This window comes from Panicum hallii, chromosome 1 (genome assembly GCF_002211085.1).
Source record: "Panicum hallii strain FIL2 chromosome 1, PHallii_v3.1, whole genome shotgun sequence".
Taxonomy (NCBI): Eukaryota; Viridiplantae; Streptophyta; class Magnoliopsida; order Poales; family Poaceae; genus Panicum; species Panicum hallii.
The window spans coordinates 11,896,317-12,039,491 of record NC_038042.1 but is presented as its reverse complement, the minus strand read 5'-3'; the positions used below and the strand labels follow the sequence as shown (position 1 = coordinate 12,039,491).

General features: G+C 44.6%; 7 protein-coding genes, 2 long non-coding RNA genes and 1 other non-coding gene across 12 annotated transcripts; 8 read left to right on the top strand and 2 right to left on the bottom strand.

The window, feature by feature from the left end:
* The first annotated feature begins 29,172 nt into the window (after positions 1–29,172).
* On the top strand, positions 29,173–29,673 carry LOC112895975. The gene has a single exon (XM_025964003.1). The coding sequence runs from the start codon at positions 29,173–29,175 to the stop codon at positions 29,671–29,673; it is 501 nt and encodes a 166-aa protein (XP_025819788.1).
* An 11,391-nt stretch (positions 29,674–41,064) lies between these two features.
* On the bottom strand, positions 41,065–41,170 carry LOC112879194. Its single transcript, XR_003226016.1, has one exon. It is a non-coding gene; the product is annotated as a small nucleolar RNA R71 (small nucleolar RNA).
* A 459-nt stretch (positions 41,171–41,629) lies between these two features.
* On the bottom strand, positions 41,630–43,048 carry LOC112880391. Its single transcript, XR_003226310.1, has 2 exons — positions 42,128–43,048; positions 41,630–41,970 (listed from the first exon to the last, which is right to left on the bottom strand). It is a non-coding gene; the product is annotated as an uncharacterized LOC112880391 (long non-coding RNA).
* Positions 43,049–43,254: 206 nt separating this feature from the next.
* LOC112880371 (CLP protease regulatory subunit CLPX1, mitochondrial-like) lies at positions 43,255–55,945 on the top strand. The gene is made up of 16 exons (XM_025944955.1): positions 43,255–43,872; positions 44,305–44,366; positions 44,449–44,549; positions 45,115–45,194; positions 45,737–45,787; positions 46,994–47,068; positions 47,159–47,236; positions 48,120–48,176; positions 48,831–48,901; positions 48,982–49,081; positions 49,227–49,331; positions 49,929–49,991; positions 50,079–50,201; positions 50,820–50,972; positions 51,456–51,741; positions 55,873–55,945. Exons 1-15 carry the CDS (start codon positions 43,378–43,380, stop codon positions 51,528–51,530), a joined length of 1,689 nt encoding a protein of 562 aa, XP_025800740.1. The 5' UTR covers positions 43,255–43,377; the 3' UTR covers positions 51,531–51,741; positions 55,873–55,945.
* LOC112880380 lies at positions 51,749–55,373 on the top strand. 2 transcript variants are annotated; one of them, XM_025944968.1, is made up of 6 exons: positions 51,749–51,947; positions 52,564–52,621; positions 52,711–53,226; positions 53,313–53,538; positions 54,352–54,679; positions 54,760–55,373. In XM_025944968.1, exons 5-6 carry the CDS (start codon positions 54,362–54,364, stop codon positions 55,285–55,287), a joined length of 846 nt encoding a protein of 281 aa, XP_025800753.1. In that variant the 5' UTR covers positions 51,749–51,947; positions 52,564–52,621; positions 52,711–53,226; positions 53,313–53,538; positions 54,352–54,361; the 3' UTR covers positions 55,288–55,373. The 2 variants fall into 2 exon arrangements, with proteins under 2 accessions (XP_025800753.1, XP_025800763.1); XM_025944978.1 differs by lacking the exons at positions 52,711–53,226; positions 53,313–53,538.
* Positions 55,946–69,273: 13,328 nt separating the features above from the next.
* LOC112891730 (E3 ubiquitin-protein ligase SINAT5-like) lies at positions 69,274–72,900 on the top strand. Its single transcript, XM_025958673.1, has 3 exons — positions 69,274–69,864; positions 71,630–72,016; positions 72,309–72,900. The coding sequence occupies exons 1-3, from the start codon at positions 69,571–69,573 to the stop codon at positions 72,669–72,671; spliced, it is 1,044 nt and encodes a 347-aa protein (XP_025814458.1). The 5' UTR covers positions 69,274–69,570; the 3' UTR covers positions 72,672–72,900.
* Positions 72,901–75,968: 3,068 nt separating this feature from the next.
* On the top strand, positions 75,969–81,333 carry LOC112901335. Its single transcript, XR_003230269.1, has 3 exons — positions 75,969–76,366; positions 79,441–80,372; positions 80,478–81,333. It is a non-coding gene; the product is annotated as an uncharacterized LOC112901335 (long non-coding RNA).
* Positions 81,334–83,616: 2,283 nt separating this feature from the next.
* LOC112875488 lies at positions 83,617–86,033 on the top strand. Its single transcript, XM_025939363.1, has 3 exons — positions 83,617–84,193; positions 84,775–85,651; positions 85,747–86,033. The coding sequence occupies exons 1-3, from the start codon at positions 84,095–84,097 to the stop codon at positions 85,755–85,757; spliced, it is 987 nt and encodes a 328-aa protein (XP_025795148.1). The 5' UTR covers positions 83,617–84,094; the 3' UTR covers positions 85,758–86,033.
* Positions 86,034–100,057: 14,024 nt separating this feature from the next.
* LOC112895968 (GDSL esterase/lipase At2g30220-like) lies at positions 100,058–100,980 on the top strand. Its single transcript, XM_025963991.1, has 3 exons — positions 100,058–100,163; positions 100,248–100,375; positions 100,645–100,980. Exons 1-3 carry the CDS (start codon positions 100,058–100,060, stop codon positions 100,978–100,980), a joined length of 570 nt encoding a protein of 189 aa, XP_025819776.1.
* Positions 100,981–117,491: 16,511 nt separating this feature from the next.
* On the top strand, positions 117,492–123,010 carry LOC112875477 (uncharacterized protein At4g37920). Of its 2 annotated transcripts, XR_003225189.1 has the most exons (8): positions 117,644–117,806; positions 119,711–120,117; positions 120,212–120,383; positions 120,848–121,092; positions 121,231–121,418; positions 121,503–121,863; positions 122,241–122,316; positions 122,912–123,010. XR_003225189.1 is itself a non-coding variant. In XM_025939346.1 (6 exons), exons 1-6 carry the CDS (start codon positions 117,644–117,646, stop codon positions 121,660–121,662), a joined length of 1,335 nt encoding a protein of 444 aa, XP_025795131.1. In that variant the 5' UTR covers positions 117,492–117,643; the 3' UTR covers positions 121,663–122,160. The 2 variants fall into 2 exon arrangements, 1 of the variants encoding a protein (XP_025795131.1); XM_025939346.1 differs by lacking the exons at positions 122,241–122,316; positions 122,912–123,010 and having other exon boundaries at positions 117,492–117,806; positions 121,503–122,160.
* Positions 123,011–143,175: the final 20,165 nt, after the last annotated feature.

The following is a 143,175-nucleotide window of genomic DNA, read 5'->3' as shown; positions in this document are numbered from 1 at the left end:
AACTCTAAGCCACTGCACGGTTAAATAAACCAGATGAGGCTTAATTTCACTATGCAGAGGCGCAGAGTTTTTCTTAGAATTCCAGAGTAACACCAATGCCACGGTTTTTAGATCCTTATCTCCATATTTGTGGGATTTGGATTTAAGGCTCGGGGGCTGCGGGGTACGTGGCATCGACTACTTATTTTTCAAATTTCTTTGAAGGATAAGGAGGATTACAGACTAATGGGACCCTCAGCCTGATTCTCCGATTCAACCTAAGGCTCGGGGGCTACTCCATATGGAGTGCGATTTTTAAATCGCACACCATAACAAAAATTCGGGGCATGAGCACCTCATAGCTTCGATGCAGCCAAGCAAGTACTCAAAGAAGGACTTCAAGACAAAGCTTCAGAAGAAGTCGAAGACTACTTCGAAAGTACTCGATAAGCCTGCAGTACTCAGCTACGAAGAGCGCGGGGGCTTGTCAGACCCGGGGCCACCGGGCTGGGCATATAACGTAGTTTAAAGAGGTCTAAGAGATTAAGTTCGTCTTATCTCTTATTCATTTTGTTTATCTCTTGTTTATACCGTTTAAATAGGAGATAGAGCTAACCAACACGGAGGGGATCTACTCGAGATATGTTCTGGTACAATTCCTTAGCTGGTATTGGTTAGTATCTTTGTAACCCTGGCCTCTCGGATATATAAGGGAGGTCAGGGACCCCTCTCAAGACACAAGAAGATTATTAGGTCATTCTACACCAAAGGGAATGCAAACCACCATATAGGATGTAGGGTGTTACGCTCCGTGCGGCCCGAACCTGTCTAAAAGTCTTGTGTTCCTTGCACCTTCGAGTTCCTGATCTCGGCGTCCCCTCACCCAAAACTTACCACCTTGGGTATATCCCTCGGTGGGCAGCCGGTTAAACACCGACAAACTTCCATTGACAATATGCCGAGTGAGAACCCGATCACTTATGAGGAGTTGTCTGAAGAACATAAGCAGAAGTATGATGAAATAAAGGCTGCTTTTGAAGCCGATCTCCTCGGCTCGTTTGAGAGGACTCGTCACCATGGCATCAGATGGAAGGGGTTTTCATCTGAAGGGGCTCTCGATGAAGTGGATCTATCTACCCCTACAGAAGAACGTACTCGGGCTCTCCGTCAGGAGGTCAATTATATGGTGGCTCACTCGTTGCATCGCCATTTTGAGAGTCTGGTGAATACACTTGAGCGTGTTGCGCTGCGCGTGGTGCAAGAGATTATGAAGCACCAGTACTCCCCAACAGGACCTGCTTTAGGAAGTCACAGAGGGGAGTTGCCTTCTCAAGCCAGGCCGCCATTGTCTTATGCATTTGCTGCCCCGGAGCAACAGAATTCTCCAGCATATGTCATATACAAGGTGGGAGGTGATCCTGCTGATCACCAATTTTTCAGCGAACCCCCCAAGGAGGTGCCGCATGGATATATTTGTGCATATATACCAGATGGTGGTCACCCAGCGCAACTTCCGCAGAGAGCAGCTGAAGGAACACCCGTAGTCGATGCCGACAAACAAGCATGGCTGGATGCTTACGCAACGAGGCCGAGTCAGGAAGGTACGCACTCAGCCCCAGGAATTCATTCTGTAGATCAAATCAGTGCTATTTTGAGGGATCAATTTGGCATCCTCCCAAGAAGGCGAGCGATCGGCTACGCCAAGCCGTATCCAAGTGACTTCGACTTGATTTCTCTGCCACCTAAGTATCGGCTACCTGAGTTCACTAAGTTCAACGGAGCAGAAGGATCCAGCTCCACAGAACATATAAGCCGATATCTAGCGCAATTGGGGATGATTTCGGTTTCAGATCCATTGCGAGTAAGGTTCTTCTCGCAGTCTCTCACAGGACCGGCTTTTGGATGGTACACATCATTGGGTCCTGATTCTATCCGCACTTGGAAGCAGCTGGAGGAACAGTTCCATATTCAATATCATTGAGAAGCTGCAGAAGCTGGGATTGCTGATTTGGCACAGATCCGCCAGAAACGAGGAGAAACAGTGGCAGAATACATCCAGCGTTTTAGGGAAGTCAAGAATCGATGCTACTCGATTCGAATTTTAGAGAAAGAAGCTGTTGAATTAGCAATCTTGGGGTTGGTAAAACCAGTCAAGGATTTGGTTTTCCAGCTGGAGTTCAACTCTTTGGCGCATCTGGTACAAAAGATGACGGTATACGAGCAACGCCATCCAGAGTTGTACCAAGACAAGTTCAAGCGCTAAGTGGTAATGGTTGATGCTGAAGATTCTGAAGACTCCGAAGACGACCAAGAAATCGCAGTCGTGGAGTGGGCTCGGGGAGCAAAACCCGTGTCCTGCAAGTGGGTGAAGCAGCAGGGTCCTTTAAAAGAATTCGATTTCGATGTGAACAAAGTTGAATAGATATTTGACTTGCTCCTGAAAGAGAAGCAATTAAAGTTCCCTGAAGGTTTCAAGGTCCCGACAGCTCAGGAGCTTCAGGGGAGGGTATACTGCAAGTGGCACAATTCCTTCACCCATAGTACTGGCGACTGCAAAGAACTCCGGCGACAAATACAATCGGCCATTGAGCAAGGCCGATTAATCTTAGGGCAATACGCCATGAAGGTTGATACTCAGCCATTTCCAAATGTAAATATGGTGGAAGGGTACGACCGATCAACGCGTCGACAACTGGATTTCACGCTTGGTATCAATATGGCAGGACATACATCACGTTCACATTCAAGGAGGCAAGAGGCCGATTCCCGCGATCGGCCCCAAAAAGAAGAAAGGGACTATATCACCGAGGAACAGGTCAGGCATGTCAGGAATCAACGACCAGTTTCCTCTCATCTCCTAAGAAAATACCAGTACCAGTATCAGCAGCGTCTCCAACATGAAACTGAAATCTTGGAAGAAGTCAAAAAAGAAGTCAAAAAGATGATAGAAGCAGGCTTCATCAGGACTTGCAGGTATGCCGAATGGATTTCTAGTGTTGTACCTGTACAAAAGAAGGATGGCCGGTGGAGAGTCTGTGTGGACTTTAGGGATCTCAATAGAGCGACACCAAAGGATGAATACCCGATGCCGGTTGCGGAAACATTGATTAATGCAGCTGCTGGTCATAAGATGTTGACTTTCATGGATGGTAATGCTGGTTATAATCACAAGACCGCATTCAGAGTACCAGGTGCAGTCGGGTCATTCGAGTATGTGGTCATGACTTTTGGGCTCAAAAATGCCGGTGCCACATATCAGCGAGCCATGAACTACATGTTTCATGATTTAATCGGCAAGCTGGTGGAAATCTATATTGATGATGTGGTGGTGAAATCTGCATCGGCTAAGGGACATATAGGAGATCTGCGACGAGTTCTGGAACGAAGTAGGATGTTCGGGCTTAGAATGAATCCTAAAAAATGTGCTTTTGGTGTATCGGCCGGTCAGTTCCTGGGTTTTCTGGTTCATGAACGAGGGATCGAGATCGGCCTGAAGAGTCAAGAAGCTGTAAAAATAATGGTGCCACCTACTACGAAGAAGGAACTCCAGCAACTCATCGGTAAGATCAACTTTGTTAGGAGGTTCATTTCCAATCTGTTAGGGCGAATCGAGCCATTCATGGAGTTGGTGAAAATTAAAACCAACGATGAGTTCCGCTGGGGGGCAGAACAACAACAGGCGTTCGAAGAAATCAAGGAATATTTATCCAAGCCGCCCGTGTTAGTCCCACCCCAGCAGGGTAAGCCATTCTATGTTTATATGTCAGTCGGTGCCACTTCCATTGCTTCAGTCATCATACAAGTGCAAGATGGCAAGGAGAGGGTTGTTTTTTATCTCAGCAGGAGGATGCTGGATGCAGAGACAAGGTACCCTGAAATCGAGAAATTATACCTTTGTCTATTCTTTACTTGTACGAAGCTCCGCCACATCCTGCTTTCTGCTGAGACAATTGTCATCTGCAAATCGGATGTTTTCAAACACATGCTGTCGGCCCCAGTGTTGAAAGGCCGACTTGGTAAATGGATGTTCGCTCTGTCTGAATTTGATGTCCGGTACCAACCGGCGAAAGCAGTCAAAGGGCAGGTGCTGGCTGACCTCATTGCAGAAAGGACCAGCACAGACATATCGGCCCTTTCCATCTGCGCATGAGCAATGTATTTCGACGGGTCGGTCTGTGGCGATGGTTCTGGCATAGGTATCTTGCTCGTTTCGTCTCGGGGGGCAACATATTCTTTTTCGATCAGGTTGACAACACCTTGCACCAATAATCTAGCCGAATATGAAGCGGTGCGAAGGTATGGAGTTACTCCTCGAAGCAGGAGCAGAGGCAGTAGAGGTGTTCGAGGATTCAAAACTGGTCATTTCTCAGCTCACGGAGACGTATAGATGTGAAAGCGAGTTGTTGTTTCCTTTGTGGAGACAATGCCAGGAGTTAATGGCCCAGTTCAGATATATAAATTTCTACTGGATACCAAGGATACAAAATTCTGAGGCCAATGATCTCGCTCAGATGGCCTCCGGTTACAAGGATACAGCGGTTGGAGCTGTTGGGTCAGGAGGATTGGAGAGCCGATATCTTCAATTACTTGAAGGATCCGGCTCGGGGGGCACCTAAGAAGATACGCTACAGAGCCATGAAGTACGTCCTGATAGGGGACGACTTGTTCTACAGGACTCTGGAAGGATTATTGCTTAAGTGCTTGGGGCCGATTGAATCCAATCGGCTTCTACATGAAGTCCATGAAGGTACGTGTGGAACTCATCAATCAGCCCACAAGATGAAGTGGTTGATCAGGCGCTCAGGATATCATTGGCCTGATATGCTGGAAGATTGTTTCAAGTACTACAAAGGGTGCCAGGCATGTCAGAGGTTTGGAAGAGTACAGATAGTACCAGCTTCAGCCATGAATCCTATCATCAAGCCTTGGCCGTTCAGGGGTTGGGGCATGGACATGATTGGTAAGATTAATCCTCCATCGAGTAAAGGCCATCAGTTCATCTTGGCCATTACAGATTATTTTACTAAATGGGTAGAGGCTGTGCCTGTGACACCCTAGGTGTCAAATTGTACCATAATAGGTATGAAATGTAATGCATGTGTTGAAATGTATAAGGTTGGATGTATTTGTAGGAATAAGACCTTATGTGCAATTTTATGAAAATATGAGTCCTTTTGTGCAAGATACATGAGTTGCAAAAGTAACCTTCAAATTTTACTAGGGGCCAAATTATAAGAATGCAAGTAATCATGACTTACCTGAAAACTTGCATTTAGGCCCAAAGTTATGTGTAAAATACTTTAACAAGGACAAAATCTATATAAAGTTTAAAGTTAATCCAAAGTTTCAAAATAAAGTTGCATACTTCGAGTTTTTAATTTCAAACCCTAAAACAAAGTTGTAGAGCTTGAAAAGTTTTACAACTTTCATTTTGAACACTTTTTCTTTTGAGCCCTAGCTTAAAAGTTATCGCTGGTTTACAGACAGGTCCCTGGAACTTCGGAAAATTGCAAATCAGTCCAGTCGTCTTTGACCTTCCCTCTTTTCCTCTGTTTTTCTGTTCCACGCCGCCACCGCCGCCGCCGTTTCTTGAATCCCGGCCAGGCAGTGCAGCCCCCTTGCCCCCCCTCACCCCCATGCGCCGCCTTATCTCCTCCCCGACCCTATCCCTCGGTTTCCCCGCCCATTCCCGTGCTGCCACGCGCTCAGTGCCGCCGCCGGCTCTGCCACCTCCACGCCGCCGTGGTCCGTGGCCTTGCGCCTCTCCCGTACCTCCTCCTCCCTATAAGTAGCTTCCCTCAGTGCCCCTGAAGCTGGTTCTCCACTCCTTTGCACCTCTCCCTCGCCGTAGCTTGGCTCCCCGCGCCACCATTCCGCTGCCGCTACTGCCTCACGCCGGCGACCCCCTTCCCGACCTCCCCAAGCCCGGCCAAGCCCTCAAACGGGTGCGTCGTAGTTCCCTCTCACTCCCCACCCCCTTCCCCCTGCTACCCGAGTTCTCCCTTCGCCGGATTTGAGCTCAACCGAGCTTGCTCCGGCCGGCCATGGCAGAAGGACCTATCTGCGAGAATTCAATTCTTTCCGAGTGTCTAAATGAAAGATTTTGATCCTTTTCTCCTTTCCAAAGTGCTGAACTTTGAAAATTCCTAGAAAATCATAGAAAATTTAAAAACATGTAAAACCAATTGGACCTGAATCCTTATTTCAAACTCTATCACTCTTGTTTTGCGACCATGTTATGAAAGTATATGATTTGGGCTGTGTTTAAAATAGAAGTAAATGAATGCTTATTATTTCATGTGAGTGGTATTGCTTACTTGTAAATTCAATAGAAAACTGTAGGAAATTCCAAAAATTTCAAAACAAGTTTTGTTGGAAACTAGATTTTGAACTCTACAACTTCTATTAAGTGAGTTTGATATGAAACCAAATATTTTTGAATCCATGTTAAATTTAAGATAAGAAAGTGTAATATTCATAGTTCCTACATGTTAACTTTGTTGATCATGATTTTTGGTATGCAATCTCTATAGATTAAGTAAGAATTGATGTGGAGTTTTCAAACCTAATCTTGTTTTGTAATTTAAATTCTTTTAAGTTGATCAATTTAATTGGTTTATTAGAAATTAGCTAGGTATACCCTTTGCAGCTTATCTAATTAGATCTCCTGGTCAGAATCTTTAAATAATGCAATTGATCTGTGTTTAAATTTTTTCAAAACTTTATAACCCTAATTATCCAGGGTTCACATTCAATTTTGAATTTAATTTAAACTTGAAATACTTAATTTCTGTTTCCAATTAAATCAATGCTATAATCATAAGTTAAATATAAATGATTCAAAGCTTAAGTTCCTTTTTGTACCATGAGTTCTTGAGTGTTAGCCTTTTGGATTGCATCTTTACCGTGAATTGAGATGAAAATGTATGCATCCATTGAACTCCATCTTGCATATCATGTAGACTCGACCACTCTCGCCGACGGAAATTACCAGCTAATCCCGGAACCAGAAGGAGGATGTTCTGAAGACCCTAAGGACTTCGTCAGGGGATTCTCTAAAGGCCCGAACCAAAGTTCGGACGTTATTAACTTGACTAACCCCAGCCCTACCAGTAAAGGCAAGCCCCGGACATATCCTACTATTTTATTACACTGCAATCTATAATTATTTACGTATTCTATGCATTAAGTTCTTAGGAATTGCGTGATACCCTAGTTGCATTTCTCTAGGAACCAATGTATTGAATATTAGCACTTGAGTCCGACTAGCTGCTATGCTAATAGGACCGGTAGAAGTCGGGTGATTTCCTGTCACTCGCGCGATATAGGAGTTGTAATGCTTACATTCCTGTTATCACTATAAGGATGACAGACGGGAGTTTTATGAGGTATCACAGTTGAGGTGATACCCCGTCTGTATTGTTGAATCTGTTAAGGTCGCAGCGTGTGGAAGTGCGGGTTAAGTGTTTGAAAGTACTAACCACATGCCGCGAAATATGGTAAGCGGTAAGCCTAGTAACCAATCGGCCCGAGGAGTGGACATACCTCCCACCACTCGTCTTGCTTCTTCTGGTTACTTATGTTCGATGTGTGGGAATACGTGTTGCAAGGGCAACCAGGAGTACGGGTTTTGTAGTCGCGCTACAGACATACGTCCTGCACTTTGGAAGTGCGTATGGTCCTGCAGTCGCTTGTGGTGGACCTGTCCATGAGTCGGAATGAAAGGTAAACGGTTGCTTTGGAACGACCCTGTGGCAATCCAAGCGTGTGAGTTAGGTTTACCTTGCAAGGTTGAATTTCGATTCAGGAATCGTCCGCCTCTCATGATGCATGAGACTGCTTACCCCCTTTTCCACATTGAGTAATAAGAGCAATCATATGATTATCAAAGATGACGTTTGACCGAAGATTTTACCATGATTGAATAGCTATAGGTGCTCATTTAGAATGAATAATCACATAGAACTTGAAGCTAAAAGTTGACATTAAGGACCTACTCTTTGATGCTTTTTAGCTGAAAACTCTTCCCAGAGCTAAAAGCCTTCATAAGTCTAGTTATGGGCTAAAGTATACCCAATCCCGGATAAGCCTTGCTGAGTATTAGTATACTCAGCCTTGCTAGTTATATGTTTTGCAGGTAATGTCTTGAAGACCCTATTCTTCCCTTGCCCTGGCCCTGTGCTCTTTCGGAAGGTTGGTCCGTGGAATGGGATCCGTCCCCGGCCAGCACAGGTGATATCGAGTGATGTCGTGCTTGGGCTTAGCATGACATCCGTCTTAACGACGCATTGTAATCATTGCGTATGTTTTCCGCTGCCAAAAATCATAGCTTTAGCAGTTTGTAATGTACTGCTTTTGGAAACTCTTATAATGTATTTCCCTGTGATGTAAAATATGATGGTGATTGTATCTCTGGACTCACCTTCGTGTGAGGTAATCTTATTTGATCCTGTGTATCGGTGGTTTATCGGGACGTTACCCGACAGGCCAAGGGATTATACCGTTTGAAGCACGTTGGAGCCCTCTGGAGTGGACTCGCGTACTTGAGCCGGTATAATTCAGGTTGGTTCTGCCACAGCTGGTATCAGAGCTATAAAGGTTACCCTGGAGATATATTTTACCTAAAAAAAATGCTTTCAGTATAAAAGTTTGACCACCAAAATGTTTGGCAAAACTACGTTGGTTTCGTTAAGGATCGTGCTTAGTACATTAAGCCCTAGGGTAATGTTTATGAGGGAAATAGAGGTGGCTATATATAACCCTAACTACCAGCATTACTTTTCTGTTAAAACTTAAATTCATGTACAACCCAACTTTACTTTTTGTAACGACATCTTCGATGGTGAGGTAAGGAGGTAAGGATCCTCAGCCAACTGAGGGAGCTTGGCCTTCCTGTCGGTGATGCGAACCGAACGCTGATTCTCAAGCAGTGGCCTACTTGAGATGCTGCCAATGTACCAACTTCGGTTGACTACATTGGGAGTATATAGTTAGGTAAGGGGGTATGAACAGCAACATCTCCGCATTTTGCGGTACCCCCTGTGAATACGTTGTTTCGACGACGTATGTTAACGTTGTTTGTACGGCGGTAATAGTACAGATGCTGTTTCTATAGTGAACAGTAATGAATGGGAACGCTTTCATGACATGCTGGCATGAAAGGTTCACTGGATATATATTGTGGTTTTCAGCAGGTACACTAACCACGAATACGAAACTAGGACGGATAGGGTTTATCGACTAGTTAATAGTGAGAGACGTATGTATAAAGCCACCAAAATTAACCACGTAAGTCCAAAGATATTTGGCAGTTATTTTGGGTTGTGAGGACGAGTACAACGTGCATGCATAACTCATCATCAAATACAATGTGTGTTTTGGTTCTTTTAAAGATATGTGGTAGGTTGTTGATCTTTGGTGTGGTTAATAGGATTCTTGTGGTAGTATTGGTCAAGTATCTTAAGTATCTTTCTGCTTTCCAGCCCTTGCTGTATCAGAATCAGTTGTCTCATCCTATTTACATTGTAAGTCTTCAGCAAGGTAAATAAATTTTATCATCTGAATTTTTGTCTCAGATGGTTGGAGCCACACGTGGAACCCCGGAAGGTTTCCAAACAGATCAGTCTAGCAATTCCCAACAACCATCCCCACCACTTCCAAATCTAGCCGAAGTTTTGGCTCGGCAAATCGAACTTCTCAATTTATTGGTACAAGCACAGCAGAATCAACAACACCAGCAGTCACGAGGTCGTGATGACCCTCTGGTAGCAACCTATCAAGATTTCCTCAGTACCCAGCCCCCGCTGTTCAGTAAAGCGGAGGAGCCCCTTGATGCTGATGCCTGGCTTCACACCATTGAATCCAAGTTTACTCTTCTTACGATTCCCTGTGCGGATTCCAACAAGGCTCATTTCGCTGCCCAACAATTACGCGGAGCTGCCCGTATCTGGTGGGATAATTATTGTACTATGCAAACGGATGGCCATGTTATCTCCTGGGAAGAATTCCGGAATGCCTTTAGAGCACATCATATACCTGAAGGGCTGATGGAGCAGAAACTGAATGAGTTCTTGGTACTTACTCAAGTCACCCGCACCGTACTGCAATATGCACAGGCTTTTAATCACCTGTGTTAGTATGCGGGCTATCATGCTGATAATGATGCCAAGAAGCAAGATCGTTTTCATCGAGGTTTGAATACTAAGCTCAAAGAACATCTGAATCTTATCAAGGCGAATACCTTCAGTGAGCTGGTTAGCATGGCTTTAACTCAGGAGGATTGTATTACGGCACACCATGCCGAAAAGAAGCAAAGGATCTCCACTGGACCCGCGGGCCTTCAATCCTCGCGGTATCAGTTTGTTCAGAATGCACTGCCTAGAGCACCCCAATGGAATGTTCCGTTTGGTGGACTGGTTTTCAAGTCGTTTCAACAACCAGAAGAGTATCAATCTCCTGTACCTCTGCAACAACCACAACAAATTGGCCCACAGCCAACTGTTCAACAAGTCCAACAGAGAAGCAGCACCTATCACGGTTTCAATTGCGGAAGTGCAGATCATTTCATTCGAGATTGTCCGCAGCCCAAGAAACCTAATCAAGGGCAGAGTTCCAGTCAAAATGACCGGAACAAGGGCAAGAGGCCAATGATGCAAGTCCGGCAAGGACAAATCAACTTCACTACCCTTGCAGAACTTCCGGATGGAACTCCTATCATGTCGGGTACATTTTCGGTATACCACAAACCAGTTGTTACATTGTTCGATTCAGGAGCAACTCATAGTTTCATCAGTAACAACTGCAGTACCCGAATAGGACTCGATCTTTGTCCTACTAAGGGGTCATATATGATTTCTACCCCCGGAGGAAACATTACATCTGACCGAATGGTCAAAAAGGTACCAATTCAGTTAGGTAGCATAGAAATCCGAACTGATTTGGTTTTATTAAACCTAGAAGGTATTGATGTTATACTCGGGACAAATTGGATGACAGAACATAGAGCATTACTGGATATTTCTTCCCGAGTTATTGAGATTGACTCACCACATCAAGGAGCAACTACCCTCTATCTACCTCCGCAGGACTATCTGCACTCGTGCACTTATGCCATCATAAACATCAAGGTAAAAGATATTCCTGTAGTTTGTGAATATCCCGATGTCTTTCCAGACGATTTGCCTGGGATGCCACCAGACAGAGACATTGAGTTCATTATTGAACTTCAACCTGGCACTGCTCCTATCTCAAAGAGGCCATATCGTATGCCTCCAAATGAATTAGCGGAACTGAAAATCCAACTTCAAGATCTTCTTGATAAAGGTTTCATACGCCCAAGTGCGTCACCTTGGGGTTGTCCCGCTCTTTTCGTCAAAAAGAAGGACAATAGCCTAAGGCTATGTGTTGACTATCGTCCACTCAATGCGGTCACTATCAAAAATAAGTACCCACTTCCCCGCATTGACATTTTGTTTGATCAATTAGCTGGAGCTAAGGTCTTTTCCAAGATTGACTTACGCTCTGGTTATCATCAAATCAAAATCAGGCCTTGTGACATTCCAAAAACGGCCTTCTCAACCAGATATGGACTTTATGAATATCTGGTTATGTCATTTGGGCTTACCAATGTACCGGCATATTTCATGTATCTCATGAATTCAGTCTTTATGCCGGAACTTGACAAATTTGTCGTGGTCTTCATAATGATATTTTGATATATTTCAGGACTAAAGAAGACCATGCTAATCATATACGTGTCGTTCTTCAATGACTACGTGATCATCGCCTTTATGCCAAATTCTCGAAATGTGAATTTTGGCTAGATAGTGTAAAATTTCTGGGGCACACTATCTCTAGTGAAGGCATATCGGTTGATCCAACCAAAGTTCAAGAAGTTATGGACTGGAACCCTCCAACTTCAGTCCATCAAATTCGAAGATTTCTTGGATTGGCGGGATACTATCGCCGATTTATTCCAGACTTTTCTAAGATAGCTAAACCCATGACTGAGCTATTAAAGAAAGAAGTTAGATTCTGCTGGAATGACAAATGTGAGGAAGCATTCCATACCTTAAGAAAACTCTTGACAACTGCTCCAGTGCTAGCTCAACCCGATAGCACTCAACCTTTTGATGTCTATTGCGATGCTTCCGGAATTGGCCTTGGTTGTGTTCTTATGCAAAACAACCGGGTTATTGCTTATGCATCCCGAGCACTTCGAACTCATGAGCAAAACTATCCAACGCATGATCTTGAATTGGCATTAGTTATCCATACTCTCAAGATCTGGAGACATCATCTTATGGGTGCTAAGTGTAATATCTACACTGACCATAAGAGCCTCAAGTATATTTTCACTCAAGCAGACCTCAATATGAGGCAAAGGCGTTGGTTAGAATTGATTAAAGACTATGACCTTGAGGTACACTACCATCCAGGCAAAGCTAATGTAGTTGCGGATGCCCTTAGCCGCAAGGCACATTGTCACTGTTTATCCATAGAAACCTTCAGTGACACTCTCTGCAATCAGATGAGGAAGCTCAATTTAGAAATCATTCCTCAAGGTAGTCTGAATCTTTTATCGGTCGAGTTCACCCTTCAAGATAAAATCATTATGTCTCAACTACATGATGAGGGTATCAACATTATCAAGCTAAAGCTATCGCAAGGAGAAGCTAAATATAAGTGTTTTCACACCGATCATCAAGGAGTTCTATGATTCAACAATCGTATTGTTGTACCTAAAGACCATCAACTTCGCAAGCAAATCCTTGATGAAGCACATCTATCTAAATTCTCTATTCATCCTGGTAGTACCAAAATGTATCAGGATCTTCGATAGAATTTTTGGTGGACCAGAATGAAAAGAGAAATTGCCAAGTATGTATCCGAGTGTGATACGTGCCAGAGAATCAAAGCCAGCCACTTAAAAGCTTCTGGTACACTTCAACCATTACCCATCCCGTCATGGAAATGGGAAGACATTAGCATGGATTTTATTGTCGGTCTTCCCAACACATCTCAAAAGCATGACTCCATATGGGTAATCATTGATAGACTTACCAAAACAGCTCATTTTCTTCCCGTGCATACCACTTACTTAGCTAAGAAGTATGCCGAAGTCTATCTGGATCAAATTGTTCGGTTGCATGGTGTCCCTAAAACCATTATTTCTGACCGAGGGCCCCAATTTATTGCACGCTTCTGGGAACAGTTGCAGTCTGCTCTTGGAACTAAACTAATTCGAAGCTCTGCATATCATCCCCAAACTGATGGACAAACTGAACGAGTCAACCAAGTTCTTGAAGACATGCTCCGAGCTTGTATTATTCACTATGGTATAAGTTGGGACAAATGTCTCGCCTTGGCTGAGTTTTCTTACAACAACAGTTATCAGTCTAGTCTTCAGATGGCTCCGTTTGAAGCGTTATACGGTCGAAGATGCCGAACTCCTTTGAATTGGTCTCAGACCGGTGAACGCAAAATCTTCGGACCCGATCTGGTTGTAGAAGCCGAAGATAAGGTCAAGGTTATTCAAGCCAATCTCAAAACAGCTCAGTCCAGAAAGAAAAGCTATGCAGATAGAAGAAGAAAACCTCTACAGTTCCAAGTAGGAGATTTTGTCTATCTCCGAGTATCTCCCACTAAAGGTGTTCAGCGTTTCGGCATAAAAGGAAAGTTAGCACCACGGTATGTTGGACCCTTTGAGATCCTTAAGGTCTGTGGCCCCGTGGCTTACAAAATTCGCCTTCCATCTCAATTGGCTGCCATTCACGATGTCTTCCATGTCTCTCAACTCAAGAAATGTATTAAAGTACCTACAGAGATAATTGAAACCACCGCCATTGAGATTGAGCCTGATCTGTCTTACATCGAGCAACCTATTCAAATCTTGGATACCAAGGAAAGAGTCACTAGGAGAAAAACGATTAAGATGTACAAGATTTTATGGGATCACCACACCGAAGAAGAAGCAACTTGGGAAACAGAATCTTATCTTCAACAAAATTTCCCAAACTTCCTTCAAGCCAATCCCCAAATCTAATCGTCTGATTCTTTCTGCCTTCGAATCTCGGGACGAGATTCCTTTTAGGGGGGAAGGCTGTGACACCCTAGGTATCAAATTGTACCATAATAGGTATGAAATGTAATGCATGTGTTGAAATGTATAAGGTTAGATGTATTTGTAGGAATAAGACCTTATGTGCAATTTTATGAAAATATGAGTCCTTTTGTGCAAGATACATGAGTTGCAAAAGTAACCTTCAAAGTTTACTAGGGGCCAAATTATAAGAATGCAAGTAATCATGACTTACCTGAAAACTTGCATTTAGGCCCAAAGTTATGTGTAAAATACTTTAACAAGGACAAAATCTATATAAAGTTTAAAGTTAATCCAAAGTTTCAAAATAAAGTTGCATACTTCGAGTTTTTTATTCCAAACCCTAAAACAAAGTTGTAGAGCTTGAAAAGTTTTACAAGTTTCATTTTGAACACTTTTTCTTTTGAGCCCTAGCTTAAAAGTTATCGCTGGTTTACAGACAGGTCCCTGGAACTTCGGAAAATTGCAAATCAGTCCAGTCGTCTTCAACCTTCCCTCTTTTCCTCTGTTTTTCTGTTCCACGCCGCCGTCGCCGCCGTTTCTTGAATCCCGGCCAGGCAGTGCAGCCCCCTTGCCCCCCCTCACCCCCATGCGCCGCCTTATCTCCTCCCCGACCCTATCCCTCGGTTTCCCCGCCCATTCCCGTGCTGCCACGCGCTCAGTGCCGTCGCCGGCTCTGCCACCTCCACGCCGCCGTGGTCCGTGGCCTTGCGCCCCTCCCGTACCTCCTCCTCCCTATAAGTAGCTTCCCTCGGTGCCCCTGAAGCTGGTTCTCCACTCCTTTGCGCCTCTCCCTCGCCGTAGCTCGGCTCCCCGCGCCACCATTCCGCCGCCGCTACTGCCTCACGCCGGCGACCCCCTTCCCGACCTCCCCAAGCCCGGCCAAGCCCTCAAACGGGTGCGTCGTAGTTCCCTCTCACTCCCCACCCCCTTCCCCCTGCTACCCGAGTTCTCCCTTCGCCGGATTTGAGCTCAACCGAGCTTGCTCCGGCCGGCCATGGCAGAAGGACCTATCTGCGAGAATTCAATTCTTTCCGAGGGTCTAAATGAAAGATTTTGATCCTTTTCTCCTTTCCAATGTGCTGAACTTTGAAAATTCCTAGAAAATCATAGAAAAATTAAAAAAATGTAAAACTAATTGGACCTGAGTCCTTATTTCAAACTCTATCACTCTTGTTTTGCGACCATGTTATGAAAGTATATGATTTGGGCTGTGTTTAAAATAGAAGTAAATGAATGCTTATTATTTCATGTGAGTGGTATTGCTGACTTGTAAATTCAATAGAAAACTGTAGGAAATTCCAAAAATTTCAAAACCAGTTTTGTTGGAAACTAGATTTTGAACTCTACAACTTCTATTAAGTGAGTTTGATATGAAACCAAATATTTTTGAATCCATGTTAAATTTAAGATAAGAAAGTGTAATATTCATAGTTCCTACATGTTAACTTTGTTGATCATGATTTTTGGTATGCAATCTCTATAGATTAAGTAAGAATTGATGTGGAGTTTTCAAACCTAATCTTGTTTTGTAATTTAAATTCTTTTAAGTTGATCAATTTAATTGGTTTATTAGAAATTAGCTAGGTATACCCTTTGCAGCTTATCTAATTAGATCTCCTGGTTAGAATCTTTAAATAATGCAATTGATCTGTGTTTAAATTTTTTCAAAACTTTATAACCCTAATTATCCAGGGTTCATATTCAATTTTGAATTTAATTTAAACTTGAAATACTTAATTTCTATTTCCAATTAAATCAATGCTATAATCATAAGTTAAATATAAATGATTCAAGGCTTAAGTTCCTTTTTGTACCATGAGTTCTTGAGTGTTAGCCTTTTGGATTGCATCTTTACTGTGAATTGAGATGAAAATGTATGCATCCATTGAACTCCATCTTGCATATCATGTAGACTCGACCACTCTCGCCGACGGAAATTACCAGCTAATCCCGGAACCAGAAGGAGGATGTTCTGAAGACCCTAAGGACTTCGTCAGGGGATTCTCTAAAGGCCCGAACCAAAGTTCGGACGTTATTAACTTGACTAACCCCAGCCCTACCAGTAAAGGCAAGCCCCGGACATATCCTACTATTTTATTACACTGCAATCTATAATTATTTACGTATTCTATGCATTAAGTTCTTAGGAATTGCGTGATACCCTAGTTGCATTTCTCTAGGAACCAATGTATTGAATATTAGCACTTGAGTCCGACTAGCTGCTATGCTAATAGGACCGGTAGAAGTCGGGTGATTTCCTGTCACTCGTGCGATATAGGAGTTGTAATGTTTACATTCCTATTATCACTATAAGGATGACGGACGGGAGTTTTATGAGGTATCACAGTTGAGGTGATACCCCGTCTGTATTGTTGAATCTGTTAAGGTCGCAGCGTGTGGAAGTGCGGGTTAAGTGTTTGAAAGTACTAACCACATGCCGCGAAATATGGTAAACGGTAAGCCTAGTAACCAATCGGCCCGAGGAGTGGACATACCTCCCACCACTCGTCTTGCTTCTTCTGGTTACTTATGTTCAATGTGTGGGAATACGTGTTGCAAGGGCAACCAGGAGTACGGGTTTTGTAGTCGCGCTACAGACGTACGTCCTGCACTTTGGAAGTGCGTATGGTCCTGCAGTCGCTTGTGGTGGACCTGTCCACGAGTCGGAATGAAAGGTAAACGGTTGCTTTGGAACGACCCTGTGGCGATCCAAGCGTGTGAGTTAGGTTTACCTTGCAAGGTTGAATTTCGATTCAGGAATCGTCCGCCTCTCACGATGCATGAGACTGCTTACCCCCTTTTCCACATTGAGTAATAAGAGCAATCATATGATTATCAAAGATGACGTTTGACCGAAGATTTTACCATGATTGAATAGCTATAGGTGCTCATTTAGAATGAATAATCACATAAAACTTGAAGCTAAAAGTTGACATTAAGGATCTACTCTTTGATGTTTTTTAGCTGAAAACTCTTCCCAGAGCTAAAAGCCTTCATAATTCTAGTTATGGGCTAAAGTATACCCAATCCCGGGTAAACCTTGCTGAGTATTAGTATACTCAGCCTTGCTAGTTATATGTTTTGCAGGTAATGTCTTGAAGACCCTATTCTTCCCTTGCCCTGGCCCTGTGCTCTTTCGGAAGGTTGGTCCGTGGAATGGGATCCGTCCCCGGCCAGCACAGGTGATATCGAGTGATGTCGTGCTCGGGCTTAGCATGACATCCGTCTTAACGACGCGTTGTAATCATCGCGTATATTTTCCGCTGCCAAAAATCATAGCTTTAGCAGTTTGTAATGTACTGCTTTTGGAAACGCTTATAATGTATTTCCCTGTGATGTAAAATATGATGATGATTGTATCTTTGGACTCACCTTCGTGTGAGGTAACCTTATTTGATCCTGTGTATCGGTGGTTTATCGGGACGTTACCCGACAGGCCAAGGGATTATACCGTTTGAAGCACGTTGGAGCCCTCTGGAGTGGACTCGCGTACTTGAGCTGGTATAATTCAGGTTGGTTCTGCCACAGTGCCCATGAAGTCGGTGACGTCAAGGGATGTCATCAATTTCGTCAAAGAACATGTTATCCATAGGTTTGGAATCCCTCAGACCATTACAACAGATGGAGGGTCGGTGTTCATATCTGATGAATTCAAAAAGTTCGCTGCCGACATGGGGATTAAGTTAATCAGGTCATCTCCATACTATGCTCAAGCGAATGGACAAGCCGAAGCGTCCAATCAGAGCCTGATCAAGTTGATCAAGAGGAAGATTGATGAATTTCCACGGCGTTGGCATGAGGTATTATCAGAGGCATTGTGGGCTTATCGTGTTTCATGTCATGGGGAAACAAGAACTTCGCCATATCATCTGGTATATGGGCAGGAGGCCGTATTGCCATGGGAAATCACGGCCGGTTCAAGACGAATAGAGTTCCAGAATGAATTGACTGCTGAAGAGTATGCAGCACTAATGAGCGATAATGTGGAAGATATTACAGAACTCTGGCTTTGGTCGCTGGAAAAGATCAAGGAAAATAAGGCCAAGGTAGCCCGTGCATACAACAAGATGGTTAAACCGAAGGAATTCCAAGTTGGGGATTTAGTATGGGAAGCGGTGCTGCCATTGGGGACTAAGGACGCAGCATATGGTAAATGGTCTCCAAATTGGCACGGGCCTTATAGAGTTGACCAAGTTCTACCTGGGAACGCATACATGCTTGAGGAATTAGATGGTAGTAAATTTCCAGTGGCTGTCAACGGTCAACATCTCAAGAAATATTTCCCGAGCATGTGGGAAGATAAGTAATAAAGCCGATGTGATGCATCAGGCTATGGACTAGCATAATTAGGGTATTGGCAGGGATATAATCGAGTACTTTGCAGCACATCGAGTTGATCTAACCGGGTACTTTGTAGGCTGCAAGACAGCACTCATCGAGTACTTTAGAAGCCGGTGCAACGCATCAGGCTACAGGATGGGATAAGATGAACAAGTCAGACCTATGGAGGAAAAGTAGTGCCGGTCCATACGCAGAATTAAGGATCGAATAGCCGATGTTAAGCCATCGACTTCAGAAACAGTAGTTGGGTCCTCTCAATTCTGGGTCTTGATAAAAACAGAGAGGATGATCGCAGGAGTCTATTGATCTTAAAAGAACAGGTTCGACTTCCTCGAGGGTTTTCTCTGGTACTCGCATAGTTTGATCCGACTGAGGGAACGGGATCCAACAACAAAAAGGGTCGATTACAGAGTACTTCTGTTAGCAGGAACGTTCACAAAGTACTCGAGTTCTTAAGATTTTGTTAACCCGGAATAAAAGAAGAACTCGAGATTAGTTCGAATAATGCAAGGGAAAGGATTGATGCGATGCCATCAGACGTTGAGATTAAAAGTCAAGGATTGGCTTGACGAAAACAAAGGATCTATTTACAAAAGGGTGGTTACAAAAGAAGCCGATCTACCGGCTCTGCGCGCAATGGCGGAAGACCCTATGAGCTACCACCAGTAAGCCCCTAGGGTTCTGTGGCGCTTATACGGGGGGGAAACACTGGAGTCGTCATCGCCATCGCCGTCGCCAGTGCTGCTGCTGTCATCGCCATCATCACTGCTATGACTGGCGTCATCTCTGGAGTCTTCGTCGTCCTCTGAAGACGACGATCCGCCTCAGAGGTACCTTCTCGCTGCTGAATCACCGTCCGAAGAAATAATCTGGGTATCTTCTTCTGAGGAAGAAAAGAAGTCGCCATCCCAGGAGTCGTCTTCGTCTTCGTCCAGAACCCCGTGAAGAAGGATCTGGAGGTCTTCATCGTCGGTCAGGGGCTCGTCGTCCTCTGACCAGGTACTGTAGTCCCACTCCTCTGCATCCCAATACAGAGGAGCGAGATCTTCATATGAAGCCATTGGATCGGATTCCGGTGTTGCCTCTCTGGAGGTTTCAGAATCAGGAGAGGTAATGGAAATGGTTTCAGAGTCAGGAGACGTGATGGAGATGATGAGAGAAGATGAAGGGGAGTTGGAAGAAACGGAGGAAGAAGAAGCCATTATCGGGGGATGCAAAGTGAGCTAGCACGGCTAATGCACGGGGAAAAGAAGATGGGTGGAAGTGAATCCACTGATACCGGTTTAAAGAGGCAAAGATGGAAGGCGAAGCGGCGGTACCACGTTTCCCGAGGGAGAAGACGAAGGGACGCGCTCAATAAGATTGGAAGGTGATGCGTGTGTACAGGCCTTGGAAGTCGAAGGGCCGTGTCTGGCGGCGTTGAGAACAGTACGTGCGTACGCAAGTCCAAGAAGTCGAAAAAACAATGGTTTTGGAATTATCATTGCCAAAACCAGGGGAGCATGTGTTATCACCATAATTTGGCTGGGCCAAAGGATGGGCCGAGAGCAACATGGGCTGAAGAGAATCATCGTAATGGTCTGCGAATCGGCCTCTGTACAAACATGTCAAGGGCCAGGATGGCCGTGTATCTAAGAATAGTTTAAATATAGTGAGTTAGAGATTGAATCGTAATCAGCTAGGGTTAGTTAAGATCAAAGTCTCTGGACTATAAATATGTATCGTGAGAATCAATAAAGACAATCAATCATCCACAAACAAACTCTCGGCGCATCGCCACCCCTTTCAAGGGCTCTTCTCCAGGTAATCGACATGCTGCTCCGATCATGCCCTGCATGGTCGGGGCAGTGTTGCGTTTATCTGTTTATCCTTGTGTTGCTCGTACTGAAGCATTTTTGATGACGAGTAGCACTAGTTATCTTAAACGATTATGATGCTGCATTGGTTCGGATAGTAAATCATATTTTGTTTGCTGCTTGTAACCGTTGAGCTGTCCTTGTGTCCGATCTCGGGCGCGGGGGTAGCGTCTTGCTCTGTTATTACCTAGTAGATCCAATCTGTTATGGTAATTCTTTGTCTTACAAAGAATTGGTTTAATATCTGCATGATTAGGCCCTTCAAACGGGTTGAATGTTCCGGCTGCATGTTTGGTGCCTTATGATAACTTGACGAGGGATCGTTCCGGGGATCAACTTGTTAGTTGGTTTTTAGGTCTCTTTTTGGGTTAGTGTATGGTAATCTTTCATGTTTGTTAGGCTTAATCGCGCGTAGGATGTTCCGGTTATGTAGTGAAAGCTTTATCGTCGCAGGTTAGATTAATTTGGTAATTGCAGAGCATGTTTTCACATTTTCTTGTCGGATTCGTTCAAACAATCATATGTTTAGTAGATCCGATCTGTTGAGCATAGCAGTCGGCTTCTTCTAGCCGATTCTGGTAGAGTACCCGAAGGTCCAGCCTGGCACGAGGATAGGTCTGATCAAGTGCAATGACTCCGTCGGCTTCTTTGGCTGACTACGGGAGTCATTGTAAGAGCCGATCACGGCTCGGACTAATGTTTAAACATGTCTGTGCATGCAGGAAGATAGCTGACGAATGACTTCTACACCTTCCTGATCAGGTATAGGTCAGGTGGCACGCCTAGCACTTCACCAAGCCAGGGCGTGTGCCGGACTCTTAGGCCGTTGAACGAGGGACCGGGGCCCACCAGCAGTCCCGGAAGCCTCCCGGCTCCTCGTGTTGCCTGTCGCTGCTCGCCGGTGGGTTTTGACCGACAACACCTTCACAACGGCGCCAGGCGGTTTCACCCATGTTCTGGTGGCTATCGACAAGTTTACCAAGTGGATTGAGTACAAGCCGATAGCCAAGCTCACACCAGATCGGGTTGTCGATTTCACCTCAGATATTTTGCACCGTTTCAGCTTCCCCAACACCATCATCACGGACTTGGGATCAAATTTCACGGCCAACCAGTTCTGAGAGTTCTGCGAGAATGCTTGCATCGAAGTTAAATATGTCTCGGTCGCACACCCAAGGGCCAATGGACAAGTCGAAAGGGCGAATGGCTTGATAATCGACAGCCTTGAGAAGAGACTTTATGATGAAAACAGCAAGAAGGGAGGCAAATGGGTGCATGAGCTGCCACATGTCGTCTGGGGGCTTCGGACTCAGCCGTCCAAAGCCACAGGACAAACGCCTTTCTTCCTCGTATACGGATTTGAAGCTATTTTAACAGCCGATATCATGTGCAAGTCTCCAAGGGTCGAAATGTACAATGAAGGCGAGATGGACGAGGCGAGGCAGTTAGAGCTCGATTCTGTTGAAGAGGTTCGCTGCACCGCTCTTGTTCAGTCAGCCCAATACCTGCAGGGGATCCGGCGATATCATGATCGCAACGTGAGGGAGCAGTCATTCAGCGTTGGTGATTTGGTCTTGCGTCGCATTTAGGACGAATCTGGCCTACATAAGCTCAACTCAAGGTGGGAGGGCCCGTTCGTCGTCAAGCAGGTTACAAGGCTAAGGTCATATCGACTACAATGTCCCGAGGGTCAGGACATCCCGAACTCCTGGAATATCCAGAACCTGCGCAAGTTCTACCCATAAGAAGATGCCTGTGATAGCTGATTCCCCGAGGGTTTAGAAGATCTCTTTTCCTCGGATCAATTCGGAGGCTATGTGCCACGAGATTTGGCTTGTACATCCCTTTACGAACACAAGGAGGCTACTATCATGAGCACTACTTGTATAAATCGACTTCTTGTCATGAATGTTATGGAGGCTACGGCCATGATCATATCTTATTGACTTCACTTTTTGACGGAACCCTCCGCTCCGCCCAAATCCTCTACATATTGACTTCCGCCGCGACCTTGGATGGTCGCACGCGACAGCAATTGTATTTTCCCCAACGTAATCGATCCGATCGACTGGTTTATACCCAGTTGGTTGGATGAGCTCGTACAAAGAGCTACCTCGACTACATCCTAAGTGGTGGCACCCAGGATAGTCTCGTTTCTGCCAAGAGCACGGCAGACTAGCGGCGACGCCCGCATTTGCTCCCAACAAGTCTGGTCCGTCCGTCCGGGTCTTACCTAACTTGCGGAGCACGCTCATATGAGGAGCGACCCTGACTACGTCCAGAGTCGATGCACTCAGGGTAGTTCTGCCTTAAGCTTCGCAATCGCGCGACGATGCTCGCGTTCTTTTCTAACAGTTTTAGACCCGCGAGTTCGGGTTGTGGACAACTTGTTAGATAAGTTCCTACATGGAGCTAGGGCTACCTTTAGGGTCGTTGCACCCAGGGTAGTGTCTACTACTTAGCCTTTTAACCTTGGATTCCAATTCAGCTAAGGTACACAAACAAGTAGAGACATCACAAGAGACCATATATACAAGGAAGTGAATACTTGTATTCAGTACCCTAATCCTGCATTACACTTTGAACTATACGTTCTGATACAGGTTGGGCTTCTAGGAGGTATCTGTCAAATTGATCCTCGGTGCAGTCCGCCGCCATGCCTTGAGCAAATATTTCTAGCTGCGCGTTTGGCAGGAAGGACTTCACAATCGCGAGGGTGTTGTTGACGCATGTGACAGGAGCCTCGGAGAGGAATTTGAATACTTTCTTCGAGGCCTCACGGAGCCGCTCGAGCAGGGGCCGAGGGTTTGTTTCGCCTTCTTCTGGTGGATCCACCATGTCCACCAGCTCCCGAGCGGCCCCCCCGAGGTCTTCGAGTTCTTCGCCCAGCATCTTGATTCGCTGAAGGCCGTCGATGAACTGTCGCTCAGTGTCGCCGATCACCTTCTGCAGCCTCTCGACTTCATCTGTACGGTGATAGAGCAGGTTCTTCACATCAGTAAGTAGCTCTTCTTTACTCATTAAGATTCTCCTAAGCTCTGTGGTGGAAAGATTTTCAGAATCCAGGATGAGTCATACAGTGCAAGTACCCGAGGGAAGCAATGGCTTACCTTGGTGCGCTTTCTTTTGCTCCTTGAGCTGCTCCTGGTGTGCATGCTTTTGTGCCTCGAGCTCCTTCTTCTATTCCTCGAGTTGTCACTAGAGCTCGATGTTGACTTTCTCGAGATGCAAGTTCTCCGTCCTCTCGTTGTCAACGCGTCTTTTCAGGGCAGCAAGTTCTTCGCGGTCACTCTCAAGGATCTTTAGTTTTTCTGCTTATTTCTGGGAGTGGGCGATCACACTCTGCATAAGGAGGGCAGTTCGGATAAGCAACTCGACATAGTTACCAGCAGAAAATTGTTCAGGTCTTACCATGGCAAAGTCATGCGCCTTCTTGAGGTTCTCTATATTGTCGTCTGTCAGCAGCGGGTCACCTGCCAGGTCGGCGGCGGCGGCATCTCGATAACCTGACCCGGCCAGGAGCAGCTCAACGGGTCTCCGGGAGGTTCCCATGGCTTCTTCAGAAGGCGACTGTTGAGCACCTGCAATCACAAATATCTTCAGCATACAGCATGCGGATCCTGGCAGCTAGCCGGGGCGGTTAGATGCCTACCTGTGCCATCCGTAGGAGCGGCACCATGGTCCTCGACTTGGTTCTCGCCACCGGCCCCGACCTCGACTTGTCGGAGCTCGGGAGGCGGCTGGTCAGGCAGCGTCGTGTCTGCCCCGGAGGCTGGCTCCGCGGGCGCTGACCCTTCCGAGGCGGACGGCTCGGGGGCTGGGGCAGCTGTGACTGGCCCCGCGCTTGAGGATTCCTCTCGGGTCAAAGACTCGGGGGCTGGGGTAGTCGAAGCTAGTGTCAACTGGAGGTCCGCGGCACTTGCAGCTCTAATGAAGTTGAAGTCAATCAACACACAAGTCGAAAGATCAAAATATTTATTGGGCAACCAGAGGCAGACTTACAGTATAGATTTCTGCTTGATGGCCCTTTTCATCTGCACGGCCTGTCGTGGCGTTTCCGCTGCGGGCGGCAGGGTTTCACCAGCCAATGGCGCGGTCCCCGCCACGGCAATGGTGACGGCTGCGGCGGCCGACGGAGCTGTTTCTCCTCCTTCAGGCTCGGCCTGGGAGGAGGAGGTGGAAGGACTACAGGAGGACATTGTAAGTACAACACAATATCAATGTATAGCAATACAACAAAGCAGTAAGCTCTTACCCGGCAGATTCGAGTTCCTGCGCCTTTCGTTTGCGCACCAACCGACGGCCTTGCGGCACCAGCGGCAAAGCGCCGGTCAACTCCACGCTTTGCTCCGAGGGGTTGTCCCGACGCGCTTCTCCTTCAGCTCCCTCCTCCGACTGGGAGCTCACATCCTCGATGGATCCGCTGCTGCGCAGAGCTGCAGCAATGCGAGTCCTCTTTGCCTCAACAGCGGCACTGGGGAGGAGGTGATCCGGCCGGGGGATGTCGGGTCGCAGCGGGTAGCTACGGTACAGCTATGTGTGCCCCTGTAGAAGTTCTTCAATTAAGTAATGGAGTAACAGAGGTTGTTTTCAACAAAAAGAAGTCGAATACTCACCGGTTTGGGCGGATTTTGCACGGAAAACAATGATGGCACATACGGCATGGCGTCCACGTCTAGCAACACCCGCTGAACTCTCTGGAGCGCGGCTTCATCTGACAATTCCTCTGCGCACATGCGAGAAGGATCAGCGGGGCCTGTGTACTCGAATCCCAGGCGATGGCGTTGCTGGATTGGCTGGACGCGGCGTTTAAAAAATGCGAACATGATGGAGGCATCGGTCACTCCCTTCGTCTTCTGTGCCTCTATGATGTCTAGTAATTCCCTGACTTGGTCCATGTCTCCACCGGAAGGTTCAAGATTCCATTCTGGCCTCATCACAGGCGGTCTGTTTGATTTTACTGGGAGTTGGGGAGCGTGGTTCTCGATATAGAACCAGTGATTCTTCCACCCGGGAAGGTTGGAGGGGAATTTATATGTGAGATATTTGTCGCCGGCCTGCTGTCGCAGTTGGATGCCGGCGCCCCCCGCAACGGAAAGGTTCTTTGATGTGGGCTGTGGTTTAATGCGGAAGAGGAAGCAGAAAAGGTCCCAGTAGGGTTCGATTCCGAGGAAAGCTTCGCAGAAATAGATAAAAATTGAAATGTGGCAGATAGAATTCAGGTTGAGGTGATGAAGCTCAAGCCCGTAGTAATACAGAAGGCCCGGAAGAAAGAACAAGAGGGGAGGGCCAATCCCCGTTCGGCAAAATGGAGAAATGTGACGATTTCGTCAACATTTTCCATGGGGAAAGGTTCACGGTAAGAGGGGTGCCAGTTGGTTCTTTTCTTGCAGCAACCCCTCGGAAACTAGTTTGTTTAGATCGTTGAGCGAGCACTTACTGTGTGTCCACTCCGCGGTCGATGGCTGCGCTTCCTTCTTCTTCCCTTCGATCTTTGACTTCTTGGGCGCCATCTCCGATTCGCTTGCCACGAGATGCTCGGGGGCTGCGGGGAGAGGGGCGGGGAGATCAGGGGGGGATTTCTTTGGGGGGGTGGCGGCAGCGTTTGGCTCTGATTGGGGATTTTGTTGGCTCTTGGCAAAAGGCAGATTGAAAGCACAGTTTTTCTCACTGTTGCCGCGGAGTGGGGAAAAGTTACTGTTCCAAAGTTCAAGAGTCGCTTTTGGGACTATTCCGAAGATGAGGGGTCATTTGGTGGGCTGTTTGGATTAAATATTCGATTAATTATTTTTTCAGGGCCAATTAGCTCGAAAAAAGAGGTTTTTCGAATTCATGATCTAATTTCCATCATTTGTATCATCACTTTGGTAATCTCTCAAGTTGTCATTTTTTAGCCAGCACGCCACGGTTTTCGGATCCTTATCTCCACATTTGTGGGATTTGGATTTAAAGCTCGGGGGCTGCGGGATACGTGGCATTGACTACTTATTTTTCAAATTTCTTTGAAAGATAAGGAGGATTATAGACTAATGGGACCCTCAGCCTGATTCTCCGATTCAACCTAAGGCTCGAGGGCTACTCCATATGGAGTGCGATTTTTAAAACGCACACCATAATAAAAATTCGGGGCATGAGCACCTCATAGCTTCGATGGAGCCAAGCAAATACTCGAAGAAGGACTTCAAGACGAAGCTTCAGAAGAAGTCGAAGACTGCTTTGAAGGTACTCGATGAGCCTGCAGTACTCAGCTACGAAGAGCTCGGGGGATTGTCAGACCCGGGGCTACGGGACTGGGTACATGACGTAGTTTAAAGAGGTTTAAGAGATTAAGTCCGTCTTATCTCTTATTCATCTTGTTTATCTCTTATTTATTCAGTTTAAATAGGAGATAAGGCTAACCGATACAGGGGGAATCAACCCGAGATATGTTCTGGTACGATTCCTTAGCTGGTGTTGGTTAGTATCTTTGTAACCCTGCCCTCTTGGATATATAAGGGAGGACAGGGACCTCTCTCAAAACACGATCTCTAGGTCATTCTACACCAAAGGCAATACAAACCACCATACAGGACGTAGGGTATTACGCGCTTTGCAGCCCGAACCTGTCTAATCTTTGCGTTCCTTGCACCTTCGAGTTCCTGATCTCGGCGTCTCTTCACCCAAAACTTACTACCTTGGGTATACCCCTCGGTGGGTAGCCGGTTAAACACCGACACCTTTCGAGCCCATCTTGCTTCTCGGCCCACCTTTCCGGCCCGCCTGAGTTATGGCAATAACAGGGCCGGACCGCAAGGAAAAATGGGAGAGGAAAAAAGAGAAAGAAAAGTGGGCCGGGCCCAACTAGGAAATGAGAGAGAAAAAGAAATGCATTCAAATGCATTTGAATTTGAATTTAAAATTTAAATTCAAATGGAAGACAATCAATAAAACAATGCAAAGGGGCATGAAATGCACAAAACCTATAGTTCCTTATATTTTTTATGTTTTATTAAATTGCTATTAATTCAAGATAAATGCTCTAAAAATCAAAATGAGTAAATAAAACCTTATGGGTCCTAAGAGAATTCTAGCAGTATTTATTAAGTTTCTAATTTGAAAATTAGGGTGTTACACACAACTAAAAGGTTCAAGTTTTAGATGCAATTAGTTTCTGCATTAATGTATTATGTGTAAAGTTTTAATCTGGTTAGGCTAAGTACCTCGGATTAGATCTAATTGGTTCGGATTAGATCAAGTTTTAATTGAAATCTTGATCTGTTTAAGTTTTAAGTGCTGGATTAGATGCAATCATGCCTAAGTAATGCAATGTTTTAGTTAACCAAGGCAAAATCAAGTTAATTAGGGTATAAGTTCCTCCCAAATTAGCCCCTATTAGTTAAATTTCCGCAAAATTTAAGTCAAATTCATGAAATTAGATACATTAGTAAGCAAAATAGAAGGAGGGGAAGCCAAAGTTTTAGATCCAATCCAGAAACCCCAAATCCTTCATGAACCCTAACCGTAACCCTAAGATTGAGAAGCCTTTACCTTAGTATGGCCATGAATATGCTCACTGCCATGAGAGAGCACCACGGCAGGCCCTCCTCGATATAGCCGTGCGCAACTTGAGCGCACGCAGCGCCAGTGAGAGGGCCCGTAGTGGCGCATAAACAGCGGCGGGGCAGGCCACGACCAAAAGGGCGGCGCATCAGGCCACTGGCCACGCGACGTACAGGCGCACGTGGCGGCCCGTGGCTCTCACGGCGTGCACCGGCGCTCGCGGTGGCCAGCGGGGCCCCCACGTGGCCAGCTGCGCCTCCCACGCGGCCAGCAGCGCAAGCGGTGACAGCCAGCGGCCCCACGCGGAGCATGGCCCCCTGCGGCAGCACACCCGAGCGCACACAGCGCCAGGCGGCGCCCGTGGCAGGAGCGGCCCGCGCGGCACGCGGCACCTCATGCGGCCAACGGCTCTCACACGGGGTTGCAGCTGAGGGCTGGCGATGCACGGCGCCATGAGGAGGCTGGGGTGCAGCACGTGCATGGCCGTGCCGGTGGCGGCAGCCGGTGCCCCGGACGGCGGGGTGGGCATGAGGAGCTGCGGCTGCTGTCTGGAGAAATAGAGGAGAGAGTGAGGCCGGATTAGGGTTTCGGGCCACACTCGACCTCTTTATACGAGGCGTCCTCAGTGTGTGATCCTAGGATCATAATGGACAGCCGAGATCGCGCCGTGATTAGGGTTTGCGGCGGGCAGGCTGAGATGGGCTGATGGGCCGCCCGCACTGCTGGGCTGCTATGTGGCGGGTTGGGTCGAGCCGGCCTACTCACATGCTAAGCTGTTGTGCCGTTGGACTGAGCTGAGCTGGTCCCATGGCGGGCTATGCTGTGTGGCTACTGCGCGCGCGAATGAAGTTTTTGGCCTTTTTCAGTTTCGTGTTTATTTATGAGTTTTAGCCCATTTCTTCACTGTTTTAGTGTTTTAAAGTCCATTCCTCCACTATTTTAATGTTTTAAGCTTTATTTCTTTATTGTTTAATATTTTTAGCCTTTATTTAATTACTGTTGCACTAAAAATTACCAGCATTATGTTTATAATTTTCCATGAGTTATTTAAATGATTTTATTTATAGCATTTATTCACTAAAAATTATGTTTATCCATCATATGCAATTGAGATGCGCTCTATTTAAATAGAATCATCAGAAAGTTTATTTAGAGTTCACTTGTAATTAATTCTGACTATCGTTATTTTAATTATGAGTTTTTATGATAAATTTCATTTGTTCCCCCATCGGTGATGCAAATTGAAATTTTAAGTGTGATTTTAATCAGACCATATTAGGGTTAATTTCATACTTTTTATGAGCATCTTAATTATGAATTTAATTGAGTTATTAATTTTCATTGAACACTGTGATGAACTACCTAAGTTCCATTGAGCCCTTGAATGGCACCAACTACCCCAAAAGTTGGAACCAAGTGCAGGTGGTCATTGCTGTGTGCGAGTACGACCTCGTAGTACGTGAAGATAAGCCAGCAGAGCCCACTAGAGCAAATGTTGATCGTACTTCCATTGAAAAGTGGGAAAGATGTGATAGGATGGCCAACATGATCATTAAGCAGACGATCTCATTGGCCCTCCTTGGTGCTATTCCTGATAAGGACCAGGATGGTAAGGAGCTGACCGCCAAGGCTTATCTTGCCAAGGTGGAAGAGAACTTCAAGAGCTCCTCCAAGACTTATGCTAGCACCCTCATCATGAAGATGCTGACTTCACAATATAATCGGCAAAGTGGAATCAGGGAGCACATTATGAATATGTGTGACATGGCAAACAAGCTCAAGGCACTGGATATGACCATCTCTGATGGTTTTTTTGGTGCATTTCATTACGACTTCACTGCCTCCACAGTATAGTCCCTTCAAGATATGCTACAACACTTAGAAGGCGACTTGGAGCATGGCTGAGCTCAACAGTTAGTGTGTTAAGGAAGAGGAAAGGCGAAGACTGAAAGGATGAAGGATGCTATCAACATGGTCAGTCAATATTTTGAGCGTGTTAGTGTCAGCAATGCTCCTAAGCATCAGGCTGAATCAGGCAGCAACAAGAAGCATAAGAAGAAGTTCAAGCGTCATAAATTGAGCAAGTCCGTGGCACACAAGAAGACTTCTGATGAGAAGCTGTGCAGGTTCTGCAAGGCACCTGCGCAGGATTTAAGGAGTGGCTGAAGAACAAAAGTACAATTATTTATTATGTTTCATTTATTGACGAATCATTCTTAATGAATTTTTCTCCTGATACTTGGTGGATTGACTCAGGTACCACTATGCACATTTCCAATTCATTGCCGGTATTCAGTTTGATCCGAACTATAAGAGAGGGGGAGCGAAGTCTAAGAGTGGCTGATGGCAATGAAGTAAAGGTTGAAGGCATTGGGAGCTTCAACTTGGAGTTACCGGGCAGCTTCCACCTTCATTTACAAGATGTTCTTTATATTCCTAGCTTAAAGAGAAATCTTATTTCAGTTTTGAGATTAGATAAGTCAGGACATATTTGTGAGTTTGGCAACTCGAAGTGCAACATGAAGTTTCATAATATTCGTGTTGGCCTTGGTCATCTGCGAGGCGATCTTTATTTGCTCTCTCCTGATCATGATTGTTCCGTGATGAATGTGTGTGGTGCAACAAATAAGCGTAAGCATGGTGATGAAACTTCTTCAAAATTTTAGCACTGTTGTTTAGGCCACATTTCGAGGGGGAGAATTGAGCGTCTCATAAGAGAAGAGATACTCCATTCATTAGATCTTTCAGACTTAGATCAACAACGTGTTGACTGTATTAAGCAGAAATTCGCTAAGACTATGAAGAAATGAGCTACTCGGAGTTCAGACCTATTAGAAATAATTCATACTGATATTTGTGGCCCGTTTCCAGTAAAGTCTGTAGATGGTTTTGACTCGTTCATTACTTTCACTAATGACTTCTCTCGTTATGGTTATATTTATTCCATCCATGATCGGTTTGAATCATTAGATAAATTTAAAAAATTCAAGGCTGAAGTGGAAAATCAGCATAATGTCACTATTAAAATTGTGAGATCGGACCGAGGTGGTGAATATTATGGGAGACATGCTCCATTCAGCCAGATACCTGGACCATTCACTAAGTACCTTGAAGAAAATGGTATAAAGGCCTAGTACAGCATGTCGGGCAAACCACAACAAAATGGAGTCATTGAGCGTTGTAATCATACACTTATGGACATGGTACCTAGTATGCTTAGTTATTCTACCTTGCCTGTGGAACTGTGGATGGAAGCGTTAAAGGCAGTTGCGCATATATTTAATCGGGTCCCTACCAAATTAGTTCCAAAGATACCTTGTGAATTATGGTTTGGGAAGAAACCGACGCTTAATTATTTAAGTGTGTGGGGCTGTTCTGCTGAAGCTAAGTTATTTAACCCACAACAAAAGAAATTAGATTATAAGACGGTGAGCTGCCATCTCATCGGATACCCTGGTAAGCCTACTGTCCTAATCGCTTCACTAAATTTGTTGAGACCAGACATGCTGTGTTCCTAGAGGATATAGGAATCAGTGGGAGCTTTCCAAGGAGGAAAATAAATCTTGAAGAAATTCGGGCTGAGCTTCCCATCCTGGAGATTCAGGAGACAGTAACACCCTAGTTAGTGCCGTTGTTCATGCCCTCTGTTCAAAGTACACCTTTTGTTTAGGTTACGCCTTCTATTCAGAGTACTAGAGCTGCTCCTCCTATTGAAGTAGCTCATGAGCCTGCGAGCGAACCACAAGTTGAGCAACTGGCGCCTAATGTTGAAGTTGCACCTAATGTTGAAGCTGAAAACCCAGTTCAGGTACCTCAGCCTGTTGTACCCTTGAGAAGATCATAGCAGGCTAGAAACCAGCAACTTTCCCAGATTATGAGGCATACTTAAGTGAAGACATATATGATGTTGGGAAGGTTGATGATCCTAACTCATTCAGGGAAGCAGTATCATGTGAAAACTTTGCTAAATGGGTTGAGGCTTTGGAGGAACAGCTTAAGTCCATGAGTTCTAATGATGTATGGCATATAGTAGATATTCCTAATGGAGTCAAACCAGTAGGCTGTAAATAGGTCTACAAGACTGATTCTAAAGGGAACGTCGAACAATTCAAAGCAAGGGCTTGTGGCCAAGGGTTTTACACAAAAGGAAGGAGTTGATTATAATGAGACTTTCTCCCCTGTGTCTAAGAAATATTCCTTTAGAATCGTCGTGGTGCTAGTGGCTCATTATGACTTAGAGCTGCATCAGATGGATGTCAAAATTGCGTTCCTTAACAGCGACTTGGATGAGACCATCTTCATGGCACAGCCGGAAGGTTTTGTTGTGAAGGGCAAGGAACAAATGGGACGCAGACTAAACAAGTCTATCTACAGACTTAAGCAAGCGTCAACACAATGGAACCTTAAATTTGATCAAGTGATTAAGAAATTCGGGTTTCAGGAGAATGATGTGGATAACTGTATTTACACCAAGGTAAAGGGTGATAAATTTATAATTCTAGTGCTTTATGTGGATGATATCCTATTAGCGAGCAGCGATAATTGAATGCTGCATGAGACAAAGGATTTTCTTTCGTCCAACTTTAATATGAAAGATCCAAGTGAGGCCTCTTATGTTCTGGGCATTGAGATACACCGAGACAGGACCAAAGGAGTGCTAGGATTGTCTCAAAGGACATATATTGAGAAAATGCATAAGAGATTTAATATGGATAAGAGTAAGGCCACACCTGTTTCATTAGCAAAGGGCGATAATTTCAGTGAAGCCCAATATCCTAAGAACCAATTGGAATTAGACAAAATGAAGGATATACTTTATACTTCAGCTGTCGGAAGCTCGATGTATGCACAGGTCTATACGCGTCCAGACTTGGCATTTGCTATCGAAATGTTTGGAAGATATCAGAAAATTCCCGGAAGATCCACTGGGTAGGTATCAAGAAGGCATTATGTTACTGCCAAGGTACCAAAGACTTCATGCTCACATACAGAAGGTCAGATAAACTCGAATTTGTGGGCTATACTGATGCTGACTTTGCTGGGTGCGTGGATAGTAGGAAATCTACATCAGGATATATCCACATGTTAGGTGGAGGAGCAATATCATAGAAAAGCTCCAAACAATGTTTAGTTGCAGCATCGACGATGCAAGCAGAGTTTGCGGCATGCTATGAAGCAACTGGATAGGCTATGTGGCTTAAGAATTTTATTCCAGGCCTTAAGGTAATTGACAGCATTACGGAACCAATAACGTTATACTGCGATAATCAGTCGGCAGTGTTCTTTTCGAGTAAAAACAAGTCAAGTGGTGCTTCCAAACACATTGACCTCAAATATCATGTCGTGAAAGAAAGATGCCAAGATCGAACCATTAAGATTGAGCATATAAGAACTAATGCTATGTTAGCGGATCCGCTCACTAAAGGCTTACCACCGAATGCGTTTAAGCAGCAGTTACAGATATGGGTTTGGTGGATAGTCTTTAGGTCTTGGATTAGGACTGTTACTAACTCCCAACTAATGAATAAGTGTTCTAACGAGGTGTTTCAGTGAGATTGTGGGTAATGGGGTCCTAGTAGTGTATCAAGCTACTAACGACGGTCCGGTACTTACTGTTATACTAAGTACCATTATACTGAGGGTGAACATTAGTGTGATGCAAACATTAGCCGTTAACTGTTCGATCAAGTGGGAGAATGTTGGAAATATATTTCCGTTAAGATTGTGATCTTCACTGTTAAGACATTTAACAACCCAAAACATGATTAAGGGAAAACCTAATGGGCTGTGATCAGCAGGCCTATTAATCTATTCCAAACAGAGGCTGGGCCCAGCCCCACAGTGCCTATATATGCTTAAGGTCGTGGCTATCAATAAACACATGTTTTCTAAACCCTAGCCACTTCAAGTCTGTTCGCTAAGGGCGCTGGAGGGATTTGGAAGACCAAGTACTCGAGGGTAGTGCCGTTGGCGACCCGATGGACATCGCTACCCCGCTGCTACATCTACACCAATAAGAACGCCTACTTCCTCTACGGCTCAGGCGTCATCAACTCAGGGGGCTCCTATGGCTGCTACTGCTAACACTGGTATAAGATCTACCCACCAAATTCCGCATTATATGATTGATATCATGTTTAGGCTAAGGATCCTGTTTAGTCACTAATTATGTTCATTAGTAGAAACAACAAGTGTCGGCCACCTGAGCGCCAAGCCCCAGGACGCTGGCTGCCATGGGGGCGCCGGCCATGGCCTTGTGCCGTAGCGTCGAGATTCTGGCCACTAGGGACTAGGTACCTAGTGGCGGGAGTGAGCGATAGGGCTAATTTTGCTGGTGACCTCCGGCCAGCGGCGCTCCGAAGGGAGAGGCGGAGCCGGCCAAGATGCACCTGGCGGCGAGGAGCATGAAGGAACGGTGGCGGAAGAAGAAAGGTTGGCGGGAGGCCTTTGGTCTCTAAAACTCAAAGAAGAAAGATTGGGGGGTCGGACATCGGGTTCTATTTTTTCACAAAATGGTAAGTTGTAACTTGTGGCAAATGTGGGTAATTACCCCGCAACTTCAAGAGAAGCTATGAAACTAGAGTTTTTGGAGCACCTCTTGAGGAGCTCTACAAAATCCCAAGAGCCTACCCCTACCTCCATGTTTTTTCCAGAGCCGGAGTTTGGGGAGCTGGACGTGTTTGGCACGAGAATTTAGGAGTGGAGCTGGAATTTATGGAGGGGACCTGTCCCAAACAAACCCTAAAATCTGTGTAGTAGAATCCACTGCAGAATCATGTCCATTTGGAAGCTCTCAGAGTTTGGATTCACAAAATCAGGTGGCATCCAAACAGGGCCTTAATTCTCTTTCCCCTCCGCATTGGTGGATATCTGACACAAGTTAGTTCCGAGCTAGACCATTGGACGTGACCTTAGGCTATGTACAATAAGAATTTAAATATATTCACTCAACAAATCTATTGACATAAGAAACAACAAATTCACTTAACAAATCTATTGACATGGGAAACACGGAGAATGGAGATGCATGCATGTTTAAAAACAACGGGAATGCTCCCGCTCGAGCGTCTGGCGCGATTAAAAAATCGGACGCTCCCCATCCAATCGTCTAGCGCATGTCTAGTGCATTTCCTCGGTACTCACCTGCTAGGTGTGTTTCTACTGCATACTAACAAAATATATTTCTAATCTCCCATACTCTCCTCCCCCAGATACCTATTTTTTTCTATTGCGAGTCTAATCCCCACCATCTCCTTTCCTTCCGTTGCTCGATAACTGGTTCTATTGCGCACAGTGCCATGGCACAAGCGACGGCTCCTTCGAGACGCTACTTTCAGTCGTGCTTACGGGTAAATATGGCAACGGGTAAAATCCGCACGGATATACACCTTATATACCCGTATCCATGAACCAAAGTTCATACTCGAATCCACACCCGCTACCCACCACGGGTAGAAAACCATACCCGCATCCGCTATCCGTGCATATCCCGTACCCGCTATCCGCGGATATTCCGTACCCGCGGGCACGCCTGTGTACCCGCGAGCTATAGAAAATCAAGCACACAGCGGACTCGAGGAAGACAACGCCGCCGGCAGTCATGGGGGCGGCAGGCCGACGAGGCAGCGCCGCGCAGCCGCGCGGAACTAGGCGATGAGGCGGCACAGAGGCGCGATGAGTGGCCGCCTGCTACCCGGGCCGTGGGCCCATAGCCACCTACGCACCTACTAGGCGTTAGGGTGTGGATTCCTCGCCTAGGCGCGGATCCGATGAGGTAGGAGGGAGGAGGGCGGCAGACTGGGGAGGGCGGCGGTGTCTGGCAAGATGCAGAAGGAGAAGTGAAGGAGGGGCTAGGGGCGGCGGCGGTGGCGCACAGGAGGAGAGATGGACAGGGGGTTAGGGGACCAAGGACGGGGCTCGGTGCCTCCACTGCTCGGGAGTCGCGGGGTCTCGAGGGTGGCGGCCGAGAGGAGGATTTGGGATGGGAGGAGAGATGTGGTCAGAAACCCTAGCTCTTGCTTATATACCTGCGTGTTTGGACCCACATGTCAGCCCTTAAAGTAGGTCTGGCGGGTTTGCGAGTTCGGGTATTACTTTTCCATACTCGTTAGCGGATATCCGCTGGGTTTAATGCTATACCACGCCCGTACCCGTGGGTACAGATTTAGACCCGTATATGTGCCCGTCAGGTTTGCTATCTGCGGGTACGTGGATATTCACTACCCGATGCCATCTTTACTCACCAGCATGGTCGCATCATGACACCCGTGCGGAGAACCCCGCCGCTCGTCCTGCTGGACCTGGTGCGCCATAACACCACGCTGGTCGTCGATTCCTTGTGGTCGTCGAATCATGGACAAAAACCTCGACCTCCATGGCGCGCACCGTTGCCTGGTGCCGCGAGCCTGCGACCAGCTCCTCCACCTAGCCTGCTTCGCCTTCACCACCACCACTTCTTGTTCCCAGGCAGCGTCATTTTTTTCCATGTTGCAACAAGTAAATTGATATGTTTCGGTTGCTGATTTTGGGATGTTGCAACGGTAGGTGTTTTGATTTTTTGATGTCGCCACATGTGAATTGGGATGTTGCAAATATTTTTTAGGATGTTACAAGCGATAATTTATGATGTTGCAATCTGTGATTTGGCATGGAGAAAGATAGTGAAACCGGAAATAAACAAGTAATTTCTAGGTTCGATTTTTTTGATGTTGTAGCTTCTTTTTGTGATGTGATTATAATTTGAATGCTGCAACCTCATACTTTTCTCTCAGGGTTCTGCATGTTGTATTCATAGCTAAGAGATATTGTGGATATAGGTTTTGAATCTTGCACATCCATAAGTTGGGTGTTCCATATGTTAATCTTATTTGTTGCAGGTTGCAGCACACATCTTTAGGGTCAGACCTTATGATTTGCACTCATTTTTGTGGTGGGAACTTAAGGAATTTTTATGGTGGGAACTGAAGGAGGGAATAATCAAGGCAATGAACAGTATGATCAGCTTGAGGAAGAACGTGCAGACAGACGTATAGTAATACAATGTTGCATGCAACATATAGAATGTTCAGCGGGACTTTTTTCGAATGCATCATGTGATTTGGCATTGGATGGTAATCTTAGCGTCCGATGCAGCCGTCCGGATGTCCGACGTCTAGCAGCCCCTTTTATATTAATGTTGAGGAGAGATGAAAAGAGAGAGAAAATATGATACGCCACTGTTGACGGCCATTGAAATACACCGTGACTGTCAACTTCTCGGTAATAAAACGGAGCTTTGCATCATATTCCATATATATTTTATTTAAACTAAACAAGTTTCACAAGTTTTGGTGAGTTGCGATCGCAGGAGTACGTGACGTAAATTTCAGGCAAAACGGGAAAAATCCCAGGCCGACCAGCCTCCCCTAGGCCAGCCAGCCTGGCACCTCCTCGGATTGCCACGTCATCGATCCAGGGGCGAGGAAACCTTGCTCCTAAGCCGTGCACTTGAAGTCGGTTTGATCAGATGGACCGAAAGGCTTCACCCATGGAATGAAGGGCCCACCTGCATGAAAGACTCGGGCAAATACCTGAGAACCGCCTCCCTGGACAACATGCAAGCGTTGATCATCAAGTGGGTGCAACGGATGGACGAAGAGCCAGAGTCAGGGCGACCACCATTGACCAGGCTGGCCAGCCTCTAACTTCGCTTCTTCGGACAGACGCAACCTCTACCGACACAGGAGAGCATCAGGAGTGTCCAGGAGAAGGACGGTGACACGAGGCCACCATCCTAGTCCGGGCGACATGGATGATACCGGCCGGCTTAGGATTCACGCAACTGTCACAACCGCTTCACCGACATCCTCCTCAGCCATCCTACACTATAAATAGAGGGGCATCCATCACTTGTAGACACACCAAGGAGTTCTCTTCTCTCATTTCACTTTCTGGAGTAAGGTTTAGTAGTCTAGGAGTTAGATTCGAGTCGAGCTTGTCTCGAGATTCTGGAATCGTCATCGGAAGTCTGGTATAGCTCTTGTATCTTTCCCTTTGATATTTTATCAATATAATTTATCTTCTTTATTTATCGAGTCAGCTTTATTTTTTGCATTTATTTATCTTTCCTAATTATCCAACTTGTGTGCAGAAGTTCTTTCCTCTAGCTTAGTCTTTGTTATCCATCTTGTTTATCAGGATCTTACATTGCGAGTTTTCTCGCCCAGACTAGGGGGCTCAAGTCAGTTCCCTAGGTTGAAGGAAATTTCTCTTGAAGGCCTCAAGAGAAATCCTAACACCTAGTGCAGATATGGTGTCTGGCTTAGTGGTAGCTAGGAAGTGTGTTCAACCATACGGAACAGTGTGGTAGGCAGCAGGTGGTGACAGCCCTGTTCATCCCTCGTAGTCCATCATGTTTGAGTGTTTTCATAGCAGCAGTTGTTGTTTGTCGTTGGACTCCCCTCTAACCCTTACTGCAATCCTTTCTCTCTATGGCCACCGGAGTAAGCTCTAGATTTTCGATAACTAGTTAGAAGCAAGGTTTAGTCTAGTGAAGCTAGCTTATTAGTTTATAAATGTTTTAGGAGTCTTTCTTGCTCGTTGTCCTCCTAGTTACTTACCGCTCTAAGGTCTAGAGTTTTTTGTGTCAGACGGTCATCGCTTGGCCATTATCTTATCTTATTATATCTGGCTTATCCCCACTAAATTAGTTGGTTGATGTCTCTGGTAAAGTTTATCATTCGATTCTTCGATACACTTTAACCATAGTGCTTCCCCAAGGAAATTTATGATACCCTGGAATACTCCAAAGTGAAATGCTATAACAGTAATTCTATGCGCTTGCGGAATATCAATTATATTGGTGAAAGTATCTAGGCCCCTAATTTGAGTTTTGGTAACTAATGACAATATTGTGGACTAACAATTTCTTTGAGAAGAAATGAGTATAGGTTGGTCCAAGAAAGAATGAGCATAAATTGATGCCATCAAGACACTTGGAAATGATGTTGAGTGGATATGCTCAAGGCAAAGGTATATGATAGGATTTTTCAATTTTCGCCAGTCATAAGGTGATCAGTGGATGAGAAATAACCGGATTAATAGGATAGATAGCCGTACTATCAAGAGGAGTCGATGTGCCTTTGCATGACGGTTCTATAGTGCCATTTTGCTATAACACTTGCATAGAATGCATGAGGGCTAACTTTGTTTGAGAAAATGATAACTTATTTTCAAAACGTGTGCTTACATGTTGAGGCAGACAGTCCGGCCATGAGAGGCGGACATTCCGCTATCGTTGAAGAAAATCAGGCATAAAACTTGTTGTTTCTGGATGGGTCTGAAAAGATAACAGCGGATGGTCGGCCCAAGGGGAGCGAACGGTCCGCCACTTGACAAAAATTGTTCTAGGGCCACCGATTGATTCGGTGATTGTTTTAATTGGATGACCGAATGGTTATGTCAAACTTGGTGTGAGAAGATAATGAAGGGCGGACGGTCCGGCCATGGGTGGCGGACAGTCCACCGGCCTTCTACTAATTTTGGACCGAACCATCCGGGTTCTAGTGGCGCTGCAAGGATGAACGGCGGACGGTCCAACCCAAAGGGCGAACAGTCCGCTAGCTAACTTTTAAAACCAGACAGAACATTTGAAGTTCTGTGCTAGAGGTCTTTATACTGCGGACGGTCCGCAAGTTGTGAGGCGGACAGTCCGCCATTGCTTTAACGGTCGATTCTGACACGCATTTATTGCACTTCTAGCCGTTGGGTTTGAATGGCGGACAGTTCAATTTTTGTGAGGCGGACGGTCGGTGATAACTCTGTTTCAACGGGTTTTAAAGGTAACGGCTAGATTGCGAGGGGCTAGCAATATATACCGCATGCCCAGCCATGGGTGAGGTCTCTTGGCACTTTAAAAAGCTTCCTTGACATATTAGAGCCAGCTCCCTCCTCTCTCTCACTCACTTTGCTTGGTTGTGGCATTCTTGAGAGTGTGAGAGCATTCTAGTGCATTGGGACAAGAGTTTGAGCTTTGTGGCACTAGGGAGTCTTCAAGCAAGTGTCATCAGCTTGTTACTCTTGGAGGTTGCCGCCTCCTAGATGGTTTGGAGAAGATGAAACCATTGAGCCGTTCAAGAAGATTGTGGAGGAGCCCGGGTTTGGTTTGTGAGAGGTTCTTATGCTCACCTTGCCGGAGTGGTGAAGAGCAACTCTAGTGGAATCGAGGTTTGGAGAGGCTCATTGATTCAAGGCGGCTCAAGATCAAGAGTGGTTCTTAATAGAGAAGCGGTTGAAAGCTTTGAGTCCACCTCAACGTGGATTAGGGGTGACCGGCAAGTCATCAACACCATAGGAAAAATTCTTGTCTCGTGCCCGGTTATCTCTTTGCTCAATTTATTCTTGCAATTTACTTTGAGCACTTTACTTCACTAGAAATTGAATTGCTACTTGTCACCCTACGTTGCAAAACCTCACTAGTGATAGGAGTTAGTAGAAATAGGAGCTCACTTGTGTTACTAATTAAATTTGTTTAGTGTTTGTCTTTTTAGTCAAAACCGCCTATTCACCCCCCTTTAATCGGTATTCTTGATCCTACAATTGGGCATAAAAAACGCCCACAAGTATTTCTGGTGTCGTTGCCGGGAAGCAATTGGCTAAAGAGATCATTGAATAGTTTGATAAAATTTACTGATTTTATCACCGCTAATTTTAGCGGGCTTACCATTGCTCTCTTTATCTTTGTAATATATGCAGAGCAGTGCATGACCGGTTTCGATCTACCATACAACTTCAACCCGAATTCAGAAAGAATTGAGCGAATTGTCCGACATGGAATCGTCCCATCTCAGAAAAAACTTTCCTTAGGCCAGCATTCGACAACACCAGCTTCATCACCCATGGCTCAAAAGAGACTCCATCAATTCCTAGCCCCGTCCAGCAGCCATATCCCTACTGGATTGAACACCGACCAAGGCAATGAAGGCTTGTTTTGAGCTGAAGATTGGAGTTGTCAACATGATCCAAGCAAGTTCCTTTTGTGGTAAGGCATCGGAGGATGCCAACGCTCATCTTCATAACTTTCTGGAAGTGAGCATCACAATCAATCCCAAAGGCACTACAATGGATAACATTCGTCTTTGTCTGTTCCTATTCTCTCTACTTGGGAAAGCAAAGATATGGTTCTACACCAAGAAGGATGCATTCAACAACTGGCATGCTTGCTCTAATGCATTCTTGGCCAAGTACTTTCCAGTGGGCAAAACCAACGCCTTCAGAATAGGATTTCCAATTTTCGACAACTCCAGGATGAGACAATCCCGGAAGCCTGGGAACGTCTCCAAGAATACATTGCAGCATGCCCACACCACGTCATGGAAGAATGGCTGATCATTCAGAACTTCTTCCATGGCATGAGCTAGCGAGTGTAAGACCATATAGACGCAACAGCAGGAGGAGCATTCCTCTCTCTTGATGTTGCAAGAGCTAAGGCGCTGGTGGACAAGATTGCCTCCAACCAGAGTTGGAAGGGAGATAGGCAGCCGGCTCGTGCTAAAGGAGTACACCAAATTGAAGGTGTAGATATGCTCGCAACTTAGATGGATCTTCTCGTGAAAAGATCATTTTACCCTATTTGTATTTTTATAACCAAATTGATATTGGTACATATTTCTGAACATTTTCAAAAAGAGAAGTACGTGTACATGTTGCAGTGGACTATTTTCACATTATTTCTAATATTTTGAATATATTGACCTTATTTTTAACAAATAGTTGTGCATGAGAATTGAATTGATAATATTTTTAAATTCATGGGCATCATCGATACATACCATTGAGACATGCTTGAGCAAATTATTGAGACCAAAGGCTAATAGCACAGTAATATCATACATGCATGCAAAAGGATATTTGCATGCAAAAGGATGAGAGATACATCATGTACATCATGATAAATACATCAAGCAAAAGCTAACTACAATTTTTAACCAAGGAAATACCAAAGTGCCTGAGTACGTACTTGTATCACTACATACATACATTCTAAGCACAACACTTTACAACAAATTTGGAACAACTCATCCATTTTCTTAACGTAGACACCATAAGTACCTAACGAGATCGGTATGAAATTGTATAGCTTCCATCTTCTTTGCATGCAGTTAGCTGTCGTCACTATAAAAAAATAGTTTAATTTCGTCGGTCAGAAACCGTTAAAAATATATATATTCGTCGGTAGGCCGACGAAAATAGGCCGACGGAATAAAATCGACGAAAATAAACATATGGACCGATGAAAATAAACTAATTTATTAAATTTTTATCGACTTACTATGGACCGATGAAAATAAATATGACGGATAAAATTGAGCTGTTTTGACCTAGCACGTGCTGCAGCACGGCGGAGGCAGCCCTCGTCCTGCAGCACAGCGGGCACGTCCACGACGGCTGCACCGTCGCCGCGCCGCCCACGCGGCTCACGCACGAGTGCTGGACCGGCAGGTCCCGCGACCGGAGAACGCCCATGGGGCGCACGGGGGCGTGGCGCGTCGCGACCATCGTCAGGCGCACCGCCGCCGCTTTGCGCCCGACCATCCGGACCTCCAGCTTCTCCTCCAGCCCTCCGGAGGCCGGGCACGTGGCCGGGTTTCCCGCCCCTCCGCGCCGCGGGCTTGGCCTCGTGCTCCAGCTGCTCCACTCGGCCGCGCAGCACGGCCGGCCAGCGCCGCGCCCCCGCCCGGAGCAGCAGGGCGTGCCGGCGCCGCGCCACCGCCCGGAGCAGCGCCGCGCGCCGGCCAGAGCAACAGGGCGGGCCGGCGCCGCGCCATCGCCCGGAGTAGGGTTCACGATGGGGAAAGAGAGAAGGGCCAGTTCATCCGGCTGTGTGCGCCCCTATCTTTGGCCAGGGGTATTTTCGTCAGTTCGCATAAAATCTGACAGATGTGAATTGATTTTTGACGGTAGGGAGTACCGAAAGTGACAGAAGGACCAGTTTAATCTTTCAAAAAAAAAAGATAGAAGGACCAGTTTAGGGAAAAAATTAAGTTATGGTGTCAAATAGTGAATTTTAGAAAAAAAAGGTCAAAGAAGGGAAGTTAAGTTTAATAGGGCCAAATATGAAATTTTCTCTTCTTTGTTTCTTCATACCTGGTGTATTATAGCATATGCCTTTAATTAATTTAGTGTACCTAACCATTCATCCCTACCTCTGTCAGACAACATCATCATCATTCTTATCTCCTCACTCTGATAATCTGATAATCCCAGTTTAATACTACTACTAATACACTATCCTACCTGTCAAAGTGTCAATCGTCATGCTGGTCAAACCAGGCCAGCACTGTTCTTTTGCCCACGGCTGCGTTGCCCAAGCCGCCCACGGAAAGGGATAGGAACAATCAGCCAGCCCTACAAGAAAGAAACACCGGCGCCCCACTACACCCCGGAACTCCTCGAACGTGGGCTTCGCGTCCCAAAAATCCACAAGATATTTCCCCTCCGAGCTCCTTTCATCCGATTCCTTCCGTTCCGTTCCGCTCCACCCCCCTCCCCCCCGGCGCACGAAACCCCCAGCCGCACCCCATGTCGGCCGCCGTCCGCTCCCGCGCCGCGGCGGCGGCGCTCTCCGCCGCGCGCCGCATCCACGGGGGCCGCGCCGCGGGGCAGAAGCAGCAGGGCGGCGGCGGCGACGGCGACGGCCCCGGCGCGCTCCGCCGCCCGTGGACCCTCTTCCGGCGCCAGCAGCAGCAGGAGCACGGCCGCCTCCCCCACGCCGCCGCTGCTGCCCCGGACCCCGCCACAGACCGCGGGGCCGGCGGCTCGGACGACGGGGAGCCGCCGGAGATCTGGCGCCAGCCAGGGGAGGCCCCCGGGGAGCGTGCGGCCGCGGCCGCCGTGGGGAGGATCGACGTGGTTAGGGTTGCGGTTCCCGGCGGCGGGGACGGATTTGACGGGAAAGACGGGGCCGGGGAGACCGCGGGGTGGGGTGGGTCTAACCTCGGCCGGCGGTTCCCCACGCCCAAGGAGATTTGCCGTGGCCTCGATAAGTTTGTCATCGGCCAGCAGCGGGCCAAGAAGGTGAAGCTTTGTCATGATAAAAAAAAACTTCAGGAAACTTCGCACATGATTTTATCTGATTGATTGGAGCTATCTACTACACTCCATCCGTTTTTATTTAACGCTTTGGAAATCGACACAGGTCCAATGCATGTGTTTGGCAATTACTCTCTCTGAAAGATGTTGTTATAATTTGCTAAATATATAGTCATTTGAAAGTATTTGCCATGACTAATCTACCAACACCATTTCTACGTAACAAATGTTAGTACTTCTGTGCATATTAAGGGCAAAGTTTTACTGCATCTATCCCTAAGCGTTATCAATTTGAGAATGGAGAGTATTATGCAATATGGATCACCAATTAGGTAGCGAGTGTTAATCAATATTTTCTCTAAACTTGTTTGTTCTTCTACATTTACTGTAAGCCTTTTTTTTTCTCTCTAAATGCAGGTGTTGTCTGTAGCAGTTTATAATCACTATAAAAGGATATATTGCGAATCACTCTCCAGCAGGTATATGTTGTGTAAGCATCAGTTTTCCAAGAGTTGTTGTGTACCATCAGGTGGTAAGTTGGACAGAACATGTGAGCTGCAGGTCTGCTGGAGATTGTAGCGAGAGCGATTCTTGCACAAGTGACACTGACATGGTAGAGCTTGAGAAAAGCAACATCCTTGTCATGGGTCCTACGGGCTCGGGTACATGCTCTGACCCTAGAGTAACTTAATGTTGTATTTTGCAGTTGTCTAAAAACTGTCCATAAATAGAAACTGCATTGAAATTAGCCATCTAGTTAAAACTTGACCATTTTTTTCTCTGTGTTTCTGCGAAATGTTAATGTTGCAATGCTAACACTGTTTTACTGAAAAATGTTGTTGGCTTGTAGTTTTGTAGAAACATGCATGTCTAAAATGAGCAACTACTGGGTGGTTATTATAACACTGCCTATTAGCCATGCAATCATGTACCTAGTGTAAAGTGATATGCTATGTCTGGTAGGATTTCTTAGCATATCAAGTAGTACATTTGAGATTTTTCTGAACACAGTGTACTATGAATCATTTATTTGAATTTGAAACTGAATTTTCATCTTCTTAATCTTTTCTCTTACGATTGGTATGTTCTGGTTGGCTGAAACTATATATGCAGTAGTATCCCTGTAGAGCTCATCTTTATCTTTAATGTTATTTATTTTATGCAACCGTAGTTTTGTGGTCCTTATGAACGCTTTACTTATTATTCTAAAATCTTTCCCAAAGTCAGGGAAAACATTGCTGGCAAAAACACTAGCAAGATTTGTGAACGTGCCCTTTGTTATAGCTGATGCAACAACCCTCACTCAGGTATGCTGAGTTTTGTTTGTTTATTAATTCATTCACTTTTATCTTGCTCTTACTCTAGTACACATATTTCGATCCTGCTAAAAATTAAAGAGCACATTATTAGAGTTTTACCTTTTTTATGTTTCAAGTTTGTTATCCCATTTTAGCTGACAGTGAGACTATTATCCTGATATTCCAAACCATTGTGTATGCTCCTTTAAAGGTTTCTTCCATTCAATGCATATTTTTATGATTTGCTGTCTACTTTTTTCCATGGCATCAATTGCTTGCTGTGCTGTTGATACAATTTACTTGATGTACTCCTACAATTGCTGTTTTTTTTCTTTGACAGCTGCTATTTTCATGGAGTGGATATTATGACACTAACATAGATTTCTTTTACTTCCTTTTCTTGCTTAAATTTGTTGATTATGATCTGTGATGAAGCTAACAATTGTAATGCTGTTCACTGAGAGTGTTGGTGTTGCACGAGCTTGATAGAATTGCTTGAGTTGTTGCTCAGAAGTTCACCTTAGTTTGACTGTATCTTTTCATTTTTGTAGGCTGGATATGTTGGTGAGGATGTTGAATCGATTTTGTATAAGCTCCTAGCGGTACCACTCAACTCTCTGTTTATATGGTTCTTCCATTATATTTCTTTGCATTGTGATTGCTAACCTGGAGAACAATATATTCTTCTTATTTTTCTGTTGAAATCTTTTCTGTATGATTATAATAATTGACTTCTAGAGGATTTAAGTATCTATCAGAACTACAAGATGTGTTCTCATGGCATTTATTTTAGGTTACTTATAGCCACCACAAGTCATTGCAAAGCTGAGCTCATATGCTGTTATGGGCTTTGGACTAGCCCTAGATGTGGGGGATTAATATGGCCAATTCTCTTCCTCATGTGAACACAGGATTTGCGGAAGTTAGGGATTGTTATCTTCTAGATATGGTTTGTTAGGTGTAGATTAGATCCCTTACTTAGGAGTTCAGTAATCCTTTCTATCTAAAGGGAGGAGATGTACAGTAAAAGGCATGCACGAATCAATGATCCCGTTCTCCTTCTATGATCATCCCTCTCAGCTATAATCAAGTTTTTCAGAACTAGCACTAGCAGCAAACCACATGGCCATCCTCTTGGTGTTGTTTATCCCATCATGGAATTAGAACACCATATATGCAGTATGTGAAGATCTTTAAAATATTTGAACTTTGGATTTGTCTCCAAGCCAGGAGGACTACAGGATACAAACAAAAAAAACAGAAGTGAAGCGTGCCTCATTTTTTGTTAACCTAAGCTCGTTCTAATAGCTTAATTAACGTTACCGACATTGGCTGAATGAAGTTTATAGCAAGTAGCCTAGACTTATCATTCTTTCTTGGGAACGGACTAAATAGTTTACTAATTACTCCCTCCATCCACTTTTGATCAACATATTTGGAATGGGCACCAAGACCAAGGAGAGCTAGAACCCTCCCATCATCCCTCCGTAATAAATGTCTACCAGCCACCAGACCTTGCATGCGAATGGAGTTGAGCACCAGGTCTTGTATGTGAACCAATCAGAAGCTTGCTAGCTGGGATGTGATAAATGTGCATGCATATTGAAGAGGGATTTTCATCCTACCCGAGGCACAATAGGCGGCAGCAGGCTTTTACGCCGATCAAAATTGAATTTCGTTTTTTTTTTTTTGCTTATGCGCTGATCAAAGATGGACAGAGGGAGTATGTTAGACAAAGTAGGACAAAAGTTCGTAGTTGGTTTCCAGCGCTGCTGCTAGCCTTTTTACCTTTCTCTTTTGCACCTTAGGCTGCTGATTTTGACGTAACTGCTGCTCAGCAAGGGATCGTCTACATTGATGAAGTTGATAAAATAACGAAGAAGGTTTGTTCTTTGAAGTATTAATTCACTAATGCATTCATCATATATATACAACTTTTTTCCTTTTACATTTTTTATCGCAATGCTTTGCAGGCTGAAAGCATCAATCTTAGCAGAGATGTTTCAGGTGAAGGTGTTCAACAGGCACTGTTAAAAATGCTTGAGGGAACGGTAAGTTTGTCATCCTTTGAAGCTATACATCCGTAATTAATTATACTTGGGGGGGGGGGGAGATAAGTTCAGTGATTATTTATTGTTTTGCACTTCACTTTTATCTCACGGATAGATTTTTTATAGTTGATATGGAGTCAATTCGCAATGGATTGGCAGTGTAGAGTATAATAGCCATATTAACATCATTCTGTGCACAAGCTGTGGTATCTGGTCTAGGCTGTGCTGTTCCATTGCTAAAATATTGTCCGCTTTTGATCCTATGTTGAGCATCAAGCTATCGATAACTCATTGGCTTCCCATTTCCAGCATATATGTAAGGTTTCCAGTTTATTACTTTGTAATTTGTACAAAACACCGTGTTTCCAGCAAGCAACTAATTTTTTTTCTGAGCAGTGCAAAATGAACTGCAAAGGTTGGAGTGTTATTAATATTAGCTGATTAAAGGAATAACAGACAGTAGTGTATTTAAGGAATTTGAGAGCACATCCTTTTTAGCAGATAACGGCTCCATTCAGTTCCATGTTTCAGTGCTGAAATAAGCTGTTCAAAACTTCAAACCTTTTTATTTCTTTCCAATAATTATTAAGTTTGTAAGGTTTCTTGGGTCCGCCAACACTCTCACGGTGCAACTGGTCAGCCGAGCACACTGGAGAAGCGGTTCGCTGAGCCAGTCTGGGTTCAAGTCGCGGCACAAGCTTCTTAAGATGAAAATCAGGGGAGGGGGGGGCGTCTCTCCCTCTGGTCGAGTTTTTTTAGATTTCTTGGGTCCATTTTGTGAGATATTGTCTTCTATTTTTCATAATAAGGAATATATAAGATACATGACAAAAATAATTTCTTACTTACCTTCTTAAAAGTTATGTTTGTACTGTCAAGATAGGTTGTTAGTGTTCCTGAGAAAGGAGCCAGAAGGCATCCAAGGGGTGACAATATCCAGGTATCTTTTTATACAATTTCATTGTTTTGTTACTGTTTGGAATATCGGAAATCAGACTAATACTAGTATAATCTTTATGTTCCCTGCATCTACTAGGAGGATGAGTATTGTCTGGATCAAAATAGGTGTTATCATTATTGTGATGCAAAAATATTTTGGATGGTCTGAATCTTATCACATGTTTAGCCTTGTGATCCACAAAGCAGGGCATGCCTGATTTTTGTATGATTACCTTTCTTGTTATAATTCGAATTGGTATTTAGTGCGTTCATAAAAAATGTGATGGGGGAGAGGATGAAACATATGAAATCAAGTAAGCATGGGAAATTGTCAATTAGTAGTATTGTCGTTATGTCTTTTGATATTGATAATACCATATATGTCGGAGGTTTTGTTTAGTCATCTACAACAATACTTATGATCACTCATCAGCTTCAAAAAAGAATAGAAGAATTTGAAGACTGATTTTTTTTCCATGTCCCTTCTACTTGTAACATATTAAACAAGACCTTTTTTTAATCCTAGCATACATTACATACCTATGAGCCAAAAGGCCTCTTTATTACTTGACTTGTTTTCATCTGTATTCATTCAATAGCTAGACCTGCGAAAGAAACAGTTCAGATTCTGATGTTAATTTGTCTTTCCTTGCAGATTGATACAAAAAACATTCTATTCATTTGCGGTGGTGCTTTTGTAAACTTGGAGAAAACTATTTCGGAAAGGTTGTAGACATGGTCTTTTGGTTTGCACCAGTGATTTTGCAAGCTTTGAATACTCAAGGTTCCCCTGAAACTTTTTCTAGGAGACACGATTCTTCAATTGGTTTCCGAGCGCGGGTTCGTTCAAATATGCGAACTGGTGGTGTCATCAATGCTGAGATCACATCTTCTCTACTGGAATCAGTGAGTAAAAATAAGAAAATGATTCTGTTTAGTATGCTCTGCTGGCCATTAGCCCCTTTCCAAATAGTATAGCTATATTTTTTTATTTTGCTTTCATGCTAGATTCTTTGTAGTTTTTAAAATTATTTGGATGCCATTTCTGCAGGTTGAAAGTGGCGATCTCATTGCATATGGATTAATTCCAGAGTTTGTTGGTAGATTTCCAATTCTTGTTAGTCTGTCCTCTCTCAGTGAAGATCAACTTGTTGAGGTAATTTTTCCATGCCTTTATCACTTGCACGTAACAGTCTCAGCTCCATTTGAGCATGGTTCTTAAGATTGGCCCTATGTTTTGTTTGTTGCGCCAATTAGAGTGCATGTGCATTCTTTTTTGCCTTTAGCCCTTCATCCCTGAGCATTTTTGATGAAGTTATTTGTGCAAAGTTGGTCTGTTGCACTGCTGAATTTATTCTTAGATTTGTGTCATATGTACCATAATCTGGAACGGAAACCAAGTACTATGCTGAGGCATGCAGTGATTACAGGCTAGTGGTAGCAATTATACATTGATTACTGTACTGATGGTACATCTGTACAGGATGTCCTAACGAGTGCTTGATACTTTGTTAATTAGGGCCTGGTTTTCTTTTGACCAGGAAACATATGGATATCCTTTTTTCTAAAAAAAATATTTTGTGCAACCATAATCCATTATGCACTATTATCTTCAGGGCTTGCTTCTGCATATCATGAAGTTTGCAAAATGCAAATGTTATCTTCATATATTTGCTAAACACTCTTCTGTTCCTAGGTAGAAGACATTAAATTATTAATTTCATAGCTAATACAGCTGTGCTCCTCTCTGCAGGTTCTCACAGAACCAAAGAATGCCCTTGGAAGGCAGTATACAAAGTTGTTTGAAATGAATGATGTGAGAATTTGTTTGAAACTCTGTTGCCTTATATTCGGTAATATTACCCCTTAATGTTTATGTATTTATCTTGTGTTGTTACTTTAGGTCAAATTGCATTTCACGGAGAAGGCTTTACGGCTTATTGCCAAAAGAGCAATAGCAAAGAATACTGGGGCTCGAGGTTTAAGGTCCATATTAGAAAGTATATTGACTGAAGCAATGTATGAGGTATGTATACTCCTCTCTTCCGTGGGGGCAGTCATTCCTCGGCCGGTCGATTTTTTTTTTACTCTCTTCCCAACACCACAATACTGAATCTGAAATCCATTAATAGTAGATTCATCGCTACCAGACATGCAAAACTGGTGTTCTGAGTTGGATATAATTCTGTTTAATCTTTTGTGGAACTTTTGGTCTCTTGAGATTGCACATTAAAAAAAGGGGGGGAAACCAAGAGCCACAAACAATGCTTAGTGGATCATACAGAGCCATAAATATTGCTGTGACAACTAAAATCAATTATTGTCATGTCTGTACATGTTTCTTGATGGTAATTGCTAAATATTATTTCATCTGGGGTATCCTAGGATGAAGTCAAATATGATACCTAAGGATTTGGATGTAAATTGCTGCCATCCAATTAGGCATGTAGGCCTTAGTGGTAGACCATCAAATTAGACACAACATTTTTACTGTATAGGGAAATTGATGTCAGTATCCGTTGCATTGAATTATATTTGTGGTGGTTGATTTGTATCATTGCGATGTTCAGTTAGCTGAGAATGTGTTGACTCATTATTCCATGAGTCCTGTTTTTTGCTGCTCTGAAAAATAACTTTCTAACAGATTCCAGAGACACGAACTGGAAAAGACAAAATAGATGCTGTGGTTGTTGAGTCTGTTGGATCAGCAAATCAACATGGGATTGGAGCTAAGATTCTTTGTGGCGAAGGAGCATTGGATCTCTATCTGGCCAAGCATGTTAATAAAGAATCAATGGTACATAACATTTTCATTTTAATTTCACGGCAATTGACTGCATCGTATAGTGAAAGCCTGGCCGTTTTACTAATTGGTTGTTAGACATATAGTGTTTGACCACTGAGTTCAGAGATTTGGCATAAGTTTGTGTCTTACTGTTCTGAAGGATGGTGTGGAGGCATGGTGGACATTGTTTTGCAGGCAGAGCATCTCCACAATCAGTTCAAATATTAAGAAATACCTATATCTATCTCCACAATTAGTTCAAATATTTAGAAATACCTATATCTATGTTTCGTTAGAAATACCTATATCAATACATGCCAAGAACAATGCGGTTAATGTGCATGACCAATTAGTGAGGTGACTTGGTATTGAATGAAGGATGGTTAACATGTATTCGTTTGTATCGATAGAACCTACACAGGTTTTAGCACTACATGATCAATTGTTGCTTGATGGGTTTGCTATTCTTATGCTGCTTGTTCTTTTTATTTTCAGCGCCAACAGCCGGAGAAATCGAACGGGGAATCTGAGATCGATACAGAAGCCCCTTCTAGAGTGGCCAGCATGTAGGGTTCCTGACAATAGTAATTATGTATATAAAGAACTTGATGCCGGCCTTGTAACTGTAGCCAATTCAAATGTAAAGCCATGCCCTTGAATTCATCATGTATAAAGTCAGCTCTGGGGTTGTAATTTATTATGTCAAATTGGTAACTGGAGCTTGATCCTTCAGACTTCACGTTCAAGAAAAGTAAAGGGGTGGTCCTGAGTATCCATTAAGGTAGCGTTTGGTTCAAGAGCGAAGTGGAACGGAGCCATTCCATTCACGTTTTGGGGGTGTTTGGTTCGCGAATCAGGGGAACGGAGCCATCCCACCTAGGGAATATTCCCCTCAGATTCGGGATGGGGAGGCTCCAATTTTTCTGGCGGACGGAGCCGCTCGCGAGCCACGCGCTCCCCACCCCCGCTCTCGTTCGAACGGATCAGGTACGCCTCCCCCATCCCCGCCCCCGTCCCCTGCTCCCCGCCCCCGCCCCCGGCGGTCCTCCCGTCGCCCCGCCCCCCGCCCACGGCGGCCGCGCCCGGCGCCGCCGGCCCCGCCCCCGGCCGCGCGCCCCCGGCGCTGGCGCCCCCGCCCCCGCCCCGCCCCCGGCCGCCGCGCCCGGCCCCGCCGCCCCCGCCCCCCGGCGGCCGCGGCCGCCCCCGCCCCCGGCCGCCGCGCCCGGCCCCGCGCGCCCCTGGCCGCGCGCACGCCCCTGCCCCTGCCTCCGCTCCGTCCTGCCCCTGCCTCCGCTACGGCCGAGCGCGCCCCGTCCCTGGCCGCGCGCGCGCCCCTGCCCACGGCCGAGCGCGCCCTGCCCGTGGCCGCGCGCGTGCCCCTGCCCCTGCCTCCGCTCCGTCCCACGGCCGAGCGCGCCCCTGCCTCTGCCCCCTGCCCATGGCCGTGTGCTGCCCACGGCCGCGCCCGCCCCCCGCGCCGCGCGTCCACGGCCATGCCCTGCCCACGCGCGCCCCCGGCCCCCTGCCTCCGCCGCCTCCTGTCTCACCCTCTCTGTCTTGTGTAAATTTTACAGTGACCAACGTATCTCTTTCCATTTTGCAGGAGCCCGTGAACTTTCCGGCAGCACGAAATTTTACAACAAAGTGCACTGCAGCTCAAGGTATATTGATCAAACGCCGCTTTACATTGATAATTGGTAATATTATTTCGATCCTATGCAAATAGTAATTTCATTTACGTTGTCTATAGATGGATGAGGAGGATCAGATTCTTATGTATGCCGCTGTTGCTTATATGTGGCTTTCGATGATGGCAATGATAATTAAAACTAGGAAGAGAAAACGTCATAATCATGCTCCCGTAGGACAAATTAGCTATGGTCCAATTGATGAAAGAGATAAGAAAAGATTAGATTATCTCAATGATAAAATTTGGAAGAATGATACGACGTGTGTCAATATGCTTAGGCTTAACAGAGCATCATTCTTCCGCTTTTGTAAACTCTTTAGAGATCGTGGGCTATTAGAAGACACTATACACATGTGTATTGAGCAGCAATTAGCGATGTTTTTGCACACCATTGGACACAATCAACGGAATAGGGTAGTTGCTACTAATTTTGGTAGGTCTGGAGAAACCGTTAGCCGGTACTTCAACAAAGTTCTTCATGCTATTGGTGAGCTACGCAATGACTACATTAAGCCACCAACAACGGCAACTCCATCTAAAATCCAAGGGAATGCGCGATGGGATCCTTACTTTAAGGTAGTGTTGCAAACATCTTATCAAAATTTTTTGATCTTAGGTAGTATTATGAGGTCTTACATGCTCTCATTGTAATGGTAAAATAGGATTGTATTGGGGCTATTGATGGCACACATATTCGAGCGTCGGTTCCTAAGGAAATGGAGGCTGCATTTCGTGGTAGGAAGAGTCACACCACACAAAATGTAATGGCAGCCGTAGACTTTGATCTACGGTTCACATTTGTCATAGCTGGCTGGGAGGGGACAGCCCATGACGCCGCAATTTTAAGAGATGCTTTACAGCGTCCAAATGGTCTTCGTGTTCCAGAAGGTACAATAAAATTTGATAGGATTATTTATACTTAACACGATATGCAATGACTAGTGTACCTCACATACATATCCTCATATGATAAGCAAATTCTACTTGGTTGATGCCGGATATGGAGCAAAACCGGGTTTTCTCCCTCCTTTTCGTGGTGTACGGTACCACTTGAATGAGTGGGGTAGCAACCCCGTGCAAAATGAGAAAGAATTGTTCAACCTTAGGCACTCAGCCCTCAGAGTTCAAGTAGAGCGCGCATTTGGTTCATTGAAGAGGCGATTCAAATTTCTCGATGATGCAATACTATTTTTCCCCTTCCCTACCCAAGTAGAAGTTGTTATTGCTTCTTGTATAATTCATAATTGGGTCATAGAAGATGGGGGTGACGAGTTGATCATGGATGAGAATGATGAAGTCCCTAATATTACTCATTCAACGTCATCACATGGTCAAGCAAGCGAACATGCCTTTATGGTTAATTTTAGACAAGAAATTGCAAACGCCATGTGGGAACACTATCAACAACATCAGTCCAATGATGCATGATCTATGTGTGCACCTATGTATCTTTTTATTAGTTGGACTTTGTACCTTTTTTTGTGTGCATTGCTATGTATCTTTTTATTGGTTGGACCTATGTACCTTCTATTTGTATTGAACTTGTGTACGTTTTGTTGGACATATGTACCTTCTACTTGTATTGAACTTATGTATGTTTTGTTGGATCTATGTATCTTTTATTTGTATTGAACTATATAATTTTGCCTTATATATACCATTTATGTTGTTCAAAGCTTATTTACTTTGTTTTCATGTAAGGGTTGATCCAATGGAGGGAGAGGTCAAGGGTGGCACTGTTTGGACAGCAAGTCAATCCAGTTTTGTTCAAACTTTTCTTGCTAACCTTGTTGTTGATGGAACCAAAACCTCTACGGGTTATAAGAAAGTTCATCTCAACGCTTGTGCTAAGGCGTTGAATGAGCATTTCAAGATTAATAGAAGCGGTGAACAGATTGCCAATCATTTGAAAACATTGAAGAAAAAGTATGCTAGGATCAACATACTTAAGAACAAGAGTGCTTCTTGTTGGGATGATGAAAATTTTATCATTCGTTGGGATCATGAGATGTATACTAGTCATTTCAAGGTAACTACATTGTTGCGCTTTATAACTTATTTTGTTATTCGTGTTGCCTTATGTATACTAATTGTCTTGTTCAATATTAGGATGAAGAGGGAAAGGATAGAAACAAGGGTGATGACGAGTACATAAACAAGCCGCTCCCGTACTATGCCAATCTAGCTACCATATTTGGTGACAGTGTTGCAACGGGACAATTTGCAAAGATGTCAAGTGAACCTCTTGGGGTAGATGCTGATGAGGAAGCAAACAAAGAGGAGATGAATGTTGGGACAACCTCTAATGGTACTCTTGCCCAAGAAGACACAGCGGCTTCAGGAAATAGGCCATCCAAGAGAACCAAAAGGGATGACAATGGAGCTGATCCTTTGATTGAAGCCCTTGATCGTGGTACTGAAACCATAGCTAATGCCATACGTGATGCAGCATCAAAGAAAGCTTTGCCACCGGGTTTGTTTGAAGCTGTGGATAGCCTTCCTGGTTTTGAGCTTGAGCACAAGGCGGAGTACTACTCTTATTTGTTGAACAATCCTAATATTGCACATGGCTTCATGGATGCGCCGCTGTTGTACAAGCTCTCTATGGTTACCAAGTTTGTTAATTCTAATATGTAGGCTTGCTAGTTAGCAATCGCACTTGGCTTTTGGTTGTATCCATGAACAAGGCACTATGGATTATTCTCTATGCTTGTTTTATGTGACATGAACTTGTATGTCATGGTCGTATATATGCCATGAACCTAGATGAATCTTTATGTTTATTCTTATGTATGTCGTGATGAACTTGGATGAATCTCATGGTTATTCTCTATGTATGTTGTCATGAACTTGGATTATTCTCATGGTTATTCTCTATGTATGTTGTCATAAATTTGGATGATGGATCTCCAATAGTTGTAATATTTGTTTCATGTGATGGTTCTTATTATTTTTGTATGAATTATTGAGCTAAAACATAAAAACGTTACTATTTTTACTTGACTTGACTCCTGAACCAAACACTGGATGGAGCCGCTCCATTTCAGTCACTCTGCAACCAAACAAAAAACGGAACGGCTCCATTCCAGTTACTCTGCAACCAAACAAAAAACGGAGCGGCTCGGTTCCAGTTTACCAAACACGGGACGGAGCGGCTCCGTTCCAGAATCTGGGATGGAGCCGCTCCGTCCCACCTGGCTCTGGAACCAAACGCTACCTAAGTACGAAGGACTTCTAGGTTGGACAAGCCAGGCTGCCCCTGCCCAGTGTCCAATGAGTTTACCGATTGATTTTACAAGCAAAGGACAGCAACACAGCCTGCTCTGATTTTTATGTTGGTGTTTATATGACGTCCGTACCTTTCAATAGTTCGCGTACCGCCTGCTCTTCTAATTCTTTCTTACCGCACGGTCCTGATGAGCGATCCCGAGCAAGTGTTCAGGTTGAGTTCTGCGGAACCAGTGTTTGTTCAAGAGTGATTTAGAGTGTGTTAGCACAGGCAGGAAAGATTGAACAAACCCATCATTAGCTTAATTATGTATTGTTCTACCATTATAAATACCAAAAATTCTGATGGTCTCTGTATTAAAATGTTTTTGTTGGAGCAAGTCCTCGAAACTCTGAAACGCGTCATTTTGTTTCATGAGATGTAGTTTAGTCTAGTCTAGGCTTTAAAGGATTATTAATCTGCTGAACCGTAGGTCGTCAGGCTGTGCAACGGGTGGGGGCACGGGTCTCTGTATGCTGAACAACCTTAAAAGTATTGATTATTTTGTATCTAACTTTTTATGTGCACCCATGTACATGATAATTTTTATGTGACTTGTAAAATGGTTTTTTTGTGCATCTTCATGTATCTAAATTTTTATGTGCACCTTCATGTATATGATAATTTTTATGTGACTTGTAAAATGGTTTTTATGTGCATCTTCATGTATCTAACTTTTATGTGCACCTTCATGTACATGATAATTTTTTATGTAAAAATATATCTTTATTTATGAATTACGAATAGTTTCTATAAATATATAAAATGGAGAGTGAGGAAGAATAGAGGAAACAGTAAATGGAAGACATGTTAGGTAAGTGGTATGGATAATAAGTGGGATGAATAATGTGGACAGCATGTTAGGTAAAAATCACCTCAGAATAAAACAAACTAAGAATTAAGCATTTGTGAGTACCATATCAGAAAAGCTAAGGAAGACGTGGGGGGGGGGGGGGGGGGACATGCCCTCACTAAATCATGATTGTTTCAAAGTTTCAGGATGCTAATGCTCTGCATGCATAACGAGACGTATTGAATAAAGTTTCATACAGTAATTATTGACCACAACATAAAAGTTGATCATATCTCTTAAACCCTTATTCTTATTTCTAATCCATTTGAACCACCTTGCTCTTTGCAATTTAATGTGTATATCAAGATCCATATCTGTTGTATTTCAATGATAAAAAAATCTTAGGATGTGGAACCCACATGTCATACTTAAATGATTTTTGGTATGGTCACAGTTAGACATCTCATCTCTAACCAAATTTTGGCCATGCATAGGTTTCGCTGCAAATAAATTTTAGCTTGGCTGGTTGGGGACACTAACCAAATAACCTCTTAGATTTTGGATTTATGTGAGAAATAGGCCTTGAAGCTATAAAGACCTATGTACTAGCATAATCTCGTTTAATTCCTAGACTGGGCCTTGATGCTGGCATCTCTGGTGGAGTCTCCAACTATAGTTATATAATGTTGTATGTGTCCATATGTTTTGATTGGGGGGGTATTTTTCAATTTAGTGTGCTTACTTTTTAGTATAAGTTTGCCTCTTTTATAAATAAAAAGAACTTGACTTTGTATTCATATGGAGCTTGTTAAATTATTTCTAAAAGTGCTTTTAATTTCTGTAAGACACCTATAAACCCTACCCTCCAGTTCTAAACAATATATCTATGACAAAGTAATTAGTTTGGCCGGAGTACTTCCCTCCCGTCCCAAAAATAATATGTATATACAACTTAGCGTAAGCAGAAAACTGTTCTATCTTTTTATGCCGCTGATTTTCGTAAATAAATTAACACTGTCTTTGCCGGTCCCAAACCCGCGATGAGAAAATATGGAGGGTGGTGTTAGGTTTGGCGAACCAGCGTAAAAAATCAGTCATTCTAATGGAAATGAAACCCATAAGAAATTCGTTGGGGCGTAACCCTCTTAGCGAAGCGCTACATCGGAACCCGGGTGTAGTGTTAAATGGGCAAGGGCCGGGTCGTCATCCCCTCAGGGGCGCGTCGTATCGTGATCCGGGTACGATGATAAGTGAGCAAGGGTCGGGTCGTCGCAGCCTCTGTGGCGCGCTACATCTGCGCCCGGGTGTAGTGAAAAATGAGCAAGGGTCTTCGCATTTCTCTCGACGGGTGCGAAGGGTAAGGAAGCTAGTGATGAGAACATCACTCCTATGGATATACAAGAGGTTCCTCCGCTGGACATTCAAACCATTCAAGGTCCAATCACAAGAGCTCGCGCGCGACAATTAAATTTAGAGGTGAGCTCACTCCTAAGCGTTTCTATTAATAATTGTGAGAATGGTTTGCTACCTAATTTTTACAATATGATTAGGAACCAAGGAGAGATCCAGGGAATACATGGAGAGGAGCATGGAGGTGTGGAGGAACAGCAAGGGCCGCCAAGCCACATGGAGGCCCAATCCAATTTAACTTCGAGTCCACCTTGGAGTCCAGGAGCAGCCTGACGTAAATTGGATGCCCAGACCACATCCGAAGTCCAAATTCGACGATCCACATATCGACGGAAAGCTAATTTCATGGAGCTTCTATTGGCGTTGGTTTCAGGCCCAAACTCATTCTGAGTCGTCAGGAATTGTCCGAGAAAGTTGGCGTCCAGAATCTATCCCGGTGCTGCAACATCGTAACTTGGCCTTTGGGCCGTGTATCTTCGTTGAGCCCATTAGGGGCGCATCCAGGGGGAAGCCATGCCCCTATTCCCTATATCTCAGTAGCCGCCGCCCTCATTAGGGTTCGGATTTTACTTTAGATCAATCTGTCTTTGAACAGTCGCCGTCTTTCAGTTTGTAGAACCCCAACTTTCGAGCTTAATCATTCATCTGCAGTTGTCACTTCAATTTGAGTGCTGCGTTTCTTTCGAGTTCTTGCTTGTGTTCTTCGTTTCGCAGGTATGGATTAGCCTTCTCGGCGAGGTCAACCGGATTGTGACTACGGTTGATAACCAGAGGAGTTGTGGTGCTAAGATTGCGGGGTTCGAGTTGCTGACTTGAAGCCGGATCGGTGTGTCGCATTCTGACCAAAACGAGTTATCCTTCACCTGACGGAAGATTGGGCACCCCCGTTCATATCAAGTGGTAATCAGAGACTTAGGTATTACCGTCAGGCTTACCTAGTTTAGTTTGTTCCATCATCCTATAACTCCAGAAAATTGCCATACAAAAAAAATTCCGTTGTCCTAAAACCCTTGTTTAGCCTTTGCAATTTCGTTTTCAGACTCGCTTTGTTCAGTTTGTGTCCGTGGTCGAGTCGTGTTGCTGGTTTAGGGTTTGTCTTCGTCGTAGTTCAACCGCACCGTCGCTGTGTTTTTGTTTCCGCCGCTATCCCATCCACCATTACCCAGATCCCAAGTCGATCCACCCCATTAATCGATTTGCCCTCGCTAGCCGCCTTGTGTGAACTCTCGCCGCGCCAGCCCTAGATAGGTTGCGAGCCACCTTGTGCCTTCTGCCTTGCACCGCAGCCCCCCTTGGATCCATCTGGCGATTACCCATTGCGCATACCAGGGAGAATTTGTGCCCTAGCCGCTGCTGATCTATCTGCTGAGTTGTGCCTTCGAACAAAAAAAAATATAACTTGAGATACCTTCCATAAAATAGGCATAACTTTTCGCTCGGTTCTCCGTTTTGGCTAAAATTTTTATAGGAGCTTGGCAACAAAAAGTTGCACATACGATTCACCCGGCTTTGCCGGTCAGGCCAATCTCAAAAAATTCAAAAAAAATTAGGAAGATAATTAAAAAATTCAGTTTCTGTCCAGCACGCTTTTCGGCATACCTATTTGATTTTCTGTAGACCACATCTGCTTTCTGTTTCAGGTGAAACTTGGTGTGGTTCCTATTCTGGTGTTGCTTGTGCTGAAAAAAATATCAAAAAAATCATTGAAAAAAGAAAATCGAAATCAACTAGGTTTTGCACTAGTGCCTTTTTGGCATTGCTAGTACAATATTTACGGTACTGCCATTCTGATTATTCTGTGAGTTTTTTCCATTGTTCTTTGTTCCAACTTGTTGTGCTACGCCTAGGACACGTCTTAGCCAGCAATTGTGACTTGTATTTTGGATAGTTATTGAACTTTGCTCATCTGCACTCGATTTTGTTCCACATACACATACATACTGTGCCTGTCCTACAGCTCCACATACATACACTTCATCTCAGTGCAGCGAAGGACCCTTGCAATCTTGGTACCCTCTTCTCACAGGTTTTCACCATCCACCGGTTGTACCATCCCACTGCTTGTGTTGGTAAGAACTTGGTAAGAAGCGTGTGAGGGTGTGATTCCACCAACAAACCCACCTATTTCATAGGGTCTTTTTGTTTCACTAACCATGCCGGACGACAAGCCTATTTTGTCTACTGAATTGCAGGCCATGAAGGATGAACTCAAGGAGTTTTTCGCTAAGGAGATACACAAGGTGGCGCAAGACGTCCAAGGGGCCAATCATACGATTGAGGGTGTGAACAAACACCTCTCTACACTGACCGACAGGGTTCGTCGTCTTGAAGTCAACCCTTCCAAGAACAAAGACAACGATGATGACTAGCTAGAGGACGATGATGAAATCATTTTTAGGTCTGATGGCGAGCCTAATATGGCTAAGACTCGTGCGGAGAAGATCCGTCGTCAACGCCTTCGCAAGAATAAAATAGGTATAGGAGGAACCAAACATCGGCGCACTACAGGTAATGATGATCCTTATGCCAAAGTCAAATTTACCATACCTTCTTTCCATGGTCGTTATGATGCAGAGGAATACTTAGATTGGGAGATGACTGTTGAACAAAAATTTGCTTCCCATCTTGTTCCTGACCAACATAGGGTTAGACAAGCCACTAGTGAATTTAAAGATTTTGCTCTAATCTGGTGGCAAGAATGTGCTCAATTCAATATACAACCTGATTCATGGGATGCGCTTAAGATAGCAATGCGTGATCGTTTTGTTCCTGCATCTTATAAGCGTGATATGCGTAAGAAATTACAACGTTTAGATCAGGGTGATATGTCTGTTCAAGAGTATTATGCAGAGCTTCAAAAGGGCATGGTTCGATGTGGTGTAGTTGAGGATGCTGAGGATAAAGTGTGTCGTTTTTATGGTGGTTTGAAACGTGAAATTCAGGACATTGTTGACTATGAATCTTTTACTACCACCAACCAGTTGTTCCAGCTTGCTATGCTTGCAGAAAAAGAATTGCAGGGATGACAACAACGACAACAACCACCTCAGAGCAGGAGCACCTCCAACAGATCCTACATGCCCAAGTCTTTTACTCCCAAAGGTGCTTCCACAGTGGTGTCACCAGCTCCAGCAACCACGCCGGCCGATGGTAAGTCTCGTGTGCAGGAACCAACCAAGAGTGCCTCAACAGCAGCGCGCTCTTCCTCTGGCATTCAGTGCCATCGTTGTCAAGGCTTTGGCCATATGATTCGAGAATGCCCAAGCAAGCGGACATACATTGCCACTGATGATGGTGGCTACATCAGTACTTCGGATGCTGAGGACGACACTGAGGATGACCCACCTTCTAACGAGGGTCTTTCATTGAGTGTGGGTGATGCGGGCTCTCAGCGGATTTGTATTGTCCACCGTGTCCTCAGTACACAATTGGGACAGGCAGACAAGATGCAACGCCATAATTTGTTCCAAATTTTATTTGTGATCCACGATCGGCGTGCACGTGTCATCATTGATGGAGGCAGCTGCAACAACCTGGTTAGTGCTGATTTGGTCTAGAAGTTGGGTTTAGCCACACGTCCTCATAAACATCCTTACCATGTTCAGTGGCTAAACGACTCGGGTAAGGTTAAGGTAAATCAAACTGCACGGGTGCATTTTTCTCTTGGTCCATATTCTGATTATGCAGATTGTGATGTGGTACCCATGGACGCATGTTCGCTTTTGTTGGGTCGTCCATGGGAATTTGATAATGATGCTATCCACCATGGTAGAAGTAACACATACACACTTATGTATAAGGGCCAGAACATCACTTTGCACCCAATGACCCCTGCTGAAATTGTACAAGCTGATAAAGAACGACTTGCTTCACCTGATGTTGCTGCCCCAGTTGCAACCCAGGCCGCTATTAAATTGAAAAAATCATAATATGCTTGTAACCAAATCTGATCTATATGATATGGATGTTTCTACTGTGTGCTATGCTTTGATATGTAAGGATGCTTTATTTCCTATTCGTGATATAGCTAGCACTTTGCCTCCTGCGGTCGCTGACATTTTGCAGGCGTATGAGGATGTGTTTCCAAATGAGCTCCCACCGGGGTTGCCACCTTTGAGAGGTATTGAGCACCAAATTGATTTGATTCCGGGAGCATCTTTGCCCAACCGAGCAGCATACAGGACCAATTCTGAGGAGACTAAAGAGATTCAGTGACAAGTCCAAGAGCTTTTGGACCGCGGGTATGTGCGTGAGAGCCTTAGTCCTTGTTCTATACCTGTGCTTTTGGTTCCTAAGAAAGATGGTACATGGCGCATGTTTGTAGATTGTAGAGCCATTAACAACATAACTATTCGATACCGTCATCCTATACCTCGGTTAGATGATATGCTTGATGAGTTAAGTGGCGCTATAATTTTTACAAAGATTGATTTGCGTAGTGGATACCACCAGATTCGCATGAAGTTGGGTGATGAATGGAAAAGTGCTTTTAAGACAAAATTTGGTTTTTATGAGTGGTTAGTGATGCCTTTTGGTTTAACTAATGCACCTAGCACTTTCATATGTTTGATAAATGAGGTTTTACGTACTTTCATTGGTAAATTTGTGGTAGTTTATTTTGATGATATCTTGATATATAGCAAGTCACATGAGGAACATTTGGATCATCTACGTTCTGTTTTTGACGCCTTGAGAGCGGCGAGCTTGTATGCTAACCTTGAGAAGTGCATTTTTTGCACCAATCGAGTTGCTTTTCTTGGCTATGTTGTGACCCCTCAGGGCATTGAAGTGGATGGTGCAAAGATTGATGCCATTAGGAGCTGGCCTACTCCTCAGACTATTACACAGGTGCAAAGTTTTCTTGGTCTTGCAGGGTTCTATCGGCGTTTTGTGAGAGATTTCAGCACCATTGCCGCCCCACTACATGAGTTGACGAAGAAAGGTGTTTCTTTCCATTGGGGCCCAGCACAAGATCAAGCTTTTGATACTTTGAAAGCGCGGCTTACTTCAGCGTCTTTGCTGCAACTTCCTGACTTTGGTAAGACTTTTGAGCTTGAATGTGATGCCAGTGGTGTTGGCATTGGTGGCTTGTTGATGCAAGGAGGTAAACCTGTTGCTTATTTTAGTGAGAAATTGAATGGGCCTACTCTGAATTATTCCACGTATGATAAAGAATTTTATGCTCTTGTTCGTTCTCAAGAGACGTGGCAACATTATGTATGGCTTAAGGAATTCATTATTCATTCTGATCATGAATCACTTAAATACCTTCGCATGCAAAATAAACTGAACCGTAGACATGCCAAGTGGGTTGAATTTATTGAATCTTTTCCATACATCATTAAACACAAGAAAGGAAAAGATAATGTTATTGCTGATGCCTTGTCTCATCATTACACCATGTTGTCTCAACTTGATTGTCGCATTTCTGGACTTGAGTCGATTAAGGGACAGTATGAACTTGATGCTGCTTTTAAAGATGTGATCCTGAATTGTAAAGAGGGTCGTGCTTGGAATAAATATGTGCTGAATGATGGGTATTTGTTTAGAGCTAACCGCTTATGCATTCCAGTTGGATCCGTTCGTCTTCTCTTGTTGCAGGAAGCACATGGTGGAGGTTTGATGGGCCACTTTGGGGCCACAAAGATGTTGGATGTGTTGGCCAACCATTTCTTTTGGCCACAGATGAGGCGAAATGTTCAGAGGTTCGTGAGTCGCTGCACTACATGTCAAAAGGCTAAGTCACACTTGAATCCACATGGTTTGTATATGCCTCTTCCTGTTCCTTCTATTCCTTGGGCGGATATTTCTATGGATTTTGTGTTAGGATTGCCTAGGACTAAGAGGGGGAGAGATAGCGTTTTTGTTGTGGTGGATCGGTTTTCTAAAATGGCACATTTTATACCATGTCATAAAAGTGATGATGTTGTTCATATTGCTGACCTCTTTTTCCAAGAGATTGTACGCTTGCATGGTATGCCTTCTACTATTGTTTCAGATCGTGATGCGAAGTTTTTGAGTCACTTCTGGCGCACTTTGTGGAACAAGTTGGGTACAAAATTGTTATTTTCTACCACTTGTCATCCGCAAACTGATGGACAAATGGAGGTGGTGAACCGTACCTTGGGGACCATTTTGAGGGCTGTTTTAAAGAAGAATTTGAAGATGTGGGAAGAATTTTTGCCTCATGTGGAGTTTGCATACAATCGGGCAACACATTCTACCACCAAGGTAAGTCCTTTTCAGGTAGTGTATGGTTTTAACCTCCGTGCTCCTATTGATATTTTACCTTTGCCTACTACTGAGCGAATTCATAGTGAGGCTAAAGAACATGCTGAATTTATATTGAAAATACATGAAACAACTAAGCAAAATATTGAAAAGATGACTGAAAAATATAGAGTTGCTGGTAGCAAAGGTAAGAAAGAATTAAAGCTTGAACCGGGTGATCTAGTGTGGTTGCACTTGAGAAAAGAATGTTTTCCAGATTTGAGGAAGTCTAAGCTAATGCAAAGAGCTGATGGTCCATTCAAAATACTTGAGAAAATTAATGATAATGCATACAAACTTGAGTTGCCTCCCGAGTTCGGGGTTAGTCCCACCTTTAACATTTCAGATTTGAAACCTTACTTGGGAGAAGAGGATGTGCTTGAGTCGAGGACGACTCCAATTCAAGAGGGGGAGGATGATGAGAACATCACTCCTATGGATATACAAGAGGTTCCTCCGCTGGACATTCAAACCATTCAAGGTCCAATCACAAGAGCTCGCGCGCGACAATTAAATTTAGAGGTGAGCTCGCTCCTAAGCGTTTCTATTAATAATTGTGAGAATGGTTTGCTACCTAATTTTTACAATATGATCAGGAACCAAGGAGAGATCCAGGGAACACATGGAGAGGAGCATGGAGGTGTGGAGGAACAGCAAGGGCCGCCAAGCCACATGGAGGCCCAATCCAATTTAACTTCGAGTCCACCTCGGAGTCCAGGAGCAGCCTGACGTAAATTGGACGCCTAGGCCACATCCGAAGTCCAAATTCGACGATCCACATATGGACGGAAATCTAATTTCATGGAGCTTCTATTGGCATTGGTTTCAGGCCTAAACTCATTCTGAGTCGTCGGGAATTGTCTGAGGAAGTTGGCATCCAGAATCTGTCTCGGTGCTGCAACATCATAATTTGGCCTTTGGGCCGTGTATCTTCGTTGAGCCCATTAGGGGCGCATCCAGGGGGAAGCCACGCCCCTATTCCCTATATCTCAGTAGCCGCCGCCCTCATTAGGGTTCGGATTTTTCTTTAGATCAATCCGTCCTTGAACAGTCGCCGTCTTTCGGTTTGTAGAACCCCAACTTTCGATCTTAATCATTCATCTGCAGTTGTCACTTCAATTTGAGCGCTGCATTTCAAGTTCTTGCTTGTGTTCTTCATTTCGCAGGCAGGGATTAGCCTTCTCGGCGAGATCAACTGGATTGTGACTACGGTTGATAACCAGAGGAGTTGTGGTGCTAAGATTGCGGGGTTCAATTTGCTGACTTGAAGCCGGATCGGTGTGTCACATTCCGACTAAAACAAGTTATCCTTCACCTGATGGAAGATCGGGCACCCCCGTTCATATCAGCTAGCCGAGCCAACTAGGATTCGTCTAGGTAGTTGGAATGTAGGATCTCTAACAGGTAAGTTAAGAGAACTAGTCGATGTAGCAATTAGGAGGCGTGTAAATATTCTATGCATGCAGGAGACTAAATGGAAGGGCCAGAAGGCGAAGGAGGTGGAGGGTTTTGGCTTCAAGCTTTGGTACACGGGGACAACTTCGGGTAGGAATGGTGTAGGCATTTTGATCGATAAGAGCCTTAAGGATGGAGTTGTAGATGTTAGGAGGCAGGGCGACTGGATTATCCTAGTGCGGTTGGTCATTGGAGATTTGGTTCTAAATGTGATCAGTGCCTATGCCCCTCAGGTAGGTCTTAGTGAGAGCTCCAAGAGTCAGTTTTGGGAAGACCTTGATAGCATGGTTAGTACCGTGCCTATCAGTGAGAAGCTCTTCATAGGAGGAGACCTCAATGGCCATGTGGGTGCGACTAATGTAGGATATGAGCGAGTACACGAGAGTTTCGGGTATGGTAATAGGAACGAGGGGGGGATGATGTTTCGAATTTTGCGTTGGCCTACAACCTGCTGTTAGCGAATACCCTCTTGACCTTCCATAGTGGACAATACTCGAGCCAAATCAACTTTATCCTTGCTAGGAGAGAGGATAGACGTGCCTGCTTAGATTGTAAGGTGATACCTGGGGAGTGTGTTGTCCCCCAACACAAGCTTGGGGTGGCGGATTTTCATTTTCGGGTACGTGCCCACCGGGACGAACGTGCCAAGATTGCGAGAACGAAGTGGTGGAAGCTTAGAGGGGAAGAGGCACAAACGTTTAAGGAGAGGATGCTAGGTGAGGGGCCTTGGGAAGAAGGAGTAGATGTAGATGATATGTGGCTAAAGATGGCGACATTTGTCCGGAAGGTGGCCTCAGAAGTGTTTGGTGTGAGTAGGGGAGGCAAGCAGGAAGTGAAAGAGACTTGGTGGTGGAATGACAAGGTGCAAAGGGCTATTAAGGAGAAGAAGGAGTGTTTCAAACGCCTTCACCTCGACAAGAGCGCAACCAACATCGAGGGCTATAGATTAGCGAAGAGGTCTGCAAAGCGAGCTGTAAGTGTAGCGAAAGGTCAGGCTTTTGATGATCTTTATCAACGGCTAGGTACGAAGGAAGGAGAGAAGGACATTTATAGGATCGCTAGGACCCGCGAGAGGAAGACAAGAGACATAAACCAAATCAAATGCATCAAGGATGGGACAGATCGACTTCTGGTGAAGGATGAGGAGATCAAGGACAGATGGTGAGAATACTTCGACAAGTTGTTTAATGGGGAAAATGAGGGTCCTACCTTCGAGTTGGACGACTCATTTGATGATACCAACAGACGCTTTGTGAGGAGGATTCAGGAGGCAGAGATTGGGGAGGCTTTGAAGAGGATGAAGGGAGGTAAAGCGATGAGTCCTGATGGCATCCCCATTGAGGTGTGGAGATGCCTGGGCGAGAGGGCGGTAGTATGGTTAACTAAGCTTTTTAACCTATTTTTCCGGTCAAACAAGATGCCGGAGGAATGGAGGAGAAGTATATTAGTATCGATCTTCAAGAATAAGGGATATCTTCAAAGTTGTACTAACTACCGGGGGATTAAGCTGATGAGCCATATGATGAAGCTTTGGGAGAGGGTTATCGAGCATCGTCTAAGAAGATTGACAAGGGTGACCCAAAACCAGTTTGGGTTCATGCCTGGGAGGTCGACCATGGAGGCGATTTTCTTAGTAAGACAGTTGATGGGGAGATATAGAGAGGAGAAGAAGGACTTACACATGGTATTTATTGACCTAGAGAAGGCGTATGATAAAGTACCGAGAGACGTGATGTGGTGGGCCTTAGAAAAACACAAAGTTCCAACTAAGTATATTACCCTCATCAAGGATATGTATAAGGATGCGATGACTTGTGTTCGAACATGTGATGGCGATACCAGTGACTTTCCAATTAAAATAGGACTACATCAGGGTCAGCATTGAGCCCTTATCTATTTGCTTTGGTGATGGATGAGGTCACAAGGGACATACAGGGTGATATCCCTTGGTGTATGCTCTTTGCTGATGATGTGGTGCTAGTTGACGAGAGTAGGGCAGGGGTTAATACGAAGTTAGAGCTGTGGAGACACACGTTAGAGTCGAGGGGGTTCAGACTGAGTAGGACCAAGACCGAGTATATGATGTGCGACTTTAGCCCGACTAGGCATGAGGATGGGGACGTTAGCCTCGAAGGTCAAGTGGTGGCCAAGAAGGATACTTTTCGGCATCTAGGATCAATGCTTCAGAAAGATGGAGATATTGAGGAAGATGTTAGGCATAGAATTTCAGCCGGTTGGTTGAAGCGGCGGCAGGCTTCTGGCGTCCTCTGTGACAAGAAGGTGCCACAGAGGCTAAAAAGTAAGTTCTATAGGACGGCGATTCGGCCGGTGATGCTATACGGTGCTGAATGTTGGCCTACAAAAAGACGACATGTCCAGCAACTGAGTGTAGCAGAGATGCGTATGCTGCGTTGGTTCTACGGGCATACAAGAAGGGATGGAGTCCGGAACGAAGAGATTGGAGATAGGGTCGGGCTGGCACCTATCGAGGAGAAGTTGATTCAACATCGGTTGAGATGGTTTGGGCATGTACAACGGAGGCCTCCTGAGGCGCCGGTGCGTAGTGGAGTTTTAAACCGGGGCGATAATGTAAAGAGAGGTAGAGGTAGACCTAGACTAACTTGACGAGACGGTTAAGAGAGACCTTAAGGAGTGGAATATCGCTAAGGAATTAGCTATGGATAAGAGCGCTTGGAGATTAGCAATTAACGTACCTAAACCGTGACCTTTGTTACTTTTTGTTTAACCTCTAACTCTTTCTTTGACTTGTGCCCTTTTTGTATTTCTTATTCTTGTTTTCTGTGGGTTTTATCTCTAGCCTACCCCAACTTGCTTGGGATAAAAGGCTAAGTTGTTGCTGTTGTTGTTGTTGATTCTCGTAAATAAATTCATAAATGGCCGGCGTGAGCATCAACTCACTTGAGCATGGTAACGTGATGAATGTCATAAGACATATATTGCTGATTTAATGAGGCTGCCGGATTGCTATTGCTAGGGTTCATATATGCAATAGAGTTTGGGTGAGTTTCCTGCATCCAAAATATAATTCAATCTTTTCGGTCCCGTTTTAATTAATAAAACTTCAGCACCCGTGAGAGAGGTTGGACCTAAATGGCAAAAGAAAGGAGAGAAAAGAAAGAAATAACAGTCTAACAGATAAGCAGTATCTGGAACATAAAATGCGGCAGCAAAATTCCTTTGTCCCCGAGCCCAAACAAACCCCCCGGCACCGCGAATTCCTGAGGCCGCATGTGCCCCGCCGGTTTGTCCCCGGCGGCGGCCAGCCCCGCCCCGCTGTCCTCCGCCGTCCGCCGGGCGACAAGTTCAAATTTGAACGTGCGCCGCACCCACCTGCTCCTCCCCTGTGTCAGCCATAAAACCACTTCCTCACAAAAAGGCGTGTACCCCACCCGCAGCAAGCATCCTAGCGCCATCAAGTGCCCCCACCACCACGCCACCCGCCGCAACCCCCCCGACCCCACCACACACATTCCTCTCCCCATTCCCCTCCCCACCATTTCCTCCCAATTCCCTTCGCCGTCAGCCATCGTCCACCTCCCCCGCTCCTCCCCTCCCTCGCAGCCCGCGGCCCCGGAGTTCGAAGTCCTCGGAGCGCGGAGCGGCCTGCTCCGGAACCTGCCGAGCCTGCGGGAGGAGGCGGGGGAGAGTTGGACCCGGGGCCCCCCACCCCGCCTGCGAGATTCGGCCCGATCTGCGGCGGGCCATGGAGCTGGACAGCATCGAGTGCGTGTCCTACTCCGACGGCATGGAGGACGACGACGACGCCGCGGCCGTCACCTCCGCGCAGCTCCCGCGCCCCTTCCTCAAGTCCGCCTCCTCCGCCGGCAGCGCCGCCGCGGCCGTCAACGTGGTCGTCGTCTCCGACCGCGCCGGGGCCGCGGGGCCGGGCGGGGCGGGGCCCGGGGCCGGGCCGCTGGTCATATCGCCGGCCACGGGCGTGCACGAGCTGCTCGAGTGCCCCGTCTGCACCAACTCCATGTACCCGCCCATCCACCAGGTCCGCCTTTTGGCCTTCTTTTTCGGGATCTTGGCTTGCTAGCCTTCCGGGTCTGCAATTGCGTGATCCGGTGGTGCTAGTCTCGAGGTAGGACCTTAGTTGCTTGCGCGCTGGGTTCTTATGTCGGCGGGAGACTTGCCCGCTTTATCTGGAACAATCTTTTTGCCATAAGGCATGGCGTAATTGATACATTTGAACAGAGGGAAGAACTTTTGTTTCTTCAACTAGTACGGAACTACAGGTGCTTGGTCATGCGCCCTGCTGGTGCTCTGCTTCCTGCAGGTTGTGTAGTTTACTCTGTAAATGCAGTTTAGATACGAGAATCATATGCTATGGCTGCGATTGCAGTTATCTTACACCAGTGTAGTTTCTTCCTTATTTGTCAAAGGACTGTGTTTAGCTGTTGCTCCGTAGTCTAGTCTTTGAATAAAATCTGGTACCACATGGAGCAGTATCTTGTTACAGTGAACCTATGCTCGTATCTGGAATCAGAATGTGCGGCAGAGCATCAACAGATGAGGATCGATTTAGCCTGGTCTTGCTCCATGCCTTTCTGAATCTCATGACTTTTAGGACCTGATTCATGGCATTAGATGCTTGGTAATGGACTCTTAACACTGGGAAGCAAGACTGTGTGTTAGGGCAGATGTTTGCAAAGTACTGGGTTCTTTTGGACGCAGCATCTATGCCCTTCTATATGACTATATCCAGAAGGCCAAACAGTTTCCAATTCTAGTTTTGTCTGTACTTTTAAGGATGTCCTGTGTGCGTGCTTTCATGCCCATACACATGAGGAATGTAAGACTTTTTTGGGAACTGGAAAAGGCCTTTTAGTTTTAGTGGATCAGTGGTTCTTTCATTTACTGTTATATATTTTGGGTTTCTCTGAGCTTTACGAAATTCTTTATGGAGCACCGCTATTAGTTTACTTCCCACAGCCAATTTTGTCTTTCCAAAATTGAACATTATGTGACCATATTATTCTTGAATTGATTTACCGTATGCTCCTTACATATTCCTTGTATAGCGCGTTAAAGCAATAACCTTGGAGTACTGATCTGGTTTTATTGATGTACTATGATACTTTTCTGAATTGTAAGACACAAATAATACACCATCAGTTCAACTATGGGATGCTCTAATAGTGCTATGTTTGAGTTTGAATTGACCCGTCAAAATGTTGACTAATAGGTTTCTGTTGTTTGATGAGTCATGATGTTCTCTTTAGCAGTTTGGCTTCTGGCTATCTAGTGCAAAATTTGTTTTTAAGCTCCTTTACTTGAAACTCTCTATATAAATTTCATACTTTCATTTCAAAGTAGTGAAAGCAAACATCTTTTTGTACTTGCTGAAAATAGTCTCCTGACTGGCCTATATCAAGTATTAGACTGCTGCAGTATAATTCCTTTTCCGTTTGTCTAGCTACCTTTTTGATTTCCTGTACTCTTTTTTGGCTGAAGTTTCTTATTAGTTTCTCTTACTCATAGCTCATAGGGCATTTTTGTTTTCTTTTTTTTTTTGGCTCAAAATGACCATGATAAGATATTCTGGTAATTTTCCAATTGGGTGATAACATGCCAGATGACACAAAGAGTTTCTTATATCAGGATATCAGGACAAAAGGGTTTTCATTCATAGTATAGTATTGTAATTTATTACATGAAACTTCAATTTTTCTAGGTGTAGCATTTGGAATTTGTAATTCAATAATCAACATAAGAAGTAGCTTGTATTGTAATAGACTGATATGTTCCCTATGTTACAGTGTCAAAATGGTCATACTCTGTGTTCCACCTGCAAAACTCGGGTGCACAACCGCTGCCCAACCTGTCGGCAGGAGCTCGGTGACATCAGGTGTCTGGCATTAGAAAAAGTGGCTGAATCACTTGAGCTTCCCTGCAAATACTACTCTCTTGGTTGTCCAGAGGTCTTCCCATACTACAGCAAGCTCAAGCATGAATCACAGTGCAATTTTAGGCCATACAACTGCCCATATGCAGGTTCTGAATGCTCAGTTGTAGGTGATATTCCCTTTCTTGTTGCTCATCTACGGGATGATCATAAAGTGGATATGCACTCTGGATGTACATTTAATCACCGCTATGTCAAGTCCAACCCAAGAGAGGTCGAAAATGCAACCTGGATGTTAACTGTAAGTATCCACATATATTTTATCAACACTATGTGAAGTGGACATTGCCTTGTTTTATCAGTTCCATTCGACCATTCCATAGATTTCATGTTGGAGGATTTTTACTTATCGCACCATCAGTGGTCTCCAACATCCCTTATTGCTCAAGTCAAAAACAGATGCTCAATGCATGAAGCAAATAAATCAAAATTTTCTAATCACATTCCACTATCATGGTATAAGAAAGTTGTGCTTTATTTTATCTATGTTTGAATCAAGTGAATTAATCTGATACAATCTTCTCTGTTTCTAGGTTTTTCATTGTTTCGGGCAGTACTTTTGCTTGCACTTCGAGGCCTTCCAGCTTGGAATGGCACCGGTATACATGGCTTTCCTCCGGTTTATGGGTGATGAAAATGATGCTAGGAACTACAGCTATAGCCTTGAGGTTGGGGCAAATGGAAGGAAGATGATATGGGAGGGCACTCCCCGCAGCATTCGGGACAGTCACAGGAAGGTCAGAGACAGCCATGATGGTCTAATAATTCAGCGAAACATGGCTCTCTTCTTCTCAGGTGGAGATAGGAAAGAGTTGAAACTGCGGGTCACAGGTCGTATCTGGAAGGAACAGCAGAATCCTGACTCGGGAGCCTGCATTCCCAATCTATTCAGCTGAATCCAGTAACAAGAATGAATCCAGGTGTATATTAATATGGCGGATGTGCTTGTGTGTCTCTGTGATTTGTGTTTTGTTATTTTCATTGTCCTGCCAAGCTGCCATTGCAGCCTGCCCTAAATTAGTTAGGGCATATTGTTGTCACGATCATGAAAATACTGAATGCCTTCTGTTGTTGGCTGCCGACTAAGGTCTCATGAATCACATGATAAGCATTTTCCTCGACGAATTGGTGTATCCGGCGTCATTTTGAGATGAGGGCTACATACAGCTTGTGCTGTTATGTTTGTTTCGCTGTATTCTGTCTGGAAATAAGCTGTTGAACATTAACTGGTAGTATCTCAGAATGTTTTTCTTACCTTTTCCCTTGCCTATTAAGATCTGCATGTTGGTGCCGGGATATATCAGGTCAAGAAACTATATGCCCACCATTGCTGCTGCAGTAGAGGATGAGGGAGGAGGGGCAGCGACTGACAAGTAAGAGAAAGAAGGGTGTAGAATGAGAATTGCTCAATTTGAGAGCCAATTTGAGGTCAAAAGGAGAAGTGTTTGATTTGAGAGGAAATTTTGTCTGCAGGGTTAATGTAGGGTGACACATGATCCTTGGGTTTCCTAATACTTCTATGACCTTAGCAGCAAGGTCATCCTATTTCCCTTCCCTTCCCCTATTATGATCAGGTTATTTTTTTATTTTGATCTGGTGTGGTGGATTAGAGAAGATGTTGTCCATTCCTTATGTAATGTATTGTGGTTATAATAGTAGCATTTGGAGTAGATTTCCTAAGGGCTGGGTGATTTTATGTGTAACATATTTCATAGTTCATTTTGCACATGATGTTTCTTATCTGAGGATTATTTCATAGTAATTTGGATCCCTGTGGGATGATTCGTATCCCCATTATTTTTGCTTAGCAAGGGTGAAATTTCATGCTGTCCGATGAAGTTGTGGTTACAAAGATGGATAGTGGATACTGTTCATTTTTAATATGGCTTTGGCATATTTCTACTACTGCACTGTCAATCCATAATGCTCATCATGTGTTCAGGACCTGGATTTTTCAATGATTCACCAGTGGTTGTTTGGAAGATGTTAAGTACCTGTTTACTATAATTCCTCAGGTCCATTGTACGTGCAATTGTTATGCACCCTAAATTCTATTATCCAGCTTATTTGATGGATCACTCATTCAGCTGATTAACATTATTGAACCAAGTATTTTTCTTGTTGCATTGCGTTAAGCTGAACATTCGTCCTGCATAAGCTGGTGATGGACATTCAATAAGAGATTACTTAGCAATGGTCATTCATGTATTGTTTATTAAATTTTCCTTAAACATGTAGAATGTATACGATCTTAACTTTGAACCATTGCTTACTGGTGAATTCTATAATCCTCCATAACAACCATGGTGACTAAATGCTAAATCTGTTGCTTTGTTTTTATGCATAATGTAATTCTGTTAATCTCTTGCTTTGAATGATTAGTTGTGTTTGTGTTTTCTGAAATCTGCTTCAAATGTTGGGATGTGTGGACACTAAAGTAAAATGGTTTTGCATGTCTTTGCTTGAATTTGGATTATTATCATTCATTCAAGTTAGTTTCGGATATACTGATTGCAAGCAAGCAATTTTTAGAGTGGGAGTAAACCATGAGTTAATAATATAACAATTTAAAAGGCTTTACTATTCCCAGTGGGGCAACTTGGCAAGCTAGGCTGCACTAGCTGTATTATGTATTGCTGAACAGTTTAGTGGATGTGCATACTGGATTGTGTTCAGCACGGTAAGGAAAGAATCTCAAATTTCCCAAGTTCTAAATCAGCATTTAGTAGAAACTCATCTTGCTTGATGGGCAAACCTGTATTATTACATGTCCTAATGTTGTTACCTATCCGTCAGTTTTGAAGCTGCCTATTCCTAGTAGAAGATATGTATACTATAGAGAAAGAACTTATGCTCTACTTTCTGAAGGGAATAATACTGAACGAACCCTAATGGTCTTCTGCACCAAGGATGTCTTGCTTCATATGTAAGCTGATGTGGTGCATACATGATAACTAAGTTGTGTTATCCCTGTTAAACTATCCTTTCGAAAAGGATTACTGTTCTAAAGTTGTTAGGTTTCTTGAAATATGTAGCAATGTCTGATTTGTTACCTGACAACTCTTTTGTGAAGGGTCAGATCATTTGCATTTATAGCTGCTTCTGTATACCTTTGAAATGTTTTTCATGTTGCTCCTACTTTGTACAAATAGTCCCTGATTTGGTTTTTCTAGGATCTTGTATGTTGGAAATAGCTTGATGTTTTCAAGTGCCAATTGTATGCAAGTTACCATAACATCCATACACTGGCCATGCAAACAATACATATATTAATTTCTGATTGGATATACTAGTCATGCACTCTATTATGCAAAATCTTATCATAAGTTGGTCGATGAATCACATATTGATGGTCTTCTGGACACAAACAACCTGAGCTGGATTGCTTAAAAACAATAATTCTTGTCAATTGAATATTCAATGTCCAGAAATGTTTATTTAAAGAATATACTTAAAATTGTATTGATTGGAAACTATTTTGAACGGTTCTTTCTTAGGAGGTCATATCTAAAGTTTTTGAGTGGAAACAGTTTGATAAGCTTCTGGTGCTCATCTTTTGTATTGATGAGTGGCTTAATGTTTTTAGTATCATTCTGCCAAAAAAAAATGTTTCTAGTATCATTGGCTTAAAATTTCTAGTGAAGATAATAGTTAAATGGTTGGAACCGTACACGAATGGATCCATACAGGTTTGCATACAATTACTGCCACTGATTTAGTTATTCTGGTGAACTCTGTTTTTTAACTATTGTCAACACACTGCTGGCTGCTAGGCTGCAACGAGAATATGTGTACGAAGAACACTTAATGGAGTGTGTCGCATCCTAATTGTCAAATATGGCAGCTTGCCTATAGGATGCAGTTTTTTTTAAAAAAATTGACCTGAGGTGGGAAAGACCGCTCCCACGATATTATATTAAGAAGGAGACCTTCCCGTATAAGCAGGGGTGGGCCCACTGGTATTCTAGGATATTCATTGAATACCTATTATTTTTTTTTAAAAATCAAATATATATAATCATATACATGTAACTATATTAAAAAATATGAGAAAATGATATATCATCTCAATCTATTCACATCCAGCCCATCTCCCTTCTCGAAATGGGCCAAACAACCCAAAAATCGGCCCACTGGCCGGCCTTTCCCTCATTCCCCTGCGAGCCTCTCTCCCTCGGACCCTCACTCAGGACCCTCACTCAACTCGATCACTCAAACCCTACCCACAAAAGGCTGGCCGATAGCAGCAGGGGGCGGCGACGGCGGCCAGCCAGGCGGGCTGCGGGCACCGGGCAGGCAGGCGGCGGCGGTGGACGGGTGGGCCGGCTTTGACCTTGCGTGGGGAGGGCAGGTGGCTGCCGGGCGCCGCCGGGCCCCGGAGCCGAGGCGGCGAGGCGAGCCGCACCCGCGCGGAGACAAGAGCGGGCCAGCGGGGCGGCCTGCGGCAGTGCGGCACGGGCGCACGGTGACAACGGCACCGCAGCAGGCAGGGCGTGGCGGCGCGCGCGGGGCTGGGGCCGGCGCATCCGCGCAGGGTGCCATGGCCGTAGCCGGCAGCCCGTAATCCACTCAAAATTGGACAATTGCTAAGGTAAATTTCTCAAATTCCCAATCCCATATTCCTCTTTCTATATCTATGTCTATATTTTGTGGACTATGCGTGTGTTCGTTTCCAGAGTCTAAAGTTTAGAGGGGTCACATCAAAGAGAATCTTGTCATTTAGAAGTATTAAATAAAGTCTAATTACAAAACTAATTGCAGAACCCTAGGGCTAATTCGCGAGACGAATCTAATGAGGTATATTAGTTCATGATTAGCGGATGATTACTGTAGCATCACTGTGGCAAATTATGGATTAATTAGGCTCATTAAATTTGTCTCGCGAATTAGCACCTATCTGTGCAAAAAGTTTTGTAATTAGATTTTATTTAATACTTCTAAATGATAAAATTTTCTTTGATATGATGGGTCTAAAATTTAGAGGGTAGGAAACGAACAGGGCCTATATCTATGTCTTATGTGTGTACTTTAGGCTGTCAAATTTTTTTTGCCACCCTTTACAATCTTGAATACCCAAACTCAAAGTCCTGGGCCCGCCCCTGCGTATAAGGTCAAAAAAAATCCCGAACCCCTGCCCTACCCGTACATAGTGGCCCGGCGCCCGCGAGAAAGCCGGGCCCCAACTGCGCTTTGGAATGGGAACATGCAAGGGGAATTTTTACGCCAAACGGGAGTCGGAACTCCTGAGCTGGTGAGACCACATCTGGCCATCCACCAACCGGGCTAAAGAAATAAAACTTTAAGAATAGTGAACTGACAATGCTTGGCTTTAGTTAATTTCTTATGAATAAACCTTGGTTTCACTGGTTGCTTGAAATTTTCTCGAGGCCATCTTTGTCCACTATAACCCATCTTCAAAAATTGGTGGAGCAGGATTTTCTAAATAACATGCCATCAGCGAATGGATACCGGGATAAGGTCACAGTTTCCATGCTGAAACCTTGAAGAGTCAATTCTTAGTCTTTGAATCCTACTTCCATTATGGATTTGCACTTCCACCGTCTTCTTTTTTTCTTGAAATTTTACGTTTGTACGAGATCGAGCTGATCCATCTGAACCTCACGTCGATTACCTAGTTAGTACTTTTTTTTTTCCATCTTTGTGAAGCTTTCCTTGATATTGCTCCGAGTGTTGCCCTTTTCTGTCACTTCTATAAATTAGAGCATCAGAAATGTAGAGGTACTCTGATCTCTCTAGGGGAGCTGGCATCTGCACTCGTGAGGGCATTTCAGAATCCATACCCATGCCACTAAAACATGAAAAAGAAAATTGGTTTTATTGCACCGTTCCTCCCGTTTCACCTATACTCATTCCCGTCCTCTTCCTTATAAAGGAATACTCCACTGTCCCATTTCTAGTTGGACAAATACTCCAAAGCTACACCCAAAGCACCACATTTACATTAATAAAACTTACATTAAAAAAAATGTTTTTCCCGAGCATGAAAGGTTTTACGAAGGCTTACACCTTTGCCCGAGCAAGCAAATTTTTCAATAAGCCTCCGTCCGCTAAAATTCCTGTCAAATCATATTCGAAGAAGAATCCACATTGTGTCATAAGTAAAAAAGTACCAGAAGCTTCCTTATTTTATTTGTAGTCTGAGGTCATAACCTTTAAAAATCACTTGGGTCACTTTAAATTTATAGTAATGCCATTTGGGTTAAACTAGTAATGCCATTTGTGTTAAACAATGCTCCTGCTACATTTCAATCCTTGATGAACTCAGTTCTTGCTTCATTTTTGAGGAAGTTTGCACTAGTATTTTCTGATAACATCCTTATATACAATGCTAACATGACAAAACATGTTGATCATTTGAGGGTTCTTCTATAAAAATCAATACAATTCAGAGTTGGTCTCAACCAAGCAATGTAACTCCATTAAGGTCATTTTTGGGCCTTGCTGGATGTTATATAAGGTTTATCCAAGTGTATGGAATCATTAGCAAACCAAGAAGGTGTTTGGATTGATAGCCAGCAAATAACTTATGTTAAACTCAAACAGATCATGTCCAGTCCACCTGTTTTATCACTACCAGATTTTACTCGGCCTTTCATTTTGGAGGCTGATGCTAGGGGAATTGCTGCAGTACTAATGCAGAATGGCCAACCAATTGCTTTTATAAGTAGGACTTTGGGTCCTAAGACGTCTGCATTATCAACTTATGAAAAAGAGGAAATATAAATATTGGAGGCTCTTAAGAAATGGAAACATTATTTTGCTAGTTCTTATAGAGCCTTAAGTATATCCATGAGCAAAGACTGCTAGAGGGAGTTCAGCACATTCTCCATAATGTATGGCCATCACCACAGTAATTCCTATATGGATTGAGCAAGTGCTTAACAGCTATGAACAAGGTGAAAAGTGTGTTGATCTGATAGCAAAGTTGAGCATTGATCCAAATTCTATTCCAAATCATTCTCTCAGTAATGGACTTCTTAGGTATCAGGGGAGACGGTTGATTGGTGATACAGGCCAATAGATGCAACAGTTACTAGGAAGTTTTTAGTTTTCACAAATCAGCCCTGGGTGGTCATTCTGGGAAAGGGCAAACTTATCAGAGGTTAAATTGGTGTTCTATTGGCCGGTTGGCCCAAAAGGCAACAACAAGCTAAAGAGAATGCCAAGAATTGTGCTGTGTGCCACAAAAACAAGCCTGAAATCATTCCTTATCTAGGACTATTGCAACCATTATCTATACTAGATATGGCATGGACACATATATCTATGGATTTTGTGGAGGACTTGCCAAAATCTCAAGGCAAAGATGTAATTTTAATAGTAGTGGATAGATTAACCAAGTATTCTCATTTCATTTCTAATAGTTACCCTTACACTGCTCAAGATATAGTTACGTATTTCTTCATAATATCCTCAAATTACATGTCATGCCAAAGGTTATCTAGCAAACAGGGATCCAATATTCATAAGTAATGGTTCGCCATCATTTTTAAGATATTAAAAGTGCAGCTCCGTTTTACAACTGCTTATCACCCCCAAACTAATGGACAAACAAAATGAGTTAATTAATTATTGGTTAGTTACTTGAGATATGTATGTATTTTAACAGTCCTAAAAGATCATATTATTGGTTATCACTTGCAGAGTGGTGGTACAATACAAGCTATCACACTTCTTTGAACATGCCCCCCTCCAAGTTCTGTATGGGTTTCCTCCTCTAATGGTGGCTCAAGCTATGATTCCAGTCTCCCTTGATCTGTCAGCTAAAGAGCAACTCGGGAACGTGGCTACTTAGGTGTTCAGAGATAATTTAACCAAGGCTGATTCTAGTCTGCCTTGATCTGTTAGCTCAAGAGCAACTCAGAAACGTGGCTACTTATAGGTGATCAGAGACAATTTAACCAAGGCATATAGATATATTTGAAAGAATCTTTGAAGTAGGAGACATGGTATATTTGAAGATTCAGCCATATAGATACACATCCTTGAGCACCCACAGGTCAATGAAGCTTCATTCCAAGTTCTATGGGCCATTCAGAATGTTGGACAAAATTGGAAAGGATGCATACAAAATCTTCTACCTAAAGGTGCCTTCCATGTCCTTAAGCTAAAAGGGTATATGGGACATTTTGCAATTTCAAGTCCAAATCTTCCATTAAAAGTCCAGATCTTCCATTAATTAATGATAAAAAGAACCATTAAAGTAGGTCTAGTGGCTATTTTACCAAGAAGAATGATCCCAAGCAACAATGAACCAATGGCGCAGTGGTTAATTCACTAGATGAATCTTCTAAAATTTGAGGCCATATGGGAAGATGCAGCTTTCATTTGGAAGGTTTTCCTGCTTTATTTCCATCCCTGAGGACAAGGATGATAAGGGGTGGCTTTGTCAGGCATCTCTGAATCTGAATGGAATGTGCAATTCGTCAGTTTCATCAAGCTAGAGCTACCAGAGCAAGTCGGTCATCGAGATAACGTTTCACCGATTTCAATTGAGCAATTATCCATCGTTTTCGTGTATCCACCAGTCATCGTCAAACACGATAAATTTCGAACGTGAATTGTTTCAATTCAGGGTATTTCTTCTCCATTTCTTGGTTTTGAGATTTTCTTTTTTATTTTCGTTTTACAGCACATGTGAACTGACCGTCTTACCCTTACCTTATCCATTCACATGCCAGTTGCAACGACCGGTGATCATCGACGGTATGGCGGTGTTCATTATGGACATCCGGACCCGTTCCTGGAACTGGATCCTCGCCTCGGCTAGCTTCATCCGGACCCTTTCCTCGCGCAGCTCGTCGGCAAGCTGCAGCATCTCCTGCTCCCTCTCCAGCTCCTCCCGTGCGGCCTCCCGCTGGAGCTCTCCTCCTCCGCCACCGCGCCGCCGCCGCCGCCGCCAACGCCCCTGGAAAGCTCGTTGCAGACCTTCTCCGGCCGCGCCTTGGCCGTCCTCTCGCGCTCCAACTCCCGCGTGGCCGCCCGCAGCGACCCCTCGGCGTCCGCCAGCGCCTCAGCAAGCTTATTGCCCACCCTGGCGCGGCGCCGCGAGCGGCGCTCGCGGTCCCAGCTCCGAGGCGACCAGCCGGGCGGCCGCCGCGGCCTTCTCCCTGTGCATGGCCTTCCACACGCGCACCTCGTCCGCGAGCTGCCTCCGCAGCCGGTGGTGCTCCTCCTTGACGCTGCGGCGGCGGCCGTTGTGGTGCCTCGCGAGCCGCCGCATGCGGCGAGGAGCGCAGTGCGGTGAGGAGCGATGCTGCGGTCGGGCCGAGCGCGCCGGCGGGGCCCAGGATGTTGGCTAGGACCCTAGCAGTTGCCTCGTGCGAGCGGAGGACGGCGGCGGGAGCGGAGGGGCAGCGACGGTGGAGCTTCTCGCGGCGTCAGGAAGAGAGCGAGAGAGACGGCGAGAGGCGAGAGAGAGAGACGGCGTTGTCTATGGATAAGATCAGGGGCAAAATGGGGAGTTCACGTGTGATGTAAAACGAAAATAAAAAAATGAAAATCGCGAAATCATGAAAAGGAGGAGAATTCCCGAAATCGAAATAATTCGCGTGGGGAGGGTTATATTTCGAAAAGCTCGCTAATTGAAGAAATGAGGCATGTGAATTCGAGATTAAGTATCGAAATTTCTCATCAAACATGGAGAAGTTCAGTGCCTTAAACTAATTTACTTCCATTTTGAGACGTAAAACAATATTACTTCTTAAGTCACTCCTTAATGTAATTGCCAAGCCACTTGTATTTAAGACTTTGTCTCAGGCCTAGTAAGGCCTCCAAAAAGAACCCTAATCGAGTATCCTAGAGTAGCTGCAGCAGTAGGTTTGCCGCCATGGCTGCTGTTGCTCTTGAACTTCTTCATCCTCTCAGTCCTTTCTTCTGGATTCCTTCTTCAGTTCGCCCGACCCTCACAGCTAAGGGCAGGCAGCAGCCCCAAAATCATCTGCCATTGCACGAACCCACGCCGTGCTTTATGCTAAATCTTTCTCTCCTCCCAACACCTCTCCGTGCATCTTTCCGGCATCCATCGGGACGAAACCTATGGGGGCGTGCCATGGCATCGACAACCAGGAGGGCGGCGCCAATGGCTTGCAGCCAGGGGCCAGTGCCCAGATTCATCCTGCTCGTGCTGCATCTAAAGGATCGGCCAAGAAGAAGCACCAAGACGCCGGCCGTATAGCTCACGCTGCTTGTGCCGATTGCATAGACCATAAGAATACAAATACCAGAATAGAGCGATTAATCTTATGGAACTGATTTCTGAATCCTCTTTCAAGACAAGAAAGGTGAACTTAGGTTACTATTCTTCTCGATCAACTTACTACGCATCAGCATAAAAGAAAATCAATGCATAGTATAAAATTATAAAAATTGTTGATAAAAGTAGATCAAATTTTTGTAGGAAATCAAAGCAAAATTTAAAGAAAGACACGTTTTTTATTTCATCCTCAAACTTTTAATCGAGGGTCAACTTCATCCTTGAACTTCCAAAACAATCGCTCCGATCTATCTTTTTCATGCAGCTCAATTTAGTCCTTCGTTCTACATGTTTGGCCACATTGGTAATATCATGTCAGCATCCAAATGTTCCTATTTTTTAGTAGCAACATGTATTGATTCATACATACCTAAAGATGACACAATAAAGTTTTATATGTTCTTTTTCAAAAAAAGAAACTTTTACACGCATATAATAAATATGTTCAGGGTAAACTCCCTTACTTAAAAATTGTACATCATTTTAATTTCATCAAGGTGAACCGGATGGGTTCAAGATTCATATCCACGTAGGACGAAGGACTCAAGTGAGTCGGATGGAGAACTTTGATGACTGAAATGATCGTTTTGGAAGTTTAGTGATGAAATTGAGCTTCGGCTGAAAGTTTGAGGACGAAATTGACTATTTTATATATTTGTCTGATCCTCTTAATTCTCTCTCAAGTTCCACTACTGGCAACAAAGCACTATAAGTATTGTACACAGACATGAAGGCCTCTCAATTTATTACTACTGGACTGTCCGGACATGGCATCGTGAAAGCAAAACGGGAGTCATTTTCTCTGGACCAACTTCTTGAAGTTGATGGGCACGGTGAACTGTGCCGGGCCATCATAAAATGCAGCGGCTGTTGGTGATATGCCCCAGAGCCTATCATCACAATATGGTTTAAAGGCCCAAGAGGATATTGATCCAAAAGGGATTAGGGTTACTAATGGGCCTATGAGATAGAAACCCATTAGTACGCTCTATATATACGAAGGAGGGGCTAAGGGGGCGCGACAAGCCTGTGAGCCGCGCCACTTCCCTAGCCGTCACCCCCCTTCTCTCGGCCACCGCCCTTGCCGTGTGTACGGTGCTAGCACACCGACGCCCGGCGTTTCATCCCCGTACGTGTGGACTCCGTGGAGGCGCTGCTGCGACTGCTGTGCTGATCGGCTGCTGGGATCAAGGACGAGGAGCTCGGTTCGTGGGACGTGATCGACTACTTCCTCTACACCGACGCGCGACTTCTTCCGCTGCGCTGCGCGTCTAGTGGTAACGATCTATGATCTTCTACTCGCAAGTATCTTAGGTATTTGCGGTAGTGATGCTAGTGTAGCCTACCCGTTCACCTATAGTGGTATCAAGGCCATCTTGCGTAGTTTTTGGTCTGGATCATTAGCATATAGGTGATATGTTGTTGTAGTAGATTGGATCTATTACTTTTGCACGGTTTAATTAGATCAATTGGTCATAAGGGGTTAAAACTGGAGCTAGTTGATTGCGCCGCATGTGACAAAAAGATTAGTTCGTGTTCCTTCTCTGTTATGCATGCGACATGTCCCTACCGGCTGGAATCACCATCAGGGACTAACTGTATGCATAGTCAGCAGATTGATCCAACAGATCGAGGTCATGTGTAGATGCAGTCTTCTCAAGTGCAAAGTTTGCACGGTCAATGTGATTGACCTAGTGAAAATTGAGGCATTATGAATGGCTCGGATTTGAGGTGATGCGATCACTCTGATGAGATTTCCTAGGGACCGCCGTTGCTTTCTCGCTATAGCGGCTTCCTAAGCGCTACTTTGGTAGAACACGTCGTACGCCTAACTTGTTTTTGCAGGGTGTGATGTGAATGGTATGGCCTCAATGTCATGTGATGATGTATGTGATGATTTGTGCGGCTTGTGTGTCGCAAGTTAACACAACCGGGTTGAGGTTGCACCATTATTGTATAACGACCTGCGTGTCGACTTGTGATGTTTGAATCCTCATGTAATTATTTCACTAGCTATTAGATGTAGTAGCTTAGTATCTTTTCATGGAGGCTTCAATCATGATGGCGATCATGATCATCACAAGACAGGACGGATGGCAATGGAGGTCACCTTGGAGCCATGGCGATGGAGCCCATTGTGATGTAAGAGGCCATACTATTCACAATATAATATGATTATATGCCTGTGATGTTTATTTCCTGTCATACTATTCTTTCATGCTTTTACATATGGTGGATGTTTTAATCATGATAGAATAGCTTCCCTTAGAAAAGGTTGAGTTTTTTATGCCTTTTACCAATAGCTGCACCTATAAAATTTTGATCGTTGTGTGGTAGGTTTACCAAAGTAGAGTACCCTCAACTATCACTTTTGTATAGGGTGGATGTCGGACATTCACAAGCATAGTATTGGTTTACTCAACAAAGCTATCAAAATAGTTTTGGGCTTTAAGGCATAGGGTTGGGGCCGGGGCTTTGGATGCCACCCAACAAACAAGAGTTGCATAGAGATGTGATTAGTAATTTGTTGCTTACCTGTATCACTACTTTTCTAGCAGTGATGCTAAAGCTCACTAGGATTTTAGTGATTATGGATCTTGAACCACTATATGTCATTAGAGGGAAGGTGACTTTGATATAGTAGGTTGTCTTTTGTTAAATCAGTTAATGAAAGTCTTTACATAAACTTAGTGCTGAAATCTTGCTTTACTTTAATGTCGTAGATCATGTCGGCCAGTAACAATTCCGCTTTCAATTTGCGTTCCATTCTTGAGAAAGAAAAGTTGAATGGAACAAACTTTATTGATTGGTACCACAACCTGAGAATTGTTCTCAGGCAAGAGAAAAGGAAGTATGTTCTTGAGCAGCCATATCCTGATGATCTCCCTGACAATGCAACTGCTGCTGATCGCAGAGCTTATGAGAAGCACTGCAATGACTCACTTGATGTCAGCTGTCTGATGCTCGCCACCATGTCCCCTGATCTGCAGAAGCAGTATGAGCATGCGGATGCTCACACCATGATCGAGGGGCTGCGTGGGATGTTTCAGAACCAAGCCAGGACTGAGAGGTTCAATATTTCAAAGTCCTTGTTTGCGTGCAAGCTGCCAGAAGGTAGCCCGGTCAGTCCTCATGTGATCAAAATGATTGGTTACATTGAGACTTTGGACAAACTTGGTTCTGAACTTCACCAAGACTTGGCTACTGATGTTATTTTCCAGTCGCTCCCAGCGAGCTATGAGCCTTTTATCATGAACTTTCAGATGAATGGCTTGGATAAAACATTGAGTGAGTTACATGGGATGCTAAAAACAGCAGAAGAGAGCATTAAGAAGAATCCCAATCATGTGATGATGATTCAGAAGGGGAACAAAAAGAGGAAGCGTTGGACGCATCCTAATCCCAAAGGTAAAGGCAAGGAAAAGAGTTCCAGTGGTGAGTCTTTGGGCTCTAAGCTAAAGCTAGCACCTAAGGCCAAATCTGGCCCTACTTCTGAGGATGAATGCTTCCACTATCATAAAAAGGGACATTGGTCTAGGAACTGCAAGAAGTACTTGGAAGAAAAGAAAAAGAAGAAAGGAAGTGAGACTTCCACTTCAGGTATAAATGTTATAGAAATTAATATTGCATTATCTTCCAGCGAATCATGGGTATTTGATACTGGATCGATGATTCACACTTGCAAATCGTTGCAGGGTCTAAGTAAGACTAGAAGATTTGCAAGAGGCGAGTTGGACGTTCGTGTTAGCAATGGTGCAAAGGTTGCGGTGTTGGCGGTCGGCACCTACCACTTGTCTCTACCCTTCGGATTAGTTTTGGAATTAAATAATTGTTATTGCATTCCTGCTTTGAACAAGAACATTATTTCTTCTTCATGTTTGGAAGAAGTTGATGATTTTAAGATTGTAATAGAGAACAAACGTTGTTCTATTTTTTGCAATGGTAGTTTTTATGCTCATTGTCCATTGGTGAATGGATTATATGTTCTTGATCTTGAGGATAAATCTATCTGTAACATTAATACTAAGAGGCTTAGACCAAATGATTTGAATCCCACTTTTATTTGGCATTGTCGCTTAGGTCATATAAATGAGAAGCGCATTGCATAAAGATGGATTGTTAAGCTCATTTGATTTTGAATCATTTGACACATGTGAGTCTTGTTTGCTTGGAAAGATGACCAAAGCGCCTTTCACTGGTTATAGTGAGAGGGCTAGTGACTTGTTGGGACTTGTACATACCGATGTATGTGGACCAATGAGCTCAATAGCCAGAGGTGGTTTTCAGTACTTCGTTACTTTCACTGATGACTTTAGTAGATATGGCTATATCTACTTAATGAGGCACAAGTCTGAATCGTTTGAAAAGTTCAAAGAATTTCAGAATGAAGTACAAAATCAATTAGGCAAGACAATTAAATTTCTGCGATCTGATCATGGAGGAGAATATTTGAGCCTTGAATTTGGTGATCATTTGAAGCAATGTGGAATTATTCCGCAGCTAACTCCGCCCGGAACGCCTCAATGGAATGGGGTATCCGAACGGAGGAACCGAACCTTGTTGGATATGGTTAGGTCCATGATGAGCCAAGCTGATCTTCCATTGTCATTGGAGTTATGCTCTTGAAACTGCTGCGTTCACACTGAATAGGATTCCAAGTAAGTCTGTTGAGAAGACACCATATGAGATATGGATTGGGAAGCGTCCCGGATTATCTTTTCTCAAAGTTTGGGGATGTGAGGCTTATGTCAAACGTTTGATGTCAGATAAGCTCACTCCAAAGTCAGACAAATGCTTCTTTGTGGGGTATCCTAGGGAAATCAAAGGATATTATTTTTACAATAAGGCGGAAGGAAAAGTGTTTGTCGCTCGCAATGGTGTTTTCTTAGAAAAGGAGTTTCTCTCAAAAGGATTTAGTGGGAGCAAGGTGCAACTTGGAGAAATTCAGGAAACACCCAAAACTGTTTCATCACCCACTGAAGATCAACGGGATGTGCAAGATGTTGCACAATCCGTAGTTGAGGCACTAGCCCCACGAAGGTCTATAAGGGCACGTCGCGCTACTGACAAGCTCAACCTCCTTATTACAGAGGAGCGCCACGTATTATTGATGGAAAATGATGAGCCCTTGACCTACAAAGAAGCAATGATGGGACCCGACTCCGACAAATGGCTTGAAGGCATGAAATCCGAGTTAAAATCCATGCATGATAATCAAGTTTGGAACTTGGTCGATCAAATTGACAGTGTAAGACCTGTCGACTGTAAGTAGATTTTTAAGAAAAAATTGGACATGGAAGGAAATGTTCACATCTATAAGGCACGATTGGTGGCGAAAGGTTTCCGACAAATTCAAGGTGTTGACTATGAGGAAACCTTTTCGCCCGTCGCAATGCTAAAGTCTGTTCGGATTCTCCTAGCAATTGCCGCATATTATGACTATGAGATATGGCAAATGGATGTCAAAACCGCTTTCCTTAATGGACATCTAAGTGAGGATGTGTATATGACACAGCCTGAAGGTTTTATCGATCCTAAAAATGCTGGGAAAATATGTAAGCTTCATAGGTCCATCTATGGATTGAAGCAAGCATCTCGGAGTTGGAATATTCGTTTTGATGTAGTCAAAGGGTTTGGCTTCATCAAGAACGAACATGAGCCTTGTGTTTACAAAAAGGCTAGTGGGAGCGCACTTGTGTTTCTGGTCCTATATGTGGATGACATATTACTGATCGGAAATGATATTCCAATGCTTGAAGCCGTTAAAACCTCATTGAAAAAAAGTTTTTCGATGAAGGATTTAGGAGAGGCGGCTTACATTCTGGGTATTAGGATCTATAGAGATAGATCAAAAAGGCTAATTGGATTAAGCCAAGATACGTACATTGACAAGATATTGAATTGGTTCAATATGCAAGATTCCAAGAAAGGTTTCTTGCCAATGTCACATGGCATTACTATAAGCAAGAGTCAGTGTGCTAGACACCTGATGAGCAAAAGAGGATGAATACGATTCCTTATGCTTCAGCCATAGGATCGATCATGTATGCTATGCTTTGCACGCGCCCAGATGTTTCCTTTGCTCTAAGTGTTACGAGCAGGTATCAATCAGATTTCGGTGAAGCTCATTGGACAATTGTAAAGAGTATCCTTAAGTACTTGAGAAGAACTAAGGATATGTTCCTAATATTTGGAGGCGAAGATGAGCTCCTTGTAAAGGGTTACACCAATGCTAGTTTTCAAACAGACAAAGATGACTCCAAATCGCAATCCGGTTTTATTTTCTGCCTCAATGGGGGGGGCAGTGAGCTGGAAGAGTTCCAAGCAAGATACGGTGGCTGATTCGACGATAGAGGCCGAGTATATTGCAGCTTCCGAAGCTGCAAAAGAAGCTGTTTGGATCAGAAAGTTTGTTTCTGACTTGGGTGTTGTTCCTAGTGCGTCCAGTCCAGTGGACCTCTATTGTGATAATAGTGGTGCCGTTGCACTAGCAAAGGAGCCTAGAACAACCAAGAAGTCCAGACATATACTGCGGAAGTATTACCTCATCCGTAACTTTGTTGAGAGAGGTGATGTGAAGGTTTGCAGGTGCACACGGATTCAAACGTTGCTGATCCGTTGACGAAACCTCTCCCACAACCAAAGCATGAGGCACACATGAGATCTATGGGTATTAGATACTTACATCAGTAATTCTAGTGTGCATGGGAGATTTTTGTGTCATGAGTATGTTTATGTAATGATGAATAATTATTATTTGTTCCATGGATGATTATTTTTTACATTGATTATCAAGTACGTGACTTGTTCGTGAAACTCTTTGTTGACCATGATATGATTCTAAATTATCCCTAGTTTATGTCGTTATGCGGGACAACAATGTGTGCCAGATGTAGCGGATCTCAGGAAGTTGATCTTGAGTGAGGCTCATGATACGGCATATTCCATTCATCCTGGCAGCACGAAGATGTATTATGACCTCAAGGAACGATTCTGGTGGTATGGAATGAAGCGTTCCGTTGCGGAGTATGTGGCTATCTGCGACACTTGTCAGCGTGTCAAGGCAGAGCATCAGAGACCAGCAGGTCTATTGCAGCCATTGAAGATTCCAGAGTGGAAATGGGAGGAAATCACTATGGACTTCATTGTCGGCTTGCCTCGTACTCAGAAAGGGTACAACTCCATATGGGTAGTAGTGGATCGGTTGACGAAGGTTGCCCAGTTTATTCCGGTGAACACTACTTACTCAGGTGCTAGACTCGCAGAGTTGTACATCTCCAGGATCGTCTGTCTACATGGTGTCCCTAAGAAGATCATATCTGTTCGAGGGTCTCAGTTCACTTCACGGTTCTGGGAGCAGTTGCATGATTCGTTGGATACGAAGCTACGTTTCAGCACTGCATATCATCCTCAGACAGATGGGCAGACAGAAAGGACCAACCAAGTGTTGGAGGATATGCTTCGAGCCTGTGCTATTCAGTATGGTACCAGCTGGGATAAATGCCTGCCGTATGCGGAGTTTTCGTATAACAACAGTTATCAGACCAGTCTGAAGAAATCTCCTTTCGAGGCCCTGTATGGTCGGAGGTGCAGGACTCCGCTATATTGGGATCAGATTGGAGAGAGGCAGGTATTCGGTCCGGATATTGTTGAGGAGGCCGAACAGTTGGTACAGCAGGTGCGCGAGAACCTGAGGGTCGCTCAGACTCGTCAGAAGAGCTACGCGGATGTGCGTCGTCGAGATCTGACCTTTGCAGTGGGTGACCATGTGTACCTGAAGGTCTCGCCGATGAGAGGAATCCGCAGGTTTAACGTAAGAGGGAAGCTAGCCCCTCGATATATTGGTCCGTTCAGGGTGTTGGAACGGAAAGTTGAGGTGGCATATCATTTGGAGTTGCCTCTCAATCTATCAGGAGTGCACGATGTGTTCCACGTGTCCCAGCTGAAGAAGTGCTTGAGGGTGCTAGAAGAGCAAGCACCGTTAGAAGGGTTGGATGTACAGGAAGATCTGACTTATATCGAGCATCCGGTGAAGATTCTAGAGACATCCGAGAGGGTTACAAGAAACAAGAGGATCAAGATGTGCCGTGTTCAGTGGAGTCACCACACGGAGGATGAGGCTACTTGGGAGTGAGAAGATGAGTTGAGAAAGACATATCCCAATCTCTTTGCTAGCTAGCCTATTCGAATCTCGGGACGAGATTCCCGTAAGGGGGTAGGTTTGTAACACCCTAATGTAATTTTCCCAAATTTTAAAGAAATTATTTGGGCTCAAATAAATTTTCCAGGGCTTTCTCTAATTTACCTTGCATTTAAAGTAATTTTAAAATGCAAGTAATTAAAATTTATCATAGGATTAAAGTGTTTGTGCATTCATGCTGGAGCATTGGTTTTGTTTGTGTGGAGTGTATAGGGTTTGAATTCAAATTCATTTGAATTCAAATAGAATTGTTGGGATGGTTTGAGTGTAGAAAAAGAAAAGAGGAAAAAGGAAAGAAAGGCAGCCCAAACTCCTTGGCCCGGCCTGCTACCCTTCCCTCTCTTCCGCTTGGGCCGACTCTCTTCCCCACAGCCCACTCCTCCCCCTTTCCTTCCCCCCCCCCCCCCCGCATGGGCCCTGCTGGCCCAACTGCCCAGCCCGAGCTCCATCTCCCTCTCTCCTTCTTTTCTCTCGCGCTCAGCAGCCAGCCCACGTGCGCTCGCTCTTCCCCCGCTCTCTCCTTCTCCCTCTGCCAACCGGGGCCTGCACGTCAGCTTCGCCCCCGCTCTCCCCTTCTCCTTCCCCTCCTCTGTTTCTCCCTCCGCCGGCCGGCCGCTCTGCCGCTGACCGTGGGCCGCTCCGCAGCACCCCCGGGCTCCCTCCCCCGCGCTCGCAAGGTCCCACTAGCCGGCACCGAGCATTCTCCCCTTCTAGAAACCCGCCCGCGCTTGGATTAGGTCGGACCGCAACAGCCCGCGGGATGCGCGGCACCCGTTGCCGGGCGACCCGCACGCCAAGGCCGCCCCCACCCTTCTTAGCTGAAGCAGCTCTCTCGCGTTTTCCTCCTAAGCCGCCACTACCTCTCCAGTTTTTCCCCGTGCCCTTGCGCCGCTCGGATTTGAGCTTCCGCCATCGACCGAGCCCGGCGCCACCCCGATTCTGCCTCAGCATTCCCGATCCTCGGCCGCAAATCGTCGTCGTAGCGGCCTGGGGTGGTAAGGACCGCACCGTGCCCCTCCTCCCTCTTCTTTTTCCTCCGCGTGAGCACGTCCCCCTGGCCGCAGCGATCCCGAGCCGCCCTTGCCGTGGGGAGCTCTGACCCAAACCCTAATTAGCCCTCTCAAGCCCCTAGATGAGTTCTCCGTGTCGCGCTCTACCTCTGGGGCTTGATATCGTTCAAAACCGAGCCCGGAGGGCCGAGTTTGGCCAGCTCCGGCGAGCCTCCGCCGCGGGAAGTCGAGCTCCAGTGGCCGGCGCCGCCGTCCCGCGCGCCCATCTGCCCGAGCCGGAGGATGCGAGGCGAGCGGACAGGATTAGATTGAGCCGTGATAGATTAGAGCCGTGGGATCGAGATCCAACGGGTGAGGACCGCGCGTACCCTTTCGCGTAATAGATCTAATCTGAGCCGTTAGATGGCGATCCAAAGGCCCCGATTTGGAGATACCCCTTCAGCCGTTCCTTTTGCTAAAGAGCCCCTGTCTTTTAGAGAAATAAACCCGCAGTCCTAGTTAGTTGAGAAATAATTCCAGAACGACCCAGAATCTTGCGCGGACCCCCCTGAGCTTCCTGGAATTAGTGGCCGCAGTCCATGCCTTGGGTTTTCACGTGCTAGCCCCTGTGTCTACCCTTTATTTACATTTGGGTCCCTGGTTTTTGTCCAGAACCCCCCTGTAGTCCAGTTTTTCTCGCAGATAGGTCCCTGGATCTTGTTTCAAGCGTAGAATTCGCGTCTTAGCTCCGTTTTAGGTGTTCTTTATGTCCATGCGATCGTTGTAACGCGTAGAATAGCTTTAGAATAGTTTTGTGTGCTGTTTTCATGTAATGTTGTACTGTTTCTTATAGTTTGCTATTGTTTGTGCATGTGTGTATGTCTGGACCATGCTTGATGATCGTGAGTAGACGCGGAGCCTTTGGACCAATACCAGGAGCCACCACCTTCTGAAGCTTTTGAGCAGCAGCAGGAGAACTTTGAGAAAGGCAAGTATAACATGAACATCCTACCACTTTTAAATACAATTTCATACTGCATTTTAATACTGTATGCCTATAAGGACTTTCCTAGCCACTTTATATCCTATATATATATCCTTTGGGTTGCATTATGGTTAGTTGTGCTAGGTTGCTGCGCTATAACAAACTTGGTCCTTTTTAATTAAACTTGATTAATGGTCTTATGCAACTTAATCCTGAGCGTGGCCCTCTATGCTGTGTGCTTGAGTGGCTCACGTCTCCGTAAAAGATGTTTTGTTAGAAACTTGGTTTAGGGGGCCAGCATGGTGCTTAGTGCTTGGTTGGCCACTCTCCATAAGGACCGGTTCATAGAGCGACAACCTGGGACATCCGCGCAACCACAAGACTGGAATGGGACGGTCTTGACTTACTAATTAGGTCGTGTTGGTTCGGGAGTAACTTACCTGCGTGGGCAAGAGGGGTGGTAAGCTTCAATGGTCCCTGCTCCTCCGGCTTAGTCTGTGCTGTGTGTCTTGTACCCCGGAGGTGGGCCCCATCGTCACTGATCCAGAAACCTTAGCGGTTACACCTTACCAACGTGATCCTTTGTAACGGTCTCGTAGTGTGCTTGCTAGCCATCTCACCTAAGGAAGTGTGATGAACAACTAGCATAGCTCACGACTTGTGGGTAAAGTTGGGCAACCTCTCGAGAGTGTAAAACTGATATATCAGCTGTGCTCACAGTCATGAGCGGCCCAGATCCTCCTTTTGATTAGTGGGGTTATCAACCTTTGATTAGGGAGATTTCCCCGGGTGGTTTTGGTTTGGTTGGTTTCTCAGTAGTTCTTAACTAATATTGATTAATTTCTTATGTAATATGGGTTTATGGTAATTCATCCACTTATAGTAAATAGTTTTAATAAAATTTGCCAAGATTAAAAGCTACCGCAGTTGAGTCAGCTAACCCTAGAGCCTCATACTCGTGTTATACTTGTTGAGTACAAGTTGTGTACTCACACTTGCCTCTTCCTCTCTTCTGTTCTCTTTGGGATATCTTCGACTGCTGCTCAGTACCAGGCGACGTGGAGGACTACATCGGCGGACTCGACGATTTCTAGGCGTTGTCTCCCAGTTGACGTCCCTGTGGCGCCCTACTCTTCATGTATTTATTTTACGCTTCCGCATTTCTTGAACTGATTCTTGATTTAGTTGTAATAAAGACATTCCTTTTATAATTTATACGCTTTTATTCGTGACATGTGTTGTGATATCTTGATAATCTGTTGTATATATGCGTGACTTGATCCTGGCGCATATATGATTGCTCAATTTATGTTCTTATAAATCGAGTGTGACACGAAGGTGCCGCGTGGGTTAATAGGGCCCGCGGTCCTCCGGCAGCAAGCAATCGCGGCAGCGGCAGTGCTCACCTGCGGAGGTCTTCGGGGGAAATTCAGACCAAAGAACGGGCCGGGGTCGCGAGTGAAAGGCGCTGGAGCTCCTGGGTGATGAGGCGACGCTGATGCGAGAGCTCTCGCGGGCTGTGGCGCGGTGGAGCGGCGTGCCCACGGTGGCGCAGAGGAGGTGACGCGGCGGAGCAAAGCGGGGGGGGGGGTCCTAGGGTTTGCGAGCGCCGCCAAGGATAGGGATAAGAACACAGGGGGGTTCGGGATCGCCAGATAAAGCCCGGCCGGGGATCTCGTCGTGCGGGCCCGGCGCTAGGGCTCGCCGGAGGTTTCGGGCGGCCGGTGCGTGGGGAGGAGAAAGGAGAGGAGAGGTAAGGGGAAGCGCTGACGTGCGGGACCGGGCAACCAGAGAGAGAAGGAGAGAACAGGGCGCGGTAGAAACTGGGCCGAGCGAACCGGGCCGCGTGGAGAGGAGGTAGAGGAGAGGGAGCCCGGGAGAGAAAGGGAGTGGGCCGGCGTGGCCCATGCGGAAAGAAGAAAGAAGAGGGGAGAGGGGAGTGGGCTGCTGGGGAGAGGGCCGGCCCAAGAGGTTTGGGCTGCTTTCTTTTCTCTTTTTCCTTTCCCTCTTCTATTTCTTTACTGATTTCCAAACTCAAATCCATTTTAATTCAAATTTGAATCCAACTAACCCATTCAAACAAACAAAAGAGATGCACCAGCATGAATGCACAAACATGTTGACTCTCTTAAATAAATTTTAATTACTTATGATATAAAATTAATTTAAATGCAAGATAAATCAAGAAAACCTTAGAAAATTTATTTAAGCCAAAATAAATTCATTAGAAATTAGGAAATTTACATTAGGGTGTTACAGGCTCTCCCATTCGCTATGAGGCACAGGATAGATTATCCCGGCATGCAAAAGCTTGAGAACCTCTTTCTTGACTACCTCTCTCATCGCATTATTAAGCCTACGCTGAGGCTCCCTAGAAGGTGTGCTGGTTGGGTCTAAGGGGACGTGGTGAGTGCAGAGGGTAGGGCTAATTCCCTTAAGGTCCTGGAGCGAGTAACTGTAAATAGGCCTATGCTTTTCTAAGATGGCTAATAGCTTGGCTGTCTCCTTACGAGAAAGTCTATCATTAATGATGACGGGAGACTCCGTGTCACCATTCAGGAAAGCATAGCGAAGGCCAGAAGGAAGGGATTTCAACTTGATCGGTGGTTGTGTTGGCCGTTCATGAGTTGAGAGATCAAGAGTTTCTTCTAAATCATCCTCTTCTTGGATGAAGAGTTCAGCATCGTTTTCTAACGATGACTTAGAGGGCTCGAAGGGTGAAATGGCCATCACTTTCTCAACCGGCTCCGACTAGGGGAGAAGTTCAGCGGGAGAATTCTTCGTCCGAGAAATTGGAATCGAGAATGTCTCTCTCCCCAGTTTCACATCAAGGATTCCTAGAATGGGAGCTTATAGGAACAACTTCTCGAAGGGGTGCCCAATTAAGGCATTGAAGTTATAGACATTGAAGATATGAAAATCAAGGACAACCTCCAAATCATCATGACGTAAAAGTACATCATGAATTACCCCAACTCCCTCTAGGATGGATCCTGGTGCGTTTCTGAGGGTTTTCTTGGTTGGAACCAAGGAGTGCTCCAAATGCGTGAACGCATAGGAGGCTTCCATGATGTTTGCTCCAACCGTGGGATTGTATAAGGCCTTCCCAAAAGTTCCTTGGATAAATCATTGAATGGTTAAACCAGAGAAGGTTTGTTCCCGAACCATGGCTATGAAGCTAGAACGGAGTTTGTAGGCAGAAGTTGTGATGGGCTTGGAAGATTGTGGTGGCTCTAAGAATTCGCCCTTGGGAGCAAAAATTTTTTGAATAGAGATAGGCTCCATGGTAACAAAAAGGATAAAAGAGAAGAAAAGGTAAAAGAGAGGGTGCACGGGCAAACTAGGTTCAAAGACAACTACAACAACCGTTCCCCGGCAACAGCACTAGAAATGTTTGTTGGTATTTCTTAACATTCACGAATAAGATCCGCAAGCGCATGGAGATACCGTTGTAGCACTTCACCTGGAGAGTATTCAGGGTATCATATAATTCTTAGAGAACGGAGGTGTAATGGTCTCTAGCTAGTTTACCCAGGAAAAGTAAGAGATAGGATGGTCCTGGGTAGTGTGGTTGACTAAGGATAGAGATACTTAATATAGATAAGTTTAGGTATTACCCGCTTGCTTCGGGCACCGGCTTACACCTGGTCTAACAAGTGTATCTGGCTATTAGCTCTACGCCCAATCCGAACATGAGGGACTACGAAGGACGGACAGGGCTGTCACCGCCTGCCGCCTACCCCGACAGACCGTGGGAAAGGGTAGCAAACAAACACGACTTCACGCCTAGACACCACGTCTACGCTATCGATCACTACTTCTAACCCTGGCCAGACTCCGTCTTAAGACTAAGCAAACGTCTGAGGACGAATGATGATCCCGCAAGCGAATGATAACTAGAACTTAACCTTGATAAGTACTCACCACCGTAGACGAACCCGGATACTTACTCAAAAGAGGCTCATATCCATAGAGGTACAAGTAGAGGGAGGCCGACAACTCTAGCTCTCCTCCCAAATTTCTCCTCCACACACTCCCTAACCTACTCTACAAAGTAGCTCTAAAAGGGTGGAGTCCCCCTCTTCTCTTCTTTAAAATGGTGTGTGTTGAATGTGGGGGAGAGGCCTCCTTTTATAGTCTCCAAGGTCGGTTCCTGCCATCCCTCCATAAGGAAATCTTAGCCAAGGATTGAGGAAGAGTAGGGGGCACTCCATGTCGAAGTGCACCTGGAAGGGAGCCTGTCTAGGTTCGGCCGACCCCAGGTGGAGCTCCCCCAGGCCCGCCTTGCTCTAGCTGGCTGACAGGTGGGTCCTAGTGTTGATTCTTGGTGATTCGTGGCTTGGCATGCCCGTTTGCTCTGATTTGTGGGCCCTTCAATCCTATGTGGTGCCGCGGACAATCTTCTGTGCATTGTTTGCTGTGTATTCTTCGTGTTTTCTTCTTATTCCAGACTTGCATCCCTGAAATGTTTAGATAGCCAAAATAACTGTGGAACTAGGTTAGTGATGCAAATATGTGAGCAAGAGGTTTGGTTTTTCTTTATTTGTAAGTATAGTTGACGGTTGGATTTTGCATTTAAGGACGTCAATAGGGGCGTGATTAATTTTAACGAATGGTGGATGAGGCGTCCGATTCGTGGATGGGGCGTCGGACGCGCTATCCTTACCATTATCGTTTTTCATATTAAGGACCGTCTGTAATGGATTCGCCATGGCAAGTGGTGATATCACCGACACCCTCGTCCAGATCTCAGGCTATCCGTTGCCACCTTCTTTTCTAACCCTATGTATTGATACTTGTTTGATATTGTGATTGTATTCTTGCACGTTGATGGATCGACAAGTGGGCGGCCGGCAGCTGCTAAGCATACTGTTTCTACCATTAGATCCAAGGGTGCACATTCATCAAACATGGGCCAAATTATTTTGGAGATTAAATTTGCAATTTCGATGAAAGATTTTTTTGTAGGTTATGATTTGTCGTTCATCCGTGCGTAATTCCAATTCGAAATTTGACGATGGCTGTAAGAAATAAAATTACAATTGAGGTGTATTATCATTCTAGGGTGCTTCCAGGTGCATATCAGATCTACTCTGCTTCAGGAGTATTTTTTAAGATAGTGTCCCAGATGATTGCTTCTTGCAGCAAAGTGCGTTGTCTTTTCTTACTGCATTTTTAATTAGGTTTACTATCTGTTAAGCTAGTACCCCAGCTCATTGCTTCATGCATTTATGTTGCATGCATGATAAAAGTTAAAGGTAGGAAAATAAAAGGAATAAAAGAGAAGTCGTCAGCAGCCAGCTCAAATCCCAATTATTGTTGCTGTTCTAAGATTAATCACGAACCCACTAACAGAAGCAAGAGGACTATCCGTTACATGCAAATCATCAGCTGCAACATGACATCTATACAGGACATACTTTTATGATTATACTAATTGGGAAGACGAGATGCGCTAGAAAAATAAATTATAGAAATTCTCATAAAATCTGAAAAAGCTGGCCACTAATCCAATAGACTCTAATCATTATAGTCATTTTGAATCTAATATATTTTCTAAAAAGTTACTCTTCTCTGTCCTTAGGGAAATGATCCAAACACTGCTAAAAACTTAGCAGCAACCGGTACTAAATTCGGCATAAAAAAAAGTGCGCAGCAGCAAGGATTCAAACCCACAACCTTCGACCTCGCGTGTAGCTTCATTACCATCCCACCTAAACATCACATGTGACTATTTGGGATATACTTTCCTTTTGAAGTAACTCATGAAGGATCATTTAGCACAGTACTGGGTCGCACCACCACCCGATACTAAATATCACTCTTTAGTACGGGTGGTGTTATTGACCGGTACTAAAATAGCTCCGGAAGCTTTCAAATTTGGACCCGGTACTAAAGTGGCTCCGTATCAACTTTAGTACTGTACCAAAGGTTAACCGGTACTAAAGCGAAAGCTCTTTTTCCCTAGCTGTGAAAGTAACCTCCTAAATCTATATCTAAACTATTCAACTATGCAAATATAAAAACAAGCTAAAGTAACCCTCTAATCTTCATCTAAATCACCACATATGCAATCATAAAAAATAATCTAAAGTAACTCCCTAAATGTTCATCTAAACTATCTAAATTTGTCATTATTAGAAAACTTAACAAACCTTTAGAAATGCATCAAAATTACCTGCATGTCATTATGAAAAATATCAGAAATACATCAATTACCATTCCAAATTATATATCTGCCATTCCTAATATAGAAAATACTACGCTCAAGGTATACGTGCATGATTCTGTACTACCATATGATGTATATATGTATGGAGGAAGCAATGCTAAGAGTTCAATTAAACAAATGTCGAACACATATTGAAGTGAGATGCAAAGTGAAAAAATAGTGAATGTGGATGAAGAAGATGATATATTATTTGCTAACTAAACTCTATCACAACCGAATAAAGATAAGTATATATCTATATGAGTGTTTCTTTAGAATATTTAAGTAATAAGAGAGAAAGCAAGATAAGCAATTTTGATCATCAGCTACGGGCACCAGTTTTTCATAAATGTATAACAATACTTATGTCTCTCAAAATTACTACTACCCAGTAAACTATTAGACATTGCAATACTATATATTCCAATTGTTTCAAGTAATATTGTAATAACACTATTTTGTCTTGCCTCTCATACACATACTTTCCCAGGTTCATACATTTGATAGGTTATGCTATGTAAGTGATTGGAGGTTACAACAGCTGAGTGATCTTATCATCTCCAGTGTCATCACGCAGCCAGTAGGTAGGAGTCTGTGGGGGTGAGATCAACCGTACACTATCTCACGGCACGCACTACACCGAAGCAGCTCAATTTCAATTCGTCGGCTACATATAATTTCGTCGGCCCAACACAAGTCGACGAAAATAACTAGCTTATTTCGTCGGCCAACACAAACCGACGAAATTTGAACTTATTTTCGTCGGCCTAGTGCAGGCCGACGAAAAATAGTCCATATTTTCGTTGGCCAGGCCCGGGCCGACAAAAGAAAGAGCATATTTTCGTCGGCCTTCTGGAGGCCGACGAAAATATAACTATTTTTGATGGCTTTCGGGCTATTTTCGTCGATTTCTGGCCGACGAAATTACACTATTTTCCTGTAGTGACGGATGGAGCAGAGGCACCCTTGCATTATATTACATTTCTAAGGTAATAGTATGAAGTGCAGAAATGTTTTTATACTTTTATCCTACATTGTTGCATGCTGTCAACCGCATCATTTCAGGCGGTAACTCTGAATCAATTCCTCACCATCACCAAATAATTAGTTGACCAAAGGACTAATCTTGGCGCTACAGTAATTAATTCCAAGCTGACCATTTCAAGATCTTCGTGCTGATGATGACTTAAGCTTTGGAGTACGCATGAATGCACGTGCCATGCGTCGAAGCAATGGAAGCAACATGTTGTTGAATAAGACCAGCTGATATCCGGACATGAGATGAAATGCTTGACACCTTGTAATAATAATATATAAGTACCTGCCAGTTCCATCCGCTTAGCCATCAACTCGCTGTCACTTGTGTATAAGTGCATTTGGCAGCGCACGATGGCAAAGTGTAGCATTAGGTTCCTCCCTTTTGATAATAACTATATCCTTCCAAGTTCTTTCCAGCAGTACAGCTGCCGTAGCACAGCCAGAGCAACCTTCGGCACCTGCACCACAGCCAGCGCTACCACCAGTGTCAGCAGCACCACCGCCATCACTTCCGGCGATCTTTGTCTGCGGGGATGGTGCCCTCGACATTGGCAACAACAACAATCTACCTGAAGGTCAGGAGATGGGGGATGCACCCCGAGCCAACCAACCTTACTACGGCGTAGACTTCCCCAACTCTGAACCCACCGGCCAGTTCAGCAATGGGTACAACATTGCCGACTTCATTGGTAAGTACTGACCTGAATATGCAGGTACATGCAATATAGCATACCAACGTGGTTGACCATTATTTTATGTTGTGCGGTATGCAGCAAAAGCTCTGGGATTCCAGATGAGTCCACCAGCTTACCGTTCACATCCAACGCCTAGCCCGAGCACAATGGAGGGTTTTACTGGAGTCAACTACGCTTTTGCTAACGCTGGGATTACGGAATCCACTGTAAGTAGAAAACTGAAATGTTACATTGCAAATGGATCACGACATACTAAATCTGTTTTTTTAGAATGCACAAATGACCATTTCACTGAAAGAGCAAGTGGAGAGCTTCGCGGCCACGAGAGCCCGTCTAAAGGCTTTGCTGGGTGGCCGCAAACCACCGAACAATTTCTTGTCCAAATCCTTGTTCCTTATTGGGGTTGGCACCATGGATCTCCTCCCGTGCTGCAACTTCTACCTAAGCTTCCCACTCAGGGACAATAAAACTGAAGTTGAGCCGCCTCATCGACATGTATAACAATACCTTCACAGTGCTCCATGGAATGGGAGCAAGGAAGTTCGGGATCATCAACATTGGGCTCATCGGGCGCTTGCCATCCGTACAGATGTCCCGATGCAGCGGCGATGCTAGTGGCCTGAACAGGCGCGCTGCCGAGTTCAACGCCGCGCTCGGGACAATCCTGGCCAACCTCGCTACCAAGTTCCATCGCTTCCGCTACTCACTCGCCGACTTCTACAGCTTCTCCAACACCAACTTTGCAAACCCATCAGCCACTGGTAAATCAACGAAGATACTGCATCCATTTCAAGTTTATAGACTGAGATGAGATGAGAATATGCACTACGGAAACGGCTACTTTGCCGAGTGTCAAAAACACTCGGCAAAGCTCCAAAAACACTCGGCAAAGGACACACGGAAGAGAAAATGTCGGCAAAGAGGACTTTGCCGGGTGCATTTCGTCAGGCACTCGGCAAAGCCTTTGCCGAGCGCAAAATCCCGCACTCAGCAAAATTTAAGCGCCGTGACGGAGCAGAGACATAACGAACAATTTGCCGAGTGCCAGGTCCTTGGCACTCGGCAAAGAAATAATCTTTGCCGAGTGCCAGCGCTGAGGCACTCGGCAAAGATTGTTACTTTGCCGAGTGCCAGATGCCTGGCACTCGGCAAATGTTACTTCTTTGCCAAGTGCCAGGGTTACGACACTCGGCAAAGATTCTTCAGATTTTGCCGAGTGCAAACACTCGGCAAAGTGACCAGAATTAACCATTTTAATCTGTTTTTTCTATTTCATCCACACATATATATCAAAAAAACATATATCATCACAAAGACCACCAACATCACATCTATATCACAAACATCACATCTATATTACAAACACAATCGATTCACATACATATCCCAAATCGGTTCACAAACATATGCCTGGTAACGGACCACAAATATGTCACAAATATGCATATCTCACAAATAGTCCATATAATCATTAGATGTCAAAAAACATGAGAAGTCTACAGAAACAGGATAAGTGACAAAAATCATCATCAAGACCTCCAACCCGGCGACCTCCAACCTGGCGTAGTTGGAGAAACATGAGGGTCATTTGAGGCCGCCGATTGATTCTGCAAAGAGGAGAAGCGATCGCATGTGTGAGACAAGATAAATGAAGGTCAGACATGGCTAAAACTTATCCATACTCACAGGAGTAGAAAACTCAGCAGGAGATCGAGGTGAAGCGAACAACGAAGGTGGTGGAGCTACACCCGCTGCGGCACCAAGAGTCTGCATGTAGGCAAACATATCCCTCGTCCTGTGCTCATTCTCCACACGTAGCCTCCTCTCTTCTTCTAATTGGGCCTGCAAAATTTTCACTCCAATGTTATGATAATACAAAGAAATAGTATACAATAATCAATGAACGACGAATAAAGAAGAAATGACCTGGAGTGCCTGTATCCGGTACTGTGAAGTATCTTGCCGAGGTCGTATGCCTGGGCTCGCACTCGTGCTCCTTGCTCTAATCTGAGATAGAGTAGGAGTAGAGGACGAGTCGATTGCGCCGTCGGCAATCCAATACCGCCCATGATTCTTACCTCCTCCAACCCTCATGATGACTTCTCCGTCAAGGTCCTCGGTGGCCGGATCAAACTCTAGACCATGGACCTCCCTTGCCATCGTTGTGTACGCACTGAGGCGGGTATGGACCATTGGGTTGCTGTATGCCTCGGGCCCGTCCTCCGGATTGTAGTTGACGTCAGACATCACCTTGCCCTTGTGGGACATAGCATATGCCTTCAAGAGGGAGCAAGGCTGGCCACCATGTGACGATGACTGCAAGAAAACAAGCAAGACGATTAGAAAATATGCATAATTGAGTGTTACATTAAATAAATTCATTCGTGTACCCATGCTTCTGCGTATCCGCTGAGGCTGTGACTGCCTTGATGGTGTGTTGCACCTGGCATCATCAAACGCCGCTCCCGACAAGCGTTGTGCGACTCCTCCCACTCATCGGAGCACCACTTGTGCACCATCTGTCGCCAGCACTCTTGATGCCTGAGGCACCAATAAGGAGTCATCTACAGGGCATCAAGTATTTGACATATTAGAAGATGAAATTAAGCCTGCTTAATGTAAAAAAGAATGCATATTAATTTTCTTTATTTACCTGCAAGTACTGCTCCTCAGTCAAAGACATGGTTCTTGCTTCCGTTTTGGTGACCTTCTCTCCAAGAACGGTGGCTTGAAAACTAATAATGGCCTGGATACGCGCCTCATAGTGCATATCCATGACTCGTTTCTTACAGACTTTGGTAGCCACCACATCAGCTTTGTCCTCAAATCCATCCTCACATCCGAAGAAATCCTGCATGCAAACACGATGTATACCATTCATTTTTTTAAGAATGTGAAATGAATGCAATGTATTTAGCACTTACCCACAGCTCTTGTTTCACCCGCTCCGCCTTGTTGTTGAATACCCTGCCATCCTGTTCTTCAGCATCAGGGGCGGCGGCGTAGTGGTCGAACGTATAGGCCGGCTCCGTCACTCCACCGTACTCAACCAGGCCAGGGAAGTGTTCCCTGCACAGAAGACCGAGGATGCCATTGACGGAGCATTTGTGAGCAGCACCTACACTCTGCACAATCATCCAGGACCTGCACAAATGATTAAGACCTCTTAATAGTTTCAACTTTGAATTTGAACATATAACAAGAAGAAGAAATGAAAATATGAAAAGTTACTTACTTTTCCCCTTCGGGTCGAATCAACGGGCGCGTCTCACGAGGTATCGGTCGCTTAGGGAGACTGGTAGGACCTGTACATGTGATTAAGAAAAATTATTAGTTTCAACTTTAATTTTGAACATATAACATAAAGAAGCAATGAAAACATATAAACGTTCTTACCTCACAAGTAGACGCTCGACGAATCAGAGGCACCAGAACCAGAGGCGGTCTGCTGCACCTCGTCCTCCTCCTGCACCTCCTCATCCTCCTCCTGCGCCACGTGCACCTCCTCCTCCGTGTCGTCTTGCTGCCCCACCTGCGCCTCCTCCTCCTCCACCTCCTGCGGGGGCACCTGCGTCGTCCCCCTCCTCCTCTCAGATGACCCAGATGTAGTTGACCTAGCCCTCTGGTAAAGCGACCTAACGCTCCTCAACCCACCACCTACCATCTTTGTTCAATCAACTACAATTAAGAAGAGTAAAGTAATAAGTACAGATAAACAAGACGTACTTAGAAAGAGATGCAAAATAAATTAAACATAAATGCATAATAATATAGTATTACATTGATTAAAAATAATCTTCATAATCGGGATTAGCTGGATCATAAGTCTCATCATCACTATCAATCAAATCATAATCAACATTATCCGAAGGATCAACGTCGTCATTGGCATTGCCTAAATATAATCGTTCTAGAATTTGTAAGTCTTTCACATTTTGGACCTCATCCTCCTCCTCATCAACAACCGTTTCAGCATCCATTCTGTCCGCTTCGGTTAAGTCTATCTCAAATCGCCCTTCTAGCCCCTCTTCTTGAAAGAACTCTTCGTCATATGTGTTTGGGTCTAAGTTGTAATCTTCATCGTTTGGAACAGGTACTTTACCGTGCGGTGATACCTTGTGCACAACATACCAACCCTTAAGATGCTCTTTGGTTTGGCACGCATATGGGAGATAATAAACTTGTATGGCCTGTTGGGCCACAATATAGACATCATCTCTAGGGAAGACGGAATCCTGTCGAATTTCCACTAGCCCAAGATTAGAATATGTCCGTCTCGTTACTTCAGGATCAAACCAATGACATTTGAATATGACAGGATTAAGAGGTTTGCAACCATAAAAACTGACTTTGTATATTTGTTCAATTCTTCCATAATACTCGATCCCATCAAGGCCAGGAGTAAAAACTCCATTATTTGTGGTCTTTCGATTGGGTCGACTTGCCTCGTAGCTTGCTGTACAAAAACGATATCCATTCACGTCATAAACAGAATATGACCTGACCCTAAGGGCAAAGCCATTGGCAACCTGTCTCAACTCAGCATTCATCATATGGCCCTGCATGTTCAAGCACGATAGATCATTTTATTATTCGCATATGGAAGCAACTTCGAATGACAAAGTAAGTACAAGCTAGATTGGACGGTTACCTGCTGTTTGAACCAATGAATGAAATCGGGCAATCCATTTCCAGCACCCTAGCTAAAAAGGGTATCACATTCCTGTTGGGTAGGTTCCCTTGATCGACGCCAGAATTCATGAATAAATTGCTTCATGTACGGCACCACCTCGTCAAGGTTGGTCAACACATATAGCATTATCTGGCGCCACTCTTGATGTGTCAATGTCTTGGTGGTCGAACCACTTGCACTTCCGAGTTGCCCTAGGAAAAGGCTGAGGTTCGATTCATTTTCACTAGCATTGTAACGAGGGGGTGGATTGTGCACACTAGGGAGGTTGTCACCATAGTATGTTGTTGTGAAGTTAGACACCTCCTCCAGAATGTATGCCTCTGCAATGGAGGCCTCGATTTTACATTTATTTCCACATTTCTTCCGAAGAACCTTTAGAGACCTCTCGATTGGATAGCACCAACGACCCTGAACGAGCCCCCCCATTCGTGCCTCATACGGGAGGTGCAATATCATATGCTCCATCGGATTGAAGAAGCCGGGTGGAAAGATCTTCTCCAACTTACAGAGCAACACCGGTGCAATTTTCTCCAAGTCTACCACCACGGTCCGAGATAACTCCTTAGCACAAAGCTGGCGGAAGAAATAGCTCAACTCTGCAAGCACTAGCCAGACATGCTCAGGGACATAGCCTCGAACCATCGCCGGAAGAAGCCGCTCAATCCATATGTAGTAGTCATGACTCTTCATCCCTAAGACTTGCATAGTAGATAAGTTGACCCCCCTACTCAGATTAGCTGCATACCCATCAGGGAACATCAACCTCTTGATCCATTCTAGTACTTCCCTCCTTTGGGGCTTGCTCAATACGAAATCGGCCTTAGGCCTTTTCCATGTCTTTCCGCGACCAGGAGGCTTCATCTCTAGGTTTGGTCTATCGCATAACGTTGCTAAATCCACTCTAGCCTTAACATTGTCCTTTGTCTTACCGGGAATGTCCATGATTGTTGCCCAAAGTGCCTCAGCGACATTCTTTTCAGTGTGCATCACATCAATATTGTGTGGAAGGAGAAGATCATCATAATAGGGGAGCTGAGTCAAACCTGACTTATGAGTCCACATATGTTGCTGGCTATATCCCACAAAGCCACCTTCTGAATTCACCACGAGGCCATCTATCTGCTGACGAACTGCGGCACTAGTCTTCATAGGAGGTGCAAGGTTTGTCACTATGACACCTTTCATAAAGTTTTTGATGTCTCGTCTGAATGCATGATCAAGAGGGAGGAATTGCCGATGTTTATCGAATGCCAAATACTTGCCACCCTTCTGCAACCAAATGAACCTAAGACCTTCCTTGCATATTGGGCATGGATACTTCCCGTAAACACACCAGGCGCTGAATATCCCATACGCCAATAGGTCATGAAGGGAGTATTGGTACCAGACATGCATTTTGAAGTTTGTCTTTGTAGTCCGGTCGTATGTCCATACTCCTTCCTCCCAAGCACGGACCAATTCATCAATTAGAGGCTCCATGAACACACCCATATTATTCCCCGGGTGTCCAGGAATAATCAACGACAACAATATGTTCTGTCGTTGAAAGCATACGCCTGGGGGGAGATTGAGGGGGATAACGAATACTGGCCAACATGTGTATGTTGCAGCCATCATTCCATAAGGATTGAACCCATCCGTTGCCAGCGCAACACGTACATTATGAGACTCTCTAGCTTTCTCATGATGAATGCTATCAAAGTGGGTCCATGCTTCACCATCGGACGCATGTACCATCTTATCAGGATTGTATCATTTTCCATTTTTATGCCATGTCATCTATTTTGCGTATTCCTCTGTCATGTATAACCGCTGGATCCTCGGTATGAACGGAAGGTGACGTAGGATTGTCACGGGGATGTCAAGCTGCCTCTTGTGCCCATCACCAGAGTCTACCTCCATGAACCTAGATGATTTACACCTTGGACAATACTTTGATTCTGCGTATTCTTTCCTAAATAGGACACACCCCTTCGGACAAGCATGTATCTGGTCATAAGTCATCTTGAGTGCACGAAGAAGTTTTTGTGCCTCGTACATGCTCTTTGGAAGAATGTGACCCTCCGGAAGTAGGCTGCCAATAACTGTCAACATACCATCGAAGGCGTCTCGGCTCAGGCTATACTGCGACTTTAACGCCATTATGCGTCCAATGGCATCCAATTGAGAAACCTTTGTCTGTCCGTGGAGGGGTTTCTGTGCCACGGCAAACATGTCGTAGAACACCTTTGCAGTTGCCTCTGGCTCCTCCTCCATATGTCCTTCAACAAATTGTGCCTCGTGATATTCATGTAACATTTCCGCTACCCCGGCATCGGCATCATAATCCTCGACACGTTGCCTCACCACCTCCTCTCTCATACGATCGGCTTCACCGTGGAAGACCCACTGGGTATAGCCTGCCGTAAATCCATTCAAATAAAGATGTTCCCCCATGACATTCTTCGTTTGTCTTTTCCTGTTTGCACATTTGCTGCATGGACAGAAAATTCTACTTGCTCCTTTAGCAGCTTCGCCAAACACCCGTTCCAAGAAAGACTCGGTCTTGTTGATCCACTCATCGGTGACTTGACCCCGACTTAAGTGGCCAGTGTACATCCACTCACGGTCTTCCATCCTCTAACATATGCATTGAAAAGTAATAACAATTTCATATGACAAAAGTTTTCATCACAATGCCATGACACACTCTCTAGCATTTTCTATATCACAATGCATTCACACTCTTTAGCCTTTTGTGTATCACAATGTCACATGATAAGCCAAGCCAACTTCTTATATCCTAAAAGATGACTAAGGGGTGTTTGGACGTGCTAAAATTTAGCCCTAGATATATTATTGACAACTAAAATTTCCTAGTTTATTCTCACAAACATCCATAGGACTAAAGTTACAAACATTGCGATCTCCTAGGCTCCTACTCTATGTTAATATATTTAATGGTCCAAATGGTACCTGTCTCTACTGCAATACCATTTCTCGCACTGACATTCACACACATACATTCGTTATTGTCCATGCCAAAAACCATAGCAAACATATTCGCAAATGCCACAAACCATAGCAAACATAGCAGTACCTGCGCGCCTTGGCTGCATTGACAACTAAAATTTCCTGATTTATTCTCGCAAATACCATAGCAAACATATTCGCAAATACACATGCATCAGCTGGTGGAACATGAACGGATGCAGTACCTGCGGCGGCTGGGGCGCGGGCCGGCCGCGCCGCCTACGGCGAGGGCGGGGGCGTGGCCCGCGTCGGGGGCGGGGCGCGGGCCGGGGGCGCGGCCGGGGGCGGGGCCGGGGGCGGCGGCGGCGGCGGGGGTGGGGCCGGGGCGGGGCCAGGGGCGGGGCCGGGGGCGGCGGCGGCGGCGGGGGTGGGGCCGGTGCCGGGGGCGTGGCCGGCGGTGGGGGCGGGGCGCGGGCGCGGGGCGGGGGCGGGGTCGGGGGCGGGGCGCGCGGCACAGAGTGAAAGTGTTTGGATAAGGTGGGAGGGAGGCAGCCGGCACATATTCAAAACCTTTGCCGAGTGCCAGATCATGGGCACTCGGCAAAGGCCCCTCTTTGCCGAGTGCCAGATCAGCAGCACTCAGCAAAGGCCCCTCTTTGCCGAGTGCCAAATCAGCGGCACTCGGCAAAGAAATCACATTTTTCAAACCCATTTTGTCAATTTATTGAATTTCTTCTATTTATTGAAATTTGAACTACAAGTCACACGAATAATGGAAAACAATGAATGAAAAAAAGATATTCACGTTATTGAAGGATGCGTTGAGACCTTATCGAGAAAAAAATCAGAAATTTCAAACTTGTTGTCCACGAAACATGACGACGAACTTCTTATCCAGTTGTTTTTAAAATGTATAAAAAGAAAATATGGTCCGAAAATTATGAAACTTGTCGAGATGTAATGATATCACATGGGGAAGCTATGATAAAAATCTGACGAGGTTTCGCGAAAGTTAAAACATACGATGCTTACAAATTGAAAGTTCTCCAAAAAGATGTATGATTTTATGTGAAACCCGATTAGGTGTTAAGCATCGTAGATGTCAAACTTTCACGAAATCTTATACAAATTTTATCACAGTGTCCTCACATGATAACATGACATCTCGACAAGTTTCATAATTTCCGATCAAATTTGTCTTTTATACAATTTAAACACGACTTGAACACAATTTAGTCGCCATATTTCGTGAATAGTAGGTTTGAAATTTGTGGTTCATTCTTTGATAAGGCCTCAAAGCATGCTCATTAACATGAATAACAATTTTTCATTTATTTTTTCCACTATTCGAATGACCACGCAGTTCAAATTTGAATTATTCAAGAAATTCAATAAAATGAAATAAATTGTCAAAATATAGCAAACACTTCGATAAATGAACCTAAATTACATATCTTGTTGAGGAGAACGTAGGATGACAATAGAAAAAATTTTAGACAAAATAAAGAAAAAAATATGTATATTTTGCTGAGTGTCTTGCTTAGGCACTCGGCAAAACGCCTCTTTGCCGTGTGTCTTGGACTAGGCACTCGGCAAAGACTCACGCCGTTAACTACCATCACGTCCTGGCGCGCTTTTGCCGAGTGTCATCCTTTGCCGAGTGCTCGACACTCGGCAAAATATTCTTTGCCGAGTGTTTTGTTGTGCCGAGTGCCAGACACTCGGCAAAGGATGAATTTACCGTGTGTTTTCTTTTGCCGAGTGTTGCACTCGGCAAAGAGGATCTTTGCTGAGTGCCTGATATTTTGCGCTCGGCAAATCTCTGGACACTCAGCAAAGTCCTCGTTTCCGGTAGTGATGCATGCCTATCTGATGTCCTGGTGTGCTCTGGATTTAATTTGCATTTACAAGGTTCACGAACACCAACAATGCCTGCTGCTCGGGCCTATGCGCAACCTATTATTACGACATCGTGTGCTCGGAACGCATGGAGTACTGGTTCTGGGATGATTTCTACACAACAGAGAAGGCCGCTAAGCTAGCTGCCGCTGCATTCTACAGTGGCAAAGCGTTCACCGCACCGGTTAACATCAGGCGACTGATCGCGATGAAAGGATGAGTCTAGTTTCTTTCATTTCATCCTGAACTGTTGCGAGAACAATAAGTTGTGCCGTTTGTGTGTGGGTCATGTTGTCACGTGTGATGTGGGTTGGATTATAATTTCTGTTGTCGCCTAACACCTCTCTCCCCGGAGAAGTTACAGATTCACCGTGAATAAGATGCACACTGCAGAAATAATGATACTCTCGTTTAAAACCATGCGCCAATGCAAGTATATATTGTTTTATGTGCAAGTTTCTTTGTGATCATAGATAGTACCAACTGAAGTGAACTGTATAGTCCTGCTGCTAATTAAACCAGCAAGGTTCCCCAATTAAACCAACAGGATCCTGCAGGAAATGAATCCTCGACTGCACTGATAGCTTTGTGCAAATGTTCTTCTACCAAATTGGTTTGCAGTTCATAGTAGAAAATTGATTGTGTTTATCACCACCATCTTTTTGCACTCTCACAAATGGATCTTCCCTTGAAACTGCCACCACAACAGTGCTCCAGCATAAGCCTCACTTGTAAATTTCGTCAAATATAATCCGAGCCTGATTATTAAAAACAAAAGGAGGAATTGGAAAAGGTAAGACCAACGGTGTTAAAAATTGCCAAAAAAATGAAAAGGTTTGAAAAGAGACAGCAGCATTGGATGCACAAATATCCAAAGTAACCATCGAACATTTGAAGGATATCAGTGAACATAATGACATGTTGCCACGGAAAGAAAAACTATTAACTACCATATATTACAGTATTGTTGCATGGGATTCAGATGAGATGACTAAGGCCAATATTAAAGAGATTTTCATTTTTGCCTTGATGTTCATTCATCTTGATTTTTCCATTTGCTAGTAGTTGGACCCACATTTCAGTGAGAAACTCAGGGGGTGAAAAAAAATCAAATCAGGAAAACAGTAACCTTTCAGGGTTGATGGAAAAAAGAACAGTTCTCCCAGTATGTAACATCGAAGGTAGGTGCAGTGTATTTCATATATCCCAAAGGTTATGCAAGATTTTATCTTAAAGCAGACTTCAAATACAAGAATACACAATTAATTAATCAGCGTTGAACTACTTAATTTTTACCAGCCGTACATCTCACGTTGAATTTCCACTGAGATGCAGGTTGAATTTTTCAATTGTCCCTCATGTTCAAGAATATTTCAAATGCTCATACTTCAGCTTAGACCACTGGAGAAGCTTAAAAACACATGCATCTACTAAATGTTGACCAAATCCAAATTGAAATCATATAACCATTTGTCTGTCTGTTTATTAACAGAACATTTCACTTTAGAAGCAACAAAATCCTGTTGACAAAATATGCAGGAGGGGAAGCAAGTAGGGCCAAGGAAAGTGACAGCTGATAGTGAGTGTAAGCATCATTAAACCAACCTTAGATGTAATTCTGGAAATTAGAATGTTTCTGCTAATACGCAACAAGTGGATGGTCCACCCTCTACATAGAATTCATCTCGATCCCCTATCTATGATGTAATTCATGGTAAATTACATACTTCATTTACCTGTTGTTTTACCCGTGGTTACTTTCAGATTTGTAGCAAATCTATATTTAAAACACACTGTCGCTTGCAAGGTCAATACTACTCCCTCCATTCTAAAATATAGGTCGTTTTGACTCTTTTAGGTTCTTAGCTTTTGTTATGCATATAGACATATATTATATCTAGAAACGTAGCAAATACTATGAATCTAGAAAAAAATAAAACGACCTGCATTTTGGAACGAAGGGAGTACATCGATTGCAAGATAAGACATACATTATTTTAGGAAAAAATCCGATTTACATACTTGAACTATCGCAAAAGTTCAATTTTCAACCTTAAATTACAAAATCGGATAAGATAGGCCATCCAATTGGTAAAACCAGGCAAATTTGGCCCTTAAGGTGGTTTCGAATGTGGTTTTCCATTTTCTAAAAATAAAAATATTCAAATTTAAACTAAAAGATTCATAAGTAATTCATTTGAAATTCAAAAAATACTAAATGAGTACCAACTAAAAATGTAACCTGGCACTATACTTGCCAGTTATTGGGATCTAATTTTTTTATGTTCATAGTATTTGGTTGCCTGTAGTTATACCTATTATTTTTGAATAAATAAGATTTAAATAGAGCAATAATAGATAGGTTATATTTTTAGAAAAATTTTGGTACTAATTTCATATTTTTCTGATTTAAAATGCATTAGTTTTGATTTTTCTAATCTAATTAGAATTTTTTATTTTTTAAAAAAATATAAAACCACCTTCGAAATCATTCTAAGGTCAAATTTATCTGGTTTCAACAGTTAGATGGCTTCTCTTATCCGGTTGTGTAGTTTAAAGTTGAAAATCGAACTTTTGCTATAGTTCAAAAGTGTGAACTGGACTTTTTCCTTATTTTACATGACATAATGCATAGATAACAGTAGAGTAAACAATTGGTACGAGCAATAGGTCCCATGGTTCCTCTCCTTTGTCAGGTCATCACAAATCCTTAAAAATGATCAAGCACTTGCTCCTTGATTATTTCTTTGGAAGTCACTGTATGCTTGATAAAATTGGAGGGTGAGCAGTCCATGATGAATGGTGTGGGTGGGTGCTCATTGACGCCCGCGCCATAGCTTTGCTCAAACAAAGGTTACGTTGCAAGTCTGTAATATTTTTCTCATAATTTACTAATAACTTTCTAGCTCTTACTTACTAGTCAATTATTGCTGAACTTCCTTTAAAAAATAATGCTGAACTTTCTTTGAACACTCATGAAGAAGTTTGATGAAAGTGGATCAAACTTTTTCTTGAAATTTCAGACTGGCGGCGCAGCCGGTCCGAGCGAGAGGAGGAAGAGATGTACGGCTCACAGGAGCCGCACGAATCTCAAATAGTGGAAGCCATATAGGAGGTGATTGGTTGGTCGCATCGCCCCCGCCGGCCATGCAACTTCTGATCGGATGGCTGGGCAGCGGTCGGACCTGGCTCCCCGCGTGCAGCCGTACAGGCCAGGCCAGGCTCGCGGGAGCCAGGCATTATACATGCTTAGCATATATTAAGTAATATTAATATATTTTAAATTAGATTAAAATTTACAAAGGTAAAATAAAATTATTAAAACACAACTTCATAAGCTAAATATTATAAAATCACTTAATTTTTCTAATCCTAACTCATGCGATATGACACATACAGGTAACTAAACACCTTCACTTCTCAGCCAGGCTGGACACGTACAAACAACAAAATATGAGAATTTGCATGCACTCAGCCTGGCTCACGGTAGCCTGTCTCAGTATACGAGCCAGGCTAGAATCTCGCAGGCAACCAATCACGCCCGTAACTTCCCGGTCTCCAGAAGATTATATAAGAATTCTTTTAAAAAAAATTAAAAAATTAAATTCGAAAAAGAGGTGCCGATCTGGAAAATTTTCAAAAAGGAGTACCTCCCGCCCGACCAACGAGCGGGAGGCGTGAGGCTGGACACCTCCCGCCCATCCAACGGGCGGGAGGTGCCAAATCTTTTTTAGGCTCCTCTCGAGTGCCTCTTCGCGAATAAAAAACTTTTCTTATTCGCGAAGAGGCTCCTGACGCGGCCGCGGGGGCATCCCGTCCGCCCAACGGACGGGAGGTGCGGGGCCCCTACAGCCCTCCCCCTATATAAGCCCCCCACCCGCCCCCTAAATTCCCATTTTATTCAGCAAAAACTAGAAAAAAAGAAAGGGAGGAGAGGAAGAGAGGAGAGGAAGCGGCGAAGCCCTGTTCACACGTCGGTTTGGAGGTATATTCTCGTTCTGGTCGTATAATTACTTGAAAATAACTATAATCTAGGAAATATTTCTTAGAGTAGTTATATTTTGAATAGTTTTTAGTATTTTCAATTGTTTTTAGTATAATTTATATTCTAAATAATTTAGAATCTGAAAAATATAATTCAGGAATCGGTGAAACTTAGGGTCGTTGTGTATTAATATGTAGTATAACTAGTTTATTAATAATTGACAGATATGTCTTCCGAGAAGGGTACTTTTAGTATATATTACGGAGAAGGAAATATGATTTATGGGCCGAATAGGGTAGATTTAAGTAAATTCAACTGTGCGGTTAGAGGAATTATCAGACCGCACGAGAGGATATTTGAATCCCTATGCAACTGGTTAATGAGCGGATTAAGGATTAATCAGGAGACACACACTGTGAGTGTTCAGTACGTTATAAATCATACCACTCACGCTTTGATCTGAGAGTTGATGCCACTTGCAAGTAACGATGACTGGTTAAGTTATCTGCAAAATGCAAGTCATTGGCAATGGCCACTGGTACTCCTTGTCAGTGTGTATCAGAAGCCTTTGATAAACATCGAAGCTGCTACGGGGATGAAAATGTTGATGAAGAAGTTGAGGAGCCAAACATTAAGGCAGGTGGCACCGCAGCACCTCAATGCGTGGCTGATGAGGGGGAGAACATACCCCGTATTGTTGAACAGCTGCGAGACAAAGATCGTGAGTTGGATGAAGCAATAAATGCCGATTCGTCTGATGATGACGAGGATGTGCCTGAAGAATGGGTGAGCAACGACTTCAGTCATCTTGTCATAGATGAGGGACCCAGCGTGCCTTGGGATTGCAGGGAGAACGAAGTTGTCCAGAGTGCGAGGTACCAATCAATTGATGAGGTGAAGGAAGTTGTTAAGTGTTGGTCTCTCTCTTATGCGAGAGTTCAAAACAGTCGAGTGCAAGTCTCGTAAGTACGATGTGGTATGTGTGAAGGAGGGCTGTCCGTGGCGGGTGCATGCCTATAACGGTAAATGGAAAGATTATTGGGAATGCTCAATTGTCACTCAGCACACTTGTCATTTGCCAGGCGTGCAGAAGTCCCATCGCAACCTTACATCGCAAGTCATTTACGGGATGATAGTAGCCAACCTGTCATATGAACCAAAGTCTATTATCAGGCATATTCAGGAGAAGTACAAGTATACCATCTCATACGGGAAGGCGTGGAGTGCAAAACAGAAGGTGTTAGAGATGAGGTTTCGCACGTTCGAGACTGCATATGATAATATTTCTCGATTGTTGGCCGTCATTTGTCAGAGAAATCCTAGAAGCTATTATGATCTGAAAAGTCTAGACAGAGGACAAGGTCCGCCCTTCATATTGCAGCGGGCCTTTTTCAGCTTGGGTCCATGCATTAACGTATTCCAACACTGCCGGCCTATCCTGTGCATCGATAGGACCTTTCTCACAGGAAAGTATAGAGGGCAAATGCTGATAGCCATTGCAGCGGATGGAAACAATCAATTGCTTTTTCTTTTGTTGAGAGCGAGAACACAGACAGTTGGTACTGGTTCCTGAAACGGGTTAAGCTTGCAGTCGTTCGGGACAGGGAAGATGTGTGCGTGCTACATGACCGTCATGCCGGCATACTAAGGGTAATACTAGATTTGCAGGAGGGGTGTGTGGAGACCGGAGAGCCGGGCAATTGGCGTGATATTCGTAGTAGGTGGTGCATGAGACACATCGGTGCAAACTTTTTCAGGCAGTTCAAGAACAAGCACCTTATGGATATGTTCAAGAGGCTATGACAGGAAACAAATCAACGAAAATTTAACAAGCAGTGGCAGAAACTTGATAAACTGACCGGGAAGAAAAGAAGCGAGGACGCAGCAAAAACCAGAACTGCACAGGATGAAGCAGAGGCCTTGTGTCCTTTGCCAACAGATACTGCACGTACTCGGAGGAGTTCTGAGTCAGCGGTAAAAATCTTTTCTGAATGGATTGAGAATGAACCGAAGGAGAAGTGGGCGTTGCTTTACGATACCAATGGTGCAAGGTACGGCATAATGACCACCAACTTCGCCGAGGTTTATAATTGGGTGATGCGAGGTGTTCGTGGGCTTCCACTGGTTGTAATTGTGGAATTCATCATCCACGGGTGTACCGATTACTTTAGGGATCGATTCACTAAAAATCAGGCATACATGCAAGATCCTGACAGACATTTTGGGAGCATGATAATAGATTATATGACCAAGAAGGCAGCTAGCGCCCAGCTACACCACGTACGGCAATGTGGTGCACAGGCGCTTAAGTTTGAGGTAGCTCCTAGAGACAGAGCATGACGTGGCATGAGACATCAGACTCCTGTAAAGAAGTGCATCCTCAATGTTGCTGGTACATGTTGTTGCTCATGCATGAGGTCAAAGTTGCTGCACAGACCTTGTTCTCATGTAATGGCTGCTTGTGCGGATATTGCACATCCTGTCGATATATATATTTTCCATTACTTCAGAAAGGAGATAATTGCCAGCACCTGGCAGTATGAGATCTATGGGTTCCGTATGGTTGGAGCGTTCACTGAGATAGCGAATCCTGTGATCTATATTCCAGACCCGAGAACAGCTCGGGTTAAGAGAGGGCGCCGTCAAACACAGCGTATTCGTAATGACATGGATGAGTCAGAGCTCCGTACGAGGATACAGCGCTGCAGTGCATGTAACCAGAGTGGACACACGTATAAACGTTGTCCGAACAATGATGCTGGGCCTAGTTCTGCTGAAGCTGGCCCTACAGGTGATACTACAGATGGAAGACCTCCGGTTGCATCAAGGAGTGGGAGACGTCGCCGATTGAGTGCTACTACGACATCAGGCATCGTTTAGTTGTATGTTTATTTGAACGTTGTTTGCTCATGTGTAATATTTGCCGCTTTGAGTTTGTATCAGACCTGAATGTGTATTTGTAATTTTAACAGACCATTATGTGTATTTGTAATATTTGCCACAGTGACTTTTAACAGATCATTATGTGTGTTTGTAATTGTAACTGTGACTTGGCATTTGTATACTCTCTATTGTATTCGTTAAGTATTTTTCTAATATATGTATCAAACTAAATTTTTCATGCAGATATGGCGCAGACACCGGAACTCCTTGACGCGAGCACCGACGTATGGTACAGACCGTACCTGGCAGCGGTGGAGGAGCAGCAGCTTCACGAGTTGCGCCCTCATATAGCAAAGGAGTTGTTGCAAAACGTTATCGCTTAACCATCTTCATACGAGTTTTAGATATCGTAATTTTCTTCGTAAAATTGAGTATGGTGAATAAATCTTGTATTTAAAAAAATATAAATTTTAAATAGTTTGTAAAATATAAATTTGAACAAAAAATAAGAAATACATAAATTCAGGGCACCTCCCGCCCGCTTTGCCACCGCAGAAGGGGTCTGGAAAAAGTTTTGGCACCTTCCGCCCGTTAGATGGGCGGAAGGTGTCCGGCCCCACGCCTCCCGGCTGATGATCGGGCAGGAGGTACCTATTTTTGGGAATTTTTCATATCGGCACTCTTTTTTCGAATTTAATTTCTTTTAATCTCTTTTTTTTTTAAAAAAATTCGATTATATAATAGGTTTCCCGGAGGATTACGTGTGTAGCATTCTTCTTTTGGTCGGCCCATTCGCACCCATTGCAGCCGGCTCAACCCAGCCCATCTAGCAAAAACCCTATCTCCGCTCAGTCAACCAAGCGCAGTAGCAATCACGCCGTCGACTCGTCGACCACGCGCCACGCCGAGACCCCGCCTCCGTGGCCGCCCGCCTCCCGTCGAGCAAGCGCCACGCGCCCACCGCGCCTGCCGTCCGCCGGCTGTCCGCAGCCACTCTTTCCCTAAACCCTACCAAACAGACGAAACCCCCGCCCACCCGCCTCCCTCACCCGCGGATTCGCCATGGCGATGCCCGCCACCACATCCGCCTCCTCCCCATGCCAGGCTCCGTCGCCCGCCGGCCTGGGCCTCCCGCTCCTCACCTCCCCTGGCGCCCGCGCCAGAACCCTCGCCTTCGGCCGCCGCCGCCTCCGCCTCCGTGGCGCCGCCGCGGCTGCGCCCACAGGTGAGGACTCACAGGGACCCTCTTTCGGTTCTGAAATGGGATGCTTGAGTAGAAATGACTGACGAGTCAGAACGAAAAGGGAGGTTCTTTTATTTTGGGAGCGGGGGCTGGGCTGGAGAAAAATTGCAATTTTGCTGAGTCAAAGTGTCTTGGGCGAAAAAAATTGTAACTTTGTATATTGGTTGCTCGAAGTCGGTAATTTTACATGACCAAGTTAATCCTTAATTTGTGTTCTGTAGTTCTTGTGAGAGATTATGGTAGCTTGTTGTTACAGTCTGTAGTGCTGATGATATAATGGATAGGCTAAATAAGCCTGCTACTTGTCATGAGAACTGAATTCTATGGTGTGCTGATTAAGAGCACACTTAAATGGGTTTGAAGATTGTAACTGTTTAGATGTTGAACTGCCTGCTGTGGGCATCTACAGCATACAGGTGCCATGGATGGCAACTACAGGAGTATTGGGTTTAGAAGAGACAAACTAGATCGATTTGGGAAATAGCATTTGTAAGAAAGTGGTTTGTAAGATTCATAGCATTTGTAAGAGATGGACAGACCCTTGTAGGGCTAGATCTTGTGACTCTATTTTGACTTTCAAACTCTAAATCAGATTTACTTTGCCTACTAACTCTTTTGAAATCTACTAGCAAGCCTTGTTCCTCCACTAACCTACTTGGGCTCTGATATGTGCCAACTGATTAGTACCAGATTTTTATTATTAATTAACTTTACGTTATATATACAAATAAACAATATGTACTGCTAAACGAGTAAGAGAATTAGTTTGGTCTTCAACATCATTTTTTGTATCCCTTAAAACGTTCATAACTTACATACATGTTGTCAAGCATTGTTGCTCCCTTCTGATGTAAAAAAGGAGTGGTTTAACATAGTCATGACATGTGAGGAATAAATGTGTGCATTTGCACATGCCGGTGTCAAACATTGTATTCTTTTTCCTGAGACCAAGGCTGTCAATGTGATAGTTGATCAGATTTTGGTCTAAATAAATCTTTCCCCAAATTTCTCTTGAAACTATAATTACAAATGACATAAGAAGCAAAATTGAAAGAGCACAACACAGGATATAGTTACAGGATGAAGAGTATTCCTGGAACTAACTTGGAAATGCTGTTCCCACCTATTGTCATTTTGAACCCTGGCTAACAGTACAACTAATTAGTTTTGTATGTCTCTTAAGTTAAAAATTCACGATAAGTTTTGTATGTCTCCTTAGTTCCTTGCCTGGTTTGTAGAACTTGCTCAACTCAAACGGTTCTTTTGAAGTTTGCATTAACTGAAGGTTCTCTTGATGAATTCTAAATTCCTGTGAACTCATTCATGTCGCTTATTTTGTAAGGCCCTGCTTTGAGCATTTTCCTTCCAATAAACTGAAAGTTAGGATCTGTTATCCTTCACCTTCTCGCTCACCTTTGGCTTACTTGTGTGTGCAAATGCTCCATTTTGTCCAAAGGTGGCAAACATAATATGTTTAAACGTCCTCAGAGGTATTTGTAAAGAATCTTATTCTGACCTGTAGCCATGTTGTGTGTTTGGTGACAATCAATTAGCTCAGCTAATCAAGTTTTCAGTAGTTTTAACATTTCAGAACTACTTTCTGTAAAGGTAGATCTTTGTATCAGCCTCCTTGCTTTTGACCCCTATTAGCTTCTTTCTTTCTTTCTTTCTTTTTTGATCACCATGTCAGCTTCTTTATCATGTGTTGGAAGAGCAGATCCTACTAGTTTTTTCAGATGCAAGCCTAGTAGGCATCAACAAATCTCTTGGTACTGCAACGATATGTATTTGGGTGTATCTAGTAGTCTTGAGCTCTTTCGCTTTATCTATTCTAGAAAAGTTTTTCTCCTCAGTTTAATATCATACTTTTTTTTCCTTGATCGTAGGTAATCTATTTCTTGGTCTTTCCAAGCCACGATGCTCATCAATCACAGCCATTGGTGATGTGGCAGCAGTTTCTGATGATTATATCGAAAGCTCACCATCAAGCAGTGGATATCCAAATAGTTCTATGGGTTCTTCATCTCATGAAGATAATCAATCACAAAGGGTTGTTAAGATGAACCAAAAATCTAGAGACAATAACAAAATGATTAAAATATGTGATAAGTTAATTGGCGTATTTATGGTTGATAAACCCACACCAACGGATTGGAGAAAGTTACTGGCATTTAGCAGGGAATGGGACAACATAAGACCACATTTCTTTAAACGCTGCCAGGAAAGAGCAGATGCAGAGTCAAACCCTGAGATGAAGCACAAGCTTCTAAGACTTGGTAGAAAATTGAAAGAGGTAATGAACTTCTTATAAATAATTGTACTTCACCTGATTATTTAATTTAAAATTCTTATAATTGATATTAATATAGTTTGCTCATGTGTATCAGGTTGATGAAGATGTACAGAGGCATAATGAACTTCTTGAAGTAGTAAAATCCACACCATCTGATAAAATTAGTGCTATTGTTGCTAAGCAGCGGAAAGATTTCACAGTGGAATTTTTCAACCACCTTTACTATGTTGCGGAGTCTTATCATGATGAACCTGAAAAGCAAACTGGTGAGGCATACACGAGAACTTGACTTATGTTAGCAAAACCTTTTATGTTATTTCCTTGTATCTTCTTTTATTGCACTTTATGATATGAGCCCTTTTTATTGTTTTGCCATCGCTACTTTTCCAAATGTACCACATATGATGAAATAGAGAAGCATATCATCTTGACAATTTACTAGTGTGCTTATCCTAATAGAGTTGTATCGGTTGTACAACTAACACCCTGAACAGTTCCATGTGTAGAATATGTTTACTGTGCACTGTCATAATGAAGCCCATCTCTATTTTCTCTGACTTATTGAATGAATTCTCAGAACTTCTATTTTCTGTGAGCTTTCAATCTCATCTGTGTTTGTAGACACATGTAGATAGTACAAGCGCTGATCCCTTATCTGAAGTTAAAGATTTCTCATTTGTGTTGTTAGACCAATTGGATTGTACTGAGTCATGTTTTGTTATGCTTGTAGAGTTGGCAAAGCTTGGAAATGATTGTGTAGATGCTCTACAAGCTCATGATGATACCACTGGGAGTCTTGAGGCTCTGAATGCTGCAGAATTGAAGTTAAAGGATATACTTAATTCACCTTCAGTGGATGCTGCTTGCAGAAAGATTGATGACTTGGCTGAGAAGAAGGAACTGGACTCTGCATTAGTGTTGATGCTTTCAAAAGCTTGGTCAGCTGCAAAGGGCACTGACATCACCAAATCTGAGGTAAATGATTATATCACTCAGCAAACATGTATGCCCTTGAGTAGCTGTACTTTTTACAATATTATTATCTTTTATAACTGTGCTCTAGTGCTCCAAATTCATCTTTCATCATTTCTCTGATCTACCAACATTTCGCAGGCAAAGGATATAATGTTTCATTTATACATGACTGCTGTGGCTAATCTCCAGAGACAAATGCCAAAGGATATCAGAATACTGAAGCATCTTATAATGATTGAGGATCCAGAAGAGCGGTTGAGTGCACTGAATGATGCTTTTACTCCTGGTCCTGAACTTCTAGGGGACAATGTCGATACATTATACACGTAAGTATAATTGGTGCTTCGGCGAATATTTTGTGACTGTTCCTTCTGTTGTTTTCACGTCGTTTGTTGCCTGGCATATTGCAGGAGTCCAGAGGCTTTGCACACTTGGGCAAGAGCTATAGTAGATGCATATTATAACAGCAGAGAAGGCACTCTCCTTGGGCAAGCAAGAGACTTGATGAACCCTAAAATCATCAAGAGAGTTGAAGAGATAGTGAAGATAATCAAGGACAAATACCTTTAAGTTTTGATCATCAGAAATTTGGGTTTGGAGGTTTCTATTGATTGCCTAAGTCTTGCGCAGTGACCACAGGATGATGGCCTTGTACGGATTGCTCCCTGGCCCTGTAAAACTACCGGTATCATTTCAGTGGAACTCTTCGCCACTGCCGACACCTCATAGATGAAAGGAAATTCAGATTGTTGTAACTCATTACATGAAAAGGTGATTGTAGCATGTGATGCATCAATGTAGCTTTCACTTAGATATTAGTGGAGTATCTACGTGTCGTATACACTAACAGTGTTGTAACTTGTCTGATTAGTAGTATAAAGTCAGAAGTCTTATGTACGTGCCCAAATATCCTTGTAATGAGGTGGTCGATGATCTCAATAATTGTACGGATGTTGCTGACAAGCACCATTTAAAACTTCTTAGTGATGTTGCCTGGTTGATGCTGATGTTTACAGCTTTGCTACCCTTATGGTATAGTCAGCGAGATTATGAAGTGGGTGTGTCTAACTACAACTTATCAATATATATGTTTTGTCTCTTCCGATTCTGCGGCATTCTCATAAAATTATTGTTTGCTCTGCGTGCAGCTGCAGCCTGCAGGGCAAAGAGCTTCGATGGAGTGAAAACATCAAACACTGCATTAACGCCCGGTCCTGCCACCACGTACGTTATGCTCATAGCATATTAAATTGATTGGATAAGCAGTAATAGATCATTCAGAAACCTAATTTGCATTGTTTATCGTCAGGTCATTTTCCATCGTCCTATACTAATTTCTCCTCAATCTCGTTTGATGTTTTGTACTTCCCCTCTCTATAATGTGGTTGGTGGTTAAGAGATAAGTCAAGTTTTTTACGTGTTTTTACTTGCCAAGATAAACAACTGTGATTTCCATACACGAAGAAGGCCGTTCCAAATAAATATAGTGCACACGAAATGGAGACCTCAACTTGCTGATGATAAATTGCAAAGAATTTAACCAAGAATATGTTGATTCCACAGGCAAATCCAATGCAACCACAGAATTTGTAATTTTGGTTTTACTGCTCTTGAAGTTGGCATGCTTGCATCGTTTGACCACTACATCTTAAGTTTAACAAATTTCTGCAAGAAGAGACAATGATAAGAGTGATTCAAACTGAGTTTTACAACTAGCATAGATGCGGTTCATATCCCATTTGGAATGTAAAAAATATTCTCAGTCTTGCAGCAACTGTATTTGAATCACATTTCTATGAAGTTTCTACACTCCAAACAGGTCTGAAGCTCTGAAGTACGCTAGCACCAAATACATTCCCGGTGTTGAATCTTATCAAGGAAGGCCTGCTCCTGCTCAATCATTTACTTTGTGATGGAGAGAGCGAGAGCACCTTCAGCTGTTGCAAAGTCAAAAGGATTTATCCGCACTTGGTTGGCGCTGATGTCTTATGGAAAAAATAAGAGTTTCAGTTTTAAATTAATCTGAAGATAAATTATGATCATGACGAAGATTGCATACAGAAAACGAACATATGTAAACATGCTCTTCAAGTAATTTAAGATATAACATTGCAGCAGTAAGATCAAACCTAACTAGATCATATTAGGTATGAAAGACACAGTTAGGGATATAAAACCGCACGTTTCTTACCTGACCGGAATAACCGGGTAAAAAAGATGACGGCGACAATCAGCACCTCCGCGCACTTCACGACGCCGAGTCGCGCCCCACTGACAAGGAGGAAGACGAGCCGTGGCGATGAGAACGTAGAGGACGGCGATGTGGAAGCGTTCGAGCAGTCGCGCAGAGCGCTTCCCAAAAACCTTATTCGCTCTCTCCCGCTGTAGGATTGCTGAGGACGAGGTTCCGGAGACCTGCTCTCCCGATCGCCGGAGCACGCCGACGAACGGGATGAAGTAGCGTATGCGGCGGCGCAGCAGGCAAGTTGAGGTGTGTTGTGCGTCTTCTGTATATCAATTTTCCTTCGGCACCCACGCGTATTTATAGGAAGGAACCGTTAGAGTTTTTAGCGTCTCAAAAACCAAGTCGGTTACGAGTCCCAAAATTCCACACGTGAAATCCGTTACAAATTCGAAGTGGCAAAACAAATAAGCAAAAGGAAGCCGTGTGCCCGCAAGGATTGGACCGGATTTTGGCGGACCATTCACGCGCCCTTCGCCCAAGCCTGGCCCGGCGAGGCGAGCGAGCGCGCGCGTGTGTTCTTCCTTCTTCCTCTCACCCACACTCGCAAGAGCATGGAGAGCATCTAACTATTTAAGTTGGGCTTCCTCCACCTCCACTAGCAAGGTGGGACTAAATTGTTGCCATGCACCTTTGCACTAATGAGCCTTTAAGATTTTATTGGAATTATTTGGATTTACATGGTGGGCCTTTGCACTTATGGGCCCAAATATTCCAACAATCCCCCACCAGATCTCAAAGTCTCATTATGACTTTGCATCAACCCACTGTTGTTTGATATACCAGTGTTTCAATGGAGACTGTTAAGTTGAACTTCCATCTAGAACAGCAAGTTACACTCATTTACAACTTGAACAATGGACTAAGCGTTGAATTGCAAGTTTTGTGCAAATAAGTTTCACTTACAGTCAAACTGATACTCGACCTCCAGTAGGCTACTTCGCGGTTGGAGCATATAGGTCGTACTCCTTGGTCTCTTCATGAGCTTAATAGAGATCACCCGAATCTCACAGACTGCGACCGTCCAATAGTCGGGCTCACATAGGTGTATTCTTTCAAGAACATTCTGCAGGATAACGTCTTTGCTAATTAAAACCAACAGAATATATTAAGGCTAATGCCAACCTGCCATGCAGTAATCGAGAGTATTGCATCCTTCTCGAGTGAGTATAAAAGGTTACTCTCATGCTAACCTCTAATTTGTTCTTCCCACATCCTAATTCACGGGATCTCCGATCATATAGGTTGGGTTACCAGTAGTGAACAGCTTATACGGGTCTCAAACCCATCTCCTTGGATGCATTATCTATCACATTTCGTGATAGCCCCTTGGTGAACGGATCAACCAGATTTTTCTCAGTGTGGACATAACCCACAGTGATAACTCCGGAGCTTCTCATTTTTCTGACTGATTTTAACCGTCTCTTGATATGTCTTGAAGACTTCATATTGTCCTTTGAACTGTCTACCTTGACAATCACTGTTTGATTGTCACAGTTTATTATTATTGCCGGCAATGGTTTCTCGACAATAGGCAAGTCCATCAAGAGCTCACGAAGCCAATTGGCTTCCACTATAGCTGTATCTAGTGCTGTGAGTTCTGCCTCCATGGTAGACCTCGTCAGTATCGTCTATTTGCATGATCTCCATGAAACAACAGCACCGCCAAGAGTGAAAACGTATCCACTAGTGGCATACAGCTCATCTAGATCCGATGTCCAATTAGCATCACTGTATCCTTCTAGTACTGCAGGAAAACCGGAATAGTGAATCCCGTATTCCACAGTACCCACCAAGTAGCGCACTACGCGCTCAAGTGCACACCTATGATCATCTCCCGGATTACTAGTAAACTGGCTCAACTTGCTAACAGCAAAAGAGATGTCAGGCCTCGTTGCACTCGCAAGATACATGAGTGAGCCAATCATCTGTAAATATCTCAATTGGTCTCTACCAATTCTTGTGTTCTTTCGAAGGATCAAGCTCGGATCATAAGGAGTTGGAGTAGATTTGCTATCCTTATAGCCAAAATGATTCAATATTTTCTCCACATAATGGGATTGCGAAAGAGTAATCCCATTCTCTCCCTTAATCAGCTTGATGTTGAGAATAATATCAGCCTCTCCAAAATCTTTCATATCAAAGTTTTGACACAAGAATGTCTTGACCTCGTTGATTACATCAAGACTAGTGCCAAAGATCAGTATGTCATCGACATACAAACACAATATAACTCCTTGACCCCCACCATAGCGGTAATACACACATCGATTAGCCTCATTGACACTAAAGCCTGCTAATATGAGTGTCAAATTGAATTTTTCATGCCATTGCTTAGGTGCTTGCTTCAGGCCATACAAAGATTTATGCAACTTGTACACCTTGTCCTCGTGACCCTCTGCTACAAACCCATCAGGCTGTGTCATATAGATTTCCTCTTCCAGCTCTCCATTGAGGAAAGCTGTCTTAACATCCATCTGATGGATGAGAAGACCATGCGAGATAGCCAGAGAGAGTAGAATACAAATAGTAGTCAATCTCGCAACAGGTGAGTAAGTATCAAAGAAATCTTCGCATTCTTTCTGGGTGTAGCCCTTAGCCACAAGTCGAGCCTTGTACTTGTCAATAGTGCCATCAGGCTTAAGCTTCTTCTTGAACACCCATAGGTTTGCAACCATACGGTCTTTCGACCAGCTCCCAAGTTCTATTGGATAGAATCGAGTCCATCTCGCTACGGACAACTTCTTTCCAATCATCCGCATCAGGAGATGAGAATGCCTCAGTGATTGTTTTGGGAGAATCATTTATGAGATAAACAGTGAAATCATCACCAAAAGACTTTGTAGTCCTTTGCCTCTTGCTCCTCTAGGAGCATCGCTGTGAATATTCTCATGATTTGATTCAAGTGTGTGTTCATCATGCTTAGAAAATTCAACAGATTCAAGAGTTGTATTCACTGTTTCATTCAGAGGTAATGAAGATATAACATGCGAGTCTTTCATAGGAAAAATATTCTCAAAGAAAGTAGCATCACGAGACTTGAGCGGTAAATTTATATGCATATCAGGCATCTCAGATTTAACTACTAGAAATCTATAAGCAATGCTATGATGTGCATAACTCAAAAAGATACAATTTACAGTTTTAGGTCCCAACTTGCGCTTCTTGTTGATTGGCACATTCACCTTGGCCAAACAACCCCATGTGCGCAAGTAAGAGAGTGAAGGTCTTCTCCCAACCCACTCCTCGTAGGGAGTCTTTTTCTTATTCTTCATGGGAACTCTATTCAGGATATGACATGCAGTCAATATTGCCTCACCCCACCATGCCTTAGATAATCCAGCGGTGTCTAATATGGTATTGACCAAGTCAGACAACGTGCGATTCTTTCTTTCAGCAACCCCATTTGATTGGGGTGAATAGGGAGGTGTCCTCTCATGAATAATGCTGTGTTCCGCACAGAATAAGTCAAAATCGTTAGTGAAATATTCACCTCCTCGGTCGGACCTAAGTCGTTTGATCTTTTTCTCAAGTTGGGTTTCTACTTCAGCCTTATAGATTTTAAAGTAGTTAAGAGCCTCATCTTTCGTTTTCAACAAGTGCACATAGCAAAATCTAGTTGCATCGTCAATCAAGGTCATGAAATATCTTTTTTCACCTTCTATTAACACGCCATTCATCTCACAGATATCTGAATGGATGAGTTCTAGAGGTGCCAAATGTCTCTCCTCTACCACCTTGTGAGGTTTTCGAGGTTGCTTAGATTGCATACAACTATGGCACTTAGAACCTTTGACAGTGGAAAAATTCAGAATTAAACTTATGGTGGAAAGTTGAAACATAGAGCCAAAGTTCAGATGACATAAACGCGAGTGCTAAATAGATGCAACGCTCTCATTTATACCATCAAAAATTAAGTTCACAGACTTATTATAATATTCTGAAACTGAAAAATGGAACAAGCCTCGGCACTCATAGCCTTTACCGATGAATTGTCCACACTTAGACATGACAAATTTATTGGACTCAATCACTACTTTAAAACCATCCCTACACAAAAGAGAGCCACTAACTAGATTCTTGCCGATAGTAGGAACATGCTGCACGTGCTTCAGCTGCATGATCTTTCCTGAAGTTAGCTTCAGATCGACCGTGCCAACACCACGAACAGTAGCATGCGACCCATTGCCCATTATCACGGTAGAATCCCGAGCGGTCTGGTATGAATAAAACAAGGTAGCATCAGAACACACATGAATATTTGTACCAGTATAAAGCCACCAACTAGTAGATTGAAATACTGAAAAAACCGAAGGCAAAGAATTATACCCACCGGTTTCCACTCCAGCCATGGTGACCGTGTTCGCAATCTTCTGCTCAGGTGAAGGCTTCCTTCCTTTGCGGTGTGGGCACTTATTTACCCAATGATCGGTAGATCCACACACAAAACAGCCTTGACCTTCCTTGAACTTCTTCTTCTTGAAAGTAGTGGTAGGCTACGGCTTGGTCTTCTTTCCCTTGCTCTTGCCTTTGCCGTGAGACTTCTGCACCATGTTGGCACTAGTCTGGCCCTCAGCAGCCTTAGATCGCCCATCCTTGGCCCGAGCTTTTTCCTCAACATCAAGGGATGCTATCAGATCTCCATCCTCTTATGTTTGAGAGTAGTGGTGAAATCCCTCCATGAAGGAGGCAACTTGGCAATGATGCCACCAGCCACAAACTTGTCGGGTAGGTTGATCTTGAGGTGCTCAAGCTCCTTGGCCATGCACTGTATCTCATGAGCCTGCTCGACTACAGATTTCCCATCGGTCATCTTGTAGTCATGGTATTGCTCCATGATGTACAGCTCAGCACCAACATCTGTGCCGCCATAGTTGGCCTCCAAGGCATCCCACAACTTTTTAGCATCTATGTGATGGAGGTACCCATCCTGTAGATGATCTACAAGTGTACCGATCACAGCGCCCACAAAAAGTGTGTTGGCCTCGGTAAAGGCCTTCTCCTGCTCAGAGGTAAGAGTCCCCTCAGGTTTGCCCTTGGACACCCACAACAAGTTCATGGCAGAGAGCCACAGAATCACTCTCGTTTGCCATCTCTTAAAGTGCTCACTAGAGAACTTCTCGGGCCTCAGAGCATCAACAAATCCAGCCATGAAACTGAAATTCCTATAATAAGATTTTTAGATTGATGGAAAAAATAAGAGTTCCAGTTTTAAATTAATCTGAAGATAAATCATGATCATGACGAAGATTGCGTACAGAAAATGAACATATGTACACATGCTCTTCAAGTGATTTAAGATATAATATTACAACAGTAAGATCAACCCTAACCAGATCATACTAGGTATGAAAGACATAGTTAGGGACAGAAAATCGTACATTTCTTGCCTGACTGGAATAACCGGGGTAAAGAAGATGACGGCGACGATCAGCACCTCCACGCGCTTGACGACGCCGACTCGTGCCCCACTAATGCGGAGGAAGACGAGCCGTGGCGACAAGAATGGCGATGTGGAAGCGTTCGAGCAGTCGCACAGAGCGCTTCCCAAAAACTTTACTCGCTCTCTCCCGGTGCAGGATGAGAACAGCGATATGGAAGCGTTCGAGCAGCGCAGTGAGCTTCCCAAAAACCTTATTTGCTCTCTCCCGGTGCACGGGATGAAGTAGCGTACGTGGCGGCGCAGCAGGCAGGTTGAGGTGTGTTTTGCGTCTTCTGTTGATGAGGTATTGACTTCTTCCTCGTCATCTTCATCCAGCTCCTCGCCGAGGAGGAGCTCGAGATCTTCACCGTCGGTCAGGGGTTCATCATCCTCTGACCAAGTCTGGAAGTCCCACTCCTCTATATGCAGGCCTCGTAGGCGGCAATGGAGTCATACTCTGGAGTTGCTTCTCGAGTGGACTCAGATTCGAAGGAAATGACGGAGGAAGCAGAGGAAGAAGAAGCCATTGTGAGAGGAGGCGGTTGCATTAGTGCGGTAGCTAATGGCTTGTCACACCTGGTTTTTAAAGGACAAAACCGAATGCATAACTATATGTATGCCAGGATCAAGTTCCATACATATAGTGACTTCATCAGTGAATAATCAGCAACAATATCATGAAAAGAGAATTTAAACACTATAAAGATTATCAGAGTTATACAGCTTATCTTGGAAACGAAGACTCCAAACTTCACAGGCAATCGACCGGGGGTTGCGCAAGCCTAGAACTCAGCATCATCTTCAAAAAAGACTTCACATCACTTTCTCCTATGAGCAGCAATTATAACAAGCGTGAGTACACTTATGGTTGGTACTCAGCAAGTGTTGGAAAATATATGATATGGAGGCCAAAATCAAGGAAAGGCTGACTGGCTTACTGCGATAAGCAATTTTAGTTGGTCAAGTTTTATTAGCACTTGATTACTAAGATATAAGTTCATACCAAAACCCACTTTAAAAGAAATAGAAGAGATATAGCATAAGCATAACCATAAACATGGTCCACGATAACCATAACCATAAATACGGTCCACGATAACCATAACCATAACCATGGTCCACAATTTAATTCATCTTCAAGTTCAATTATCATGTGAGGGTCCAAGCCGCTCTTAACCGTGAGCACGGCTGATATATCAGTTTTCACTCTACAGAGGTTGTACACTTTACCCACAATTCGTGTCTCCTGATTTGCCCGAGGTAGCTAGCCTCTTAAACACTTCCGAGCTGAGTGGCAAGGGATTCACTACGAGGCCTTTACAAAGATTTCCTAACTTATGACAATCCGCTAAGGTTTCAGGCTGCAGTGGTCATAACCCTCCCTAATGAGGAAACGCCTTAGCCAAGGACCACATATATCAATATACCTCAAGAGGACCGGGCTATACCCCATCAACGCACTCCCCTCTTGCCCTTTCGGTAAGACCATCACAAGCTAGAGTTTCTAATTAATTAGCCAAGACCAGAGCCATATAGTATTGTGGTTGCACTGTTTTCCTGGGTGGTTCTCCATATTCTGATTAAAACATATAATCTTGTGATTAACATCACCAAGAGCATGAACATGGATAAAATAGGTGTAGCATCATCATTGTTCTCATCATGGTTATAAATTATTCCCAAACCATAACCCGTTATAGCAACTAAGCAATAGCTACCCAACATAAAGGTAAAACTAGGTTGACAAGGAATGATCATAAAGACTAGGCGTATCCTTAATTAGGATCCATCAATATTAGGACACATGCATGCATATAAAGAAAATGTTATATTTATTGTGATTATTAGGACAAAAGCATGATCAAGGAAAACACTTGCCTTTCTTTTAGAGAATAGCTGCTCAGAGTCTTCAACTCTTGTTCTTGAAACTCTAAATCTTCAAAGCTCTTAGATCACGCTCCTTCTAACGTCACACAAGCAACGGGCCCAAAACATACAAGAAAACAAACAAACAAGAATGACTAAGAACAGATACGACAAACAAAAGAAAAGCTTTAAAAGAGCATACTAAAGAATAGAGCTCGTTGCTACGGTCACGAGAAAGAAAGAAACGCGAAAAACGGAGCTAGGGTTGAAAAGATACAGCTATCGGAAGATTTATGTTATAAAAGAAATAAAAGAACTATATGATTTTATTTATTTTAATTTATAAAACTAATGTAAAATATATAAAAGAGAAATATCTCTAATTATAATTAACTCATATTATATTTGTGTTTATAAAGACGAAATACAACTCAATCAAATTTTATATATAATTGTCTATGCACGAATTATCCGAATTAAACAATTAATTAGAAAGAAACCGATGAGAGCATCTAAACATCGAACTTTATGATTTGAGTTGAACTAAACAAATTAAATTACAAACACATTTAAGTTGATATTAAGTAAATTAACATTAATTATGAAAACCGGAGTAAAGACTTAATTGGATTTTATTTCGAAAAACTAGATGAGAGGATATTATTCAAATTAAATTGATAACTAATTTTAAAAATAGGAATTACGGTACAACAACACTACTAAACGATAGCTTAGGGTTTTAGAAGACTAACGCAAAAAGAACGGATCGAAACAGATCTAAAACGCGGAAACTATGCATAAAACAGCGCTGCAGGGACCTATACGTAATTAACTATAGCTTTTAGGGGTTAGCAGAAAAGAAATACTAGACTCAGGAAATAGTACTTGCAAATATAGAAAAGTTTAGGGTCAGATCTAAAAAATTCTATGGTGGGGCTGGATTGAGAAGATGTAATAGATCTAGGGGGTTTTCTGCAAATTTTGCAAGACATAGAAATTTACGCGATAATTACAGAATCTTCCAGGGACTAATTTGTAATAGCTTCACAGCATAGCTCCAATGGCGGCGGCGGGTACTGTAGCTCAAATTCCCGTCGATTTTGGGCACGGGAGATCGCGGGAAGCGAGGCAAATGAAAGAGGACGACGAGGGGATTAATTCCATTCCATACCTAACTTACCACGACGACGCATCGAGGTGATCGAATTTTGCGGAGGAAGTTGTGACGGCGTCTTTGTTCATGGTGGTTTCAGTCCTGCTTGTGGCAGCAGGACTGCAGAGGCAGGGGCGGCCTGCTGGGGGGCGCAGCGCACGGGGGAAGGCGCGGCGCAGGGCGGCCTGCAGGGGCTCGGGCTGGCGGCGCTGGGGGGTGGCGATGCAGGGGCATAGCGATGTTCTGGTGGTGCGCACAGGAGAAGGGCGGCGCTGGACATCAGGGGCTGGGCAGGGGCGCGCACGGTGCTGCACTTCCTGGTGGCGCACAAGCAAGAGGTTGTGCGGCAGCGGCAGGAGGTCCCGGGGCAGGAGGGCGGCACACAAGAAGGGCACAGGCAGGGCACAGCGACAGCGGCAGCATCTGTTCGTGGATGTGAAGGAAGAGGGAGAGCAGGAGCGTGAGGGAAATCTAGGGCCGGCTACATGGGCAGCAGGGATGCGATGCAGAGGCTAGGGTTACGCGAGAATTTATAGGGCACGCAAGAGCCGACGCAGGGGAGAAAATTAGGGCCGGCTACTGGGGAACAGGTGGTGCAAGACGCGTTTAAATAGGCCTGGAGATATCATGCTGGGCTCCAACTCGAACGAGGATAAGGACGCGACGGCGCATCGGACTGAGACTCGTTCTTAAGTCCGGATTGCCCACGGGAGATGAGATTGGACCGACCAGCGGGTCCTACAATTTAACGAGCAAAGAGAGGATAGAAGAGGTAACGGAGAGAGGAAACGAGAATGGCTGAACGAGTTCGGTTATGGGGCAAAACAGGTTCAGGTAAGGGCCGAACATGAAAATGAGCTGACAGAGCTAGTTGAATGTGAACCATTTATTCAGGAGCGCAAAAAGACAAGGAAAGGATCAGGCCGAGTCGTTGGAGCTGGTGGTGATCAAACATCATCGGAAAAACACTGAAGACGAACCATGCGGCGTCATTTTCAAGCATGACTTGATCGAGGAGAATGGTTAGAGGATCGGGAGCTCGATGGAACCTTTTAAAGATTCGGAGAGGCAAGATTAAAAGGATGTACAATAAGATACGGCTCGGTCTATGAGAATCAAAATAGAAATATTTTCCATAACATATTTTTAAGTTTAAAATAAATCTAGAAAAGTCCAGATAAATATTTCAAACCAAGAAAAATATATCCGGAAGAATCCCAAAATTTTTCGAGGAAAACTCGGGAGGTAATTTTAGGATACGAGGAATCCAAACAGAATATTTGGACTTCATGAAAAAGAATTTTAGAGCTTTCCAAATAAATAATAATAATAATAATGGATCTAGCTCCAGGATAAATAGAATAATTGCTAGAAAATCTTTAAAATTCTCGGAAAATCCTATTAATAGATGAACATATTGTAAAAGATATTCACATCTTAAAATTAAATATTTTAGGGTGTGACATGGCTGAAGGAGGAAGATGAGTGAAAAAGAAATCTAAAAGGAGCAGGCTTATAAAGGCTGGAGTGGAATACGAATCGGCACCGTGATGGTTTCCAAGGAGTTAGATGCAGAGTAGTCACATCCCGTGGAAGTGGAAGCGGCGCGTGTGTACGGATTTTTGGAAGTCGAAGAGGCGAGGTGATGAAAAGGAAAAGAATGGTTTCGGAATCATTACTGCCGAAACCAGGGGGCATGTGCTATTGCCATAATTTGGCTAGGCCAAAAGGTGGGCCGCGAGCAAGAAGGGCTTAAAGGATAATTGTAATGGGTTTGTGAATCAGCTTTTGCGCGGGCGGTTTAAGGCCAATATTGGCCGTGTATCTAGATAGATGTGTGCGTTTAATTTAGTTGAGATAGAGATAGCCAGGATTCGTGTCGTAGTCAGTTAGGATTAGTTAGGAGAGGGAAGTCTCCGGACTATAAATATGTATCCTGGGATATTGAAAAAAAACAAACAACCATTCACAAACAACTCACGGCGCATCGCCACCCCTGTTCTAGGGATTCTCTCGGGTAAGTGCTATGCAGCCCCGATCATGCTTCGCATGATCGGGGCAGCATCGTGCCTATCTATTTATCTTTGTGTTTCTCATGTTGAAGCATTGTTGATGGCGAGTAACACTAGTTATCATAGCGTTTACAGGGTAGCATCGGCTCTTTTATGCTGCATTTGTGTATCATTTGTTACCCGTGAACGTTTAGCTGTCCTTGTGCTTGATCTCGGGTGCGAGGGTAGCACCTTTGAAGCATCCCCTCATCAGAGGTGACTAAATGTGATACAAATATCAGTCCCAGGAGGCTGATAACACATTTATTACAACAGATGGTTCATTACCGTATAAACCGTCGAGGTAGCGGGCACTGAAGCACCACTATCAAGAGGGACAACATAAGGACTACAAACCAAACCAAAGTGCCAACGAAATCTAAGGTAACATCAGAGTCTTGCGCCATGGTAAGCATCCTGTGGAGACCCTGAACCACAGGCAAGATTGGGTGCAGGATGCCGACCTACTCGACGTCTTCAGGAATGAAGTTCGGATCCTCCTCTGTAAAAACTAGGCAAGAGTGAGTACATACGTACTCAGCAAGTCCAACCACACCCACGGAGGGGAATAATAAAGATCATGCATAGGATATATCAAGGATGAGGCTAGGGTTCATTTGCGATAAAGCGAGGTTTTACACATGCAAGGGTTCATTTAATAAAAGAGTTTTCTCAAGACATGTCTGCAGTAATCGAATAATAAGTGGGGTTGATCCTACACAAAAGATCCAAGTTTTAATGCTACCGGACTCCACGTCCACAGTAGCTCACGGCACAAATGCCGGGCACTTTCAAAACAACTCACGCCACAAAACCAACCATCCCAAAATGTCTATTGAAGTGACCATGCCGTAACTTGTTCAATACCGTGGACACGGCTATTTGAATAGATTTTACACTCTGCAGAGGTTGTACGAACACCTTAATGTCGTTGCGGATCCTAACAAAGCCATTACCCACCCTAGCTGAATCTAACTAGCCAACACAGAAGCAACCATGGGGCTAATGACCTATCAACAAGGTCATAACCGGGACATAACTCACACAGATCGTATTCCTTCTCCATGATCTCCCATTGCTCACCCGCTCTCCTTTTTGGCTAGCAGAATAACTAGTGGGGTTTATGCTAAGCCGTTGCCCACACAACGGTCGAGTGGTTGTACGATAAGTGGGTTAAGCAAGATGACACCTCAGTTCATCCTTATATTGACAAGACGGACATCTCCCAACCATGCTCAACCACAAAGGTACAAGCTCACCAGTGGCATTTCACACAGAAAACGCCGTCCATCTCATCAGGTTATATCTTTCTTTTATTTTCCCAAAATCCCATTTTATCATTTAAAACACGCACACCCTTATTTTCGGTAAATCACTTTGTGGTCATGATTAAAATATAATAAAGGGAATAAAAGGTAATAAGCATCTCTAGCAGTAGTTAACATCCAACAGAGCAAATCCTATATAGATATTAACCTAGGTCATCAAGGAATAGTCATAGCAATCAAGGGGTGGCTATCCAACCATATCTTGCAATAAAATAATGCATTTTATAAAACAGGCCAATAGGTTGTGTTTATAAAACAAGGATAATATGCATCAAAGGATGGGATTGGACTTGCCATCCTCAAAGCCTTCCGAAAGCTCCTCCTCGAGGTACGGGTCTTCGGGCTCCGGCTCGCGGTCCTGCTCCTCCTCAGTCACACCGTCGGCTACAACACACAAACAATCACACAATAAAAATAAAGTTCGCCGACGAGCTAAAAAAAGGGAAATAGAGAGCTTCGATTAAAAAGTAGAGGAGACTATTATATTTGTTGGATCTGGATCTTGAGACTTGGAGAGAATATTTGATGCGTGGTGGAGTTTGGAATCGATTCAGAATATAATGTCGCATGAAATGAGGGGCTGCGGACTGCATAAGGAGGAAAAGTGGAGGGGGTTTTGCACAAGTCTACCTTTCTTCTTCCTCGAGACAGAACAGGAGGGGGAGGGGAACGGTAGGAGGGGGGCGGCCAGGCCATGGGCGCCGGCCCCCTGGCGCATGGCAACACCCGGGGAGGGGAAAAAATAGAGAGGAGGCCGAGGGGGTCCGATTCCGGCCCTCACCTCGTGCGGAGACGGTCTACGGATGGCTGTCCACGGTGATGGGTGGTGGGCGGCAATGGCGAGCAGCGGCGGTGAGCTGCAGCGTGAGGTAGAGGAGGAGAGGTGTTGGGTTGGTGTGGGCGGAGTGAGGGGCGGCTTGGGTTCTGATTTATAGGCCGAGAGGAAGAGGGGAGATGGCCGGCATGGGGGGGGGGGGTCACGGGCAGTACAGGAGCCTCGCCATTAATGGCGGCCGAGATGCTCGGGGACAAAGCGCGAGCTGCGAGGGCGAGGGGACAGGACGGAGACAGGCCGGCGCAGCAGCGGGCTGCATGCCGGCTTGGCGTGCACGGGCAGCAGGCACGCAGCGGCACAGCGAGTGGCAGCGGCCGCGGCAGCGGTGGCGTGAGGCGGGCGGCGTGATGCGAGCGCGCGTGCACGGCCAGCAACGGGGGCAGCGGCGGGTCGTGCGATGGCCCGCGCGTGCGTGCAAGGAGCGGGCTACAGCTCGAGCAGGCAGCAGGCAGCACAGGGGAGAAAAAGAAAGAGGAAGCCAGCGCAAAAAAAAAGAGTCTGGGAAAAAAGTTTTAAGAGAGAAATAAAATGGATTTGAACAAAATATGAGAAAAGAAAAGATAGGACACGCGCGTGGCGCCGACGATCGCGACCGGGCAGGCGCACGCGGCCGACCGCAACACGATGGTGATGTAATGGGACAGCGGGGCTAGTGGAAAAGGAAAAGGGACGGGCGGCTCTGCGGAAAAAGAGGAAGAGACTGCGCGATGTCGGAACGGCGGGAAAATTGGGAGGTGGGCTTCAGGAGCTCAAGCGGCGGAAAAGGTTTAAAAGATTTTTAAGCAAGGGATTGGTAACGCAATTTAAATAAGATAAAAATGCGGGCGTTACAAACCTACCCCACTTAAAATGAATTTCGTCCTCGAGATTCGGCTGGCTCCTAAATAGATGGGGAAACTCTTTCTTCAGGGCATCTTCACGTTTCCATGTAGCTTCTTCCACTCCATATCTGCTTCACTGAACTCTGCAAATCCGTACTTCAGAGTTTCTTATCCTTTTTGTGACAGTGTCCAAAATCTTGACAGGTACTTCCTGGTACCGAAGATCTATCTGTAAAGCTATTTCTTCTTCCGGCACACTCTCTCTCTCGGGTATCCTCAGACATCTTCTCAGTTGGGATACATGGAATACTGGGTGTATGTCAGCCATTCCTTCTAGTAGCTCTAGACGGTATGCTACGGCTCCAATTTTCTTCTGTACTTGGTACGGTCCAATGTACCGAGGGGCTAGTTTCCCATGTACCTGAAATCTTCGAGTCCCTCGAATAGGTGAAACCTTGAGATAGACGAAGTCTCCTGGATTGAAGCTTACTTCTCGTCTCTTCTTGTCTGAGTAACTCTTCTGTCGAGATTGGGCGGCCTTCAGTTTTTCTCTAATTTCGGCCACTCTTTCTTCCGCTTTCTTTATGAGTGTGGGTCCAACTAGGGCACGCTCTCCAACTTCTGACCACATCAGGGGGGTTCTGCACTTTCTCCCATAGAGAGCTTCAAATGGTGACATGCCCAAGCTTGCTTGATAACCGTTGCTGTACGAAAACTCAGCATAGGGTAAACTTTGTTCCCAATCCTTGCTATAAGTAAGGACACATGCTCTTAGCATATCTTCCATAATCTGGTTCACCCTTTCTGTTTGACCATCGGTCTGCGGGTGATAAGCCGAACTGAAATCCAACTTGGTGCCCATGGCCTTATGCAAACTTTTCCAAAACCTAGAGGTGAATTGGGTTCCTATATCCAAAACAATTCTGCTAGGCACACCATGCAGCTTCACTATGTTGTCCACATAGAGCCGGGCTAGCTTTTCTCCACCATAATTGGTCCGTACGGGTAGGAAGTGAGCGACTTTTGTGAGCCGGTCCACTATCACCCATATGGAGTCATGTCCTTTCTGTGTCTTGGGTAAACCCACTACAAAATCCATTCCTATCTCATCCCATTTCCAAACCGGGATGGGTAAGGGTTGCAGCAATCCTGCTGGCTTCTGATGTTCGGCCTTGATTCTTTGACAAGTATCACAATGGGCGACAAACCGTGCAATGTCCGCCTTCATTCCACTCCACCAATACTTTTGTCTTATATCCACATACATCTTGGTGGATCCTGGGTGGATGGAATATGCCGAGTTGTGGGCCTCATCCATAATAGTCTGCTGGAAGTCTCCTTACTTGGGTATGCAAATTCTATCTTTGTACCATAAGGTTCCTTTGTCATCCACTCTAAAATCCGGTGCCTTGTTTTCTCCAGTATGCATGCGGATTTTCATCAAGTCCTTGTCTGAACCTTGGGCCTTTCTGATCTTATCCTCCAAAGTGGGTTGAACACTCAACTTGCGACTGTGTCACACCCGATTTATAAGAACATAAACCGAGCAATCATATATGCGCTAGGATCAAGTCACGCATATATACAACAGAATCATCAAGATATCACAACACGTATCCCGAAATAAAAGCGTATAAATCGTAAATGAATATCTTTATTACAACCGAATCAAGAATTAGTTCAATTAATGCGGAAGCGTAAAATAAATACATGAAGAACAGGGCGCCATAGGGACGTCGGCTGGGTGACAATGCCTAGAAATCGTCGAGTCCGCTGATGTAGTCCTCCATGTTGCCTGGTACTGAGCAGCAGTCGAAGATATCCCAAAGAGAATAGAAGAGTGGAAGAGGCAAGTGTGAGTACACAACTTGTACTCAGCAAATATAACACAAACTATGAGGCTCTAAGGTTGGCTGACTCAACTGCATTAGCTTTTAATCTTGGCCAAAATTTTATTAAAGCTATTTACTACCAGTGGATGAATTACCATAACCCAAATTGCATAACAATTAATCAAAATTAATCACGATACTACTGAAAACCAAATCAAACCACCAAAGATAAACCCTACTAATCAGACGGAGGATCTGGGCCGCTCATGACCGTGAGCACGGCTAGTATACCAGTTTTACACTCTCGAGAGGTTGCACATCTTTACCCACAAGTCGTGAGCTACGCTAGTTGTTCATCACACTTCCTTAGGTGAGATGACTAGTAAGCACACTACGAGGCCGTTACAAATAACACGTTGGTAAGGTGTAACCGCTAAGGATTCTGGATCAGCGACTATGGAGCAAGCCTCGAGGGGGTACAAGCACACAGCACAGACCAAGCCTCGTAGCGCGAGGGCCATAGAAGCTTACCACCCCTCTTGCCCCGCAGGTAAGTTACTCCCAAACCAAAATGACCTAATTAGTAGGCCAAGACCGTCCCATTCCAGTCTTATGGTTGCGCGATTGTCCCAGGTTGTCGCTCTATGAACCGGTCCTTATGGAGAGTGGCCAACCAAGCACTAAGCACCGTGCTGGCCCCCTAAACCATGTTTCTATAAAAACATATTTTTAACGAGACGTGAGCCACTCAAGCACACAGCACAGAGAGCCACTCTCAGAATCAAGTTGCATATACCATTAATCAAAATTAATTAAAAGGACCATAATGTGTGAGAGCGCAGCACCTAGCACAACTAACCCGAAATGCAACCCAAGCTATTTATATAAAGGATAAAAGCGGTTAGGAAATCCTTATAGGCATACAGTATTAAAATGCAGTATGAAATTGTATTTAAAAGTGATAGGATGTTCATGTTATACTTGCCTTCCTCAAAGTTCTGCTGCTGCTGCTCAAAGGGCTCTGAAGAAGGTAGCTCCTGATACTCTTCAGGTGGCTCAACATCTACACACGATCACAACGCCAAAAGCATGGTCTGCACATACACATACATGCAAACAATGACAAAAGATAAGAAACAGTACAACAATACAGTAAAGAGCACATAAAACTGATCTAAAACTATTCTACGCGTTACAACGATCGCGTGAGCCGCGAAAACCACCTAAAACGGAGCTAAGACGCGAAATCTAGGGTTGAAACAAGGTCCAGGGGTTTTTCTGTAAGAAAATGGAAAGTTCCAGGGGGTTCTACGCAAAAACTAAGGACTAAAATGAAGTTAATCTATAAACTTCGGGGTTAGACTGCAAAAACCACGCGTCCAGGGACGGCGGACCCTATTTCTGGAAAGCTCAGGGGCTTCGGTGCAAAAACCAGGGCCTAACTGGAATTACTTTTGAAGTGCGCTGGACTGCGGGTTGGTTTCAAGGAAACTCAGGGGCTCTTTAGCAAAACAGCATGGCTGAAGCAGCACCTTCTAATCTGGGCCACTGGATCTAAATCCAACGGCTCGGACCCTAACAGATCCGCGAACCGGTATCTACTCATCTCAGCCGTCGGATCTGGATCCGACGATCCAGACCCCATCTAAACTGGATCTAATCCTGGGCGTCTGCTACAGATCGGGCGGCCAGGGTTGGAAGGAAGTGCGGGCGGCGGCGCTGGTCGCCGGAGAGATTTCCCGCGGCGGAGGTTCGCCGGCGTTGGCCGATCTCGGCCGTCCGGTCTCCATTTTGGACGAGGTCTGGCCCGGGAGGTAGAATACGATACGGCGAACACATCTAAGTACTCAAGACGATCGATTAGGGTTCGGGTTGCGGCTCCCCACGGCGGGGGTGTCACTGGATCGCCGGCGTGCCGTGGTTCGGTCGCTGTGGGGGACTAACGGCCACGACGCCTAGCGCAAAAGGATCCGGGGGATGATGTGTTGCTCACCGAGGCTCGGGTCCGAGCAGGGCGGCCGTGCAGGGGTGGAGATCGGGGATGGGTCGATGCGGGCTCGCTCCGGGCTCCTAAGCTCCACGGGTCAGCGTGTGGAGTCCCTGCGAAGCCAATGGAGGGGTCTGCCCGGCCGGAGTGGCACTGATGGCGGCCAATTGCCACGGCGGCGAACTCACCCGAGACGGCGTCCAGGCTCAATTCCAGCATGCGCAAGTGTGAAGGCCGAGGTTAGGGGGCTCGGAGTCGATCCTGGGCACGAAACGGAGCTTCTGCGGCGGATCTGGTGGGCTGTAGTGCGGCAAGACGGCCGGTCCACGGCGGAGCAGGAGGCTCGGTGCGGCGGAGCGGAATGGGGCAGCAGTGCTAGGATTTGGGGCGGCTACGAGGTAGGAGATGAGGGCGCAGAGAGGTCGCGGGGTGGTTTAAAGAGGAATGCCGGGGATCTCGGGAGGGGGCGCGCTCGGGGAAAGGCCGGCGATCTCGGGCCGGACGTTGCGCTGCCCGTGCGCGGGGAGGAGGAAGGATTGGAGAGGGGAAGTGCTGACGGGTGGGGCCAAAGAGCCAGATAGAGAGGGGAGGAGGCGCGGCCGATGGGAAGCGGGGGCGGCCGATGGGAGCAGGGCGCGGCCGATGGGGGCGAGCTGGATCGGCGGAGCAGAGGCGGTGCGGGGAAAAGAGAGGGCTCGGTTCAGGGGAGCGGCCGATGGAAGCAGGGCGCTGAGGCTTGCCTGCGGTTGAGCTGGCTTCTCTTCTCTTTTTCCTTTTCCTTTTCTATTTCTTTCCTGATTTCCAAACTTAAATCTATTTGAATTCAGATAAACTTTGAATTCAAAACCCTATGCACTCAACACAATTAAACATATGCTCCAGCATGAATGCACAAACATGTTGATTCTAAAAATAAGTTTTAATTACTTGTGTAATTTAATTAAATTAAATGCAAGTTAGGAAAAATAAATTCTTAGAAAATCTCTGGAGCCCAATTAAATTCATTATAAACCTCAAAATTTTACATTAGGGTGTTACAAACCTACCCCCTTACAGGAATCTCGTCCTGAGATTCGAATAGGCTAGCTAGCAAATAGATCGGGATACATCTTCCTCAGCTCATCTTCTCGCTCCCAGGTAGCTTCATCCTCTGTGTGATGACTCCACTGAACACGGCACATCTTGATCTTCTTGTTTCTAGTAACTCGCTCAGATGTCTCTAGAATCTTCACCGGATGCTCGGTGTAGGTCAGATCTTCCTGCACATCCAACCCTTCTAGCGGTGCTTGTTCTTCTGGCACCCTCAAGCACTTCTTCAGCTGAGACACGTGGAACACATCATGCACTCCTGAGAGGTTGGGAGGTAACTCCAAACGATATGCTACCTCACCTTTCCGTTCCAACACCTTGAACGAACCGATGTATCGTGGGGCTAACTTCCCTCTCACGTTAAACCTACGGATTCCTCTCATCGGCGAGACCTTCAGGTACACATGATCACGCACTGCAAAGGTCAGATCTCGATGACGAACATCCGCATAGCTCTTCTGACGAGTCTGTGCAACCCTCAGGTTCTCTCGCACCTGCTGTACTACCTGTTCTGCCTCCTTAACAATATCCGGACCAAATACCTGCCTCTCGCCAATCTGATCCCAATACAGCGGAGTTCTGCACTTCCGACCATACAAGGCCTCGAAGGGAGACTTCTTCAGACTGGCTTGGTAACTATTGTTATACGAAAACTCTGCAAATGGCAGGCATTTATCCCAGCTGGTACCATACTGAATAGCGCAGGCTCGAAGCATATCTTCCAACACTTGGTTGGTTCTCTCTGTCTGCCCATCTGTCTAAGGATGATAAGCGGTACTGAAGCGTAGCTTCGTATCCAACTAATCATGCAACTGCTCCTAGAACTGTGAAGTGAACTGAGATCCTCGGTCAGATATGATCTTCTTCGGAACACCATGCAGACAGACGATCCTGGAGATGTACAACTCTGCGAGTCTGGCACCGGAGTAAGTAGTGTTCACCGGAATGAAGTGGGCAACCTTCGTCAACCGATCCACTACTACCCATATGGAGTTGTACCCTTTCTGAGTAGAGGCAATCCAACGATGAAGTCCATAGTGATCTCCTCCCATTTCCACTCTGGAATCTTCAATGGCTGCAATAGACCTGCTGGTCTCTGATGCTCTGCCTTGACACGCTGACAAGTGTCACAGATGGCCACGTACTCCGCAACGGAATGCTTCATTCCATACCACCAGAATCGTTCCTTGAGGTCATAATACATCTTCGTGCTACCCGGATGAATGGAATACGCTGTATCATGAGCCTCACTCAAGATCAGCTTCCTGAGATCCTCTACATCTGGCACACATATCCGACCCTTATACCACAAGGTACCCTGATCATCCTCCCTAAAATGAGGTGCTTTGCCAATCTTGAGCAATTCACGGATGTCCTGCAGCTTCTTATCATTCTTCTGATGCTGCCGGATCTCCACCTCTAGAGTGGGTTCTGCCTCGAATGATGTGCTCGAGGTG

Bases quoted from the DNA above. Each gene is read 5' to 3' on its own strand.
- LOC112895975 (XM_025964003.1), top strand. From the start codon at position 29,173: ATGAACTACCTAAGTTCCATTGAGCCCTTGAATGGCACCAACTACCCC.
- LOC112880371 (XM_025944955.1), top strand. From the start codon at position 43,378: ATGTCGGCCGCCGTCCGCTCCCGCGCCGCGGCGGCGGCGCTCTCCGCC. The intron at 48,902-48,981 runs GTTGTAGACATG...AACTTTTTCTAG, and splicing joins GAGAAAACTATTTCGGAAAG to GAGACACGATTCTTCAATTG. The intron at 49,082-49,226 runs GTGAGTAAAAAT...CCATTTCTGCAG, and splicing joins CATCTTCTCTACTGGAATCA to GTTGAAAGTGGCGATCTCAT.
- LOC112880380 (XM_025944978.1), top strand. From the start codon at position 54,362: ATGGAGGGAGAGGTCAAGGGTGGCACTGTTTGGACAGCAAGTCAATCC. The intron at 54,680-54,759 runs GTAACTACATTG...GTTCAATATTAG, and splicing joins TGTATACTAGTCATTTCAAG to GATGAAGAGGGAAAGGATAG.
- LOC112891730 (XM_025958673.1), top strand. From the start codon at position 69,571: ATGGAGCTGGACAGCATCGAGTGCGTGTCCTACTCCGACGGCATGGAG. The intron at 69,865-71,629 runs GTCCGCCTTTTG...CCTATGTTACAG, and splicing joins TGTACCCGCCCATCCACCAG to TGTCAAAATGGTCATACTCT. The intron at 72,017-72,308 runs GTAAGTATCCAC...CTCTGTTTCTAG, and splicing joins ATGCAACCTGGATGTTAACT to GTTTTTCATTGTTTCGGGCA.
- LOC112875488 (XM_025939363.1), top strand. From the start codon at position 84,095: ATGGAGGCTTCAATCATGATGGCGATCATGATCATCACAAGACAGGAC. The intron at 84,194-84,774 runs GTAAGAGGCCAT...TTAATGTCGTAG, and splicing joins GCGATGGAGCCCATTGTGAT to ATCATGTCGGCCAGTAACAA.
- LOC112895968 (XM_025963991.1), top strand. From the start codon at position 100,058: ATGGGGGATGCACCCCGAGCCAACCAACCTTACTACGGCGTAGACTTC. The intron at 100,164-100,247 runs GTAAGTACTGAC...TGCGGTATGCAG, and splicing joins CAACATTGCCGACTTCATTG to CAAAAGCTCTGGGATTCCAG. The intron at 100,376-100,644 runs GTAAGTAGAAAA...ATAAAACTGAAG, and splicing joins CTGGGATTACGGAATCCACT to TTGAGCCGCCTCATCGACAT.
- LOC112875477 (XM_025939346.1), top strand. From the start codon at position 117,644: ATGGCGATGCCCGCCACCACATCCGCCTCCTCCCCATGCCAGGCTCCG. The intron at 117,807-119,710 runs GTGAGGACTCAC...CCTTGATCGTAG, and splicing joins CGCCGCGGCTGCGCCCACAG to GTAATCTATTTCTTGGTCTT. The intron at 121,093-121,230 runs GTAAATGATTAT...AACATTTCGCAG, and splicing joins CTGACATCACCAAATCTGAG to GCAAAGGATATAATGTTTCA.